We start from the raw sequence: 144,179 nt of genomic DNA, 5'->3' as shown, positions 1-144,179 counted from the left end.
AATGTTAGTATTTTCTTCTCTCATAATTTCAACACAGGAATTCTCAGTTCACCTTTCTGTATTGTAAAGCTCTTAATTATCATTGACTTTCGCATTTCAGTATTTGTAGTAAAATATCATTAATTGTGCCCAATTGGGAAATAAAAGTTAAGTCTGAATTATAGAACATTTAAGAAGAAATGATGCAAAAAAATAAAATAAAATAAAAATAGAAGAAATGACATGAAATAAAATATACATATAATAATCTGCTGACAGCAATTGAGGAATGTGGGAATCAATCACAAATGTGGAGGAAAAAATCTGTTTTGAACCTAAAAATGCTCATAGACAAAATTTATTTTATTGCCATATACAATATTTGAATAAAACCACTGCTAAAATGGATTAAAATAATTTTCTGGCTTTTACTTGAAAATAGGCTAAATAGTACCTTGATTTGCACTCTGGAAAGTAATCTTTTGAGGGTGCACATATGTATTTCAGTTAAGCTTACCTTAATTATCATAATTTCCAATTTTTAATTAAACAAGTTTTTATTGTTTAAGGAGTAAATTCATCTCATAAGACAAAGACTATAGCATACAAAGTTCTTGTCCAAAAGAGTAAATAATTTTAATTTTGTAGACACTTGAACCTGATAGTAGATAGTACAATTTAGGATTGATACCACTTGCAATATTTTTGTCTTCTAAGAACACATTTAAAATTGCATTAAAGTTACAAAAATTTTCCAAGTTCATTAAAAAAATAGATAAGTGAACAAAGATGTGGCTTATGTTTATTTACCTATTGATTATCTCTTCATTTACTTTCTTTGGCAATATTTCAAATTTCTGGTTCACTTGCTCACTTCCTGCTGAGTGACTCTAAGTGTAAGCAATTGTAGCTCATGCTGAAATAACAGAAGAATTTACTCAGCAGCAAACACCATACTTTTTGAAACTATTTCTAGGAAACATTTTATTTAAAGAGGAATATGGGAGAAAAGTTTAAGGAAGGGTCAGTTTTGTGCAAACACAAATCTACTGAGTTTTGGAAAATAGGAGGGACCATAAAATAATGGGATAGAATTGACAGAAGTGCCACTTAAAGACTGAGCTGAGGCAGTTATTGAAGTAGGATAAAGTCCATAAGAGAGGGTTTTAGAATGGAATGAGGCATCAGTAGTGCAGAATATCTCAGGCACCTAAAAGCTCAATATAAAACCATTTTCCTGGCCAGAGGAATTGTAGAAAAGAAGTCCATAGAGTTTGGGGAGATTTCCCAGTTTTTTTCCATTTTCTTATAGAACTTATCTACAAGGGTTGCTCCAGAAGAATGGAACTGCTTTGCAGCATGGGAAGCTAAATTACCGAGGAAATAAACAGAAAATATATTTATCCAGCAGACAATGTAAGGGGCTCTAAAGGATACAGAGAATGTGGGGCAAATCCTGAAGAGGAGTGAGCAAGAGCAGAGAGCTCCTGAATTGTCTGTAATTGTAAACAAGTCTGGGCTCACCCTGATGGAATTAATGGAACAATTCATTGAAGCACAGCAAATGATTTGAAAACCAAATTGACATTGGAACCACTGCAGATGCTAGTTAAATTGTAAAATTGATAGGCCTCTAACCAGACTAACCATGAAAAGATAAAGAATCCTTTCAACCTAGAATTCTTATTTTTTATATTGAAGTGTAGTTAGCTTACAATAGTATATTAGTTTCAGGTGTACAACAAAGTGATTCAATATTTTTATACACTACACAACACACAAAGTTATTACAATATTATTGACTATATTCCCTGTGCAGTACATTATATCCCTGAGGTTTATTTATTTATAATTGGTAGTTTGTACCTCTCAATCCCCTTCACCCTTTTTATCCATTCTGCACTGCCCCCCTCTGGCGAGTACTATTTTGTTCACTATAACTATTAGCCTGTTTCTGTTTTGTTATATTTGTACATGTTTTATTGGTTCCACTTATAAATGAAAACATACAGTATTTGTCTTTGACTTTTTTCACTTCGCATAATACCCTCTAGGTTCATCCATGTTGTCACAAATGGCAAGATTCCTTTCCTTTTTATGGCTGAGTAATATGGACACTTATGTTGCTTCCATATCTTGACCATTATAAATAATGCTACAGTGAGCATGGGAGTGCATATATCTTTTCAAATTAGTGTTTTCCTGTTCTTCAGGTAAATACACAGGAGAAGAATTTTTGGATAGTATGTTAGTTATATTTTTTTATTTTTTGGGGGGACTCTTCATACTTTTATCCATAGTGGCTGTACCAATTTATTGATACATTCCCACTAACAATGCAGAAGGGTTTCCTTGTCTCCACATCCTTGCTAACACTTCTAATTTGCTGTTTTTTGGATGATAGTCACTCTGAAAAGTGTGGTGGTATCTCACTGTGGTTTTGATTTGCATTTCCCTGATGATTAGTCATGTTGTGTATCTTTTCATTTGCCTTTTAGCCGTCTGTATGTCTTCTTTGGGAAAATGCCTATTCAGATCCTCTGTACCACCCCTTTTTTGATGGTAACTGGCCTTATTGTGGTGATAATATCCTAATTAATAAAAATATGAAATTACTATGTTGTACACCTAAAACGAATATAATATTGTATGCTAATTATAACTCAACCTATTTTAAAAACACAGTCGTTTTTTGTATATTGACTTGTTTAAGTTCTTTATATTCTGGTTATCAATACTTTATCAGACAAATGATCTGCAAATATCTTCTCCCATTCAGTAGGCTGCCTTTTCATTTTGTTGATGGTTTCCTTAGCTTGCAAAGGCATTTTAGTTTGATGTGGTCCTATTTGTGTATTTTTACTTTTTTACCCTTGCCTGAATAGACAGATCCAAAAACACATTGCTATGACTGATGTCAAAAAGCATACTGCCAATGTTTTCACCTAGGAAATTTATGATTTCAGGTCTTATATTTAAACACTTAATCCATTTTGAGTTTATTTTTGTCTGGTGTGAGAAAAGGGTCTAGTTAATTATTTTACATGCTGCTGTCCAGTATTCTCAACACAACTTATTGAAGAGACTGTCTTTTCTTCTTTGTATATCCTTGCCTCCTTTGTTGTAGATTAGTTGACCATATATATAGGGGTATATTTCTGGGCTTTCTATTCTGTTCCACTGATCTATGTATCTGTTTTTTGTGTCAGCACCATATTGTTTTGATGACTACAGCTTTCTAGTATAGTCTGAAATCAGGGAGCTTGATACCTCCAGCTGTTCTTCTTTCTCAAGATTACTTTGGCTATATACAGTATTTTGTATTTCCATACAAATTTTTGGATTATTTGTTCCAGTTCTCTGAAAAATGCCATTGGTATTTTGAATTTGTAGATTGCTTTGTATGGTATATACATTTCAACAATATTAATTATTCCAATCCATGAGCACAGTATATCTTTCCATTTATGTGTGTTATCTTCAACTTCTTTCTTCAGCGTCTTATAGTTTTCAGAGTACAGGTCTTTCACCTCCTTGGTTAAATTTATTCCTAGGTATTTATTTACTTTAGACATGATTGTAACTGGGATTGTTTTCTTGATTTCTCTTTCTGATAGTTCATTATTAGTTTGTAGAAATGCAACAGCCTTCTGTATATTAATTTTGTATTCTGCAATTTTACTGAACTTATTCCAATAGTTCTAATAGTTTTTTGGGGATAGCCTTTAGGGTTTTCTATATGTAGAGTAATATTTAGAGTGGCAGTTTTACTTCTTCCCTTCCAATTTAGATGCCTTTTATTTCTTTTTTTCTTCTCTGATTGCTGTGGCTAGGACTTCTAATACTATGTTGAATAAAAGTGGCAAAGGTGAGCATTCTTGTCTTGTTCCTGATCTTAGAGGAAAAGCTTTCAGATTTTCACTATTGAGTGTGATAGTAGCTGTGAGTTTTTCATAAGTAGTCTTTACCATGTTGAGGTATGTTCCTTCTATATGCACTTTGTTGAGAGCTTTTACTATGATTGGATGTTGAATTTTGTCTGATGCCTTTTCTGTGTCTACCAAGATGATCATATGGTTTTAATCCTTCATTTTGTTAATATGACATGTCACATTGACTTGTTTGCAGATATTAAACAATTCTTGCATCCATGGAACAAATCTCATTTGATCATGTTGTATGATCCTTTTAATGTATTGTTGAATATGGTTTGCTAATATTCTGTTGAGGATTTCTGCATCTATGTTCATCAGTGACATTAGTCTGTAATTTTATTTGACAGTATCTTTGTCTTGTTTTGATATAAGGATGATGATGACCTAATAGAATAAGTTTGGAAGTGTTCCATTCTGTTCAATTTTTTGAAAGAGTTTGAGAAGCATAAGTATTAACTCTTTTTTAAATGTATAGTTGAATTCCCTTGCAAAGCCATCTAGTTCTGAAATTTTGTTTGTTGAGAGTTTTTTTTTTATTATAGATTCAGTTTCATTACTGTTAATCAGTCTGTTAAGATTTTCTATCTCCTTGATTCAGTCTTGGAAGATTATATGTTTCTAGTAATTTATTCATTTCTTCTACACTGTCCAATTTTGGTATATAATTCTTGTATTCTTTTGTGATTGTTTGTATTTCTGTGTTATTGGGTGTAACTTCTCTTTTATTTCTAATTTTATTTACTTGGGTACTCTCTCTTTTCTTCTTGATGATTCTGGCTAAAGGTTTATCCATTTTTAAAAATCTTTTTAGAAAACCAGCTCTTAGTTTCATTGATCTTTTGTCTTTTTTTAATCAATTTTATTTATTTCTGTTGTGATTTTTTAATTTACTTTCCTCTACTACTTTGTTCATTCTTCTTTTTCTAATTTCTCTAGGTGTAAGTTTAGATTGTTTATTTGATATTTTTCTTGTTTCTTGAGGTAGGCCTGTATCACTAAGAACTTCCCTCTTAGAGCTGTTTTTGGTATGTCCCATAGATTTTGGAAAGTTGTGTTTCTATTTCTAATCATCTCCAGGGGGTTTGCCTGTGCAGTCTTGGCAAGCTGACTAGAGTGCCAGGCACTTTTCAATTTGCTGCCTTTACTTTGGGACTCAGAGCAAGTAAATTTGTGTGTAAGCCCTTTAAAAGCAAACTTGGTTTCCTACAGACCTCCAGCTCTCCAGGTCAAAAGTCTTGCTGTTTTTTAGAACCATTTAAGGGGGCTCATCTTCCTGGTGCCTGTCCCCAGGGCAGGGGCACCCAATGTGGGGTTCAAACCCCTTTCTCCTCAGGGAGGACCTCTGAGTTTGTGATATTCCCTTCCTTTTTTGGGTTGCCTACTTGGGATGTGTGTCCTGACTAAATCATGTCTCTGCTCCTCCTACTCATCTCAATTATTTTTTTTCTATATGTCCTTAATTGTAGAAGAGCTGTTCTACTAGTTTTCAGGTTGGTTTTAGAGAGAGTTGTTCTATATATAGTTTTAGTTTTGATGTATCTGTAGGAGGAGGTGAGTTCAGGATCTTCCTACTCTGTCATCTTGATCCCACCCTCTCTTGACCTAGAATTCTGTGTCCAGTTACAATATCCTTCAAAAATAACAGTGACATAAAGATATTCTTAGATTAAGGAAACATAAGATTATCTGTCAGTGGCAGATTGCACCCCCCAAAAATAATTTAAAGAAAATTTCTTAGGCTAAACAAAAATGATTCCAGAAGAAATCATATAACTTCAGGAATGAAGGACAAGCAAAAGAAATAGTAATTATTTTAGTTAATAAAATAAATACCATATAAAGCATATTCTCTGACCATAATAGAATGCTAGAGATAAATAACAAAAAGATATCTGGAGAAAGACAAATACTGTATGCAAACACATATATATGGAATTTAAGAAAAGAAAAAAATGTCATGAAGAACCTAGGGGTAAGACGGGAATAAAGACACAGACCTACTAGAGAATGGACTTGAGGATATGGGGAGGGGGAAGGGTAAACTGTGACAAAGTGAGAGAGTGGCATGGACATATATACCCTACCAAACGTAAAATAGATAGCTAGTGGGAAGCAGCTGCATAGCACAGGGAGATCAGCTCGGTGCTTTGTGACCACCTAGAGGGGTGGGATAGGGAGGGTGGGAGGGAGGGATATGCAAGAGGGAAGAGATATGGGAACATATGTATATGTATAACTGATTCACTTTGTTATAAAGCAGAAACGAACACACCATTGTAAAGCAATTATACTCCAATAAAGATGTTTAAAAAAAAAAAAAGATATCTGGAAAATCTCCCAAAATCCCCAGAGTTGGAAATGAAACAATACACTTCTAAACAATCTATGAGTGAAGAGGAAGTCTCAGGTATATGAGAAAACATTTTGAATTAAATAAAAATATACTATAGCAATACCTGTTGGGTATAGCTAAAACAGTTCTTAGAGGGAAATTTATAGCATTAAATGCATATATTGGAACAGAATAATTATCTAAAATCCATAATCTAAGTTTTCACCTTAAGAACTAGAGAGAGAAGGAAAAAATAAACCTACAGCAAACAAAGAATATAATAATAATGATTAGAGCAAAGATCAGTGAAATTAAAAACCAAACAGTAGAGAAAATCAGTAAGCCAAATGTGTTGTCTTTTTAAAGATCAATTAAATTGATAAACCTCTAGTAAGGCTAACAAAGAAAGGAAAGAAGACTCAGTACATGCCCCTCTGATATTAAAATAATAGTAGGACAATATTACAAGTGATTATACAGCAGTAAATTTGAAAAAAATAGATGAAATGCACCAATCCCTTAAAACTATCAAAATTTATTCTCAATGAAAAGAGCCACAAGTAGTGCAATGTCTAACAAAGTAAATCTCAGTCTCTGATGGTTTCACTGGTGAATTCTATCAAGCATTTAAGATAGAAGTAATATATTTTCTACATCATGTCTCCAGAAAATTGAATGGGAGAAAATATTTCCCAATTTATCAGTCCAACATCCTGATATCATAGCCAGATAAAGATTACAAGGAAAGAAAAATGCAAATATTCATCCTGAATACACAAAATCCTCAGCTAAATATTAACAAATAAAATCTAGCAATAAAGGGATAATATATTACAGCCAAGTAGATTTTGTTTCAGTAATGAAAGACTAGTTCAACATTTCAAAATCAAACAATGCAATGCACTAACATACTAAAGAAGAAAAGTAGTATAGTAATTTCAAAATAAATACAAAATACATTTTATAAAATTCAAATGTATTCATTAAAAAAATACTTTCAGCAAAATAAAAATAGAGGAAACTTCTTTAACCATCAAGAATGTGTATACTTCAGGGCTTCCCTGGTGGCACAGTGGTTGAGAGGCTGCCTGCCGAGGCAGGGGGCATGGGTTCATGCCCCGGTCTGGGAAAATCCCACATACCGTGGGGCGGCTGGGGCTGTGAGCCATGGCCGCTGAGCCTGAGCGTCCGGAGCCTGTGCTCCACAACGGGAAAGGCCACAACAGTGAGAGGCCCACGTACCACAAAACAAAAACAAAAACCAAACAAAAAAAGAATGTGTACTTCTACAAGGCAAGGACTATGACTTGGTTATTTTTTCACCCATGCTTAGGATAGTCCCTGTTACAAAGGTGAAAAAAGATTTATAAATAAATTATTTATAAACACATAAAGTAAGAGTGCCTGATTTAACATAAACACACACACACACACACACACAAAGTCTGCTTTGTACAAATAGGTTTAATCACTTTATCAAATCTAATGAACATCATCTAGGAGTGAAGACTCAAAATAGGAGGACATAAAATGTGTTTGTGTGTTGTGTGTATGGATTTGTGAAAGTAGGTGTTTATTTGCAAAGCAAGGTTTGATCCTGTAAATAATTTATCTTGAGGAGTTAGATTGTTAAGAAAAAAGGTATTTCTTTACTTTCCCAAACAACATCATGATATCTAAAATTTGTTTTAGGAAGATGATGTGTTTTAATATGCTTGGGTAATTTAAAATGGGTTGGTGAGGGTGCTAAAACCATGAAGCGTTTTATTTCAGACATGATGATATGGGTCTTTATAGTAGTAGATTTGATAAAGATGAATAGATAAGAAAATTATATTAGAAATCTTTGTTTCTTAAAATTTCATGAGGTAAATAAATCAGGCTAAACTTAAATATGTGTTTTCAAGAAACAGTATTAGAAATCACTCAGTTAAAATAATTATTTCGTTTTTTGGTAATAGTTAAATTCAGCTACAGTAACTGAAATTATATTGTAGTTATTTATTCATTCATGTATATTAATTGATACATATACTTATAATACACATTTATATTTACATTCATATTTATCTTATCTAATATCTTCTAGAGAATGCATGGATTAATATCATTTATTAGACCCACATATCCCATATTTTTCCTAATTCGGTACACTGACATTAGAAGATATTCAATACCATCACATAGAAGTACATGATAAATGAATTAGTGATCAAGCAGGGTTACTTGTTGCAAAGAACTAAACAGTCCTGTTTACTCTAGATGTATCTTGCCAGTCAGGATGTATTTCCTAAGCTTACTGCACATTTGACTGGGCATGATTAAGAGAAACATCGGGTTTATAAAAGAATATGCTTAAGGTGAATTCTATTATGGGCCAAAGGTTTTCATCACACTGAGAGAGCAGATGGATAAATGTTTGGTTTATGGTAGATAAACTTCTGAATTAGAGATTTCAGTTCATCTTATCTTCAACTGGATAAAACTCCATATGCTTCAAGGTAATACCCTGATGTAGCTCTACTTAGCCTTGTCTTTCCTGTCCATTATTTAAAATTGTGCTTCACAAGGTAAAGATAGATTTATAATTTATGTTTAAGTTCTGAATGCAGAAGTTGAATCTTTCATATTGTTACTTCATTAGAATTGCTCTTTACATTTATTTTCTCCTTTAATTTATAAGCAGGACAAAACTATGTAGAAAATGAATATATGCATGGCTTTAAGGAAACTATGATAATGTATCAGATTCAGATACTAAAAGGAATATTTTAAGACCACAATTTTTCTGAATTCAAGATCACAGTACTCTCCATACTATTTTTTGGTTTGCTTTTTTGTGACTACACAATTCATTGCACAAAAAGTGAGCTAATATTAAATGAGATGGTGAGAGTCTGGACTGTGTGATGTTCATATGGTTTACACAGCAGAGGCAGCTGTTAGTGCCAATTATGGAGTAATAAGCTTGAGCAGCTGCCAAAAGAATAAAACTAAGTTCGACTTGAAAGCAAGTAAGTCATGCTGCTCGAAAGCTTCTGTCTCCCAGGACACGTGGGTGCCCATTTTTAATATGTAGATAGAAATTGGAGCCAATAAATCAAATGGACAAGGGCATACTGGCATCACTTATGATTATTTTAGCCATAATAAAATTGTACTCTTTGGGCTTCCCTGGTGGCGCAGTGGTTGAGAGTCTGCCTGCCGATGCAGGGGACATGGGTTCGTGCCCCGGGCCGGGAAGATCCCACATGCCGCAGAGCGGCTGGGCCCGTGAGCCATGGCCGCTGAGCCTGCGCGTCCGGAGCCTGTGCTCCGCAACGGGAGAGGCCACAACAGTGATAGGCCCACGTACCACAAAAAAAAAAGAAAAGAAAATTGTACTCTTAAATTTGTAAATTTTCAAAAATTCTCTGAACTTTGCAAATGACTATTAAATGTATGATTTAGATCTATAGGCCCATTTTTATCAAATCACCATGCTGAATATACACACAAGAAATAAGCTAAACATACAGATTGCCTCACTTATAATAAAATGTAGCCACTTCGTCAGGGGAATTAAGCAGATGTTTAAAATTTTTCAACAAATTTCAAAAGTGACTTAAGGCAGGAAATGAATAAAATTATATCAAATTTAAGCTCTAGGAAGTGTGTAGACAGACTATAATTATCTATTATTAAGGCAACTGGTGTAAAAGATAGAAAACTTCTATCTAGAAAGAAGGTTTCTTCCACTGGCTGGTCCTTTGGAATTTCAGCAAAATGACAAATGAGGAATCCTTTTATATTCTATCGTCATCCATCTCTTTCAAGCTCTGGTCCTTTCATTCATTAATTTATTTGTATAAATTCAAACTAGTTTTAGATAGTGGAAAAAAATTCAGATAATTAGCCAAGGAATGGAGCCTGATTAATAGTTGGTAGTCTAAAAAATATTTAGCCACTTGTGTCATATATTCCTATCTGTAAGTGATGAAAAATAGTATAAATTCAAAATGTCAAATTCTAGTGGATGTTGTAGGAAGAGTTTTATGTTTTTGTTTTTTTTTAATTAAAGAGGCTCTGTAAGTTTCCACTTCTTCCATTGTTGGGAGAGACAGCAGCCTGATGGCCTTTGAAATGCCCACCACTCCAGAGCTGGACAGCTTTGAGGGCTTGAGGTCTTCACTACTTTAGAATTTTGAAAGTGAAAAAATTTGCTGCAAATACTGAACAGAGCCTTTCCTCAGGGTCTTCCAGAGGATGGAATTTTGGCCGAAGGAGTCCTTCATACTCTATTCTCTGCCCCCTAAACTGAGAAACCCAGACTTCACCACTTAGAAGTCTCCTTAGTCAAGTCTCCCACCTTCTACAGGTACTAATAGCTTATTGACTAGTAAATCCATGGCTAAAGAGTAATTAATCATCATTACTATCTTTCAAGTAACCCAAGGAGATAAAGCAATGAGCAGCCAAAAATATAAATTGATAAATTAATAACAAACCCAAGAAGATCCAATAGCCATGTGAAAAATACAGCCAAAGCATATGGATTAGGCAACTACTAATGAAATAGAACAACTGGGAAGAAATATACACTTAAAAGAATAATAGTAAGATCACTAAAGAAGATTAAAGTGTAGCACAAATACAACTCAAACTGAAGAAACAAGGACAAAAATAATAGCAAGCTAAGATTTGGGAACAAATTTCTTATCAATACCATGCTTCATTGCCTGTTTTCAACTTGGATTCACCAATAACATCTTCTAAAATTTCTTCTGTGTATAGAAGAGAAGCTGGAAACTATTTTCCAGAATCCCCTTTGCTGTGCAATAACCGGAAGCACATGAGATTTGGAAAGTAGAAGGGGAGAAGCTATGATTTTCCAGAGGCATTTGTATCCTGATGTGAAATTCACTTTGGCTTCCTGGTAGTTTCTTGAGAACCAACTGCTTTGCTGCCACAGACTGAGGTAGTTGAATAGTCTTCTGTATTAGTTTGCTAGGCCTTCTGTAATAAAATACCACCACTGAGTGGCTTAAACAACAGAATTTATTTTTCTCACATTTCTGGAGGCTGGGGGCCCAAGGTCAAGGTACCAGTATGGTTGCTTTCTCCTGAGGCCTCTCTCCTTCACTTGCAGATGGCATCCTTCTTGCTGAGCCCTAGATGAGAATGGAAGCCCCTGCCAACACCTTGATTTCAGCCTAGTGATATCCTGCTAACTCAGACTCCTGACCAGGGAAATTGTGATATAAATTTGTGTTGTTTTAAGCCAATGAGTTTGTGGTAATCTGTTGCATAGTATTAAAAAATAAAACACTTCTTTTCAGACTAGACCATTTGGCAATGTTTAGATATATTTTGGATCATCACAATTTGAGGGAAGGTCCTCGATAGAGGCCAGGAATGCTGCTAAATATCTTACAATGCACAAGGCAGCCCCTCAAAGCACTGGATTATGCAACCCTAAAAATTAGTAGTGCCATGGTTGAGAAACCCTGGACTGAGCTATTTTATTAGAATCATCTTCAACTGGAAGAGAAAACTGTATTTGAGTTCGAATCTTGAGAATATAAATTTTTTTTTAGGAATAAATTAGGGATTTTCACTAACTGTACACATTGAGGATATCAGAGTATTATAAAATACTACCTAACAGAGACCACTATTTTTAGGGCTTCCAAACTGAATGTGCCACTTCTTACATATAAGAATTAAGTTTTAAATTATATATTGATATTAATAAGAAATTACCACCTATGTGAGAACATCAAGGATCATAGAGGTTTAGAACATATTTCTCAGGATGTATAAAACGTTTGAGTTTTTTTTTTTTTTTCTTTGTTGTTTACTTTCTGGAAATATTCTTATGCATTTTGCATAGTTTCAGTGGAAGCATTTAATTGCTAGAAGTAATTTAATATTTGGCTTCTGCACTCCCTTAACATTCCATTCCCTTTCTCATCAAGAAAGCTTCCTAGGTCCTTGACAGAATACCTGTTTGAAAAATATGATGCATGCCACTGGATTCCAAAGTTTGTAGGTGGCATGAACACACCAAGAAGAGATTATCATACCTTTCATAATTTCAAAGCAAAAGACTCATTAGGAACTTAAAGATTTACATACTAGACAGAAAGACTTGTAATAGTAAATATATAAATAAAAGCTAGAGTTGGTGACGTGCTTGAGCCACTTATATCCCTTGGACATGATAAATTAAACATTAAATAATTTTAGAGTCCATTTTCTTCAGTGCTGTTCTTAAGTTCTTGATACTCAACAAGACTCTTTAGGATTATCACAGTTTCTTTGAGGTGAATTTAAAATAACATAAAAAACACTTGGAAAGCACAAAATTCCTGTAAGTTAATGTCACGTGTCAGTCAATGAGATTCCACAATACAGATCCTCTGTCATTTGGTATGAATTCCAACACTATCTTTCTGACATGAACCATCAGAACAGTTAACAGAAAACAGATAAATGAGTGTGAAGAAGGCATTGTGACAAGACTGCAAAAACATGTTGAATACCAAGGGGATATAAACAATATAGAAAATCTGAACCTAGTTGTTCATGTCTCTGTCTTGATGGAGTATTCACTATCAAATTAGTATTAAAAAATAAGATCTCCCTGTCTTCTCAGTCATATTCTCAAATCTCTCCAAAGACAAATGTCTTGTATTTTGCAGTTATTCTTTCCTATTTATAATTAGAGTAGCCTGCAAAGAGAATAGAAAGGCAAATAGCAAAGAACTAAGTAAATGTGAAGTTTTTTCCAGAAGTGATTTATCTGATAAGCTCATCTATCTCAAATTTACTAAGAACATAAAGTATCAAAAGATTTACCAGAGCAACCAAAACAAATGTTAGCCTATCCATACATGAATAATATGGACAAGCACAAATAGTGTTTATTGTAAGTAAGATCCAGCTCAGAGTGCTGTCCTTGGATACTAACTAATTTAATCCTCATGGCAACTTTGTGAGATAAGCACTATATTTATCCCCATTTGACAAATGAGAGAACAGAAACAGGAAGAGTTTAAATAACTTTTTAGAAGAAGTTCAGCCAGCAAAGGCGTTAGTAAGTATTCAAAATAGAATCCTTACTGTTAACCACTTCAAGTGGTTAATCTCCAAATCTCTATTTATTCTTTACTCAAGCATTTATTTAGTGTTTAATGTTTGCAGTACCCAGAGCTGCTTGGTGTGAATAAAGAGAAATAAGAGAGGTACATAAATCAATAAATCTCATTTAACATGTGTTGTGATATGAACACAAAGAGGGGATTACCACTTGACAAATAACAAAAGGAAAAACAAGAAGGAAGTTAGATTAACAGTAAACGGTTCTATATATTTCAAGTTCACATTGTTGTATAGCCACTTGTACTTATTTACGTTGTCAATTATATTCATAATCATGGCCTCAAGTTGCCAAAGAAGATTTAATATATGTTCACAGAATTTCAGTTAAGAAAGAAGGCAGTATGTTTATAAATGTTTATTCTGGATAGCTTATTTATGTTTTGGAGCAAATACTTACTTTTTTTCCTTATATTTTGGAATTATTTTCTTTATGGTTGCTCCAAGGCTTACCACATACATTTTAGTTTATCAGAATCTACTTCAGATTTATACTAAATTCCACTGAGATGTAGAAATGCTACTCATATATAGCTCTATTCTGTCTTTTTTACTTTTATCCTATTATTATTATAAATATTGCATTTACATATGCTACAAAATTAACAATACACTGCTATGAATTACTTTGCATAATTTCATGTAAATTATAAAAGCTGAGAAGAGAAATGAGAGCAAGTGTATGTTTATAGATTTTATTATATTTACCTTCTTAATTACCATTTACATTTCTCTTCACTTGTTCCTATGGGTTTGAGTCATCATCTTGCTCTTACCCACCTCTTTTGTACTTCTTTGATATACTACATTTCTATATGGTACAGACCAAACAGTACCATTTTATACATGCAATTGCTTTTCAAATCAGTTAAGAGGAAAAAAAGAATAAAAATATGAATCTACATGGTATTTTATAATTATATAGTTACCTTCACCAGTACTCAATTTTTCACATGGATTTGAATTTCTATGTAGATTTCCTTGCTTCCAATATAAAAAACTTCTTTTATTAGTTCTTGCACACTTTCTTTGCAATTACAAGAATCGTCTCAGTTTTTGTTTACCTGGGAATGTCTTTATTTTACCTTCATATTTGAAAGGTAGTTTTGCTCGTTTTAAGATTCTTGGTTGACAGTTGTTATTCTTTGGCACTTTGACTATGCTTTCCCATGCCTTATGACCTCCATTGTTTCTGATTAGAAATCAGGTGTTAATATTATTGTAATTGATGAGTGGTTTTTCTCCTGCTGCTTTCAAAGTTTTATCTTTGTCTTTCAGTATTTTTACTATCATGTATTTGTGTATAGATCTCTTGTATTTATCATATTTGGGATTGGGAGCTTTTTAGGATAAATATTAACCTAACGTATAAGTTAACATTTTTCAGCAAATTCAGGAATTTTAAACCAATATTTCTTTGAATATTTCTTTTTCAGGTCCTTTCTCTTTCTCCTTTCCTTGTGGTACTTCCATTATGCTATGTTGGTGCACTTACAGGAATCTCACATTTCTCTGAGTCTCTTAATTTTTCTTCATTATATATTCTCTCTATTCTTCAGATTGAATAATCTCTGTAGAGCTACCTTCAAGTTTGCTGATGCTTTCTTCTAGTTCAATTCTATCATTTTGTTCCTCTAAAGAATTTTGAATGTTAAATATTGTACTTTTCAACTCCAGAATTTTCACTTGCTTTTAAAACTTATCTCTAATTCTTTATTCATATTTTATATTTGATGAAGCATTGTCTTTATACCTTCCTATACTTCTTTAAGCATGGCTTCCTTTAGTTCCTTGAACATACTTATAATGGTTACTTTGAAGCCTGCCTGTTAAATCTGACACAGTTTCTGTTGTCTTGCTTTTGGTGTGTTTGTTTGTTTGCTTTGGTCACAGTTTCTGCTCTTTGCCTGTCTCATGATTTCTTGTTGAAAACAAGACATTTTCAGCAACTCTGGATACTGGTTTCTTTCCTCTCCAGGGCTTGTTTTCTTATTATTTGTTTGTTTATTTGTTTTAGGACTTGGCTATTCTAGTGAAATTAGTTTCTACCATACTGTGCAGCTTTTGGTGTCCTTGGATGGTACAGCCTTGAGCATGCACACAATCACCATGAGATGACAGTGTTATGACCCCAACAGGACTATTCTTAGCTTTCTTTTCTTTGTTCTCTCTGGTAAACTAGATGGTCTATGGTTTAGCTTGTTGTTCTTAATTAAGGTATTCTTTTCAGTGTCCTTACAAGGGAACTTCCCCAAACTTTGTTTCAAATAAAGTCAATAACCTTGGGGATAACTTTACAGCTCTCTATTTTTGTGGATTTCCTCTCCTTTTGGGAAGAATCTCTGAGCCACTACTATGTGCTGGATGTGGCTCTAGCCTCTGGTTCCCCCAGCTTGCCTTGCCAGCATGGAACATCTGCTCAACAAGCAGGCTGGAGTGAAGGCACTTGACTCCAACATTTTTGGATAGCCATGCCTGATGTAGAACCTCTATCCAATGTGTAAGGGATTGGTAGATGAGGGAGCTCCTGACCTATTGGACTTACTAGGCACTTAGCTCCTTCAACTTAGTGTTGAAGGGGATAAAATAAGTTGGTGACCTGACTTTCACAGATATGGCAACTCTTGACTGGGAGATGAGGACCGAAAAATCTCTGTCTTCTTGGCCACACCTACCCAAGTATAGCCTCCATCAAGTTGACCTGGGTGATGGGAGGGGGGAAGAGGGTTGTGATTCAAATGCATAGACTTCCACTGTTCTTGCAGAGTTTTAGGAGATTTTCTTAAATTAGTATTTGTTTCCTTTAATACAGTGCCTTTAGTGTTTCCCTAGGTCAATTTTCAGAAGCTTTATTTATTTGTATCAGTGGTTTTCACCAGATTTGCTCATTTCTCTAGAGAGAAGTTCTGAAGAGCTCTTCATGGCGCCATCGTGTATGTAGAATAAATACTTATTTTTTAAGGATACTTTCAGTTATCTGATTATTTCATTAATATAAATAACAATATCCTTCCTCAGTAATGTGAGATAAATGAGGTATAACCATAAATGCTTAGAATCAATTTAAGAATATTCTAATTCTCTTTCTCTTGGTCAAAAGACAACTTAAAATGAAAGACATAATAACTCTCTAATCCAGTTTGTTTTTGCCACCAATTGGGTTGCATATTTACAGATATCATTTATAAGGTCCACAACACATCCTTGAAAATTCATTACTTGCCTATTATTATAATTTTCACATTACATTGCCTTTTATGCCCAACTGCCCACCCTCACCCCTGCCATCCCACCAGCCCAGAGAGTTAGTTTCTTCCAGAATAATTGGAGGCATTTTTAAATCATCACCAATATCATTATAATAATAATATTTATTATTCTTTTTATCCCCAAAATTTCAAACTCAATTTATTTTTCCCCTGGGTTGAACATCAAGAACGTTGGTCCAATTTGTTTGATAAATGGATTAATAAGTACTGGTTGGGAATTAATTTATTCTATGAACAGTGATAGACACTTGCTTTCTGTCAATTACTATTCTAAGTACAGGAATTGAGGAAACTTAATGGGAGATGAGGTATGATTCCAGCTTTCAATGAGTTTACCATAATGTGGCTGAAGAGAATTTAGATACTACGTAAATGGAATATTTTTATTATGAAAAATAAAGCATTTTAAAATTTTATAGTTGGTGTGAAAATGAGTTGGCAGTTTTAATTGGACTGGAAAGCTGCTGGACAGCATCCCAGTGTTGGTATATCTTGACATATGATTTCAGTATTCTTGGCATAGTTGCAAAACACAGGTAGTTTGTGATGAACAACTAGTTCCATTTGACTGATATCTCAGATTTATGGAAGTAGAATGTGAAGGCAATAACTCTAGAGAGTTCTGCAGGGACCAGATTATGGTGAACTCTTCATACTTTGCTAAGGATTCTTTATCTAGCAGGCAACAGGAAGCAACTTCATGAATGGTTTGAAGTTAGGATATAATGGGGATCACATTTTTATTGTTGTTATTAGTTTTAGCAAGATTTATCTGCCAAATTTTGAAAGAAAAGGCATCTAGACTAGTTAAACGACTAGAGTGACAGTCTATATAAGAGATGTTTGCCTGAAATAAAGCAGCATCAGTGGAGATAGAGCAGGAAGATATAAAAGTTGTTAAAAAGATAGAGAAATAGGGCTGTGTTACCAATTATGTACAGACTGAGAGGAATAAAATATTTGAAGACAAATTCTAGGTTGTATGATTGTGTAACCCCAGTGATGTTGATATAATTGAGTTTTGGAGGAAAATTAATGCTTTCAGTTGTAGACACTGTGGTTTTGATACATCCATGGGACACCAGTTATTCATGCCTGGAAGGCAGTTCAATATATGTTTGAAGTACAGGGGCAAGCTCTGTGCTAGAGATTTTGGTGGAAAATATTCACACATAGAAACTGATGAAGTCATGAAAGTGAAGAAAATATCAGCCTAAAAATTTGAAGTCTGAATGATAGAACTCTGTGGGAAAGCAACATTTAAGGAAAAGGCAAACGAGAACTCATTTAGGAAAGTAGTCTACCTTTCCTACATTAACAATTATCTGAAGCTTTGGGTTTTTTTTTCCCTTTAATTCCCTAATTTATAAAATGATAATTTAAGGGTAACAGATGTAGCTCCTGGTTTGTTCTAATGTGGAGAACCATGGTGATACATGCTAATGCAAGCAAATAACTCAGAAAACACTTATATGGAAACTATTCAGATTTCATCAGAGAAACAAATTAATATAAGGGATTATTTTTTAAAGTATATGTATTTATCTGATTAAGTAGCTGTTCTAAAAGGCTTACTTGAGTAAATTAACAGATATATCTAATGCATTTGCCAAGAATCCAGTTCAAAATGCCTTAGTAAATTCTCCTAGACAAATTAAAGCATACGTTGATCTTCATTTATGGTCATTTATTAATTCTTTGAAGATTTATATTCTCTTACATTCTTATCAAAGCTTTTATTTGTGGAGATTATGTATTCACGAGATTAGATAAGTCATATGAGGCCATGTAATTAGACAAATAAGCTTTTAAATTTTTTCCAAATAATCATTTTTAGAGAATCTTGTAAACAAAATAATTAAAACATTTTGTCTATAAATTAGGCCCTTGCAGTGTGTGAAGTTCCATTCTTGATAATTTACAGTTCTTTATAATTTACAATACTTTATACTTCTGTGAAAAATCATTTTTTAACTCCTCTAGACTTTGAAATTCATAGAATTCAAGTGTTTTGTCTATGTTCAACCCATACTTAGAGAATAGAGGCGATGTTAACAAGTTGTGTTTAATTCCTAGCCCCGTCTTTTTTTCTGTAGTGTCCTATCATCTTGTTGGGGGGTCTGGTTCTAGATAAGACCAGAAGACACAAAGAGAATGTATGTAAACTTTCCTCGAAAAACAATCCCTTATAATGCTCAAAAAGTTCATTACATATGGTTTTGTATTAATTATATGGTTTCTGAATAACTCCAACATGGCCAAATATTTCTTCACTCTTTGAAGAGCTAGTAGATTAAAATTGGATTTGTTCTTTGAGACTAGAGAGATAAACATGCATACAGATACGCAAATACTTTTAGATATCCATATAGACACACACAGACATACATACACATAAATATAGGCATAGATTTAAACAGTATCTTTGTTATAGTCTTTGCTAAGTAAAAATAATTAAATGCACAGAAGTTTACTCCATTGTACACTCTGCCAGACCCTGCTTTTCCTCTGAAGAACTGAAGTTTATGTATCAAATGTTGTTAAAAGGAAGTAACACTCTGTAAAAAGGCTTTCTAAGTATTACAAAGTAGAAAGTGAATTAGAGCAAGAAATGAGAGATAGAAGAGATTTTTCTTTCAGGCCTGTGCCGAAGTCCCCACTGTTCTTCTAGTGACAATCCTAAGACACTAGTGACATAATCTTGAGGCAGTTATTTTGAAATGATCTATGTTAAAAAGAACACTACCCTTAGTGCATTCATTTTTCATATAAGAGTTTTACTTTCAACATGAGCATTGGCAATGTTGGATTAGAATAAGTCATGCCCCCAGTTATTCTCTTATATAACTAAATTCAATAGAGCTAGTCACATTAGGGGGAAAGTGTGTGTGTGTGTGTGTGTGTGTGTGTGTGTGTGTGTGTATATATATAGAGAGAGAGAGATGCTGTAATATATCAAATGTTCCTATATATTTGTAGTGTCTTGCAGCTGTAAAAATATAGGTAAAACTACTTTGTAAATGTTTTGAAATTTTACTTTTGTATGTAGGCTGTACACTAAAAAAAATCATCATTTTTTTAGTTAAAACAGAACTCATGACTGACTAAAGGAAGTGTCACGTTTTGATGAACATTCTGTTTGCACTAAAATACATGATATGATCATGGATGAAAATTTGAGAGAGTTGAACTTTTAACAGTAAAATAAATATACTTAAGTTACTGAGACTTAAGCTCCTTCCTTTTTGAGTTGGAAGATTTCCATAACTATGCTTGAATTTGAAGACCTCACAACTAGGAACCTTTTTCTACAGAGACTTTCCCGGAAATTCTACACAGAAGAAAAACATTGCATGCCATATATGGTGATGCAGCATAATTCCTATTTTTGAACCAGATAGATAAAGATAAAATGATGAAATGCAAGTTCCTCTTTAGTATAATTAACAATATGTCAAATAAAACTATTGATATATATTCATCCAATTATCTTTTATGTTGAAAATTATTCTTGCTGGGACAAAGGGGTTTGAAAAACGGGACCTGGCTATAGAGGTTTATGAAAAGGCAACATTTTTACAACTAGTGTTATATCTTTTATCTCACCAACATGAAATGATGAAACTAGGGATTATAGGCTGCTAAAGTTTTCCCAAACAATGGTTAGGACAAGGTAGAGGACAAGGGGCAGTAGTCCTGTGTAGCCAGAGACATTATTTCTTGTTCCCATCCAATGAAGTATACATATTTTTTGGGGGGGAAAATATGACTTCCCTCCCTCACTGTGCATATCATATATTTTTTAAATTACCAGATGAAATAGCAGCATAAATATATCTTGAAAGAGTGCTTTGTTAGAATTCCCTTAAAGACTTTAAAAATCTTTCTTTTATAATTGATACATCATATCTATATTTTCTTTAGATAAATATTCAGTTCAAGAAGACAACTTGATACTTTCCTTTGCACCTAGAAACCCTTTTTCATTTCTTGTCCTTAACTTACCTCTCTTCCTTTCAGTTGTTAAAGTGCTAAAATGATGTCTATAAATTCATCCTCAGGTCTTCATGATTAACACATTCATACCAAATAATGTATGATTCCAGCATTATTGCTTGTAGACTCATTCTACCCTTCCATAGTTTTGGGACCTTTCACTAGTTATTTTCTTAGCTGAAGTTCTTCTACTTTACTTGTCAAGTATTTTATCAAAAGCCACTTCTTTATGAGGATTTCCAGGTTTTTCCAGAGAGAACCAGTTGTCTCCTCTTGTGTGGTTCTACAACACTTTACACATGCTGCTATTTTAGCATTTTTATGCTGTGCTGTCATTATGTGTCCAGGTGTGTCTAGAACACCTAAGCACCTAGAATACGCACTCTAATCCAATCACCAAGCTAATTCTGTGTACCAAATAAGCAGTGAAAATGCTCAATGACTGAATGAAAGAGAACAAGGTATATGTAAAGAGATAGGATTGATGTGCTGTGATGAAGATTTGGAGAGCACTAATAAAGGAACTAGTTTTGAGAGGATGAAGCAGGGGAAAATAGAATCTGTCCAGTATTGCCTATTACCCAGATTTTTCTATGGAGAGGAGGCTATTTTAAAACAGAAACCACTATTATCTTCTTACACACATACCTTTACCTTGTGTGATCTTTCTTGAATCTAAGACTATTCAAGGAAATAATATTTTAATCAATCAATAATATGTATAGGAAATTCATTGAGTTAAATAAATATTTTCCCTTAAAGGAAGAAATTTTAAAAAACTAGATTGGAATGAAAGTACATTTCTATGATAATTTCTAAAGACCTATTTTATTAAGAATGATTCATAATTTGGTCCATATATTTAAAAGTGGAATTACAATGGCCTATATATTTTAAAGTCTAAAAATATTGTGCCAAATACATTGCTAACCTAATGGAATATTCAAGAAATGTTAATTTAAATAAAAAGATTTTGAAAAAAATTCAATGACCCCCCAAAAGGCACAAGCTGTGTTTTCCTTCCATTTAGTTATCTAAGCACACCTCATGTATTCTAAACTCTGTATACAATTTGATCTAAGCCTATAATAGAAATAAGAATGCATATAAACAAACTTAATATAATTTGGTAGTTTCAATGCATAAAATCTGGAAAATATGTATTATGTATACATATATATCTAGTTTCTATGGTGACCTGGTCACTTGGAATATAGTTTTGCATGAACAATTGTACACAGTCATCACTTTGAATTTCCTGACCTATCTTTTCTGCTTAAATGCTGCATTAGCAGATTTTAGTAGCTACTGTTTAGCATATCTTGTAAATTGTATTAATGTTGTCTGTCTGGAGCTCAACAGTTACTTCAGAAAAAAAAAGTTGTTTCAGTTTTCTTTGAAAAGTTTTATTTTAGCTTTAAATAAACCTTGAGATTACAGAAAAGTAAAACAATTATGAAAGATGCAGTAAATTATACATTTAAAAAATTACCTATAGCTTTTAAGCTAAAAATAAAGAGAAAACAAGCATTTCTATACAGTATCTATAAAGTTATGGATTAAAAGGCATTTGAAACATTCATTAAAATTAACATGAAATTTCTATAGCTAGCCTAAAGCTACCATATTTATAATGTCAATATAAAGTTTACAATGTCAGAGAAAGAACACTGAGCCAGGCACCTGGGGTCCTAATATCAGGTCTGTTAGTGTCACTTATATTTTATTACACAAGATAATAAACTTTTCAAATTCTCAGTTACCTTGACTATAAGATGATGAGCAATAAAAAACATAAAACTTTATTTTCTATCTCTCTAATTCTGTAAGTCTAAAGGTCTATATAAACTTCAAGTGAAAAAAAAAAGTTATGTATTATTAAAAATCCTAATGATTGCATGTTTAATAATAGCAAAACTAGATTAAAAATAAATACTCCTAGCAATTGGGGAATGTTAAATGATCTATGACATATGGTGCAATAAATATTTTGTTATAAATATGTGGACTGTGTATATTAAAAGAAATGTTTGTATACAATAGCTTGTTAAAATGCTACAAAAATTGCACTGAAGGCAGTTGTATAAAAAATAAGAGCTCGTATACTAAGGTTCAAAGATGTCAGGTTAAATTAAAATAGTGTGTTAAAAGTGTCATTAGCTTTTTGCTGCTGCTGTTATCTGTTCTGTTATACTTAGTTAAATACGTAGTTTTTTAAAAGAAAGATATAACTGATGCTTTTTTGCATTCCTAATATAGCAAGAAATAGAGGCCAAAGAACTTAACATCAAGTCTTAATTGTGAAAAAGAGTACTCTGAGCTGAGTTTACCCTTGACTGGGGTACATGAGTAGGAAATTAAAATATCCTTAAGATCCAGACAAGTTAGTTAATCTCCATAAAGATTGGCTATGTCATATGGAAATGTGGCAAATAACATAAAATGTCCCATAAAATCAAGTTGAAGTTTATCAGTAAATGCATGTGACGTTTTTATCATAAAGCCTAACTAGTAAATACTAAATATTCAATAATATCACACTACAATTTATTAGATGGAAGATAGAGGATATTTGTTCTTGCTTCTAGAGTTGTAAAATACAAAAGTTGTGATATGGTCATCCTAATATTAAAAATATCATGTGTTTCATTCAGTTTTAGTGGGTTTTGCTACATGACCTTATAGAGAAATGGATGAAGTTAAAGGGGGATCATTTAATGCAGTGTAACACACAATGGATTTTTTTGGCTTGGCTTCTCTGGATATTACCAAGATACATAATGTATTTAAAAAGCAGGGAAATAGGGGCTTCCCTGGTGGCGCAGTGGTTGAGCGTCCGCCTGCTGATGCAGGGTATGCGGGTTCGTTCCCGGTCCCAGATGATCCTGCATGCCGCGGAGGGGCTAGGCCCGAGAGCCATGGCCGCTGAGCCTGCGCGTCCGGAGCCTGTGCTCTGCAACGGGAGAGGCCACAACAGTGAGAGGCCAGCGTACCGCAAAAAAAAAAAAAAAAAAAAAAGCAGGGAAATATGTGAATGCAATATCTGCAGCAGTTAGTCTTAAAGAAAGATGCCAGTAACTCTCAGAATTTGAATGTTTGCCTTAGGAATACTGGATGAAGTGAAATGGTTATAAATTGCAATAAGGGGACTTAGCAACAAGAATTACTTGACACCAGGACTACATAAAAATGTCATGAATTCATTTAATCCTGAAGTTTTGAAAAGAGTAAATGAAAATATGTTATAAGATTAAGAAAGAGTGACCTAATTTTTTTAATGCATTCATTATTCTGGAATGAGAGTGTTTATGGGTGGATTGGCATAGATGGTTAGGAGAAATAAATGAGCTAAACTAAGAGTATCTACCTATACCTGACATTGAACACCAAGCATCTAATATCTTTATACTTTTGTTATTTAAATCTTAACATAAGGAGTTATGTGTATGTGTGTGTATGTGTTTGTAAAATAGAGTCAATTTATTAATTCGAGGAAATCAGCTACTTTTTAAAGGAGAAATGGAGAGGAGAATAGATAACATTACAATTTAGCACTTAAAAGTAATCTTTCTGAAAGTATGACTACAATTTGGGCTGCATTAATCATTCTTTGCATAAGAGAAGCAAAGGAAGAAAAACAGACACATTGGAGATACTAAAGTATATGTGATAAGCAGAAAAACAAAAGTGAAGAATTTTGCATCTCTTTCCACATGATGCATTTGACAGAATGACATTATTAAATTTTCATGAGGAAGAAAATTCACAAAGCAATTAGGAAAGACAAGGTATATAAATTAGGTATCTATATATTTTTTTCAAATAGAAGAGATTTAATATTTATTTGCTGGGATTCGAGGAAGAAAGAGGTAGGTTAGGTAGATATTCCTTGTTTTGACTAATATTGGTAGAGCCTTCTGGGGCTCTATGGGTGTCTTCAAATTCAGAAGTTACAAAAATGTCCTACTTCGTGTGTAGATAGTCAAAGAAAGTATTGCACAGGTCTACATTCTTGTTGCTAACACTATGTGAGAGTTAAGTGACATTTCAGGTAATTCAAATGGAGGTATGATCCAGCAATCTCAATTCTGGATATATATCCAAAGGAAAAGAAATCAGTATCTTGAAGAGACACCTGCACTCTCATGTTCATTGCAATCTTATTCCCGGTAGCAAAAACATGGAAACAACCTAAGTGTCTATAGATAGATAACTGGATTAAGAACATGTAGTATATATACATAATAGAATATTATACAGCTATAAAAAGAGGAAGCCTTGCCATTTGCAACAACATGAATGAAACTGGAAAAATTATGCTAAGTGAAATAAGCCAGACAAAGACAAATATTGTATGACCTCACTTTTATATGTAGAATCTTTTTTTTTAAGTCAAATTATAGAAATAGTGGTTTCCAGGGGCTAGGGAGTAGGGAAAATGGGGAGATGTTGATCAAGAGTACAAACACTTAGTTATAAGATGAATAAGAAAAAGAAAAGCCCTAAATAAAATCTATGAGAAAAAAATAAAAGAAAAAAATAGTGGGTTTTCTTCTTTTTGATTTCATGTAGAGATAATTTTAAGTTGATGGACAATTTTTTTAAACATCTTATTTTTAAAACTTAGTTACCTCTTATGTGCCACTAACAATATTTACTGTTATAAAAGAGAAAAATAAATGCAGAATATTTGAGTTCCTTTAAGATTCCATGACTTAAGCTTGTATACTAAGAAGATTTAAGAACTTAAAATATGTCTATATTGCTCAGAAACTGCTTGCAGTAAAAAAATTTTTTTTTACATTTTTATAGAATTTGAAAGGAGAAAATTTCTGGGCACTTTGATGGACTCTGCTTTTTAAAGATTTTTCTAAATGACAATTTTATATTCTCCATTATTAACAAAGAGGTTGCCTTCCTCCTCACTTCTGAGACCTCAGAGTAGGAAAAAAACTTCCTTGGAAAGGAAAGAATCATATATTACAATATTTTATATTATTGATTTATATTTTGGAATTGAGTCTAATGAGGAAAAAATGAATGATTATATGAAGTCACATTTGGAGAATTTTGCATTACAGTATAAATATGAAAGAATTCAGTTTTGACCAATAAAGTTCTTTTGAACTATTCCTTGCTTGAACTAGATGGAAACTGACACTGCAAGAGACAATAATATTAGTGGGGGTAAAGTGGGAGGAACACCTCTTTTCTAAACTTCTGTTGCTAGGATTTTTAGATTTTCTAGTTGTCCTGACCTACATTTTACCACATTTTAAACAGTCTATGTTGTTCTGTTTGTTGTTTTGCTTCTTTTTAAACACCCATACTTGAGAAATAAAAATTGAGAATGTTTATTTCTTCTTTGCTCATGTCTTATTTTAGGCTGAGTAAAAAAGTTACATCAGGCAGTAGTTTTTCCTCAAGGCATTGGGTAATTTTCTGAAGTTTTAGTTTATTCCAGTTATAAAGTCTTGATTTTTTCCAGTCTCCTTTGACCTAAGTTGTAATATTCAAATTATGTTCTATTTGAATGACACTAAACTCCTGAGTGTTTAATTACTCCTGATGTTTAGCTGATATAATTTTTCTTTATATCAAAGAGTTATATGATTTAATTATCAGCATTTATTCCCAAAACTACAACCTAAACAATAGTTTCTAAGTAACTGTATACTTTATAAAGACTGGCATGGCTATCAAAGAATGAACTTAATTAAAAGCAATATCTCAAAGCTGTAATGTAAGTGGGTGGGAAGGGATATAAAAGCCTTTTACAAAAGTTATTATAACAAGCTCATCTCTTTAAATCAAACCAAATAGTTCTCAGCATGAAGCATTATTAAAAAACATCAGCTCCAAAGACTAATATTCATTGAATATAGGAAACATTCCTTACTCAGATATATTGGTGCATAATCTAACAACCAGAAAAGAAGTCAAATTATATGTCAATTAAAAAATTTTAAAAACATATGAGCAAGTGCTGAAATGCTTGTCTTATGAAATGTTAATCATATCCACCCTTTAGGAATGACAGGACTATGTCATCAGATATTAGTTCTGTTGAAAAATGTCATATCTTAATGTTGGTCAAATGGTTCAGATGAATTAAAACACACAAACACACTATACAAAGTTGAATAATTCACTTGAAATAGCAACACTATATTGGCCTAGTATGATGAGTATGAAATTTTTGCTTCATGTAAGAGTAGAAAGGTATTTAGAGAGCAGCATTGTCCAAAGAGAAGGCATATGATTAAAAATGATTAACCCTTGGGCAAGTGACATCACCTTTAACACTCATCTTTATCCCTCTTTCTCGCATCTGTAAAAAGGGAAAATAGAAATCACCTTTTATAAGAACTAAAAAATGTAAATTGGAAATGCAGAAAATGATATATGACATTTATATATTGTTTAAAAATTGGTAATTGCTTTTACAGCTGTTGTTACTTCCCTTGTAACTGTGGCTACATGGGTTGCTGTTAGTGACGTTGACTGCCACTGTTTTGCACTGGAGGACCATTTCTTTGTAAACTAACATTTCTTTGCAACTAAAATGGATAATAGCTTAAAATTAAAACAGTCAAACATAGTTGTAGGTCTAGCCTTCAGCCCTTCTTTTAAAATGCTTTCTAAAAAATGACATGAAGTTAGTAGGATGGTTTTCATACTTCCTTAACGATCTTCGAGTGCTAAAATTAAAGTCATGCAAAGTCTGCTGTGTTAAGATAAATTTTATTCTCAGAATCCATGTAGCTTAAAGATATATTCCAAATTATGACTTTGAGAGATACAGAATAAAGAGTGTAAAATGAACTGCTCTTCCTACTTCTCGATTTTATAAATGAAGAAACAAGATTTAGAGTTTAGTCACTTGAACAAAGTGACTATTTCAGAGCCAAAGTTAGAATTAGAACCACTTCCCTACAAGTTGCTTCTCTCAAATAACCCAGTGACTGCCTAATAATATGACATTTTGTTTTCATCCACTTTGTTCCTCATGATTATGCATTGTGTCAGACTATTTCTGATTCATCACTTCCCAATTAAAGAATAAGATAGCTATAACTACTGCATTGAGTAAGAGAGACATCAACCATGTTCCTAGAGCTATTTATCATCAATATCTTTGATGATACAGTGACCCATACTTCCTAGAGATATGACATCCAGATATCCACAACAAACAAAAACATCTCCCTCTAAATCATTGAATCTTTCAATGCTCTCTCCATTCCCAAATTTTAAGATTCTTCCGGCTTTCATAATTCTCAAATCCTTAGCGCATTTCCAACTGAAAATATGATTTGTGTTATTCCACCAGATGAAAAACAAATAAAAGTTTAACTTACATTTCTATAAGATATTATCAGTTTTTCAATTGTTTTCAATTGAGAAGAGGGTGTTGGAGAGGACTTCAATCATAAATTAATTTTAACTGTAACTAGTCACTTTACACATTGCTTATTAACAACAAATAAGACCCATAATTTTAAAAAATTATTTTGAGTCATATACTTGCATTGTTAAAAATATAGTATATGTACAAACAAAAGCATTACCTGAAATCTCAACCAAAGAGATATGGTATGTCATTTGTAGAGACCACATTTATGGTATGCCATTTTTAGGCACAATATGGATCAAATAATGTTGATAATTTGTTATATGCCCATGCCGTGATTGTCAGTTCATGCCCTCCTTGACTTGTCTAATTTTTTAAAAGTACATAGTTAGATAAATAGATGACAGGTAGATAGATGATAGATAGATAGATAGATAGGTAGATAGATAGAGAGATAGATAGGTAGATAGATAGATGGATAATTTTCTTCAGCTTCCTCCAAATTCTTCACTTATTTCAACCACAGAGGTAGAGTTTTTTTGATCTTCTCTTGTCTTTGGACTTGTAGAATTTCATAGTCGTATATAGAATTTCATAGTCGTATATATACTTTGGGCAGATTCTTCTACACTCAATACTTTGAATAAAAACTGTGAAATTTCCTAAATCTTACAATCCAGATAGAAACTTACATTTTTCCACTTTGTTACTGTAAAAAGTAACTATAAACAAAATTCCCACTGACATTAATGAAAAATAATTTTAAAGCTATAGGTTAGGAATTAAAATCAGGAATGAAGTGTAATGGTAGTGGCTAATTAAAATAATCCATATTGATCCAACTAATAGGTTAGAGGTGAAGATTTTGAAAGTTTCATGCCTCTGCATATTTATTTCTAATTCTATAATAATATTAAAATCCATAAAATTCATAGGTTTACCTGAAAATTATATTTCTAACATATATGATATTACACTTAAACAAATATCAGGGTTGACTAGATTATGTTGTGATTAGAACCACAGCATTTCAGTTGTTTAAAAGACCAAAAAGTGATTCCTTGCTTAAACTACATGTCCATCACCAGTCAGCTAGAAGGTTGTTACTCCTATACTTTTCTTCACTCTGGGATCCAAACTGACAGAATGGCCTTTATTTCTTGGGTAGAGCAAAAGAGGGTGGTGAAGCATGTGCTGGCTTTTTAAGCTTCTGTCTGGAAGGGACACACATCATTTCTGTTTATGTTCAATTGACCTTATAAAGTCATATACCCTAACTTCAAATGGGAAAGAGAGATGAATTCTACAATGTGCCTGAAGAAGAGAAAGCCATAATATTTATGTATAGCCATACATGTAGGTAGACAGCATGATATATTTAATCTGTTTTTCTCATAATTTCATTGTTTTACCCATTGCTATTATTTTTACCTACTCAATCATGGTATTTTTATGAATATATACCATAATTTACCAGATTTCTTAGATTTTTCTCTAAATCTCATTTATATTCTTATAAATTATAAACAATACTGCTGCATACTTTCTCTCATATACATACGATTATATAAAATTATTTTTGGGGCTTCCCTGGTGGCACAGTGGTTGAGAATCCACCTGCCGATGCAGGGGACACGGGTTCATGCCCTGATCCGGGAAGATCCCACATGCCACAGAGCGGCTGGACCTGTGAGCCATGGCCGCTGAGCCCGTGCATCTGGAGCCTGTACTTCACAACGGGAGAGGCCACAACAGTGAGAGGCCGCCGTACCAAAAAATAAATAAATAAATAATTCTTTTAGGCTATATAGTTCTAGACAAATTGCTAAATTAGGGAGTATTATCCAAATCACTCTTCACAGTGAACCAATTCATGTCCTACTGCGAGCAGTATCAATTTTTTAATTTTTTCCTCCAAAAATGACCACTCTGTTTGTGTTATCTTTGTCACTGCAATTTGTAAGAAATGTGATTTCATTTTTTAATATTTGTTGATTACTTGGAAGGTTTATATGATTAGTTTTGTTTTATTAATTTGGATTTCCTATATTGTGAATTCCCCCAAGTTTAAAAAACTAATTTAAACCAAGAATTAACATAATTTATATTTTCTTGACATAGAGATAGGTATATAATAACAAAGTATTGAGTGCAGGCACACCATATTTACTAATTTTTAAATTTAAATAAAATTAAATCACATGAAAGAATATATTTTCTACCCAAAATAATAATTTAAAAAATCACTTTGAAGTAAAGTTCACTTAAAACTTACCATGAAAATTTTACTGCTTCATCATTCCATATAAGTCTAAGCTTACTGAAGAAACTTTAAAATTACAGGTGACCCTTGAAAAACATGGGTTTGAACTGTGTGGGTCCACTTACACATGGATTTTTTTCAATAGTAAATATTTTGGTACTATACAACCCATGGTTGGTTGAATTCATGTAGGAGGAACGACAGGTGTGGAAGAAACATGTACAGTACACGGAGAAACCACATATACAGGTGGCTGACCATAAATTATAAGTCGATTTTTTTTTTTTTTTTTTTTTTTGCGGTACACGGGCCTCTCACCGTTGTGGCCTCTCCCGTTGCGGAGCACAGACTCCGGACGCGCAGGCTTAGCGGCCATAGCTCATGGGCCTAGCTGCTCCGCGGCATGTGGGATCTTCCCGGACCGGGGCACGAACCCGTGTCCCCTGCATCGGTAGGCAGACTCTCAACCACTGCACCACCAGCGAAGCCCCTATAAGTGGATTTCTGACTGAGCAGAGGGTCGGCACCCCAACCCTACTTTTCTTATCTAGATGTGACTACCTGAGGATACATTAGAATGAGGGATACTAATGCAGAAAAAACTGTTTTGTTATACTTACGTGATTCCTTTTGTTTATAATTGTTCAAAATTGTATACTTTTGTGCTTTTAATCTTTTTGGATTTTTTCAGGGAATCTATTTTAAACAACATAAGAATCAGCTTTTTGCCCCCTGCTACAGAGAGACCTTTGACTCTTAAAGTTTAATCCATCTCCATTTATTGCATCACTGATAGACACCCTCCCATACTATTTTGTTTTTTATTCTTATTTTATAGCTTTCCCTTATAGCCTTTTATTTGAGTGGTTATGGTGGAAATTTGTCTTTTTTTTAATGAGCATAATGGGTATAAGAATTTCTCGATTCTTTCCTCTGTTCTCTGAAAGTTGAAATTGTTATGCAGATACTTGTTTGAAACTTTAATCTGAAATGTAAACTTCTTAGATTTCTTAGTCATGGAAAGGGAAAAGAATAGAAACAATGAAAATTATAAAAGAATCTATAGTTTCTGCGTATCTACCAAAGTGTCCTGATCTTATGGGTGTTTTCCAGATTTGTAAATTTAACTTGAATGTCTTATCTGACTGACAGGTGCCTTATATCTTTGAGACATTTTCATTTTTGATTCAATAATTATTTTTGAGTTCATTATTGGCTAAGACATTGTGATAGGTAAAAAGACACTGAGATAATGTTAGAGTTATAGAAAGAAGTTTCCTTTGAGAAGCTTGAAAGCATAGTGACACCATAAAAATTCCTAACTTTATGCATTTTGTAAAATTGGTTCTAAAAATTTTTCTGTATATTTCCTGAACTATGTTGAAGTTTAAATAATTTGAAATTGCCCTAAATATTACAAAACAAATAATATATATTGAGTCATTTTCATATGCATGGTCAACATACTAACAAATGTTAGTTGTTCAATAACTTACTTGCCCATAAGGCCTCAGTTCACCATCAAAGCTGAAATTCACAGACCCTTCTTTGAAGCATATGTATATGTGCATATATTTGGGTGCAACCTCAGGAGTATCAAGAACTGGAGTTATAATAACTATTTTCTTAAGAATCATGTACATGCTGAAGATAAAACTACCATGATAAACCACAAAATAGCTACATAAAAGGTTTTTAGACCACTATCATGTTGCAAAGCCGCTTCAAAAGGGAAACTGCATAGCCAAAGTGCATTTTGAGCAAGAAATCTACATGATTTTATTATTTTTTCTAAAAATTTTGGAGAGATAAAAGTGTTCTAATACAATTTGGGGCTTTCATCACACTTCATAAAATTTGTTGAAGTGTGTTTAATTACAAAGTACAAAAAATATGCACCATGTTTATAAAAATATTAACAAAACTATTTTACATGTATAAATTCATTTTGAAACATGATAAGCATAAATATGTGCAAATTAGTGATTTACTTGCTTTTTATGATCATTATGTCTAGCTGAAGACTTGGGTGCATTATGTCAAGCTAAAGACATTTGCTAAAGACTTAGCTACTTGTGTGGTAGAAACCCGTTTTTTTTTTTTCTGTCTCTCCAAGTCTAGAAATGTTATCTATGAAAAACATGAGAAACCACTCAAGATTTACCCATTTGTTTATGCATATTAATGATTTAAAGGAGGAAGTAGACAGTGAGTAAGTGAGATTGGCTCATACAATTAAAGTGGTTTCTACTAGTTAAAATTTTCTTATTTATAAGAGGTTGCAAAAAGTCCAAATAAAGCCAATAGTATACACCACATAATAATATAAAAAATCCTATTATATATAGATACAGACATGTTGTTAAAAAATAATTTAGTGATTTTTTCCATAATTAGATTCTGATATGTAAAGATCTATTAAAAGAAAAAAAATTTGAAAGGCTTTATGAAATGGGTTATGGATATTATAGATACTTCTTAGAATATAAATAACAAAACTTGAACTTAATGTAAAAACAAACCAAAGCCAATGTACTGCAGTTAATTTGGTGATTGCAGTGAAGGAATATGTCATAAGGAAAAAGACATCCTGAAAATGTCAGTACTCATAGTACCATTTATAAGAAAGTAAGTATAGAAATATATTAGAGACAGTATTTTCCTATTTTCCAGATACAGGAAATGAAGTGGAAATTGAATGAGTCATGAAAGTTTAAGAAAGATGTGGTAAAAATTGATCCATATTGTTTCGTTACTATTTTAACAAAGTGTGTATAAACAACTTAGAAGAAATTAATATCAAGTGCTTTTGAGCAAATAGAAGGAAAACAGTATTGTGGAAATATATTGCTGTTAGAAGGTTACAGAGCCGAAAACTGTAACTGATTAATAGGACCAATAATAATATTTGTATTGGCGAATGTGAGGAAGTTGGGGCCAGCTCCATGCTAGCTTCAGGGACTTTTCTCTGAATGGCATCCAAAAGCACTTTCTAGCTTGGGGGCCCTGAGTGTGCTTAATTATCTCCGTCTGACCCAGTCACACAGAGTAAAGTCATCAGTCTATCAGATTTGGCTCACTTTCTTCCAGGGAGTTGTAGATGAAGGTCTTCCACCTATTTTTGAACTAACAAAAGCAAATCTTTACTCTTCCAACACACACACACACACACACACACACCCCAAAGAAGAAAGCATGGTGTGGTAAACTCAGCAGTTTGACCTATACTGACGAGTACATAAAATTTCCTATCCTGACTCTATGGAGACTATGTAGTATAACAGACAAAATATAGAGTGAAGAGTCAGAAAATTGGACTAAAAATCAGTGTCTTCCTTTACTATGTGACTTTGGGCAAATCACTGAACTTCTCACAGCCTTAGTTTTCTCTGTTAAAAACATGGAAACAATCATAATAAAACTCTGCTAGGGTTATAAACCCTAGGTCATTAATAAAAATTAATTATTTTTGTTGAAAAATCTATTCATGATTGAGGAATTCTCTACCACATATGAATATAAGACAACGCTTATTTTGGATCCTTCCTGTCTTTTTTTTCTTTTTCATGTAGTTTCGCTTTTCCTCAATATTAATGCTATTCACCATATGCCAAAGTTCGTACTGCTTCCTGCTCCACCAGTAGATGTGCACATTTATTTCACATTATTTTATTTTGGCTCATTCAAGAAAACTGCTGCCTTAACCAATAAAATAAAGTCAAGTAAATGAAGGCTGTTAATGGGAAAAATGACCCACCAAGAACGATGTTTGACTTGGCCTCATGGTCTCATTTCTCATTCCCAATATTCACTTCCTCCTTACATATTTCCCTCTTTTTACCAAGATGGATTTAGGGATTGCTTGTCCCAACTATAGGTCATGGGAAAGTAAACTACAGGTACATTGTTTTGGTATAGACAGTAAAATGGACAACAAAAAATTGTGCTTTCTTCCATAGTATAGATGAGGCAGCTACCCAAACATCCCTCCTCCTTATGGTTTCCTGGCATCCAGGTGTAGTGATGTGATAGAAAAATCATAAACTGGAAAAAGCCTGGTCTCTAAATAGCCACATAGAGGAAATCTGCCTGCCAACTATAACGTTTATATTGAACTGCTTTAAGAGTTAGAAATAAACTTATATTGTGTTAAGCCACTGAAATTGTGGGGTTTATTTTTTAAACCTACAAATATTACTCTAGCAAATACCCAATTATGCAGATGAAAAACATTTAGACCATGCAAACAGACATTTATAAGTGCTGAGAATAACAGAAAAAAAAAATGAGTGTGAGAATAGACCCTGGTAATCTGAACTCCCACAATTGGATTTTACTAGGAGTTACAGATAGTACACTGCATCCTGTATCTCATTCAGCTTCCATATGAAGGATGCCATCTTAGCACTTTCTATTCAGAGCCAGACATCTACTCTCCAAAAGACAAAACCCAAAAGAGGGAAGGCCAAAGAGAAATGGTTATTTCTTCATCTAGCAATATAAAGCTTACTTTATGCACTTTCATTTTCTTTCTTATTAGCCTCTCCTCAATGTGAATGAAAGGAGAGACAATTACCCCTTAAAGGAAATACTAAGCCTACTCACAAGGTTATGTTCTAACCTACAGATAATGATAATTACTATATCAACATCTCTAAAAACTCCAAATTCAAGTAAGGGAAAGATTTAAAATGTGCAGTGTCAGGAGCATAATTTCATTACAACTCATTTTCCTTTTATCTTCTAAAATTTTCTGATCCATAAGATGAAAGTCAGAAAACTTTCTGTAAAGGGCCAGATAGCAAATATTTTAGGTTTTGCAGGACATACTTCCTGTCACAACTCTGTCACAACTACTCAATCTTTCCATTGTAGCACCAACACAGCTATATACAATTCATAAACAAATGAGTGTGGCTATGTTCTAAAAAAAATTTGTTTACAAAAACAGGCAATGGGGGCTTCCCTGGTGGCGCAGTGGTTGAGAGTCCGCCTGCTGATGCAGGGGACATGGGTTCGTGCCCCGGTCCGGGAAGATCCCGCATGCCGCGGAGCGGCTAGGCCCGTGAGCCATGGACGCTGCGCCTGCGCGTCTGGAGCCTGTGCTCCGCAATGGTAGAGGCCACAACAGTGAGAGGCCCGCGTACCGCAAAAAAAAAATAAAATAAAATAAAACAGGCAATGGGCTGAATTTGGTTCTCAATCATAGTTTACCAACTTCTGATTTAAGAAATTATTATACGCAGTGCTCTAATTTTTAGCTCCTATTCTTTTCCAGTGGCCTCTCTGTAATCACAGATTGATTTCATAAAACTCTAATATCTTTTCAGTGAGACAAATTATTATGAGTGGGTAGGAACTGGTAACTTTTAAAAGTATACAACTGCATGGATCAAATGAAATGTTTTAGTAAAATATTTTTTTGAATTCTCTTGTTCTGCCACAGTACCTTGTCATCTAATATTTTAAATCAATGTATAACTAAAAAAAAGGAAAAAAATACTGAAAATAACTCTTGGACACTCTTTTTTAAAGTCATTCTTGGTTTTTGGCCTGATACACATGCAAATTATGAATGTTCATAAATAGTGATGTCCAAGATCTATGGATCTTATGCTACAGACCCTGGCATGGAGTTGGCAGTCTACAGCCTCTTCTAAATGATCCTCACCCAACTCATTTACTGCCCCTAATCAAAAACTGCTCATGACCACCTCATCGTAACAGTGCAGCTGGACCAGAGGTGGACACCTAACCCAAGAATAGCCAGTCAATATATCAGCCAGTCCCACTTGATCTGGTCTGCAAAACTGGTTAAGTTAATCAGACATCCTTTCAGAAATAGAAATTAAGCAGTTAGGAATGGAGTTCAAGGTAAAAATGTTATAAGTATTCATAGAATCCCAAATTTTTGAGAAAACACAAGTTATAATTATGAAGAGGCAAAATTTATGAGTGAACAGAAGCTGTAAATTAAATACATGTCCTCACACAGTGGAGAAAAAGGAGTTGTAGCACGAGAAGAAATAAGTGTGTAGGGAATAGTGCAGGATGTTAATGGTAGACATTAGAGTGAAAACCTATAGCTCTGTTCCAATCCTGTTATTGCCCTTCTTGAAGCTAGGATGTTTGGCTTGCTCTTATAATACATATGAAATTCTGTTTTTCACAAGCAAATGAATTTAATTAGATAAATGACAAACTATAGATTTCTTTGAAGTATAGGATAAAACAAAACAAATAAAACAAAGAAACAAAAACCTTTGACTGCATCTTTAGAAAAATGAAGTGGAATGGGGAAACTGTCTTTTAAATTAACTAGACAGAAATTATAGTATAGTAAATATAGCAAGTTTTGGTGCCAACCACAATCTTACACTTTTTAACTGTGGGATCTTTAGAAAGTTACTTAACTTCTCTTGCATTTATCAATACTTCAATATCTACCAAATGGAGGTAATGTACCTGTCTCAGAGAGTTAATGTGATGTATAAATGTTATTACGTCTAAAGTGCTTAGAGGAGTTCCTGAGGCATAGTAAGATTTCAGTGAATGCTGTCTTTATTTTTATCTTATCATATGTTATCACATGCTTTAAAATACTTGTCATCTGTACATTTGACCACAAACACTGTCCTAATTTCTTTTCATCAGAAGATGATGCTCTTGCATAATAATAGCATAGAGATTGATAATGTGTGAGTCTATAAAAATTTATTCACATAAAATAAGTTTGTATAGTTTATTTGAGTGTAAATAGAGCCAAGATGCAAATTCTTTGTTTTTCTAGTAGAGTTGACCATGGAAATAGTACTTTTAACTCTCCTTTGTAGAGGAAGTAACTATTAGCTGTAGTTCAAGTCATGAACAGACAGGTTGAATGAAAGAACTGCAGAGTATTATCTTTTAGTCATTTCACTCCATGGAACGAATGAAGTCAAAGGGAACATTTCCACAAAACCTCACTTATTGCGAGGTTTTGAACTAGTCTGGATTAATTCCTTCTAGGAAAGCATAGAACTTGAAAGTTAAAAATTTCCAATTTACTGTTGAGTGTATGGTTGCCATATAGTCCATAATTTAATTTTAAAGGTCTAGAATTTATGAGTCAGAGTTAGTGAATTGGATAGAAGGACAAGAAAGGACAATAAACCAGACTTTATTTTTGGTTAACTTTAATATTTTCCATTAAGAGATTTCTTCTATACATCTCCCATGTTTTTGTTCTTGGACTTTTATTTCTTCAGTTAAGTACATTCAGCAAAGTCACTGGAAGGAAAGCACAACAGTTGTGAATGACTACTCCTGATAAATATCCTCTCCATTTGTACCAGAATCAGAAGGAGGCATTCCTGATCTTTTGGGGTGTTTCATCAGTTTAGGGACATTTTAAAGAAATGAATTATTTGGCACAGTATATAATTTTAGGTTAAAACTCTGGAAAACAAATTTATCATAAAGTTTAAATATGATAAATTAGAGCATACTCAATTTTGAATATATATATATTTATTTTTTTAAATAGATCTTTATTGGGGTATAATTACTTCACAATACTGTTAGTTTCTGTTGTACAACAAAGTGAATCAGCCATATGCATACATATATCCCCATATCCCCTCTCTCTTGAGCCTCCCTCCCACCCTCCCTATCCCACCCCTCTAGGTGGTCACAAAGCACTGAGCTGATTTCCCTGTGCTATACTGCTACTTCCCACTAGCTAACCATTTTACATTTGGTAGTGTATATATGTCGATGCTACTCTCACTTCGCCCCAGCTTCCCCCTACCCTCCCCATGTCCTCATGTCCATTCTCTATGTCTATATCTTTATTCCTGCCCTGCCACTAAGTTCGTTAGTACCATTTTTTTTTTTTTTTTAGATTCCATATATATGCTTTAGCATGCAGTATTTGTTTTTCTCTTTCTGACTTACTTCACTCTGTATGACAGACTCTAGGTCCATCCAGCTAACTACAAAATAACTTGATATTGTTTCTTTTTATGGCTGAGTGATATTCCACTGTATATATGTGCCACATCTTTATCCATTCATCTGTTGATGGACATTTAGGTTGCTTCCATTTCCTGGCTATTGTAAATAGTGCTGCAATGAACATTGTGGTAACGTGTCTCTTTTTGAATTATGGTTTTCTTAGGGTATATGCCCAGTAGTGGGATTGCTGGGTCATATGGTAGTTCTATTTTTAATTTTTTAAGGAACATCCATACTGTTCTCCATAGAGGTTGTATCAATTTACATTCCTACCAACAGTGCAGGAGGGTTCCCTTTTAACCACAACCGTTCCAGGACTTAATGTTTCTAGATTTTTAAATAATGGCCATTCTGACAGGTGTGAGGTGATATCTCATTGTAGTTTTGATTTGCATTTTTCTAATTATTAATGTTGTTGAGCATATTTTCATGTGCCTCTTGGCCATCTGTATGTATCCTTTGGTGAAATGTCCGTTTAGGTCTTCCACCCATTATTTAATTAGATTATTTGTTTTTTTGATATTGAGCTCTATGAGCTGTTTGTATATTTTGGAGGTTAATCCTTTGTCCGTTGTTTCATTTGCAAATATTTTCTCCCATTCTGAGGGTTGTCTTTTTGTCTTGCTTATGGCTTCCTTTGCTGTGCAAAAGCTTTTAAGTTTAATTAGGTCCATTTGTTTATTTTTGTTTTTATTTTCATTACTCTAGGAGGTGGATCAAAAAAGATCTTGCTGTGGCTTATGTCAAAGAGTGTTCTGCCTATGTTTTCCTCTAAGGGTTTTATAATGTCTGGCATTAAATTTAGGTCTCTAATCCATTATGAGTTTATTTTTGTGTATGGTGTTAAGTAGTGTTCTAATTTCATTCTATTACATGTAACTGTTCAGTTTTCCCAGAACCACTTATTGAAGAGGTGGTCTTTTCTCCACTGTATGTTCTTGCCTTCTTTGTTGTAAATTAGGTGACCATATTTGCATGGGTTTATCTCTGGGCTTTGTATCCTGTTCCATTGATCTATATTTCTGTTTTTGTGCCAGTACCATACTGTCTTGATTACTGTAGCTTTGTAGTATACTTTGAAGTCAGGGAGCCTGATTCCTCCAGTTCTGTTTTTCTTTCTCAAGATTGTTTTGGCTGTTCAGGGTCTTCTGTGTTTCCAAACGAATTGTAAAATTTTTTCTTATAATTCTGTGAAAATTGCGATTGGTAATTTGATAGGGATTCCATTGAATCTGTAGATTGCTTTGGATAGTATAGTCATTTTCACAATGTGGATTCTTCCAATCCAAGAACATGGTATATCTCTCCATCTGTTTGTATCATCTTTAACTTATTTCATCAGTGTCTTATAGTTTTCTGCATACAGGTCTTTTGTCTCCTTAGGTAGGTTTGCTCCTAGGTATTTTATTCTTTTTGTCTCGATGGTAAATGGGATTATTTCCTTAATTTCTCTTTTTGATTTTTTATTGTTAGTGTATAGTAATGCAAGACATTTCTGCGCATTAATTTTGTATCCTGCAACCTTACCAAATTCACTGATTACTTCTAGTAATTTTCTGGTGTCATCTTTAGGATTTTCTGTGTATAGTTTCATGTCATCTGCAGTGACAGTTTTACTTCTTCTTTTCCAATTTGTATTCCTTTCATTTCTTTTTCTTCTCTGATTGCCATGGCTAGGACTTCCAAAACTATGTTGAATAAGAGTGGTGAGAGTGGACATCCTTGTCTTCTTCCTGATCTTAGTGGAAATGCTTTCAGTTTTTCACCATTGAGTATGATGTTTGCTGTGAGTTTGTCATATATGGCCTTTACTATGTTGAGGTAGGTTCCCTCTGTGCCCATTTTCTGGAGAGTAGTTTTTGTCTTAAGTGGGTGTTGAATTTTGTCAAAAGCTTTTTCTGCATCTATTGAGATGATCATATGATTTTTATTCCTTAATTTGTTAATATGGTGTATCACATTGACTTGCATATATTGAGGAATCCTTGCATCCCTGGGATAAATCCCACTTGATCATGGTGTATGATCCTTTTAATATGTTTTTGGATTCTGTTTGCTAGTATTTTGTTCAGGATTTTTGAATCTGTGTTCATCAGTGATATTGGTCTATAATTTTATTTTTTTGTGATATATTTTTCTGGTCTTGGTATCAGGGTGATGGTGGCTTTGTAGAATGAATTTGGAAGTGTTCCTCCCCCTGAAATTTTTGGAAGAGTTTGAGAAGGATCAGTGTTAGCTCTTCTCTTCTCTATAAATGTATGATAGAATTCTCCTGTGAAGCCATCTGCTCCTGGACTTCTGTTTGTTGGAAGATTTTTAATTACAGTTTCAATTTCATTACTTGTGATAGGTCTATTTATATTTTCTGATTCTTCCTGGTTCAGTCTTGGAAAATTGTACCTTTCCAAGAATTTGCCCATTTCTTCATGGTTGTCCATTTTATTGGCATATAGTTGTTTGTAGTAGTCTCTTATAATCCTTTGTATTTCTGCAGTGTCGGTTGTGGTTTCTCCTTTTTCATTTCTAATTTTATTGACTTGTGTCCTCCCCCTTTTTTTCTTGATGAAACTGGCTAAGGGTTTATCAATTTTGTTTATCTTCTCAAAGAACCAGCTGTTAGTTTTATTGATCTTTGCTATTGTTTTCTTCATTTCTATTTCATTTATTTCTGCTCTGATCTTTCCTTCTACTGACTTTGGGTTTTCTTTGTCCTTCTTTCTCTAGTCACTTTAGGTGTAGTGTTAGATTGTTTATTTGAGATTTTTCTTGTTTCTTGAGGTGAGATTGAATTGCTATAAACTTCCCTCTTAGAACTGCTTTTGCTGTGTCCCATAGATTTTGGGTCATCCTGTTTTTGTTGTCATTTTTTAATGTATTTTTTAATTTCTTCTTTGCTTTCTTCAGTGATCTCTTACTTATTTAGTAGCACACTGTTTAGCCTCCATGTATTTGTGTTTTTTACAGTCTTTTTCCTGTAATTGATTTCCAGTCTCACAGCATTGTTGTCAGAAAAGATGCCTGATACTATTTTAATTTCCTTAAATTTTGCAAGCCTTGATTTGTGACCTAGGATGTGATCTTTCCTGGAGAATGTTCCATGTGCACTTGAGAAAAAAGTGTATTCTGCCACTTTGGGGTGGAATATTCTATAAATATCAATTAAATCTATCTGGTCTATTGTGTCATTTAAAGCTTGTGTTTCCTTATTTATTTTGTTTGAGTGATCTGTCCATTGGTGTAAGTGGGTTGTTAAAGTGCCCCATTATTATTATGTTACTGTCAATTTCCCCTTTCATGGTTGTTAGCGTTTGCCTTATGTATTGAGGTGCTCTTATGTTGGGTGCATAAACATTTATAACTGTTATATCTTCTTCTTGGATTGATCCCTTGATCATTATATAGTGTCCTTCCTTATCCCATGTAACAGTCTTTATTTTATTTATTTATTTATTTATTTTTTGCAGTATGCGGGCCTCTCACCGTTGTGGCCTCTCCCGTTGTGGAGCACAGGCTCCAGATGCACAGGCTCAGCAGCCATGGCTCACAGGCCTAGCTGCTCTGCAGCATGTGGGATCTTCCTGGACTGGGGCACAAACCTGTGTCCCCTGCATTGGCAGGCGAACTCTCAACCACTGTGCCACCAGGGAAGCCCACAGTCTTTATTTTAAAGTCTATTTTATCTGATAAAAATATTGCTACTCCAGCCTTCTTTTGATTTCCATTTGCATGGAATATCTTTTTCCATCCCTTCACCTTCAGTTTGTATGTGTCCCTAGGTCTGAAGTGGGTCTCTTGTAGACAGCATATATATGGGTCTTGTTTTTGCATCTATTCAGCCAGTTTGTGTCTTTTGGGTGGAGCATTTAATCCATTTACATTCAAGGTTATTATCAATATGTATGTTCCTATTACCATTTTCTTAATTGTTTTGGGTTTGTTATTTTATGTCCTTTCCTTCTCTTGTGTTTCCTGCATATAGAAGTTCCTTTAGCATTTGTTGTAGAGCTGGTTTGGTGGTGCTGAATTCTCTTAGCTTTTGCTTGTCTGAAAAGCTTTTGATTTCTCCATGGAATCTGGATGAGATCTTTGCTGGGTAGAGTAATCTTGGTTGTGTTTTTCTCTTTTCATCACTTTAAGTATATCCTGCCACTCCCTTGTGGCCTGCAGAATTTCCACTGAAAAATCAGCTGATAACCTTATGGGGATTTCTTTGTATGTTATTTTTTGTTTTTCCTTTGCTGCTTTTAATATTTTTTCTATGAATTTAATTTTTGTTAGTTTGAGTAATATGTGTCTTGGTATGTTTCTCCTAGGGTTTATCCTGTATGGGACTCTCTGTACTTCCTGGACTTGGGTGACTATTTCCTTTCCTGTGTTAGGGAATTTTTCCACTAAAATTTCTTTTCATATTTTTTCAGACTCTTTCTTTTTCTCTTCTTCTTCTGGGACCACTATAATTTGAATGTTGGTGCATTTAGTGTTGTCCCAGAGGTCTCTGAGTTTGTCTTCAATTCTTTTCATTCTTTTTTCTTTGTTCTGCTCCTTGACAGTTATTTCCACCATTTTGTCTTCCAGCTCACTTATTCGTTCTTCTGCCTCATTCTGTTATTGATTTCTTCTAATGTATTTTTCATTGCAGTTATATTGTTGTTCATCTCTGTTTGTTTGTTCTTTAGTTCTTCTAGATCTTTGTTAAATATTTCTTGTATTTTCTCAATCCATGCCTCCATTCTGTTTCTGAGATTCTGGATCATCCTTACTCTCATTACTCTGAATTCTTTTTCAGGTAGGTTGCCTATTTCCTCTTCATTTATTTGGTTTTGTAGGTTTTTACCTTGCTCCTTCTTCTGTGACATATTTTTTTGCAGTCTCATTTTTTTTTTTTTTTTTTTTTGATGACTGGAATTGTATTCCTGTCTTACTGGTTGTTTGGTCTGAGGCTTCCATCACTGGAGTTTATAGGCTGTTGGGTAGAACTGGGTCTTGATGCCAAGATGAGGACCTCCAGGAGACCTAACTCCTATGAATATTCCCCAGGATCTGAGGTTCTCTGTTAGTCCAGTGGTTCAGACTCAGAGCTTCAACTGCAGGAGCTTTGGCCCGACCCCTGGCTTGTGAACCGAGATCTTGCAGGTTGTGTGGGGTGGCACACACAAAAAAAGAGAACAATAACAAATTAAAAAATATAATTAGGGTAGGAAACTAACCGATATGTTAGAAAGAATATAAAAATAAAAATATAGATGAAACAACAACTGGAAGGTAAAACAGAACCACAGTAGTAAAAAAAGAGGAGGAGAAAAAAAGGGTAGAAAAAATCCTTGGTGGAGGTCGGGGTCTAAGCAGGGGCAGGGTTTGGGCAATGGGCAGGGCCTATGCTTAAGACCCATAGGGCTGGAAAAGGCCCTTGGGTCTGTGGGGGTAGGGCTTAGACTCAATGGAACAGGAGGGGCCCAGGCGTGCCTTCCGCCTCTGGACTCAGAGGGTGGGGGACCCCACCTGGGAGCTCAGCGGGACCAATGTCCTCTGCTCCTTCTCCTGCTCCTCCGGTCCTGGGGGGTCCCTCCTGCCTGCCTCTTCTGTTCTCCCCTGACCTCCCTCTCAGGGGAGGTCCCAGGATCAGTGCAGCCTGGAGGGGTCCTCTGAGTGTGTAGGACCTGGCCAGAGAGCTGGGCAGACTTCCCCAGTCGATTGGGCAGGGGAAATACTGGGCACGTTCCTCCCAATCCGAGTCCCAGAGGGTCCCTCCAGGCATGGAAACCCCTCCCCCTTCTCACCCACCCCTCAGGGGTGCTGGTCCTGTCCAGCTTCCACTTCTCCTCTCCCCCCATCCCCCCACATCCTACCAGTTTGATTGGGGGTTCCTCCTGTGTCCTTGGGTGCCAAGGTCTCCCACCAGTGTCCAGCAGGTGCCCTAGTTGTGGGGAGACATGAACTCCATGTCTTCCCACACTGCCATCTTGACTCCACCCCTGAATATATTTTTAAAAGGCTATAGCAATGAACATGTTCCAGGAAAGTTTTCCATTTCCCCTGTTCCTTGATTTTACACTCTTATTGGTTAAATTAATCTTCATATTATTGATTACCAAGTAACATTGTGAATTGGTCTTCTACAGCATGAATCTAACTACTGTGTTTGTTTTATCATTAATCTTGTTGGTCATTATATCATTTACTGTTCATTATAGCAAGAGATAAATTGCACAAATGCTTAATATTGTTAGTTCAGCTTGGCTGCCTTCTTTAGTGACACTAATTCTATAGAGCAGTTGGGCAAAATCAATGTCTTATGCACCATTTATATTAAATTACACTTGTTATGTGATTGAATCAACACTACACAGAGTTTTCTCAAGTTAATTGATCAACTCCTACAAAACAAATTAATATGATACATCAGTTATGGAATTATCTTCCAGAAAGAACATAATAAACATCAGTGCTGAAAGAAAACCAGTATTCCTCCTGGAATACTGAAATTTGCAGCCCTAACCAAATGGCTGGCTAAAAGTAATAGAAGAGAGAATGCTAATGGAAATCCAAAGGGAGACATTTTTACTTTTCTAGAAGGATTTAAGATATTTATGTCAAGTAATATAATTGCATTTGTTGAAACATTACAGTGTTGTTTGATCCCCCTCCAATCCCCTGCCCCTAATCAGTTAAGAAAAAAATGGTATCTAAAATATCACTTAAAACGTTTCTTTTTTTTAACTTTTCTAGTTCAAATAGCTATTATTTACCATTATTAGCCATCTTCCTAAAGTTAAATCTTAGTAAATATTTCATGAGCCACCTTCCATGTTTTATATTATATCAATATTAATATTGTTAAAATACATTTCTGAGAACAGCATGTCAAATTTATCCAACTGTGCTAAATACTACTATGTTTTATAATCATTAACATATTCACTAGAGTTCCAATGTGGATTAAAGGTTATTTTAAGAAAATAAAAATATAAATAAATATTATGTCAAGTTTTTGAAATAGTGTAGTCCTTATATTTTTGTAAACTTGAGATTTTGAAATTTTGAGCGAATGCAAAATATACACACACACACATTTGACATTTTAAGCCCCATTTAGATAAGTATTATATAAATAAATTTTAAAAGAACATGTCAATCCTATGTGTTTTTTATATGTGATTTGAAAATATATTTAATACTACAGAAAATATTCTACTTTGTTGAAGTACAATGTTAAGTTTAATCACCTGGGTGTACTTAAAGTAAGAGTAATAAATAAGAGAAGAAATGAAAGTATTTAAAATAAATAAACAGTGGCATCCAGCCAACTACATGGTTCCTCACCAAGGAAATGAATTTAAAATCAGAAGAAAAAATATGTTAGGCTACTTTAGCTATGTTTTGTAAAGATGAGTACATTGAACAGTATTCTGTTTATCTATGTCCAGATAAAGATAGTGTGCCTGACTCTATATATTTATTTAGAGTGTGAGTCTCTCTTTCAGTTCTTTCCTCTACTCAGTGGCATGCCATCTCCTTTCTCTCCCCAAGTGTTCCTTAAGTGTTTAGATATAACCCTTAGAAAAGGATGATAGGCTGACCTTGGTAATGAATTAGTTCTTTCAATCTTTTCTGATTAATATCAAGTTAAAAACTGTATATAAGTTTTCTGAACAAACACAAAGTAACTATATATTCAATATCTTCTTTTTAAAATGAATGACAGATTGTTAATATGTTCCTTCTGTTAATTGACATCCGTTGAGTGGAAGTATTAATTCCAAGCTATGGTTTTTCTGACTGTATTTTGGAAATTTTACAGAATTAAATTCCCAAGGAACACTAATTAAAATTATTTTAAGTAATTGAGTCATCAAGAAAATATTTTAAAGTTTCTATATTTTAAAAACTAAAAATAAAATATTTTACCATGGTAACATCACATCCTACATATTGTCATGTATCTCAGTAAAAATTGAATGGACATAATCCTTGTACCTTTAATTTACATATTCAAACTTCAATTTATTAGGCAAATTATGTTTTGTTTATTTTAAAAGTATGCTTTAAGTTTAATGATGTTATAATCATTTAAATTGTATTTTATGCAATATAAAAATATAGCTAATATATTTATCAAAAGAATTGACCAAAATATATCTATACCTGTAAAATAGTAACTGGTAATTAAAGATATAAATAAGAAATGCTGTCAATGCTATAAAAACATTATGCTAAATTAATGGTACCTTTATATAATTTTGCTATGAAATATTGATATTCTTATTTATGTAGTAATGTTTCCATGGAATTATATAGAATGTTTACTCTTATTCACCATAACAATTAATTGCAGAAGGTTGAGGTACCATGGCACTTTACTTTCACAGTGCCTGTGACCAGTTGTATCTAATTCATAGACATTGTAGGATGATGGAATAAATTAGGTCATTCAGGACCCCAATACTTTTATCCCTGTAGTATTTTCATCATTGTAATTAACTTAACTATATTTCCTAAAAATGGCTTTTTTTCTTTAAGATGGTTAGTGGAAATATGAAGCAAGTATTAATTACATGATAGAGAATGAATCTTATGTGTGTATCTTTATAACATTAAAATTCCAGGTATTGAAAAAACAGAATTGTTTGAATCACCTTTTTTTTTTAAACTTTTGTCTGGATGTTTTTTGCCACATAAACACAATGATTAAGAGACAGCTTTTCTTGTACTTTGGCATATAATTAAGGGTTTTATTTTAGTCTATAAATTGCAAACTCTGAAAATAATTTTGGCTTGAGTAATTAATGTATTATCTTTTTTTGTCCTTGTTATATGAGAAATTTGGCTAAAGGTAGTCTGAGTATGTAGTGACTCCACCATGCTGTCAGAGATCTAGGACCCTTTGATGTTTTAATCACTTATTCCTAACTTGTGACAGTCGACTTGTAGTTCCAAGATGGTTTCTTATTTCTGGGCATTGCATCAATTTTCCTGACAGCAAAAAGGGCAAGGGGAAAATGTCACGCAACTTTGGAGTCAGCCATCCTCCATCCCTTCAATCATATAATTTAAAGAGTTTGTCAAAGGTATAGTCAACAACTTTTTTTTTTCATGGACAGGCATTTTATTTTAAATATAGCAGTGTGCACATGTCAATCCCAAACTCCCAATTTATCCTCCCCACCCTTCTCCCTGGTAACCATAAATTCATTCTCTAAGTCTGTGAGTCTGTTTCTGTTTTGTAAATAAGTTCCTTTGTATCATTTTTTTTAGATACCTCATATAAGCGATATCATATATTTGTCTTTGTCTGACTTACTTCACTTACTATGATAGTCTCTAGGTCCATCCGTGTTGCTGCAGATGGCACTATTTCATTCTTGTTAGTGGCTGACAGCTTTCATGTATATCCCATTGATGAGAGCTGTGTTACGTGGGTACTCCGATCTACAAAGGAAAGTGGAAAATACAGGCTTATTACACCTGATGAAATCAGAATTACATTTGTGGGTGAAAAGGAAAAAATGGGTATTGGCTATGGAAATTGCAGTCTTTGCCTCAGTCTGTGGTACAGTTTTACAGAATAAATTTATCATCAGTATTGCTATATAAAATCATTTTCAGGGCACACTCTGTCCAGAAGCCAGAGTAACATCTGAGAGATTTTTGCTTCTGCATGGAAGTATTTAATTAGAGTAGAATCAGTATGGATATTAAGGTCAAGCAGATGAGTTTGATTCCTTACTTTGTCTCTTACTCAGATGTGTTAACTTGGGCAAATGCCCTGACCTGAAGTTGCCTCAATGACCTTATACTGTTATTGAATGAATTAAACTATGAATGTAACGAACATGGCACATCCTTGGTACTCAATACTTGTTAGTTCCCTCCTCCCACCATTCTATCTGATTTTCCTTTCTAGTCTAGATAGGACATTTAAAATCTTTCCTTCCACAAGTCAGTAAGATACTGTTTCCAAAAATGCCATAAGAATGGAAAATATTTCACAGGGATGAACGTTTATGACCTCCACCACCATTATTATTATTATTATTATAAGAATTTTCATCATTATTAATAAATTAACTTTCAATATAGAACCCAGAGCTGTATGTCAGTTTGCCCACTTATCAATACACCATAACTGACAGAGTCTTTCAAAGTCAAAATTAATTTACAAATGTCTTTTTAGATATTTTGTTTTCCCAGGCAACTTTTGTAGTCTTCTGGGTCCCAAATTTTCTGGTAGCTGTTCTTTGTCATTACTGGGGTTTTTATTTGCTTGTCTTTGTCATTATTGTTCTCTTTTTGAAACTTCTGCATACCAAACCTCCACGAAGGCAGCTGTTAAATTGTTAAAAGAGTTTATATCTTTAATAAGTAGATCTTAGGGCAAATTAGTTAGAAAGACTATTACTTAAAAAGGTATAAAATAAAAAAGCTAGACGTATTTGCCTAGTGCCCCTTAATTTTAAGCCTCTCATACATTCTGAACTTCTTGATATGTGTTGAAGTTTTGAAATATTTAATACTCTAAAAATAATTTCTCATGATTGTATTTAAAATTAAGAGGAACAATTTAGACTTTTCCAAGCTTTACAAAATGACATTAAAATATGTATGTTCTATTTTAAACTGAAAAGTAAAACAAAACAAGAAAAAATTTAAAAAACAAATATGAATATTTCTTTTAATCTCAGAACAAATTAGAAAGACTTTATGTCTTATAATAATAATGAATGTGATAAATATTACCAGTAGAATGAAATTATTTTATTAAAAATTAAATATCAAAATATCACTCAGAAAATTTTATTGTAAAATTAAGACATTATTCAATCAGCATAAAAATATCAAACATAAGACATAAAATGCTTTCCTATTTCTTCAATAAAATATATCATTTGATGCTTAATCAAGTAGGGCAAAGGAAGTATTCTGAAATATGTATGATTATATGTTTATATTTCTTGGCTTTTTCTCCCAAAGTTTTCCAAGACTCATTAGAAGTCAGCCATATTTAACACTGAGGTCTCATTCGCTGTTATTCTTCACAAACCCTCTGATATAGGAGGTCTCATCAGCACACCATAAAGATCTTCCTCTTAGAAATTTTTTTTAAGCACTGCTTCCTGTGCTGGTATTATCTCTTAGACGAAGCCTCCCTGAATGCTTCAGTCGTTGGGAATAATTTCCTCAGACTTCATAGGCCATTTTTGGCCCTAACCATTCATATTCCCTGTAGAATTTGCTACCTTATAATGTTTTTCATTGCGTGCCTGTCCCTTCTCTGCAACTAAATCACAAACTCTTACAGGCATATGTAATTTCTTATCTTCAAAAAATGGCACATGATTTATTCATGTTTATTATTCCTGATGATATAAAGAACAATTTCAGCAAAAAACAAAATTGTGACCAAACTCTGCAAGGGATAGGCAAAACCACACAGGATTGATAATACTTAAATGGTTGATGAAAAATAAAAGAAAAAATCTGATGTTTAAATCAACATTGCTTCAAAGATGGTTCATGTAAGAAAGATAGAGCATAAATACATTATCTCTAGCCATTCATGAAAACAAGGACTTCCTCAGATTCCCTGAGCTCCAAACAAATGAAATGAGACTTAGAATCCAAAACAAACACCAGGCTCCATATCTGCTTAGTTTGGTTTACTTGAAAGACACTCTGTAAAATTATATTTGCTGTGGGCAGATAAGGTGATTCCTCTTCACATGGAAGACCAGCATGCTGAGCCTTGCTTTAGCATAACTTATACAACAGGAAACTCATTGGCTCTGTAAATTCTCATTGATATATTTTTACCCCAGATGTATTGAATTAGCTGAGAGTAGAAAGCAATTCTGCTACATTTCTAGAAACTATCTGATCTTGTCTCATCTTTATCTGACCATAGAGGTGTCTGGAATTAAACAAGTTTAGCTACAGTGTTTGTCATAGTAAAAAAAAGAATAGTCTTTTTTGTCTACTCAAAATGTCTACTCAAACAATCTAAACAGAGAAAGCTATCTATAGAATACCAGTATCAAACTTCCTTTACTTTTTTCCTATAATCTAAAAGGAAATAAGTGACAATGATCAGTTGTTTTTCCTTTAAAAGTTGGAACTTTAATAATGGATAAGAATTTTTGTTCATAAAATAGTCCTTTGGGGTTACTTGTAAGACTGATGGGAGATATTCATGGACCAAATGTAGTTGCTTAAGGTTTCTTTGAGAAACCATACATTCCTCTCTAATTAAGTGATATTTATGACAATAGTTTGGTGGAGGAAGGGGAAAGTCCAGTTTTTATCTTTCTGTTGTTATTCCTTCAGTTTTAATTTTGAGCAATTGAGTTAGGCAGTGCTAGGCAACAGGTGAGGTAAGATACTTTCTTTTTGACTTCAGTGTTATTCATGTGGTTTGTTTATCATATATAGAGATGGTTTTCTTTTCATTGGTTTAATATGTTCTAATGTATCTCACATCTTATTTAAATGCATATTTTCTTATGGTGAAATCATATCTGTTATGCTTTTTACTGAAACCATTTTTCTGGAACATATTAAACAATCTGGAGTATGAAAAAATAAGTCTGCTGAAAAAAATCATAGATTTTGTTTTCTTCTTCATCTTGAAATAGAATGCTATAAAAGGATAGAAAAAGAAAGCATAGAAACAGAGTTGCTTATGTGTTCTCCAAAATCAGACTATATTCATTAAATTGTATCTAGAATTCATATGGATATAAAAATTGAAATCTCTTATCACATTGATAATTATTATTTGTTATATGTAGTAATTGGAAAATATTGATCAAAATATCAAATGTCTTCTTTCAGTTCTTCCTTAAACTTTCCATAATATGCCATTTTTCATAAACTGTGTACTGTTTTAACTGCTTACATACTAATAACTAACATGGTGTCAAGTATTAATTATAAAGACATACAGTTCTTAAATGGATTGGGTCTTAAAGGCATCATTTTTCTGATGCCTACCCTTTCAATGTTATTTATCCTTCTTCACTTATTTCCTTTACCCATTTCTATATCTGTATCTCTTTAACCATCTTACCACATTCAGCAGGCAATCAGACTTGAGCTTCTTTACTTTTCTCTTCTTTCTATGTACAGTGAGAAACAAGGGAAACCAAGTCTGCATTGCTGAAATTTTATCACATTGATATGTGCCTTATTTCCTGATGTCCAGAAGAAAACCAAACTCTTCGTAATAAAAGTCCTTCAATCTTTTAAATACCCGTGAAATATTCCTTTTGATTTTGAGTGTTTAAAGTATTAATTCAGATATCTGGTGATGTAACTTTTCTTTCCATAATCCTTTTCTATATCCTGTAAACCTTTTCAATATATAATTTATATATCTTATCCATTCTAAAACAAAACTTCTATTGTTTATTGTAAAATGTATAACCTTTCATTTTCTGTTTTTGCATCTTCTATTACTTAAAAATCAAAAATGCTGATATGGTACTATGTGTCTTTATTTTCCTCATATATATAATTAATATATTAGCATACATTAAATATATATTTGTTTTAATTCTTTTTCCATTTGACCTGTATTCTTGAATATTTCTTTGACATTGTGTCATAGAATCTTATTGAATTTATTTCAACAATCATACTTCTAATTCAGAAGGTCTGTTTCTTATTCTTTTAAAGAGACTTTTCTCTAACATCTTTTTCATCTTCTCAAAATTACACTGAGATTACCTATCATAATGCTTTAAAAATTTTCAAAGATCTCTTGTTTCATCAAGCATTAAAGGGCTTTTTTTCTTATTGCACAGTCTTTCTCCCAAATTATATGTGTTTTCCTCCTTAAAGTGTAATGATTCTTGTTGGACCATTAAGAATGTGGGATCTTGCCAGAGTAGTTAAGAACAAAGAATTATATTGATTTTTCTCATTGGCTTGGGTGGATTTCCTCAGCTGTTTTTTGAATTATTTTGTTTCCTATTAGGCCTCCCTCAGGACTGGGAAGCCAACTAGTTGCTCTTGTGGGGATAAGAGTGGAGTGGGGAAGGACTGACCTTGTGTACTGGTGGGTTTCTTTATGTTATGAACAGAAAGGAGGTCAATTCAAGAAAAAATTTCAAAAAGGACTTCAGGTTGATATGGAAAAATATTTGCATTGTGTGTTTTTTTCATAGTAGTAAGAATCTACTGATGACCTAGAAGTGCATCACTGGAAATGGGCCTATGGTTAATGCATGCTATGGGGAGCCATATAGCAGCTAGTTGCGCTAAAATATATATACTAATAAATATGAAGGTAGAACTTTAAGGAATATCTTAAACATGTCATTTTAATTTCAGTAAGGACTAAAGAATAGGTGGTGAATGAATACAATCAGTGTGTCCATTTGAATCATAACACTCAAACCTCTATTCCATCCTGTTTTTTTGTGCCTGGTGTAATTTGCCTGTTAGTATTACAGATTGTATAGTCATAAAACCCACACTTCATATTTTGTTAACCCAGGTGAAATTGACAAATGTTACTTTGTGCAATCTCTTGACTCTCCTTGTGTATATGTATGGGGCATCAAGGGTAAATCATGGGTTTTGAAATGCCTCACAGAGAGGTGCCCTCGTTAGGCATGGAAGAAATCTCCCAAACAAACATTGGTTGCCTAAGTACACTTAATATGGGGATTTTGGTTAATTTCTTCCTGTCTTTGGGGACAGTGGGAAGTGGTTGTAGTAAAAGCTAATCATTCAGCTAATCGTCACTGTCTACTTATATCCACCCAGCACCTTCTTTATAGAACAATAGCTTATCCAGCCTCAAACATCTTTCAGAAGACAAAGTCTTAGAGTCTCTAACACCCTGTAGAACAAATGTTTACTATTAAGTAGCTTTAGTGTCTGGGTTAAGAGGACATGAGCAACACAATTTACCACTCCCTTTTCTCCCCAATTGTCAACTTTAGAATTAAAATGAAATTAGATCATTGCCATTTGATTAATATTTCATAATCAGTGACTCTACAAGTACCCAAGGGAAGAGTGACTTATTTGCATACACAATTTTTAAAATTTTTATCTTAAATGACAGTCTCTCTGTCTGTCCCTTTGTCTCTCTCTATCTCTCTCTTTAGGTTCTATCCTACCAGAGTGGAAGATAATAATATTACTAAGAAAAATGTGCTTCTAGATGTTTTCTTATGCATCCAGGTTTTTAAAATTGGCAAGGCCTGCTGGGGGCCACTGGTCATCTCACATTTGTACTCATACACATACTTGTGGAAAAAGAAAACTATACCATTAAATAAAATAAACACAAGCTTCAACTTTTGTGTGTTTTTCTCTCTTCTCAGATTATCAGAGGCATGTTTTTATTAACAAAACTAACAAAAATTTCTAAATATTCTATGGAATTGATGTCACTTCCTCATTTTCTCTCATTTATTAGTTTTTAAAGAAATAATTCCATGTGGTAAGCTGTATGCTAATGCATGTCATGGTTAGCTTTAGCATTAGTAACTGCTTCTCAATACTTGCTTTTCCTCTTCTCAATTTACGGAGCAAAAGTCCTGATCAAAGTGTACCTAGGGTTAAGATACAGTAATTTCATTTTGAATGATACCTTTTGTTGTAGCAACTGAGCTCCATTTACTCCTTTGCCTGCCAAAGACGGCATTTTTGTACCCTATACATGGCATACTTTTCTCTTTTTTCTTCACTTACCTTTTTTCTTTTTATGGGCTAAATTGGCTCCACATTCTAAGCTTAATGAGTATGTAGAGGTTGGCAGTCAAGAAAGAGTCATTTATCTAGAGGGCTGAGCCAGCTGCAAGGTACAGAGCTTTCATTTCATCTTGAGGAAATAGAACAGAGAAAACCCTAATTTTATATTAATCTTCATGTTCACATGGGAAGCATTTTAGGAATCTTTGGAAAATATGGAATAGATTAGGCACACCATTTAAATTACCAGCATACTGCAGTGGTTAACACCTATTATGAAATAGTATCCAAAAAAAGTGAAGGTAGTTTGTTAGAATCTGTATCAAATAGAATATATTAAAGAAATACCACTGTGGAAAGATTCAGTTTGTATGTATTCTTCCTCAACAACTATGCTTTAAAATTTAAATTCGAAAAGGCATTAGGTGAGTAGTTACATAATGATTAGAAATGGGTCTTAAGACTAAGGAAAGCTTATTGAAACAGTCTGTTTAGCTACCATAGTGACTTTTGTTTATTTCTTTCAAAATGATGTTTTATGATAAGTTTTCACTATTATGATTTAAGAGGAAATATTTATATTTTATATATAAAATAAAAACAAATCAAGAGAGTTGTAACCTAAAGGGAATTAAAGTAATTAATGTGACTAATCTAGGAAAAATACATTATCAGAAATAGAAACCAACTCACACAAAACATAGTTGACTATAATATTACTTTGCATCCATCTTATATAAAAATGATATAGAGCTATTACCTACACCCAAGCTATATATTTTAAACCCCTTCAAGCTAAGTGCTATTTACAATATCCAAATCACAATCAGTTACCCCAAACCTCTCTTCTTGCCATGATATTTACATTATGTCCAAATGACTATCTAACCAGTTATTGAAATCTGAAAATAATTTAAATCTGTTTTTAGGGACTTGTGAGACCCTGAAAAATTACATTGGCTATGTTCTCCTTCCTACTTTTTTTACTTCTGTGCATTGCATGTAAGTTAAATTGAACATACAGGAAAGACTCACTTAAAGACCAGTTGGTAAGTCTATGTATCCCTCCCCACCACCAGTACCTTTCAAGATGCTTTCCTAAGTCTGTAGTCAACCATTAGTTCTGTTTCTCCTCCCAGTGTTTTTCTTCAGAAAAATCAGGCAATTTAATTTATCTCACTCATGTCTCTGAGTACTTAAAACTGACATTTTAATTGGTTTCCTAATGAAGAGGCATTTATTGTACGTAGTGTGACCTAAATAACTGCAGTATATACACCATGGTTACTTTTGTTGATGACTAAGGCACTGGTCAACAGGAGAACAATACATTGATCTATTACATGTGCCAGTATTAAAAATGATTATTTTAATCTACTTAACATTGCATCTAAGTCAAATATAGCAAATATTTAGATCATTCCCTCCTCTGATTTGTACCAATTTAGCAGAACATTCATGCTACTTTTTCAGAATCCTCCTTAACATAATGTTCCCAGCAGCCAATGTTAATTGTTCAAAACTTCTGATGAAATAAAAACTATTTGACATTCCTCCTATAAAGAATGGAGATTAGTGGGGGGGATGAATATTTTTTGTTTAATGTAAGGTTAGTAAGTCTGGGCTGCTCTTCATGACTGTATTTTCCAGCTTGCTCTGTATTCCCACTCCTCTCTGCAGAACAGTTGCTCTCACAGTGAACTCACTGAGACTCAGCCACTGTCACTGAGGAGTGGAAATTTAGCTATAGCAGGAATGAAGAAAAACAGCTTTTTAGGACAAATTCAGCTTGCTAGACCTTCAGATTTCTCATCTGTTTAAATAAGTAATCTATGCTTAATATTTAGCGATCATTGAGTTCCCATTTAGGTCTATAGTAGTATCACAACCTAGTGCCAAGGCAGTGGCTCCTGGGAAGCATTATGAATTAAGCTTCAAGTATTTCACTTTTGAGACTTTAATACTCTGCTATACTTTTTATGGTTTAATAGTATGCAGCTTTCATAGAAACAATTGTGTAGTTATTTAAAACACATCATAATTACCATGATGGTGCCTTTGCTAATGTGATGATCTGTTTGTGGTGAAATAGAGTATTTTTTTACTCCTACACAACTTTCCTGAAAGAAAACTATGCTTGTGGGTGAAATTACACTTTTGCTAATAAAGCGTTATAATAATTTTTGAAATATATGTTCATGTCAAAATCACTCTTTTTACACACAAGCAAAATATAGCAGTGCATTACGACCACAAAACTGATGAATTCAAGGTCCAAAGACCTCTGCTGCTTTCTTGTTTCTTCCATTTTATCTACAAGAAGTAAACTTTTGTTTTTGAATTCTGAAGGTAAAAGGAAGTGGAAAGGATTGTCATTTCATTTTGACTAAATATTTCCTGTTATTTGGATTTCTTCATGGGAAAATATATATGATATGCTATCAAAGAAAAAGTGAAGCATAAAATTTACACCTGTATAAACAAATGCATAGAAAGAAGTCAGAAAGAAAATATATCAGATGTAACAGTAGCTGTCAGTGTAGTTAACATGGGTGATAGGTTTTTTCTTTTCTCTTTTTTATGAATTTTAAATTTGCCTTAACTAATATTTTTAATATGTTTTCAATAACTACAAATGATTAAATGTTATAAATAATGTTTTTTTTTAATAGAAGATGTTGGGGGTAGGAGTTTATCAATTAATTTATTTATTTTTGCTGTGTTGGGTCTTCGTTTCTGTGTGAGGGCCTTCTCTAGTTGTGACAAGCGGGGGCCACTCTTCATCGCGGGGCGTGGGCCTCTCACTATCGCGGCCTCTCTTGTTGCGGAGCACAGGCTCCAGATGCACAGGCTCAGTAGTTGTGGCTCACGGGCCTAGTTGCTCCACGGCATGTGGGATCCTCCCAGACCAGGGCTCGAACCCGTGTCCCCTGCATTGGCAGGCAGATTCTCAACCACTGCGCCACCAGGGAAGCCCAATATAAATAATGTTTTAATAAATACATTTAAGTGAGTCTTACTGAGAAGGCTGAGGTCTTCTAAAGGAAAGAAAAAGTGAACAAGGGGAAAGTTTCTGAGTTCCCTGAGTTTATAACACAGGAGTCCTTTTCGCAGGCATATACAAGGTTCTAGTTAATTACTGTTCCTCCCCATCACTTCATGTATGTGGCACTTTCTTTAAGGCCTTTCTTTCTGCCTAGCCTTTCCCTAACCCTTATTCAGAGACATTTTCTCTTCCTCTCTGCTCCTGTTTCACTCTTGATTTTCTCTTGTGTTTGTTAGCAAAGTCAGCTGCCTTGTGGCTTATTTTTTGTTGCCTTATTAATTACTTCAAAAGAGAAAAAGTTTCTTCCAGTTATTGGGCAAGTTTTATTTCTTTTTTCCATACCTCCAAATTGTTTAATATATTTTTTAATAATTCTCATTTTACTTGAGGGTTCACATCTTCTCACTCACAATATTAAAGAAAGAGAATGAAGAAACCAGCAAAATTGAAAATTTATATTTTCTACTAAATTCACCCTTTGTCATAGGTAATGGAAATTCTAACCACATCCCTTGTTTTCTTTTACTGTATTATCATCATTTTTATTTTCCTTGGGTGGCATATGTGTTACACAACCTGTTTGTCTTGCAGAATTCTCTTTCTAAAATGCCTAGATAGTAATTTAAAATGTTGATAAAAATCACAGCAGTATAAATGCTAATGAATCCTTCCCTCAAAAAGTAGTACTAATAAATATTAGCAATGAATGAAAAACTTGGGCAATACAAGGGGGACTCTCCTGGTTGGTGACTCTAGGTTTATTCAAGCTATGAAAATAAGGAGATTTTATTACCGTGCTCTGACCTTGCTCAGATCAATGATGAAACATTTTACTGCAGAGAATATTAAAATTCTCATGACACAATCACACAACATGTTTAATCTTAGTCAGGAAAGGCAAGTTTTTCAAAAACTTTTACAACTTCCTTAGAAACTGTAGCATTGAAGTCAAATACAACTTAGCCAAATGTATCCCACCCAGTTATTCAAATAAGTGATACCATGTTTTACAACTAATGATATATGGTGCTGGGACCATTGGGAAAAAACCTAGAAGGTCAGAAAGAAGTCATTATTTTTTTTATCTTTGGATTTTTTTAATAACGTGACTGAAATACTTCAGTGTTTGTGACCAATATACAGTGCTACAATCAATGCTTTAATTCCAGTCCTATACATTTTGTAATAATATACGCATTATTTCATAAACTCATATTTTAATATTTCCATATTGTTACTCTTTATCTTTATTTTCAGTTGGAATTTCCGTAATAGGCATTAAAATGTTTAGACTAATTTTCTTTTTTTTTTAAACAAACTAAAACAAATCCTTCACATTATTTCAATTTCAGCCTGTTTGTACTTAAAATTTTTTTCCCAATCTTTAATTTCATCAGTATTTTTTCAAATTTTTTCTCAGTAGAACAGGGTTTTTACTATCAGTGTAATTTTATGAATATTTTTTAAAATGTAAAAAGTGTATTTGCAATGAAAAATCATAATAATGCAATAGAATGGCTATGACTCAAAACAATGTCATGGAAAAATTATTATTTCTAGTCGAACTTTCTAACTAGTCCGTGTTTGCATGATATATAATTTAATAAGTTTTTTAAACAATTTACTTACAATAAAATTTGCCAGTTCAATGAGTTTATGCAAATGTATAAAGTAATATAACTAACACCATCATCATGATATAGAACTTATATATCATGCCAATTGTTCCCCTGTACCCCCTTATAGTCAAGCCCCATCCTCAACTATTAGTGTCTCGAAAACACTGTTATGCTCTATAATTTTGTCTTATCAAAAATTTCATATAAATAGTATTTAAAAGTATATAATATTGTATCTAGTTTCTTTCACTTAGCTTAATGATTTTGAGATTCATTCAAGTTGTTGTGTGTATCTGTAGTTCCATCTTTTTTATTGCCAAGTAACATTCCATACTGTGGACATTCCAGTTTGTTTTTCTTATTCTCTGATGATCATTTGGATTGTTTCTATTTGGGAGTATTATGAGTAAAACTGCTATGAATAGTTGCGTACAAGCCTTTTTGTGGACAAATATTTTCACTGACCTTGGGTAAATTAAAAAAAGTGGGATTGCTGAGTTTAGGGGAGGTATATGTTAAAATTTATAGGAGTATGACAAAATATTTTTCAAGTATGTACATTTTTCATTCCCACTGTCAATTAATGAGGCATTTAGCATTGTCAGTCTTTCTAATTTTACCACTGCTGTGTGTACACTAATATCTTACCACGTTTTAACGTGTTTCCCTAATGACTGATGATATTGAACATCTATATATGTGCTTATTTTTCATTTGTAAATCTTCTTCCAAGAGTTCTAGTCAAGTCCTTTGTCCATGATTTTTTATCAGGGTGATTATCACCTTATTATTGGACTGTAAAATTTTACAGCTCTCTGTACCCTGGATCCATGTCCTTTGTCAGATTTATGTTCTGCAAATACTTTCTTCCAATCAGTTGTTTGAATTTTTAATTTCTTAAAGTTTACTATAAAGTGTGAAATTGTTTTCAATTTAAAAACTCCAATTTGTCATCTAAAATTTTTTTTGTAGTTCATGTTCCTTTTTCTCATCTAAGAAATGTGTTGTTAAACCAAGATATATATTTTCTCCTTTGTTTTATTCTAGAAGTTTTACAGTTTTATCTATAACATTTAAGATCTTACATTTTGAATTAATTTTTGTACATGATCTGTGGTAAGGCCAAGTTTTTGTTGATATGTATCAAATACATATGTGTGTGTGTGTGTATATATATATATATATATATATATATATATATATATATGCATTGGGATATTCAATTGCTCCACTGTAATTTGCTGAACAAGCCATCTTTCCCAAAGTGAATTATTTACAGTGGCATATTTCTCAAAACCAGTTGACTGTGTATATGTGTGTCAGTCTATTTCTACAATCGCACTTCTTTCTAAATAATTTTTATATCTATCCTTCTTGCAATACCATACTTTCTTGATTACTGTATCTTTACAGTAACTCCTAAAATCAACACTTGGATTGCTTTTACCCCTTAGCTATTGTGAATAATGCTGTTATTAACATTAGCGTAAATGTACTTATTTAAGTTCCTGTTTTCAATTCTTTTGGTTATATATGCAAAAGTAGAATTACTGAATCACATTGTAATTAAATTTTAATTAATGATTTTATAGTGATTGCATCATTTTACATTCCCACCAACAGTGCCCAAGGGTGCCAGTTTCTCTACATCCTCAACAAGACTTGCTATTTTTGTTGCTATTTTTTTCTAGATAATAGCCATAATAATGATGGGAATATCTCACTGTAGTCTTAACGCATTTCCCTAATGATTAGAGATGTTGAGAATCTTTTCATGCACTTATTGGTTACATGTGTATCTTCTTTGGAGAAATGTCTGCTCATTCCTTTGCACATTTTTAAGTAGGGTTATTTATTTTTATTGTTATTGTTGAGTTGTAGGTGTCCTTTACATATTCTGGATATTAAATCCTTTTCAGATATTTGATTTTCAAATATTTTCTTTCATTTCTTAGGTTGCATTTTTACTCTGTTGATTATGTCCTTTGGATGCACAGAAGTTGTAAATTTTGATATAGTCCAAATTATTTTTTTCTTGGTTGCCTGTGCTTTTGATATCATATGAAGGAAATCATTGCCAAATACAGTGTCATGAAACATTTCCCCTATGATTTCTTACAAGAATGTTATAGTTTTAGCTCTCACATTTAGGTATTTGATCAATTTTGAGCTAATTTGTGTGTGGTATGAGATAAGAGACCACCTCATTCTTTTGCATGTGCATATTAAGTTTTCCCAATACTATTGTTTAAAAATGCTGTCCTTCCTTCATTGAATGATCTTGCTCCCCTTGTTGAAACATTTGACTATATATACACAGGGTTATTTCTGCACTCTTGTTTTATTCTATGGGTCTAAATATGTCTTTATACAAGTACTATACTGTTTTAAATACTCTAACTTTATATTATATTTTTAAATCAGGAAGTGTGAGACCAACTTTGTTATTTTTCAAAATTGCTTTGGCTATCTATAGTACCTTGAGATTCCATTTCAACTTTAGGATGAATTTTTCTACTTCTGCAAAAAACATTATTGGGAGTCTGATAGACATTGAATTGAATCTGTAGATTGGTTTGGGTAATATTTACATCTTAACAATATATTTTGCAATCCATGAACACAGGATGTCTTTCCATTTCTTGAAGTTTTCTTCAATTTTTTTCAACATTTTGTAGTTTTCATTGTAAAAAAATTTGTATATACTTAGTTACATTTATTTTTCAGAATATAAATCTTTTTGATGTTATTGTAAATTGAATTCCTGTCCTGATTTACTTTCCAAATTGTTTCAATGTTAATGTATAAAAATGCAGTTGATTTTTGTGTTAATTTTGTATCCTGCAACTTTGTTGAACTTATTAGTTCTAAGAATTTTTGTTTCATTTTGTTTGTAGTGTGAAATCATTAGGCTTTTCTATATATAAGATCATGTTACCTGAAAACAGAGATACTTTTGCTTCTTCCTTTCCAATTTGAAGGCCTCTTATTTATTTTTCTTGCCCAACTGCTCTGGCTAGAACTTCCAGTTGAATAGAAGTGGTGAAAGCAGGCATTCTTGTTTTGTTTCCAATCTTAGAGGAAAAGCTTTCAGTCTTTCACTATTGAGTGTGATATTAGCTGTGAGCACACTTGTGTTTTAACCTAAAAACATCATTTCCTCTCTCTTAGTTTTTAAATGATTTGGAATTAGTTATTTTTATAACTTGAGTGTCCCTTTAAAATTATTTTCTATTATTTTTAATATATATTTCTGTCAGGAATATGAAGAAAGTTTGAAATATATATTAGATGTATTGGGTTGGCCAAAATGTTCATTCGGTTTTTCATAACATGTTATGGAAAAACCCGAACGAACTTTTTGGCCAACCCAATACTATAATTAAAAGCAACTAAGAAATGTTGAGATTTTAATAAAATTACATTAAAGAACAAATAACTATGTCTAGCTATGTAATTGACAATCTCATTTGTAAAAACCTGGTAAATATCCAAAATCCAATGGTGTACAGCCCATGAATTTGTCCCTTAAGTGGTATTTTGAAACTGACACCATAGTTCTAAATCCCTATACATATTTTTGCCAAATTATAAACTCCAGTTTAGTTATGTTTCTGTTTTGTTGTTTTACAAACTGAAAAATAATAATAGCAAAAATAATGCTAACTGGAAGATGCCTTTCACATTATAGCAATTGATTGAAAGCATAGACTATCAGCCACTATTTATTCAAAGTCTACATGTCCACATAAATTGTACTAATTTTCTTCCTTTTAATAAATGGTCACTTTTGTGCTTTCAGATTTCCCAACTTGGCCTGTGAAACTGATATATTCTTGAATGTGTAATGTTCTGAATTTTGAAATGAGACATTCAAAGTAAAATATACTGCATGGGAATTCAGTTCTTGAAGATTTGAACTAAACCTAGTAGTGTTTGCAAGTTTTAAACTCAATGCTATTTTAATTTGACTCAGAAGAAAAGCAAACCTGTAAGCTGTCAAATATTTACATACTTAACTCTACTGCTCTATATTACAGTGATAAAATCATTTTGAGAAGACGTGTGTGGGGAGGCCCAAGGAAAACATTAAACTTCAGTGGAAAATTAAGCCATGTGTTTTATAGCCACAATTGATTATAAACTCCAGAGAATTAAGCTGATGTATTTGGGACTCTCATGACAGATAAAAACACAATGATGGAGCAGTCAAGTAGGCAGTCATTTTGGAGTTCAGTCATCATTGGTTTCTAAAGTTTTAAATGTAATGGTGAACTCCTGGGTCTCTTCTTTTGTCTGACTTAAACTATACAGTCATTGTCATGTTTTAAAATATTGATTTTGGAGCAATTTCCAGAAATATTCAGAGACAGTGATGTCACATCATCACATAGCACTTATTAGATATTCCCTAGGGGAAATTTAGGTAAATGCAAGAATGTATAAACTCTTAAAAATGAACATTTCCTAGTAAACAGAAATAACTGTATAATCAGTGTTTTTACTATACGTTTATACATTTTCTTAGGCAGTAGATTAAGAAAGTTTAACAGGTAAAATAAGGGCTTCTATTATATTAAGATATTAGAATAGATAGTAAGAAATGTACTTTAGTGATAAAGCCTATTAAGTATTGCATTGGGCAAGTTATCCTAAAATAGTGTATGTTTAGTTAGAGCAAAAGTTCAGGGGAATGGCTTCTGTAGTCATCTTCTTTTCCTTTGGCATAGGTTTTGCTTTGAGCTTTTTCCTTTTATGAATGAGGAACACTCCACATATCAGTAGTTCTGAAGCCAACATAGAATTGGAAATTTACTGTATGGCATACCTTAGAACTCCTTAATTGATTTTAATTACACTGTATCTACATGTTAGTGGACTTGGAGAATGGAGTAAAACCATTACAGTCAGGAAGTATGTTAGATTCCATGTATGAGTTCAATTGTTTTAATCAAGGCACCTTTATATAGAACTGAAAACAGACCTCAGTTACAACCTTATGTGTTTGCCTCAGCATTCTTTTTTTAAACTAAAATGAATAGTATATTTGTGAAAAGTTAAGATTAACAGAAAATCAATGTTTTTTCCATGCAACTGATGCCATCAAGTAAAAATGGATTACTTGCTGATCCTTAAAAATTGAAAATGCAGTTAAGAGTCTAATTAGTCTAATAATAATTAATTACAAATAATTAAAGTCATATTTCCTGATATTTACATTCTGTAGGTAAACTTACTGCTTTTCTTATGTTTCTTCCTTTCTCCCTCCTTCCTTTTCTCCTTCCCTCCTTTCCTCTCTTCCTTCCTCCTTTCTTCTCTTTCTTTAACCCTCCTCCTTTTCTTCCTTCCTTCCTTCATTTCTTCCATTTTTAATTTTTACACTTAAAAAAATAGCAGTTACATATTTAATTAGATTATGACAATCTACCTTAAAATATGTCAGACATCTTCTATAATGGTTTCAGTTTTATATTCAAACATTAAAGTATAAAATAAAATAGCTCTTTATGGTAATGCAGTCTATTATATTAATGTAACAAATATCAAATGTATAATTAATTTGATAGTATTTTTTATTATGAAAACTTTTGACTGAATTTGCCTTATAATATGGCTTTGACTACAATTTTTTAATATATTATCAATAACTCTATGAAGCAGTTAAATCATCTGATGGTTTTGTCCCCATCAGTGGCTAAAACCCAGTAAGACAAAACACTATGAAAAGCCATATGGCACATAGAAATACTGGAACTTGAGTCCTTATTTGAATACTACTTCCCGTTATTTCTATAGGAATTAACATGATGCATTGAAGTGTTTTCTAAATACGGCTTAGATTTAGGAGATAGTTTTTATTTAATTTCCTTAGCTAAAGTTATCTGGAAACGGCCCAAAACAAGGTTTAAACTGACAGTGTTATCTGGGAGAGCAAATCCAAGGTGAAGAGAACGAGTGGTGAGACAAGGAAGGATGTGAACTAAAGCAAATTCATGCACAACAGTGCTGGCTACTGCTTTAAGAAAAGTTGGAAAGAGGGAATTCCCTGGCAGTCCAGTGGTTAGGACTCTGCTGTTCCACTGCTGGGGGCCCAGGTTTGATCCCTGGTGGGGAAAATAAGATGCTGCAAGCCATGTGGTGCAGCCAAAAAAAAAAAAAGAATATCTAGGGTTTTAAATAAAATTTATTAAAATAAAAAAAGAAAAGTTGAAAAGAGACACAGTCTCTTTCTGTGTCTAAGCTGGTACATGTAAGATCTCTGGGCACACATCAAGGGGAGCCATGGCATAGCCATGCTTCCATGAAAGCAAGGAAAGGGAATTTATCTTCTGGGCTCCTTCTGCCTCCCAGTTCCCATTGGTCAAAGTTTGCTTCTCTGGAAATTAGCTCCCCTGCAGGTAAAGGTGTAATCATTTGACCCAGTTTATAAGGCTATGAAAGGCAGATTTTAGGCCCTGTAGTTGGTCTTTCACAGAATTTCAGAGGTAATGCTCATAGCCATAGTCCTTGGTTCTATGGCTGTTCAGCCTGGCTGTGCAATAGGAATAGTGACTAGTTAGCCTCATACAATGGAACCCAAGACATGGATGAGTAAATCACAGGAGGCCAATATAGTGCTAAATGGAGGAGCTATTTTATTCTAATGTCTTTTCTACCCAAAAGATTTTGTACAAGCTTCTTATATTTGTGTCCTTGTTGGTACCTTCCAGGGTCCATTAGTAAAATCCTGTGTTCTCTCCTACATGTCAAGACCTCAACTCTTCCTCTTCATCTAAAGCCTTGGGTCCCACTATTTCTCTGGAAGTAAATTGTTGGCTTGCTCCTATTCCCACCATTATAGCTTCACAGTCTCAGCACCTCTTCCCTCAGCATTACTACCTTAAAATTTTTAGGTTTGCTTCCCATTCTTCATCTCTTTAAAGTTTTCTTAATCCTCCCATTCCTGGTCCTTCACCTTAGATGCAGTTTACCTCTCTGCTCAAGTTTTTAACTATCAGACCCTCATCTGCTTTCAGCAGATCATCCCATAAAAAAACCCACACCCACCTCTCACAAGGAATCCAGCCCTCTCTGCCCACACTGTACTTTCCATAGCCCGTTCCCTGCGCCTTAGTGCCAACCTTTGTAAATGCACATGTAGAAGCACATGCCTCTCTCTAGGCTCTGCCCCCTTCCAGTTACTCTGTTGTTTTTAGTCCCATATTTTAAATTCCTTATTGCATTGTTTTTCACTTTTTTTTCTGGATTCTCCTTCATTTGCTTATGGAAGGATTGAGGAAAATTTTTTCTTTTTAATTTTCCAAATCTTACTACCTGGACTCCTAATCTCTAAAATAAGTGAAGATACCACTTTTCAGCTCCAATGTGGTGTAAGAGGTATCTCTCTGAAGAATAAAAATTAGAGGGATCTAGAGAATGGAGGACTTGACCTTTCTCTCTCTTCTTGATGATTGTACTCTCTTTCAGGGACGTTTAAATTCCATAGGCTGCAGGAGGAGTTCTGGAGTCCAAGAGTCAAGTGGAAGGTTTTTCCACAGAATTGGTTGGTTTTGAGTTATGGATAAGTCATCTGTCCATGGAATGGGAGTACATTCCAGGAGAGGCTACTGTGACTCTCCATCTAGCAATTGGTAGACATATGAGATATTCAAGTAGTCCAATGTCATGGAAAAACTTAAGTTTGGTATATAATGAATAGCTAAATTTTGGGAACACTGGTAAAGTGGAAATGTCATGAAGTTTGGCGTGAGAAAAAAACCTCAGTTTAGATGCAAGTTGTGTTACTAGCAACAAGGCGTAAATTAATTTGGTTAATTTTTGAATTCATTTTACTGAATTTTAGTTTCCTCGTATTCCAAAAAATGAAAAAATTAATTATGGCACTGTAAGGATAGTGAGGCTATTAGAAGAGGTGAATATTATAAAGCATCTGAAACATAACAAACATTCAATACATAGGTACTCCCTTCTTTCCAGTCCTCTTTCTGCCTTACAAAACACCTTAAAATATGTGTGCAGTATGTAGCTGTCATGAGGAAAGCATTTACTTACTTAGTGAAAGAAAATTTATGGTAGTATTTAAATTGCCTCTGGTGAGGCTTAAGTGGAAAAGTTTAAAGTCAAACCTCTTTTTCTGTTTGTGTGTGTGTGTGTGTGTGTGTGTGTGTGTGTGTGTGTAAATAAAACCTCTCTGAGGACAATACATTGTGACGAAGGGGCATTATGGAAGTCTTCTAGAGGAAAGTGAATAGACGTCTCACAAGCCTGGGATGGAAGCAGACATCTTCAGGCCCTCCAGGAAGCAGAGCCTATATCATGGTCCCTATATCACGATATATAATGGCAACTTGGACAGAGGCAGAACTTTAAGGGAAGCATCTGTGTGGTACAATTATGGAGGTTTGCCAGGACTGTTGCCCACACCCAGTGCACCTTCACTAGCATTAGAAAAGGTACCTTTTCCTCTAGGATGCAATCAAGTACAAGGGCTAGTGGTCTGGCGAGTGGAGGCCTCTGTTCCTCCACGGTCCAATCTGTCTACAAAATGTAGTTACCCAGGAAGGCTTTCCCAAAACTCCAGGCCCACATCTTTCAGAGAATTATTACTGCCACTTTCAGAGGCCACGTGGACTTCAATAATGATCACGTGAGCCTGACTATTATGTATTGGAGACTTTCAGCCCTTTTCCTGATTTTTGATGGTCATAAAGCCACCCTTCCCTCCAGATGCTTGAAAACTTCCTCAAAGTCTGAAACCAAGTGCTGTGTCAATATGGTGGATTGGTTGCTAGGATTCAGATTTAATTTAATGTAAAGGAAATACCATATTGCAAAATTTCTTGCACATCTGAGTTTCTCAGGTTTGATTTATAAAGTTTGTGAATTTAAACTTTCTGGATAATTAAATTGCATCTTGTTTGTATTCTAGAAAGAGTTTAGAAGGAACTGATAAAATATATATTAAATTATTATTTTTCATATAGTTGGACCCATGAGTTTTTAAGCATAAAAGAAGAAACCATTTCATGAAAAAGGACATATTATATAGAAACTAATTCATAGAATGAATATAGAGAGAGTTCACAATGTAAAATTTTATAAAATATATGGATGACTATAAAATTGTCCTTGTTTTCAAAATTCAGTTTCTAGTTTATTATTCTGTGATGATTTCACTAAAATTAAAATATTTAATCAGTTCACTTGAGAAACAATTAGTCATCTAGAGCAAAGTCTTTACTAAAAAGAATACTATTGAATATATATAATAACGTCAGCCTCTGAACCATTGAATACAAATACCCTTGAGTACACAGGCTTTCCTTTATATGGTATTAGATTTTTTTCTCAAATAATCTCCAGTAACTAAGTAGAGTCTGAAATATGAGACAAAAAGATTCAAAAATTTCAGATATCTGTATATAATGTTATGTTCTTATTAAGGAAAAATTTAAGACTTCTTTTAATAGAGTATAACTGTCACCCTTAGCAAAATCATTTCCTATTAATTCTATCTAAATATTAAATCTATTTAAAAAGAAACTGGAAAAAATTGTAATAAAATAGATTTTCAATAAGATAAATCTCTGTTTGATTCCTATATTAGTTGCTTGAAAATTGTTTGATCCTGGGCAATTAACATGTCCAATTATAAGTTATGTCTTCAGTGATATTTTCAACATCATAGTTCTAGTATAAGGACTAAACAAGGTTCATTATTGTATTAATAGTATACTGAGAAATATCCATTTATGCACAGCAAATTGATAAAAGATATCAAAAATTAGTCTTATCTATTCATGAAATTAAATCTCAAGCAAAATTTGTAAGTTTATTTCAATTTGCTATTGCTTTTGAAAATAGAATTTTCATTCTTTTTACTCTGAGACCATCAACCCACCACCATTGGAAATCTAAAGGTTTAAGGACATTGCAACTATTAGTGTTCATCATGGAGAGATCCTGATGAGAATGCAACCAACCTAAAGATAAGCAGCCTAACAAAAGCAGAGAAAGAGATAATGCTGATGCAGTAACTCCACTAACTGTAATCAGCATGTGAAAGCAGGAAAAAATGTATTAAGTACAGTTATATGAATCAATCAACTTTCCTTTCTGCTTAAAAAATTTTGAATTCTGATATTTAATCAGTTATACTAAAATTATATGATTTACTAAGTAAAGACTTTTATTTTCTTATACACTTATTTTCTTTAAACACGTTCAGTTCTATTCCGTGATTGGAATTTTTACACGTGTTTAGAAAAGAGGATATCATCTAAAGTATGGCAGTTAATATTTTGTAGGAGAGGTGTTATATGATAATGACTCAGGATCTACTTGATCAAAACTAATTTTAACGCCAACTACTGACTACATATTAATGAATAAGAGTTATACATTTTTATGGGTTTATTTCTTTGCCTTTTCAAAAGGCAAAGGCTTGACATTTATTTGTCTTTCTCTTAGCAACTGGTGTATTCTTAAATCAACATATTCCTGAAAACATAATTAATAAAAAATATTAAAACTAATGTGGAGAATTTGTCACTGTGTTGAATTTTTAAATTTTTTTTCTGTATTACTTTGAATGAATAAAAACTGAAACAAAATAGGTGTATATGTATAACAATATTGTCATTGATCTAAACAAGGCAGAACAAACTCTTTCCTGTTCAGGTTACTATTGAAACTACAGCAAACAAAATATTTCACAGGGATGTTTTTCACTTAGCTCATTTACACAGGCATATTAGGCCTAATTAGTATTTTTTAGTCTTAAGTTATTCTTAATAACCTGAGGACTATTGCATTAGTGTTACAATAAGTTTATAAGTTTTATAAGAAAATCAAGTTCAAGAAGGGACAATCCCCTAATTTGTATGTGCTAATTAGAAAGATATTAATTCTAATTTTTAAATCAGTAATTTAATATTTTTGGTAAACTAGGACAAGATAGTAATTCTAATTAGTTATACCAAATTGAACCTGTTAAGAAAAATTTGGTTGTAATAAATATCTCTGTGTACTGTTTCGACCTCTGCCTCAGCTATACAATCCGATTTTATTTTAAATGTTTTCTCAGGTACAGAACTCTATGATTAATATCTCTTGCTGTGTTATCTCTGTTGCTAATGAAAAACATTGGGTGTTCTTTCACTTCACAGAATGCAAACACAGACGAAAAAATTTCACAGGTAAACTCCTTATGAACACTTCTAATTGCTTAGGAACAGTGTTTGAAAATCTCAAGTAATTTACCACTATTATAATAAATAGCATAAACTGTAATTTTTCATAGTAATTAACTTGTGTCAGCACCATTATTTTTCATTAATTATAAATGAGATAGAATGAAAGAACACCCACAGGAACAGATGTGCGAAATTGTCTCTTAGGTTCTGTTTTGTTTTTTCCTACTCAATATACTGTTTTGGGTATACTATCAAGCTTGGAGAAAATTCAGATGGTAATGCCTCTTTGGCACAGAAAAGGACAAAGTGTATTTAATTAGATTGTTGCCTGTGAAGTTCAGCATTTTAATAAAAAAATTTGTTATTGACATCCCAGATTAAACTACAGGGGGAAAAAAAGAAAACAGCTTACCTTTGGTAAGTGCAACCAAGATAATCTGAGAAAATATATTTTGATCATCTTTTTCTTATGTTAGAAAAACTATCTATTTTTTCCAGATTTTAAGCCTACAGTGTGTTAATTGAATTCAAATTTAAAAAGAAGAAAAGGAAGGAAGGAAAGAGGAGTAAGAGAGGGTAATTTTTGGGTGGTTGGATGTCTTTGTTTTGTAATTTTACACAACAGCTTTCATGCTGTTTCCAGAGGACAGAATACAGGTATGTCTTGGGTATTTTTGTTTTCTATACATTTCTTTTAACCTCTTATAAAATATTTAACTGTGTTGTCCTTCTCGATGTTTGTACCTTAGGCTTGTTATAGGCATGAAAGTCCTAAAATCATTGTACTGTAAATTTGCTATGACTTCATTCATTAAGATATAACCTAAATAGCAGAAATCTAGAGATATCATGCTTACTCTTGGATTTTTACAAGTTTTGGTCAGGACTGTCCTCAGAATCATTCATACTGCATGTTGTCCAAGAAGGCTGAGCTGCCAATTTTATCCAGTGTGAGTTCCTCTGGAAAACAAATGTCAGGTGAACAAAAGAGTCCATGGCTAAATACATTTGGGACAAGTTGACAACATTAAACAAGATTTTTTTAACTTCAGGATTTTTCAGGGCTTATGAATTGGTGATGTTTCTGTGACTCTCCAGGAGGAAGGTAGAACAGTCATAGAGCATTCATTGATTCTCAAACATTTTTTGATAGTGTAACCACACTTTCCATAACTCATGAGTCTCACAGTATGTATTAGAAATATGTACCTCTGGCATTCTCTGAAAGAAGTGGTGGTAAAGAAGAGGAAGGATTATTTCTTTTCTGTTATCAAAGGCTATTTATCCCAATGAGATCAAGGATGAGGAGTGCAGAAGTTTGAATGAGGGAAAGTCTGCTCTTTATTTTATCGCGTTTCTTCTCAGCTTTGATCCACATATTTGTCCTTAGCTTATTGAATCCCTCTAGATTTATCCTATGTTTCACATGCTGTTTTACTCTCTAAACCCAATTAATATGTTTCTGCCTTATATCACAATTTTGAACAGAACTTTAATAGAGGAACTTCAAACAGGGTAGTAATAGTGGGCTTTTTTCCACTGGAACTGCTGAATCAAAAACTACTAACCCAGATAAAAAATATATATATTTAATTTTTAGTTAAATATACACTTGCTTACATTTAGGATTATGATGATGATTAAATGAGGTGACATATAATATATGAGTGAGGTTAGCAGAGCTCCTGGGATTCAGTGGCTATTTATCAAGCCTTATTCTATTTCTCCCCAATTTTGTTTGTATTCTAAGGAGTATCCATTATTCTCCTTCAATAATTTTAACTTACAAAAATTGGTTAAATAAATGCAACCAGGTAAAATATTTCCCTTCTTGATTTTAATTATGGACTTTTAATCTTTTAATATCCTACTTCTCAAATGTTTCTGCCAAAGCATCCTTAATGTGAAAGAAAGGAAAAATGTACCTACACAGATATGTGGGCACTTGCTACAGGTGTAGACATTTTCAGAAGTCTCTTCAGTAATTCTAAAACTATGAAAAGAAATTTTAATTCCTAATATACCATGTTACATTTCCTTCAAAATTGCAAGTAAACTTGAAAATAAAAAAATCTATATAATGTTTGTATTACTATAACTTCCATATTAGTTTCCTTGGACTGCTGTAACAAAATACCATGAATTTGGTGAAAAAAGGACATAAGTTTGTTGCCTCACAGTTTTGGAGGTCAGAAGTCTGAAATTAGGGTGTTGGTAAGGCAGCCCCTCCTCTGGTGACAGTAGAGCACTTTCCATTCCTTGCCTCTTCCAGCTTTTGGTGGCTCCAGTCACCCTGGCTCATGGCTACATCACTCGAATCTGCCTCCATGGTCAAACTGCCTCTTCCTCTTTTGTGTATTCTCCTCTCCTGTCTGTCTCAACACTCCTTCTGTCTTTCTGCTGTAAGGACACTTGTCATTGGATTTAGGGTTCCCCGGGATAATCCAGGATTAACACATCTCAGGATCTTCAAATAAACCACATCTGCAAAAGATTCCTTTTCCAACTTACAAGGCATTCATAGATTCCAAGGATTTGCCCTAGATAGCTTTTCGGGCTGCAGGAGGCCTTTCTCAACCAACCACAATTTCCCATAGATATGGGCTCTCAGCGAATTACCCTGAAAATAAGGCTTTCTTGTTAAAACAATTTTTAAGTAAGACCTGATGGGATGACTAACATGGATGCAAAGTAAGAGGAAGAGAAATCTTTATTCAAGATTTGATTCTATGAGGATAAATAGTATGTCTGTAGCATACTCAAAATGGATGGGCAGAGGAAAGGTAGCTCTCCTCTGACCATGCTTCCCATGGTGTAAGTAGGAGATTTATACCCATTTAAGAGATTTATACCTATTTATTTATACTTATTTTACATCTATTTATTTGTACCTATCATTTATTTATACGTATTTACCTATATTTAAGAGAATTGTTTAAGGTCAATGTCACTGTACCACAAGTAACAAGCTAACACCTAGAGATGTCATTTGTACCACCTTCTTTGAAACATCTTACTTTTCTACAAAATGATATTCACACCAAATTTGTTATAAGCTTGTGACAGAAAAGCGACTAGGATATTCTTAAGTGTGCTATTTCTATAAATATATTGGTCTCTGCTATTCAGCATGCCGATATAAAGTGATGAATACCTGCAGGCTAAGTTTTTGGTAAATAAATAGTTAAAATGTAACTTTCTTCTGACATAGAATAGTAATAGGAGTTAGAAGCATATGTACATATATATATTATAGATATGTATATATAAATAAATATATTTTTATATATAGTTTTATATAATATATATTATATAAATAATTATATATAGTTATGTATATAATTATTTATATTATTTATATAACTATATATAGTTTTATATAATATAATATATAAATAATTATATATTATTTATATAACTATATATATAGTTTTATTTAGCTATGCTTTCTAGAGCCACATTTTTTGGTAAGCTATGATTAAATATTCCTCTTAGGTCAATTAAAAGAAGACTGGCAAAAAGGTTATTTTATAATAAATGCCACATTTCCTTCCATTTAAGTATATTCCTCTGTTGTCTTTCTTATCTCATTTCAACCAGTGTCCCCTTCCTCTCTATTTGCCTCCTTGGCCCCATGATATTTGCTCTTGTTCTTCGTACCTGGAATGTCCTTGCTCCAAATATTTGCAGAGTCTGGTCTCTTGTATCCTTTAAGTCTTTGCTCAGATGACACATCTTCAATGATCCCCTATTTAACACTGCAAATTTTCCATCATTGGAACACGTTTTCCCCTTTTATTATATTAATTTTTCTCCTTAGCATTTAATATTTTGCAGTGCGGTACAAAATATAATTTATTGTCCATATCTCTCCACTAAAAGGTCTCCTTTTAGAGGCAAAAGGCTTTTTTGTTTCTTGTTAAGGTCCCTGAAAATTTGTAAACACTTGGAACACACCTAGCTCTTGGTAGGTTCTCAATAAATATACGTTGAATAAATTTACGAAAAATATCTTATTGAGCCCCTTGTTGTGGTGACTGTTAATGCTACTGGTCATACCTTTGCCTTCAACCTCACATTATTCTTCAGTTTCCCCTAGAAATATAGAAATGCTCAATTTGAAATTTTCATCATACATTTTCTATGCTGCTGCTAGCTCAAATAAAATGACATACAACTGAAAAGTTTGTACCATGGGAACCTTGAGACATATTTTAAGTTAACTTGTACATAAACATGCTTAATGTTATTTTGAAACACATTTCAAGATGATACCAACAATGATTAACTGCAATTGAACTTTCAAATCACAAACTTAATTTAAACATCTTTCTTTTGTAGAAAATAATATGGTAACTTCTGCAGGTCCTCAGACACATGAATTAGCTCAGAACTCGTGTGCAATAATCTCACAAAGCCTGGGGTGTTACAGTCCTTAGTCTAGTGTTATTTAGGTAAGTGGTCATAGGTAATTTAGTGATAGAATGAAGGTAAAGTCTCACAGTAGGTACATGCTTGTGGTGTTTTTATAGGTTTCTTCCTTAAAGAAATCAAGAAAATTATTCATTTATGGAATCTGTGACTGAATTAACACACATCTGAAGAATGACAAAGACTGTGTCTGGCTTACTGCTGTCGTTCAGATATCTAGTTATTCATATCTGAAATTTGTACACTTTTATTGTTATCTATTTTTTCTATTGTTTTTTCGTATACAGATTATTTAAGGTATCAGTGAATTTCTTAGTAATTTAAGTACTGGGAATCCCATAATTAATTAACTATAATCTTCATTAAACAGATCATTCCCAAAGGTCCTATTTCTTTGCCCACCCTAATTCCTGTTATACATTGCCCATCTTAATTCCTGTTATACATTTTGCCTTGTAATTAACTACTACCTCTCATGCTCAGCCTCAGTGGTCTTCTCTCCCCCTTAGAAGGCCATTCAGTTGTTCCTTCTCCCCAGCCTTAAAGGCCCAAAGAAAATTGCAAATTTGGCTTGGTTTGTTTATTTGAATTTTGCCACCTCCCTAGTTATAGTAGATCTCAAGGAAAGGAAGAGAGGAAAGTGTTGTGGGAATACCTCTCAGAAGGATCCAAAGAGGTATGGGTACATGTAAAACTCATGATGAGCTGATTCAACCTCCTTGTCTCTCAAAATCTTTGCATTCTTTTCTTTTAGACCAAGAGATTTCTCACGTTCAGTAACACTTAGCATGGATTACTTACAGACCAGTTCTCTTTCATATTATCCAACCCCAAAATCTATTAGAACCTAGACCAGCTGCCTGAATCTCTGCAGAGTGCTCCAGTGTCAATACAGTCAGTTTGGTTCAAACTTTCGGTTCATTCTACATTCTTGGGCACTTTCAAAAGTATATTTCTACAAATATTCTTTCAATTTTTGAGATGCTTTATAGCCAACTTGAGCAGTTTTTTCTGGTTATACCTTTTCTCTTCCTCAAACTTTCTGCATTTTCCCCCACTGCTTCACCATCAGTAATGGCTGAACTTAAATTCTGGCCCCTGGCTAAGAACAAAGGGTGAAGATTCAGGGGGAAGTTGAACTTCCTTTTATAAAAAAGGAGTGGGCTCTGCAAAAAGAATAATGCAATGGGCGGTATTTCAAGGAAGTTTAGTTATTCTTGTTACCCAAATCCTTCAAAGCTTCCTAATATCATTATTACAATGATTAGATTTCCCTAACTTTCTCATTAGAGGCAGAATGAAGTTGTAAATTAAATAGGTGGGCTTATTTGGCAAGTAGATATTTATTTATTTATTTACTTATTTCTGAATGTATGTTTGTGTTCTCAATCCTATCACCACAGTGGTTAAATGATTCTTTCAGGGTGGTTACACCTTGGGGCAATGTGTAGATTATGTCTAGGGGATTTGAATTTGTCACATTAAGTTATCCAGTGTTCTGGTGCAGACAAATCATCCAACCTAATGGGCAGTATCAGTGTTATCAGCCTAATTGACAGCATTTGTATTAAATTGGTGGAGAAACAAGTTTCTTATCCTTTCAAGTTTCATTCTCAATCTGCTTACGTGATTTGATGTAAAATATGGCATATTTTACCATAATATGCTAATGGCTGAAAACTTCTCATTCCATATCTTTTATTATTTCTCAATAGCCATCTCTGAATACACCACTTTTCTTGGATCAATCTTAACTACATCTAGTCAGGTACCAACTTTGGTACTAATGAGTATTCTTCGATTGCAATCAATAAAATCTTACTTGATTTATGCAAATAATTTTAAAATTTAAAAAGAATTATGTTTGGGGATGTATACTGGGTAGCTCCCAGAACTGATGTAAAAGGAAAAAATTCTGATTCAGGCGTAAAATGAACCAGAGTAATTCTGGCTACCTTAGCAATAGAAACTTATTGGCAGTGTTTAATGTGTCACTATATGAGTAAGATAGACTCAAAAACTATTGAGATACTGCATTTTGAAACAAAAATCCAATTGCCCAGATCAAGAACAAGCTTATAACACTACTAAAATTACTATTAATTGACTTGGCAGCAATTAACCAAATAAAATAATGATATGGGACAAAAATGTAAATAATCAAAGAATTTAGTAAAGTTGCAGGTTATAAAATAAAAATACAAAAATCAGTTGTATTTCTATATGCTAACAATGAAAAATATCTGAATAAGAATTAAAGGAAAATATCCACTCTCAATAGCATCAAAAACAATAAAATACTTAGGAAAAAATTTAACCAAGGAAGTGAAAGACCTGTACACTGAAAACTGTAAGACTGTGATGAAATAAAAGTGAAGAAGACACTAATCAGTGGAAACATACCCTACGTTCATTATCAGAAGAACTGATATTGTTAAAATGTCCATATTACCCAAAGCCATTTATAGATTCAATGTAATCCCTACTAAAATTCAAATGGCATTTTTCACAGAAATAAAAAAGCAATCATAAAGTTTGTATGGAAGAACAAAAGACCCTAAATAACCAAAGTAATACTAGTAAAGAAAATGAAGCTAAAAGCATCACACTTCCTGTTTCAAACTATATTTGAAAATATAGTATTTAAAGCAGTATGGCACCAGCATAAAATTAGACACATAAACAATTGGAGCAGAATAGGAAGCCTAGAAATAAATTCTTGCTTATATGGTCAACTAATAGTTGACAAAGGAGCCAGCAACACAATGGGGAAATAATAGTCTCTTCAACAAAAGATGTTAGGAAAACTGGATAACCATATGCAGAAAAATGAAATTGAATGTCTATCTTACACCACTGACTTCCATTAACTTGAAATGAATTAAAGACTTAAACATAAGTCTTGATACCATAAAACTCCTAGAAGAGAACATAGGAAAGACAATACATGACATTAGTGTTGAAAATGATTGTTTTAATAGGACACCGAAAGCATAAGCAACAAAATCAAAAATCAACAAGTAGGATTACATTAAATGAAAAAGCTTCTGCACAGCAAAAAACGAACAAACAAAAAAATCATCAACAAATGAAAAGACAACCTAAAAAATAGGAAATAATATTTGTAAACCATACATTGGATAAGGGGTTCATACCCAAAATATACAAAGGGGGACACATATAACTTAACAAAAACAACAACAAAACAGTCTGAATAAAAGATGCTCACCGTCACTAACCACCAATGAAATACAAATCAAAAGCACAATGAGTTATCACCTCATATCTGTTAGAATAGCTCTCATCAAGAAGACAAGAGATAACAAGTGTTGTTAGGATGTGGAGATAGGGGAAGCCTTATGCAGTGTTGGTGGGAATGTAAATTGGTTCAGCCACTGTGGTAAACAGTATGGAGTTTCTGCAAAAAACTGAAAATAGTAATACTATATGATCCAGCAATTCCAATTCTGGGTATACATCCAAAGAAAATGAAAACAGGATATTAAAAAATATTGGCACTCCCATGTTTACTGCAACATTAATAACCTAACTGACTGTCAACAGATGAATGAATAAAGATGTGTTATATATATATATTCAACCATGAGAAAGAAGAAAATCCTGCCATTTTCAAAACATGAACAGACCTTGAGGGTGTTATGCTAAGTGAGGTAAGCCAGAAAGAAAGACAAGTACTGTAAGGTATTATTAGTATGTGGAATCTAAATATGCTGAACTCCTAGAAACAGAGAACAGAAGGGTGGCTACCTGGGCTGGGATTGGTGGAATTGGGGAGACTCTGTTAAACCATACAAACCTGCACCTAAAAGATGAATAAGTTTCAGAGATCTAGTGCACAGCATACTAATTCTAGTCAAAAATACTGTATTATATACAAAGTTGTTAAGAGACTACATCTTACATATTCTTACCATAAGAAAGAAATAGTAATGTGACCTGATAGAAGTGTTAGCTAACACTGTGGTGGTTATCATATTGTAATATACAATTATATCAATTTGACACATTTTGCACCTTAAACTTACACAGAGTTATGTGTCAATTATATCTCAAAAAATAAAGAAAAATCTCTAAGACTTACAGTCAACTCCTATGAATGTCCCTTTAATTATCTTCTAAAGTACTTGTTAATTACTCATTATTTACAAAATAAATTTTATTTACTCTGCTCAAAGTAAAGAAAAAAGTCAAACTTGACTGATTAAAAAATGAGCCAAATACCTTAACAGATACCTCACCAAAGAAGATATATAGATGCAAAATAAGGATACAAAAAGATGCCCCATATCTCATGTCATCAGTGAAATGCAAATTAAAATGAGATATCACTACACACTTATTAAAATATGAAACAGGGAGGACATCGAATGCTGACAAGAATGTGCAGCAATAGGAATTCTCATTCATTGCTGGTGGAATGCAAAATGGTAAAATCACTTTGGGAGACATTTTGGTAGTGTCTTACAAAACTAAACATGCTCTTACTATAAGACCCAGCAATCTCCCCCCTTGGAATTTAGTTAGCCTAAGGAGGTGAAAAATCTATGTCCTTAAAGAAATATGTACACATATGTCTATAGCAGTTTTATTCACAATTGCCAAGGAAGCAACCAAGGTGTCCTTCAGTAGGTGAATGGATAAAGTATGGTACATCCAGAAATGGAATATTATTCAGTGCTAAAAAGGAATGAGCTATCAAGCCATGAAAAAAAATGGAGGAATCTTAAATGCATATTATGCAGGGCAGCATAATATAGTAGAATGGGGGAGGGTATAAATTACTAATTTTCACATTTTATAAAGAGGATGTGTGTTGGTAGTATGTGGCAAAATATCATTTTACTTTTAATCTTTATAATTAAATTAAAACTTTTCATAGAATGCTAAGAATTTTTTAAATGATGAATACTTCCCAAACTACTACAAAAATAAATCAATAAAAGCAAATGAATTCTGCATTAAAATAAAATAAACCCATAGAAATGAAATATAAAAAAATATAAATATATGAAATATATTTCATATAAATGAAATCAAATAAGTATGAGCAACCATATCATCTTGTCTAGTATGGTAAATGATTTGAAATTTCATATTATATTCCAGGACTTTCAAACTGAGTACTAAAAAAGCATATATATAGTATAAATATTATATATATATATATATATATATATATATATATATATATATAAATTTTTTGGTTCTTTTTTACTGAAAAAAATCATTCATAAATTGATGTACAAAAATGTTCAAACACATGAGTAAATAATGTAATGATAAAGAACTATTTTTTGTGAAAAGTGTTTTTTAAAACATCTTTATATTTCAGTGCAAAAACATACCCCTGGCACCTCTTAAAACGTAAGGGCAAGCTCAAAAAACCATGGTGATGGAAATAAGTGAGGAAAATAATATATATATATATAAATAATTAAAAATCCAATTTTAGAAAGTTATATCAAGAAAATTCAAAAATAAAGAAACTAGATTTGATAGTAATGAGAACTGACAGGCAGGATTTTATTGGGGAAAGTGAGTGATTAATCTATGAGTGATTAATGACAGTTATCTTATTAAATTCAAGACATATTGAAAAATATCACAAGTATAGTAAAAAAGCAAAGTGTCAAAATATATAAATCAAAAAATTTAAAAGAAATTTACTGCGTAAGAATGGAGAATTTTTCCACTTGTCAGATAATAAATAAAGAAATAACTTCAAAGGATCTGATTAATATAAATTTTTTCAATAGACCCATGACAAAGACTTGTCATACAGTGTGAGAAATTTTATTTTCAAAATTTCTTTGAAATACCTTTGGGGCATTTATACTTTTATTAAAATTTAGGTCACAGAAAATCTCAATAAAATGCAAAAAGTAAATATTTAGGAAACATTCTCAAACCTCAATATGAAAACCTTAAAAATCATAATCAAAGAATCCACAATAAAACCACTAACTTGAAATTAATTAAGTAAATAAATTGTTTCTATGAATTTGCTTAGAATGAGTACACATAATTTGGATCTGTTGCTTTAATAATCATAATATTCACAGTGTTGTGTTTGTAGAATTGACTATCTCCTGGATACAAAAAGACATATGTAACTTTGTAAAAGATCCTACCCAGCATAATGAGAAAAATAAAATAAGAAATAAAAGTTGTAAAAACCTAAATATAGTTCTAGTCCATGAATTTCTAACATAGAACACTGGTGAAATCAGAGGTGAATGAGATCATTTTTGCATGAATCTTTGTTTACTACTTCCTAGCTTGTGACCTGGGCCAATTTCCCTAACTCTCTGAGCTCCAATTTCCTCTTCTTTCACACAAAGACACTAACAATACTTACCTTTTAAGGTTATTTTAAATATAAAATAAAATGTGTAAAATGCTTAGAATATTTTTTTGTCCCATATCATTATTTTATTTGGTTAATTGCTGCCAAGTCAATTAATAGTAATTTTAGTAGTGTTATAAGCTTGTTCTTGATCTGGGCAATTGGATTTTTGTTTCAAAATGCAGTATCTCAATAGTTTTTGAGTCTATCTTACTCATATAGTGACACATTAAACACTGCCAATAAGTTTCTATTGCTAAGGTAGCCAGAATTACTCTGGTTCATTTTACGCCTGAATCAGAATTTTTTCCTTTTACATCAGTTCTGGGAGCTACCCAGTATACATCCCCAAACATAATTCTTTTTAAATTTTAAAATTATTTGCATAAATCAAGTAAGATTTTATTGATTGCAATCGAAGAATACTCATTAGTACCAAAGTTGGTACCTGACTAGATGTAGTTAAGATTGATCCAAGAAAAGTGGTGTATTCAGAGATGGCTATTGAGAAATAATAAAAGATATGGAATGAGAAGTTTTCAGCCATTAGCATATTATGGTAAAATATGCCATATTTTACATCAAATCACGTAAGCAGATTGAGAATGAAACTTGAAAGGATAAGAAACTTGTTTCTCCACCAATTTAATACAAATGCTGTATTTGATTGAGCCTTTAGAATTTTCTGTATATAAAATGATATCATCTGTAAATAACAATTTTGCTTTGTCTTTCCAATTTAGATATCTTTTGTTTCTTTTTCTTGACTACAGCTCTAGCTAGGACTTTCAGTTCTATGGTGAATAAGAGTGGTGAGAGGGGGTTACCCTTGTCCTGTTTTTGATTTTAGAGGAAGAACTTTTAAACTTTCACCATTGAGTATGATATTAGCCGTGGGTTTGTCCTATATGGCCTTTATGGTGTTGAGGCATATTCCTTTTATATCCAATTTGTTGTGGTTTATTATTATGCAAGATGTTGTGTTTGTCGCATGCTTTCTATTCATTTATTAGGATGATTATATGACTTTTATCTTTCATTGTCTAATGTGGTATATCACATATATTCATTTGCAGTGTGTTGAACCATCCTTACATCCCAGGGATAAATCTTACTTGATCATTGTGTGTATAATCCTTTTAATGTGCTCTAGAATTTGGTTTGCTAATATTCTGTTGAGAATTTTTGCATCTATATTCAACAGGGATGGTGGACTGTACTTTCCTTTTCCTGTATCCTTATCTGACTTTGGCATCAAGATAATGCTGGCTTCATAAAATGAATTTGGGAGTGTTCTCTCCTCTTCAATTTTTGGAAGCATTTGAGAAGGATTGGAGTTAAATCTTCTTTAAAAGTTGACAGAATTCATCAATGAAACCATCTTATCATAAGCTTTTCTGTGTTGGGAGGTTTTAGATTACTGATTTAATCTCCTTACTCATTATTAGACTATTCAGATTTTCTATTTCTTCATATTCAGTCCTGGTAAGATGTATGTTTCTAGGAATTTATCCATGTCTTATAGGTTATCCCACAGGTTGGCATATAATTCTTAAAAGTAGTCTCTTTTGATCCTGTGTATTTCTGTGGAATCTGTGTAATGTCTCCTCCTTCATTTTTATTGATTTCATTTGAGTCTTCCACTTTTTTTAGATAGTCTAGCTAAAGGTTTGTCAATTTTGTTTATCTTTTCAAAATATTAGCTTTTAATTTCATTGAGCTTATTATTTTTTGAATCTCTCTTTTTCTTTCCTGCTCTGATCTTTGCTACTTCATTCCTTCCACTAACTTTCTGCTTTGTTTGTCCTTTATCTAGTTCATTGTGGTGTAAAGTGAGTTTTTTTAATTGGGCTTTTGTGTTGTTTCTTTTTTCTTCCAGTTTTATTGAGATACAATTGACATACAGCATTGTATAATTTTATGCTGTACAGTATAATGATTTGACTTGCATACATCATGAAATAATTACCACAGTAAGTTTGATGATGGTCCATCATTCTCATATAGATACAGAATTTTAAAAATTAGAAAAAAGAATTCCTTGTGGTAAGAACTCTTAGGATTTACTCTCTTAAAAACTTCTGTACATAACACATAGCAGTTTTTTTTTGTTGTTGTTGTTTTTGTGGTACACAGGCCTCTCACTGCCGTGGCCTCTCCCGTTGTGGAGCACAGGCTCCGGATGCACAGGCTGAGCAGCCATGGCTCATGGGCTCAGCCTCTCCGCGGCATGTGGGATCTTCCCGGACCAGGCCACGAACCCATGTCCCCTGCAATGGCAGGCGGACTCTCAACCACTGCACCACAAGGGAAGCCCCACATAGCAGTTTTAATTGTATTTATCATGTTGTACATTATATTCCTAGCACTTATTTGTCTTATAACTGGAAGATTGTATTTTGACTACCTTCCTCCAATTCCCCCCCCCCACACCTCGTCTCTTTTAACCACAAATCTGATCTCTTTTTCTATGAGTTTGTTTGTTTTTTAAGTAAAATTGACCTACAATACTGTGTTTGTTCCTGATACACAATACAGTGATTCAATATTTTTATAAGCTTCAAAATCATCATCATGATAACTCCAGTTACCATCTGTCACCATACAAAGATATTACAATATTACTGACATTTTCCACACTGTACATTTCATACCCATGACATTTATTTTGTACCTGAAAATTTGTACCTCTTGATCTCCTTCACCTATTTCTCTCCTCTTCCCACTCCTTTCCCCTCTGGCAACTACCTGTTTGTTCTTTATGTCTATGGCACTGTTTCTATTTAGCTATATTTGTTAAATTGTTTTGTTTTTTAGATGCCACACATAGGTGAAATCATACAGTTTTTGTCTTTCTCTGTCTGACTTATTTCACTTAACATAATATATTTTAGGTCCATCCATGTTGTCACAAATGGCAAGATTTCATTTTTTCTATGGTTGAGAAATATTCCATTGTTATATATATATATATATATATACACACATACATACACACACATATGTCTGTATTCTTTATCCATTTTTTTTATCAATGGGTACTTAGGTTGCTTCCATATCTTGGTTATTATAAATAATGCTGCAATGAACATAGGGGTGCATATATCTTTTCAAATTAGTGTTTTTATTTTCTTCAGATAAATACCCAGAAGTGCAATTACTGGATTATATAGTAGTACTATTTTTAATTTTTGAGGAATCTCCATACTTTTCCATAGTGGCTGCATCAATTTACATTCCCACAAACAGTACACAGGTTTCCCTTTGCTCCATATCTTTGCCAACACTTATCATTTGTTGTATTTTTGATAATAGCCATTCTGATAGATGTAAGGTGGTATCTCATTGTACTTTTGATTTGCATTTCCCTGATGATTAGTGATGCTGAGCATCTTTTCATGTGCCTGTTGGCCATTTGTTTGTCTTCATTGGAAAAATGTTTTTTCAGATCATCTGCCCATTATGTGTGTGTGTTTTTTTTTTTTTTTTCTGATGTTGAGTTGTATGAGTTTATTTGTAGATTTTTTTGATATTAACTATTTATTAGATATATTGTTTGCAATTATCTTCTCCCATTCAGTAGGCAACCTTTTTTTGTTATTGGTTGTTTCCTTCACTGTGCAAAAGCTTTTTAGTATTATGTGGTCCCATTTGTTTAGTTTTGACTTTGTTTCCATTGCCTGAGGAGATATCCAAAAATTTACTTGCTAAGACTAATGCCAAAGAAACTGCCTATGTTTTCTTCTAGAAGTTTTATAGTTTCGGGTCTTACATTTAAGTCTTTAATCCACTTTGAGTTTACTTTTGTATATGGTGCAAGAAAGTAGTCCAGATTGATTCTTTTGCATGTAGATGTTCAGTTTCCCCAACACCACTTATTGAAGAGCTGTCTTTACTCCATTGTATATTCTTGCTTCCTTTGTTGTAGATTAATTGCCCATAAAGGTGTGGGTTCATTTCTAGGCTCTCTTTTCTCTTCCATTGGTCTGTGTGTCTGTGAGCCAATACAATACCATTTTGATTACTTTAGATTTGTAGTATATTTTGAAATCAGGGAGTATGATACCTCCAACTTTTTCTTCTTTCTCAATATTGTTTTGGCTATTTGGGGCCTCTGGTGTTTCCATACAAATTTTAGAATTATTTGTTAATTCTGTGAAAAATGTCATTGGTATTTTGATAGTGATTGCATTGAATCTGTAGATTGCCTTGGGTAGCATAGCTATTGTAACACTATTATTTCTGCCTAATCCATGAACGTGGTATATCTTTCCATCTGTTTTCGTTATCTTCAATATCTTTCATCAGTATCTTATAGTTTTCTGAGAAAATGTCATTTTACCTCCTTAGTTAGATTTATTCCTAACTCTTTTATTCTTTTTGATGCAATTTGAATTGGAATTGTTTTCTTAATTTCTCTTTTTGATAGTTCATTGTTAGTGTATAGAAATGCAGCAGATGTCTGCTTATTAATTTTGTATCCTGAAATTTTAGTGAATTCATTAATGAGTTCTAGTATTTTTTTGGTGGAGACTTTAGAGTTTTCTATATACAGTATCATGTCATCAGAAAATAGTGACAGTCTTCTTTCTTTCCAATTAGGTGACTTTTATCTCTTTTTCCTGTCTAATTGTTGTTGCTAAGACTTCCAATACAATGTTGAATAAAAGTGGGACAATTAGACATCCTTATCTTGTTCTTTATCTTAGAAGAAATGCTTTCAGTTTTTCACAGTTGAGTATGATATTATTGATAGTTGTGGACTTGCCGTATATGGCCTTTACTATGTTGAGATATGTTTCCTCTATACTCATTTGGTGGTGAGTTTTTTTAATCATAAATGGATATTGAATTACCTAAAAAGACTTTTCTGCATCTATTGAGATGATTACGTGATTTTTTATTCTTTAATTTGTTAATGTGGTGTATCACATTGATTGATTTGTTGATATTTAACCGACCTTGAATTCCTGGGATAAATCCCACTTGCTCATGGTATGTAATCCTTTTCATGTATTGTTGAGTTCAGTTTGCTAATATTTTGATGGGGATTTTTGCATGTTTGTTCACCAGTGATTTGGCCAATAATTTTCTTTTTTGTGATATCTGTCTGATTATGGCATCAGGATGATATTGGCCTCATAGATTGACTTTGGGAGCCTTCCTCACTCTGCAATTTTTTGGAGCAGTTTTAGAAGAATAGATGTGAACTCCTCTCTAAATTGTTGGTAAAATTTACCTGTGAAATCATATGGTCCTGAGTTTTGTTTGTTGGAAGTTTTTCTTTTTTTAATTACTGATTCAGTTTCCTTACTGGTAACTGGTCTTTTCATATTTTCTATTTCTTCTGTATTCAGTCTTAGGACATTGTACATTCCTATGAATTTTTCCATTTCTTCTAGGTTTTCCATTTTATTGGCATATAATTGTTATAGCAATCTCTTATGAACCTTTGTATTTCTGTGATGTCAGTTGTAACTCATCCTTTTTTATTTCTGATTTTATTTTGATTCCTTTTTTTTCTTTATGAGTCTGGCTGAAGATTTATCACTTTTATTTATCTTTTCAAAGAACCAGCTCGTAGTTTCATTAATCTTTTTTATTGATTTTTTGGTCTTTATTTCATCTATTTCTCCTCTGATCTTTATGATTTCTTTCTTTCTACTAACTTTTGGTTTTATTTGTTCCTCTTATTGTTTTTCCTTTAGGTGTAAGATTAGGTTTTTATTTGAGATTTTTATTTTTTTCTAACATAAGCTTGTGTTTCTACAAACTTCCCTCTTAAAACTGCTTTTCATGCATCCCACAGATGTTGGATTTTTGTGATTCCTTTTACAGTATTTCCCTTTTTTTTTCCACTTTGATTTCTCTGGTGAACATATTGTTTAGCCACCATGTGTTTGTGTTTTCTGCAGTATATTCTTGTAGTTTATCTGTGCTCTCACCTGTGGTCATAAGGTTTGATATAATTTGTTTTCTTAAATTTACAGAGACTTGTTTTGTGGCCTAACATGTGATGTATCTTGGAGAATGTTCTATGTACAGTTGAAAAGAATGGGTATTCTGCTGCTTTTTGATGAAATGTTCTGTATATATCTCTTAATTCCATCTGAACTAATGTGTCATTTAAGGCCAATGTTTCCTTATTGATTTTCTGTCTGAAGGATGAGTCCATTGATGTAAATATGGTGTTAACAAACCTCTACTATTATTTATTATGTTGCAATCATTTTCTCCCTTTATATCTGTTATATTTGGTTTATGTATTTATGTGCTCCTATGGTGGGTGCATATATATATTTACAATTGTTATAACTTCTTGTTGGTTTGATCACTTTATCATTATTTAGTGTCTTGGTTTATTTTGTCTGATATAAGTATTGCTACCCTGGTTTTATTTCATTTCAATTTGCATGGAATACCTTCTTCCATCCCCTCACTTTAGCTCTGAAATAAGTCTATGTGTGACTTTAGATCTGAAATGAGTCTGTGTGTGACTTTAGATCTGAAATGAGTCTCTTGTAGGTAGCATATATATAAGACTTGTTTTTTAATCCTTGTTTTCAGCCATTCTACCTTTTGATTGAAGCATTTACTCTATTTATATTCAGAGTAATTATTGATAGAGTATACTTACTACCGTTTTTAAACATTTTAGGGCTGTTTTTGTGATTCTTTTTTGTTCCGTTCTTCTTTTGCTCTCTTCTTTTCTGATTTGGTGACTATATTTAGAGATATACTCAGATTCTTTTTTCTTTTTTGTGTGTGTATCTATTATAGATTTTTGGTTTGTGGTTACAGTGAGGCTTATATATATCAATAATATATCAACATATCAATATACCTGTCTCTATATATAGAGAGATGATAATTTTAAGTTGCTGATTTCTTTAGTTTGAACACACTTAACAGCCTTGCATTTTTACTCCCCCCTATGTTTACGGTTTGTGACATCATATATTACAACCTTTTGTTTTGTGTATCACTTGTGGGTATAGATGATTTTGCTACTTTTGTCTTTTAAGCTTTATACTAGCTTTATAAATTGTCAATGTACCTTTACTGTGTATTTGCCTTTACCATTGAGATTTTTCCTTTCATAATTTTTATACTTCTAGTTGTGGCCCTTTCTGTTTTGAGAAGTCCCTTTAACATTTATTATAAAGCTGGTTTCATGTTGAAGTCTTTTAGCTTTAGCTTGTCTTTAAAGCTTTTGATCTCTCCTTCAAATCTGAATGATTACCTTGCTGGGTAGAATATTTTGGTTATAGGTTTTCCCCTTTCATCATTTTAAATGCATCATGCCACTCCCTTCTGGCCTGTAGAATTTCTGCTGAAAAGTCAGCTGATAGCCTTTTTGAAGTTCCCTTGTATATAAATTGTTGCTTTTCTCTTGCTGCTTTTAATATTTTCTCATCTTTAATTTTTGCCATTTTAATTACAGTGTGTCTTGTTGTGACCCTCTATGAGGTCATCCTGTTTGGGACTCTGTTTCCTGGACTTAGATATCTGTTTCCTTTCCCAGGTTAGGGAAGTTTTCAACTATTAACTCTTCATATATGTTCTGTGCCCCTTACTTTCTTCTCCTCTGGAACCCCTATAAGGCAAACGCTAGTATGCTTAATGTTCTCTCAGAAGTCTCTTAAACTGTCCTCATTTTTTGAAATTATTTTTTCTTGTTTCTGTTTAGCTTAAGTGATTTTTACTCTTGGGTGGGCCAAAAGATTCATTCATTTTTTTCTGTAAGATGGCTCTAGTAGCACTTACTTGTCTTTAACTTCATTTGAAACAATTTTGTTAGATTGTATGTGACAGCTGTCATATCAGTGTGCATTTAAAAAAAGACATCAAAATTGGTGAATTTTTTGTAGCCTTTTTAATATTGAAGATGGAAGAAAAAAAGCAAGATTTTTGGCATATTATGCTTTATTATTTCAAGAAAGCTAAAAATGTAACTGAAACACACAAAAAGCTTTGTGCAGTGTATGGAGAAGGTGCTGTGACTGATCGGACATGTTAAAAGTGGTTTGTGAAGTTTTGTTTTGGTGATTTCTTGCTGGACGATGCTCAACCTTTGGGTAGACCAGTTGAAGTTGATAGTGATCAAATCAAAACAATAATTGAGAACAATCAACGTTATACCAAGTGGGAGATTGCCGACATACTGAAAATATCCAGATCAAGCTTTGAAAATCACTTGCACCAGTTTGGTTATGTGAATCGCTTTGATGTTTGGGTTCCCTGTAAGTTAAGTGAAAAAAACCTTCTTGACCACATTTCCGCATGTGATTCTCTACTGAAACGTAAGGAAAATGTTCCATTTTAAAAACAGATTGTGACAGGTGATGAAAAGTGGATACTGCACAACAATGTGGAAGAGAAGAGATCATGGGGCAAGCAAAATGAACCACCACCAACCACACCAAAGGCTGGTCTTCATCCAAAGAAGGTGATGTTTTGTATATGGTGGGATTGGAAGGGAGTCCTCTATTATGAGCTCCTTCCAGAAAACCAAATGATTAATTCCAACAACTACTGCTCCCATTTAGACCAACTGAAAGTTGCACTCAACAAAAGGCATCCAGAATTAGTCAACAGAAAATGCATAATCTTCTATCAGGATAACCCAAGACTGCATGTTTCTTTGATGACCAGGTAAAAACTGTTACAGCTTGGCTGGGAAGTTCTGATTCATCTGCTATATTCACCCTTTGGATTTCCATTTATTTCAGTTTTTACAAAATTCTCTTCATGGAAAAAATTTCAATTCCCTGAAAGACTGTAAAAGGCACCTGAAACAGTTCTTTGCTCAAAAAGATAAATAGTTTGGGGAAGATGGAATTCTGAAGTTGCCTGAAAAATGGCAGAAGGTAGTGGAACAAAAGGGTGGATATGTTGTTCAATAAAGTTCTTGGTGAAAATGAAAAACGTGTCTTTTATTTTTACTTAAAAAAACAAAGGCAATTTTTGGCCCACCCAATAGTTTATTTTCCAGTATTATGATCTGTTCCTCTGTATCATCTAATCTACTGTTGATCAATTCTAGTATATGTTTTATTTTAGTTATTGTATTCTTTAGTTCTCTTTGGTACTTATTTATATCTTCTAACTCTTTTTTAACTTCTCAGGTTGTTCATCCATTCTTCTCTAATTTCTTTGGGCTTCTTTATGATCATTACTTCAACTCTATCAGATAGATTACTTATCTCCATTTCACTTAATTCTTCTTCTGGGATTTTACATTTTTCCCTTATTTGGAACATATTCCTCATTTTGTGTAATTTGCTGTTTTATTTCCCTATGTTTGGTAAGATGGTAGAACTTTCCTGATCTTGGAGAAGTGGCCTTATGTAGGAGATATCTTATGTGGCCCAGCAGCACATTCCATCTGATCACCAGAGATATATTCTCTAGGGGTGGTGCCCTCTATGTGTGTCTTTCTCTTGTGGCAGACTGACTACTGACTACCGTGGGAATACTGGTAGGTGTGGCTGTCCCTGTGCAGTTGGTAGCCAGGCCCTACCTTGTGTGGAGGCTGCTGGCCTTTTGGTGGGTGGGGCCGCCTCATGTGGTGAGTCCCAGGAGTCCCAGGGCATCTGGGTCTATTGCTGGCCCACTGATAGATGGAGCACAGTGCTAGAGTGTCTGTAGTGCCAGGGGTCTTGGAACTTGTGTTGGCCTGCTCTTTGGTGGACTAGGATTGACATGGCTGGGTTCAGGGCCACAGTGATCCCAAGACTAGTGTCTGCCCTCTGGTGGGTGAGACCAGTTTCTGGGGCTAGTGTTAGCCCACTGGTGGGTGGGGCCAAGTTCTGGGCCCTCTAGTAGGCATGGCTAGCTGCTTGGCCTGAGGTGTCCTGATATTGGTGCTGACAAGCTGGTGGGTAGTGCCATGTCTCAGTGCTAATAAGCCAGAGAGAGGATTCGAAAATGACATTTGCTGGCACTAGTGTCCTCATGGTAGAACAAGGCCACAAAATGGCTGCTACCAGCACCTGCACCCCCAAGGTGAGTCCCAGCTGCCTCCTGCCTCTCCAGGACACTCTCCAAGTTCAGCAACTGGGTCTGACCTAGGCTCCTTTCAAATTACTGCTTCTGCCATGAGTCTCAGAGCATGTGAGATTTTGTATGTACCCTTTTACAGTGAAGCCTCTATTTCCCACAGCCCTCAGGCTCTCCCCAAAGTAAGTCCCACTGGCTTTCAAACCAAATATTCTAGGGGATTGACTTCCCAGTGCAGGATGCCTGGCCTGGGAGCCTGATGTGGGTTGTAGACCCCTTGCTCCCTGAGGAGGATCTCTGCAATTGTAATTATCCTCCCATATGGGTTGCCTACTCAGGGGATGCCTACCACATCTCTGCCCCTCCTACTTGTCTCATTGTGGTTCCTTCTTTATATCTTTAGTTGTAGACGATCTTCTCTACTGGTCTTGAGGTCGTTCTCATCAATAGTCACTCTGTAAATAGTTGTAATTTTCATTTGCCCATGGTAAGCTCAAGGTCTTTCTACTCCACCATCTTGGCCACTCCTTCCTCCTCTGTTGTTCTTAATGTGTTTCTTAATGCAGGCACCCATCCATATGAACTTCCCTCTTAGAACCGCTTTTGCAGCATCCCCTATGTTTTGATATGTGTGCTTCCATTTTTGTTTGTTTCAAGATATTTCTTGATCTCCCTTTGATTTCTTCTTTGACCCATTGGTTGTTCAAGAGCGTGTTATTTACTCTCCACATATTTGCCAATTTCCAGATTTCTGTTACTGATTTCTAGTGTTATATCATTGTGGTCAGAAAAGATGCTCGGTATGATTTGAATCTTAAATTTGCTTAGACTTCTTTTATGGTCTATCATATGATCTATCTTGAAGCATATTCTATGTATACTTGAGAATAATCTGTATTCCTCTGCTATCAACTGGAATGTTTTATAAACTTATTTGTATCAATTTGATCCAGTGTTTTGTTCAAGTCCAATGTTTCCTTATTGATTTTCTATTTATTATCTCTCTGGATTATCTATTGTTGTGGAGAGTGAGATATTGAAGTCTCCTGTTATATTTGTAATATTACCTATTTCTCCCTTCAGACCTGTTAGTATTTGCTTAATATATTTAGGTACCTGAATGTTTCATATATATATATATATGATTGTTGTATCTTCTTGATGAATCAATCCATTTATCATGGTACAATGACCTTATTTGTCTCTTGTTTTAATTTTTGGCATAAAGTCTACTTTGTCTGATATAAGTATGTAGCTACCACTGCTTTCTTTTGTTTTACATTTGCATAGATTATCTTTTTTCATCTGTAAAATAATAGAAAAAAAATCTATTTGTCTTTGCCCCTGGTTCCTAACAGAGAGCTCCTGAAAACCATGTAATTAACTGAGTGATACGAGTGTCTTTTATTCTAATGAGGCAAATCTGGATGAGCTCTTAGATGGCTCCTGGATGAGAACTGATCCATCCAGGATCCATCCATATCAAGCCATGTTTAGATGCTTAGAATTTTCAACTCTTCCTCCCATTTTTTGAGAAAGTAGAAAGGCTGAAAATGAGTCAGTGATCAATCATGCCTATGTGATGAAGCCTCCATAAAAATCCCAATAGTATCAGTTCAGAAAGCTTCCAGGTTAGTTAAGACATCCATATACTGGGAGGGTAACACATTCCAACTCCATGGGAGCAGAAACTCCTGCATTTGAGACCCTTCCCACCCTTTCACTATGTATCTCTTCATCTGACTACTCACCCATATCCTTCATCATATCCTTTCATAATCTGGTAAATATAATTGTTTCCCTAGGTTCTGTGAGCCACTGTAGCAAATTAATCTAATCCAAAGTGAGAGGAAGTAATGGAAACCTCCAATATGTAGCCAAGTCAGACAGAAGTTGTGGGTAAACTGGAAACCTACTACTTGTGATTGACACCTAAAGTGGGAGGGGGGTGGCATTCTCATTGGGCTTAGTCCTTCTGTCTCTGGGATCTGATGTTATCTCTAGGTAAACAGTGTCAGAAATGAGTAAATTGAAGGGCATCCAGCTAGTGCAGAGAATTGCTTTGTGGGGAAAGTCTCAACATATCTGGGGTCAAAAGTTTTGTGAGTGTGGCAGTGTTCTGTGTAAAAGTAAAGACTATATACAGGAGGAGAGCTGTGGGTTTTCCCAGTACACCATCTCTTCACTTTGAGCCACAGACTCTACCCTGATTTTCTGAGCAGATACCCTGTTTACCAGAGTTCTGTCTTGCTATTGCACTCAGGAGGATTCACAAGGAGCCAGCCACATGGTAGACAGAGGTGTGGGTGTAGCACTGGAGTGTTGAGAATGCCCACAGATCCTTGAGTGAGTTTCTCCCAGCAGCTTTGTGCAGGCTTCTGCTGGAGTTCTGAATAATATTCTGGGTACTGCTGGAAAGAAACAAGTTTCCCCAGCAGCATTTCCCCAGTGAGTTAGGTACTCACTCACAACTCTCCTTTCCTTTGCAGGAGATGTTGATGCTGGCTAGTTCAGCTCTGTGTTGTGCTTCCTTACAAGAGGGGCAGTGCTGGCAAAACTACTCTTACCCTCTCCAAGGCATACAAACTCATTTTAATTTTTCCAATGGAGAGCTGAATCTTTCATTGGGACAGGTAGACTTCTACAAAGTCTTTCTTATCTTCACCCAAACCAGCATTTTCCAGGTTTTCCCCAACCTTGGCGAAGCGGGATGGGGCTGGTGTGTTGGCTTCTGCTGACCCATACTGAAGTCTATCTACCTAATACCCAATGTATAGGTCAGCAAGACTTCTAGATCTTTTGGCATATGGTGCTGGATTCTATAGCTCCCAGTGGTACTTTAGTTGATGGATGCTGATTTTTAGTTGTTAAAAGTGTGGACAGAAAGAAGGGACATTACACTGCCATGATGCTGACAGCACCCTGGTTGGTTGTTTTCTTATTGTTGAGTTTTAAGAGTTATTTGTATATCTTTGATATCAGTTTTTATCAGAGATATCATTTGCAAATACTTTCTCACAGTCTGTGATTTATCTTTTCATTCTCTTCACATTGCCTTCTGCAGATCAGAGTTTCTAATATTAATTATTTATTTCTTGGATAATGCCTTTGTTTTATCTGAAAAGTTATCATCATACCCAAGATCATCTAGGTTTTTTCTGATGTTATCATTTTACATTTTAAAGGATTAAAAAATGTGATAGATACTATATGTGGCCTATAATGTCTAGAATATTTATAGCATAGCCCTTTACAGAAAAGGTTTACTGAACCTTGAATTACTCAAAAATAATATTTAAGTGAAATTTTCTGATGTACATAGTTAAGATTCAAAGGAAATGCATAGCTTTGTATTTTTATATCAAAGAATCTTTACATCCTAGGTAAAAACATATAAAATAACATCAGTAAGTAAATAAAACATATTAAAGGAAAATATGACATATAACATGTATTTTCAGATTAATGACCTTGTTGAGTTCAACCAGTAGTAGGAGTATGTATGTGTGTGGTTAATAACTGAGAAATATTAACTATAATACAAAACTTTATAGAAATTACTATATAGAAATCCATGCTTTTTAAAATTTATGAGTATTCTGTGGAACATTTTATAAATGTCATTTAGAATATCTACATGGATTTCACTATAAGACTTCTGTCTGAAAGACTGCTAAAAATAAAATACTTCTCTTTTTTTATTCTTTGTTAAAAAGGATAATAATTGGTTTAAGCATTTTCCCAAGATTTACATATGGAAGTTTTTGAAACTTAAAGAATCAATTAAAATAAATTTTTCTCCAGTTGTCCACTTTTCTTTCATAATATATCCCTTCCTCTAGCAGTAGCAGATTTAAGATGTTAGGGATTTAACAGCATGTTCTCTGCATAGATTATAGTACTCTACAGAGAGCACAGGTATTAAGGGGCACATTGGTCAAGCCAGTGAATTTAATGTAATTATCAGAAAAGGATCTACCTCCTGTATGTACCTGAACTCTCACATTATCTGAATTCTTTTTATTGTATATAATATATATATTGGTAGCTGTAAATTTCTTAGATCAAATGGTTAAATTTTATACTTATTAAATTACAGTCTTCCTCGTAATTTATCCATTGAGCTTTAGTTTTAAAGGGATGATAGAAGTTTTTTTTTTCATTGAATACCAATATACAATATAAGCATCATTTAGAGTAAGATGGCTCTAGGGTAATTCAAATTGAGAGTTCTTGTTCAATATGAGAGAGCTACAGGAGATAATAATTTGATGTCCTTTTATGTTTCTCCTCCTTTCCCATGTCTGCTTTAGTACCAATATTTACCTGAGGAGCATGGTATATGATTTATGGTCTAACACCTTTAGGAATTTTAGGAAACAATGTCTTCAAGGAGCTCATAATGAGGAAATGAGAATTGATGAGAAAGATTAACTTGAAAATTCATACAAGTTTAAAGCAGCTTATTGACTACTATATGAGAAACAGAGTAGATATTTGCTATGTGAACCTAAAAGGCTGATTAGCCAAACTTATTCTGGAATTGAAGGGAAGTTCCATTGAAGACATAAGAGAGGAGTAGAGTTTTAAAGGGCAGACAGAAATTTGCAAGGGTAAAAACATAGGTAACTCCATCTTGGGAACAATATGAAAGGCTTGTCTATTTGGAGAATGATGAGAATTAGAGTAATAATGACAATAAGGTCTGAAACACAGCAACTGGAAAAGAAACTATGAGAAGCCTGCCATGTTTTTTTTATAGACTAAAATCTTCCAGCAGAGTTTTGTTTTGTTTATAATCATTGAACTGATATAATATACTGTCAGTAAGGAAGACGATCTGGAATAGGATGATTAGGGAGAAATATTTCAGTAGTGTAAAAGGCAATTGAAGGAGTCCTTAACTCCTTAAGAAGCGTTGGGATGGTTAGGTATAGAGTTTACATTTAACATTAAAGATGGTAGGAAATGAGAGAGAAGGAGAAGTCTAAGTTTAACACTAAAAATTATACAAGTAGATTAGAAGATAATTCAATTAACAAGTCTAAAGAAATAGTAAGTAGAGAATTTTTTTTTTTTTTTTTTTTTTTTGCGGTATGCAGGCCTCTCACTGTTGTGGCCTCTCCCATTGCGGAGCACAGGCTCCGGACGCACAGGCCCAGCAGCCATGGCTCACGGGCCCAGCTGCTCCATGGCATGTAGGATCTTCCCGGACTGGGGCACGAACCCGCGTCCCCTTCATCGGCAGGCGGACTCTCAACCACTGCGCCACCAGGGAAGCCCAAGAATGCATTTTTGAAGATAGGTTATAAATTGAGTTTTGTACTTGCTAAGAATGAGATTGTGCAGTGTTTTCAGGTTGCCCGGGTGGTTATGTTAAAGGGCAAGAATTATGAGTTTGGGACTTTGAAGACAAGCATAAAATAAAGACGTGGTTCTAAATTTCATAGACCTAAAAAAAAAAATCTGGTGAAATCTATGGACCTTTATCTCAATGAGCATACACACTCATACATACACACCAAAAGTTTCATACCATTCCAGTGATATCTGATCATATGTGAAATAAGATCCATCGGATTACCAAAGGAAATATTTTAAGTTAAAAAAGAACACAATCTTAAATGGAACTTGAATCAAATATAGGATGGACCTCATGAGGTGGAAAGAGAGCAAAGAAAACAACAAAAAGAAAGGATAAATAGGTAGAACTTAGTAAGAGTGGTACTGAAGAAAACAAAAAAGGCAAGAGTTTTAAATATTAGTGAGAAGTTCACCATTGCCAAATGCTATTCTGTAATCAAAGGTGAGAATTTAAAATGAGTCACTTTGCTGTACAGTATAAATTAACACAACATTGTAAATCAACTATATTTCCATAAAATTTAAAAAATAAATAGGGTATGGGGTTATCAATTGTAATATTGTTAGTAATCTTAGTTTGGATAAAGTCTTTTGATTTGGTAGGAGAAGAGAACAAACTATAATGGAATGAAGCATGTATTTCTATCACAAAAGTTAAAAGATACTAATTGAATCTGTCCTCTTGTATTTGATACTTGAGTACTGTTAATGTACCATATTGTACTGTTAATATTGTAATTCCTATTGAGTAGCAGGCATTACAATTTTGGACTAAACTCCCATAGCTTCCTTTGTAGTGAAACTGTCCCATTCATGGTTTCTGTAAAAGTAAACAATAATACACCAGGTGACCTCATCTTTGTCATAACTGACTGGAAGATTATCCCAGAATCTGAAGCCTAAGTATTCTTTGCTACTGCATTTGGTCAATAAATTGCCTTATTACTTAAATTATGTTAAGGGATTTCTCTGTGCTTTGAAACTGAAGAAAAAACAATATCAAAATGCCTGGTCTTGAAGGCCCCTGTATACTCCCCCAGAAATTCCACAATAAACTGCTGGGAGGAAAATAAGGAAAAAAATAAAAATTATAGGACTCTACACTCAACAATGAATGGATATCTGACATAATCAATCCCCATTTTCATTAATAGTGAATCCCACACTGCCCTGGCTTTAGAAATGGTTGACTCCTACCCACATCTCTGATTGAAGAGAAATTCAATAGATCTAGTGAATAAATAACTTGTCTACTGTTAAATTCATTTGTTATACTTAACCATTTTCTTAACCACTTCCTTTATTTCTATTCAAAAAAGTTTGCACTTAGAAGTGCTCCATTTTCCTTTTTGTTTTATTCACTTACAGTTCAGCTTATTTTAATTATTTTTAAAACTGTTTAGATATGCATTACTTCTTATTCTCTTACTTCCCTTCCCTTTCAACTCTTCTCTAGTTATTCCAAGAAGATCTTTGTGTACCTCTCCTATTTTTCTCCTTTTATCTTTATTCCACTTGTGAGTCAAAGAACGACCCCCCTTTAAGGATAATAAACATTAAGGAAAGCTAATGGGAAACATATATCAAGGAAAATAAAAGTCCTATATTTCAAGTGAATTTAGTCTTCAAGCAAAACATGTCACATTAAACTTGATAGACTTTGAAATTTCTTAGAATTTCCCATATGAATCTCCACAAACTTCTATGTACCTCTTTTATTATCCTTTAATGAAATATTTTATCCTCCAAGAACTATAATTCATAGCAAATTTTTAAATTCTCATTCAAAATTTCTCCTTAGTATCATAATGTTTTATCCATTGAATTACATTGAAAACATATCAGTTTTAGAAGCAACATGGGATAAAATTGGTATTTGTTTACTATACTCTGAAACATAATCAGTATTCAAAATATTGCTTCTGTGAGTAATCCTTTTGACTTTTTAAAAAATATCTTTTTTAAAATTAGAATCTTCCATTGTTATGAAGCATTGAATAAATTAACAAGAAATGGAAATAAGAGTTTAAAAACAATCTTCAAAATAGGTCAATGAAAAAAAAAAAGATACCTGAAATTATATGAACTCACAATTTCCATTAGTAGATCTTTTCTTGGATAATCACCAGTTGGTTCATCATAGTTAACGTTTTACCAGCAATGAGCAAGTTTCCCCCATGATTAGAAGCATCTAAATCTGAGTAGCACTCTGGCATAACTCTAAATTATATGCCATTTATTTAGCAGTTACTGTGTAATTAGTGTGTCTTAATTTGAGCATTAAAAATGTATTGAGTTCTAGCATTTATAATTACAAGATCAATTTGTAGTTAACTGATTTCATTGCTAAGATTTTATATCTGGAATATTTCTATGCACTTTCAAAATTGCCACCGTAGAGAATTTTGTGTTGCAGAGTACTTCAGTAAATCATTTGTATTTTATAGTTTAATATTAAATTAATATTAAAACATTTAAACTACAAAACTCATGAAAGAACTAATCATACACTAGAAAGAAACTACTACATAAGCAATCATATATATGTTCATACATTTATGTATATACATATATCCACACATATACACACAAGCACACATATACACATATTGTCATAACAGGTTAAAATATCTGTTTAAGAAGAATAAAGCCTTTGTTATAGCTTAATTTGTATTCTTCCAAAACCAGGCATTTTGACCTAGTATGACTTTTTAGAAAAATCTTGTATTATGAACTCAGTAAGCAATGTTCTGAAAATACTCTTATGTATTTTCTCCTATGTTGTATATCTGTACTGGCAGAAACATTTAATCTCAAACTATGTAATTTCTTATGCCACTTAAACTTCAACATGACACGTGCTTCACTTTCTCCCAGAATCAAGCATAAACATGATTGACTTAGTAGATTGTATCATGATATTGACACGTTTATTCTTTGACTAAAGTTGATAAACTGAGTTTTCCAAGGGGGATAAAAAAGTTTCAAAATTCCATTGCTTGGAGTTGCAGAACATTACAGAGCTATTTAAGAGCATACATCTGGAGCACAGCACAATCTGCTATAAGAAAGCATAATTAGATACTTAGTTTGGTGTGCAAAATTTTGCATGAATGACCCGGTTAATTTCCCCCCCCAAAAAAGAAATCAAAGCCTCATCTTAAAAATGCAGCTTCAGCAAAGTTGACATACACTGTGTTTGGGATTTTAAATGAAGCACTGTGTTACCAGTTCGGGCATTAAAGAAGAAAGGATACAAGAACAGAAAACAAAAATTGGAAAAGGAAACAAAGATTTAACTGGAGAGCTTGAGAACAAAATAAAAACAATAAATATATCTATGGAAAAATAAAATATTTAACATTTACCACCAAAGGTATATGTTTGGAAATTAATTTGGAAATTTATATAATTAATATATAACTTTGGAAATTAATATACTTCAATATGATTGATATACTTTACTAATATACAAGTATAATTAATATATACATTAATATAGTGTGAAATCTGAGGAAGATATTACAAATATGTATATTTCCCACAGCACTAGTGGTGGTATATATTTAAGTCATGAGCCAGTTGCTTTGTCTGCAGAGAGATCCTTCACTTAGTTTCACTCACCTTTTCTGGGAAATGCTATTAATTGTTATTCTACCCTAAGAAGCAGCCATTTACTATGAAATTTATTTATTTATTTTTTTGCGGTACGCGGGCCTCACACTGGTGTGGCCTCTCCTGTTGCGGAGCACAGGCCCCGGACGCTCAGGCTCAGTGGCCATTGTTCACGGGCCCAGCTGCTCCGCAGCATGTGGGGTCTTCCCGGACCGGGGCACGAACCCGTGTCCCCTGCATCGGCAGGCGGACTCTCAAACACTGTGACACCAGGGAAGCCCGAAATGATATATTTTTCCTGGAATTGTTCCAAGGTGGACACCTGTCACAATCTGGTCTATCCTATTCCCAGTTCTAAGAGTTTTTAAAAAATGGAATGGAGAGAAAGAAAAAATGAGATACACAGGGAGGAAGAAGAGGTAACAGGGAAAAAGGGAAGGAGGAAGGGAGAGCAGAAACAAGAGGGAAGAAGAGAGACAGAGAGCCCTAGATACATGGAGAGATGGATCAAAAAAGAGAAGTCTGTCTTTAGTGCCAACAGTACAACATAAGGTGCCTCAGTGACTAATCTGCCAGCTGTACTAAAAAATAGAGGACACTTTCTGCAACATGAGTGAAGAATGAAGCAGAAATGCATAGACAAAAAAAAAAAAAGGAAGAAATACTATCTTGATGAAATTTGATTACCTGGTTCCCAGTAGATTCTAATATGAATTATATTTTTGCTTTGGGTTCTTTGAGACATACTAAAATCTTTTCTACTCAAGATGGTTGAACGGGCTTCTGTTACTTGCAGTGCAAAGAATCCTCATTTGTGAAATAGAATTAGTTGAGAGAAGAGTGATAATTATAGAAAATGTTTTTTTAATGTAAAGTAATTTAGGCTTAAGGTTATAGTGAATAAAGCAACAATGAATTAGAAAGCACCAAATAGTTATGGTTTAAATATACTCATGTAAATATTTCATATTAAGAAAAATTTTACCTGTGGAAGAAAACTATAGGCTAAGTCAAAAGCCTGGAGCAGACAATTATGTATTACAATCCAAAAATGTTGTGAATTTATGGTTGTTCATCTATCTATCACTACAGAGAACTCTTGTAAATAGAGTTGTTGCAAATTATGGCCTGTCAAGAACTGGATTAGTGAGATTCAGCATTTTTCAATCCATTTTCTCATAATGACATCCCATCCACTTCCAATTGCAATGTGTAAGCGCTATCTATACTTGTTTTATATTAGTGGTATGGCACAATTTCATGTTGCAATAAAATTCTTTATTGATAACTTCTCCCAAAGAACTTTTTTTTTTTTTTTTGGCGGTACACGGGCTTCGCACTGTTGTGGCCTCTCCCGTTGTGGAGTACAGGCTCTGGACGCGCAGGCTCAGTGGCCATGGCTCATGGGCCTAGCCGCTCCGTGGCATGTGGGATCTTCCCGGACCGGGGCATGAACCAGTGTCCGCTGCATCGGCAGGTGGACTCTCAACCACTGCACCACCAGGGAAGCCCCCAAAGAGCTTTTGAATAAGAAACATTTTGATTAATAAGAGCCAAGGTCTCTGTTAAACGTCCCTATTAATAATACGCTGGAGGTGCTTTAAAGATGAATGTCAGTAGCCCTTTGGTCAACACCTCATCTTACAAATATCTGTGCCTGAACACACACAAAGACACACAAACATCAGCCAAGCACCAAGCCAGTTGTCAAATACCTGTCCTTAGTCACTGAAAAACAATGAAAAGATAGAGATGCAGTTTTTAAGGAATATACAACTTGTTATACGATGAAGAAATCAGTAAACTACTGACTGGCAATTATTAGAATATATCAGAGAAGCAATAAGAATGGCTCTTTTATTTTTGCTATGTTTTTGAGCGTGGTTGAATAGGTAAGAAAAAGGACACCTATTTTAATCTTTGTGTTTGCTTTAAGAGTTGAGAAGGAAAAGCTGTCTAAAAGTGAAATATTATTACTTCTATTATTTCTGTAATTTAGGAGGAAAGAGCAACAATCTACTCCCACATACCTCAATTATTCCCCTTTTCTTTCAGCATCCATATTTCTTATTTAGGTTAAATTTATAAAAGGCTGCAGAGAATTAATTGATCATTAAATGAATCTAAGTAATTTTTAATAAGTAAATGTAAATTCATTATCTCTAATGCCTAGTCTCCTGGCTTCAATATAAAGAATCCATCTTTATTAGAAATATGTTTTAAAGTGAACTTTATACTCTACCAACGTCATTACTACTGCATCAAATCAAATGTAAAAATATTTTCTCTCTCTTACTAGTTTCCCCTCACTTTTTTTCCTTTCCATAAGTGTGAACATTACTGCATACTAGGGACACCTCCATTCTTTTTTGTATGCTTTCCCCAAAGAGTTTATGTTATACCAAGCTTGAACTACCATATCAGTACAAATGACACAGATCTACATCTGGAACATTCTCCTACTTTTACATTTCGTTGTAAAATTAGGGATATTCGACTTTGGGAATTACACAACTATAAAACACTTTAGAGAATGTATGCTTTAGTTCTTTTATATTATACAAGAGTAAATTATAATAAAATAACTTACATGATGTGATAAATGAGAAGTGGAAATCTGTGCTTCTGTTATGTCACTTATGGACAGTAAGTTACACAAAATAATAAAGTAATCCTCCTGAGTATCATATATTTACAAGCAAAGAGATTAAATATCTTTAAAATTTTTAAAATCAATGTCACCTTTTAATTCACTCTTAGTAGTCTAAGATTTATACAATTTTTTTGTTGCTTGGAAATTATTTGAATATATAGAAATTTTCTGACTAGTGCAATGGAAACCCATAGTTGGAAGTTAACCTGAAATTAGAAATAAAAATCAGACTACTTAAATCTATGGTAATATCTGCTAAAATCTGAAGAAAGGGTGAAATGAGTGGAATAATTAACATGGTACTTCCCATAAAATTCCAGGCTGAGAAAACTGCAGGGATGTATACAAGCTAAAATTTAATTCTTTCAACATATAAATTATTTTTCACATAGCCAGAATATCACTAATACCAAAATCTTACAAAAATTATTAAAGTAGTAAAAATTAAATCTAATTTATTGAGGTTAACTTTATAAAATACTAACAAATATAATTCAGCAATATTTTACAGACAAGCGAATTTATCCCAGACAGGCAAGAATAGATTATTTCTTCTAAATCCATGAATGCAGTTCAACTTATTAGCGTAGAAAATGGGCAAACACAGTACAAAGACAGTTCACAAAAGAAAACAACAACAATTATGGGGGGGGGGAGGGAGAGAGATTCAGTAGACCTCTCTAGAAATCAATAAAATACATACTTAATAAAATAACATTTCACCTTCAATTAATTGCAGACTAAAATTATAATTAGTGACATTGAAAGCTCAGATAAACAGATACTTTATTTTCTTTTTTAGAGCTATTTTTCTATATATATTTTTAATGAGTATTTTTTCTATTCATTTATTTTTTATTGAAGGATAGTTGATTTACAAAGTTGTGCCAATCTCTGCTGTACAGCAAAGTGACTCAGTTATACACATAGAGACATTCTTTTTTTATATTCTTTTCCATTATGGTTTATCCCAGGAGATTGGATATAGTTCCCTGTGCTATATGTTAGGACCTTTTCATTTATCCATTCTAAATGTAATAGCTTGCAACTACCAACCTCAATTTCCCAGTCCATTCCTCTCCCTCCTCCACCCCCCATTGGCAACCACAAGTCTGTTCTCTATGTCCATGAGTCTGTTTCTGTTTTGTAGATAGGTTCATTTGTACCATATTTTAGATTCCACATATAAGTAATATATGGTATTTGTCTTTCTCTTTCTGACTTCACTTAGTTTGATCATCTTTAGTTGCTTCCATGTTGCTGTAGATGGCATTATTTTGTTCTTTTTTATGGCTGAGTAGTATTCCATTGTACATATGTACCACATTTTCTTTATCCATTCATCTGTCAATGGACATTTAGACTGTTTCCATGTTTTGGTTATTGTGAATAGTGCTGCTATGAACATAGGGGTGCATGTATCTTTTTGAATTATAGTTTTGTCTGGGTATATTCCCAGGAGTGGGATTGCTGGATCATATGGTAATTCTATTTTTAGTTTTCTGAGGAACCTTATACTCTTCCACAGTGGCTGTACCAACTTACATTCCCACCAACAGTGTAGGAGGGTTCCTTTTTCTTCATACCCTCTCTAGCATTTGTTATTAGTAGACTTTTTAATGATGGCCATTCTGACTGGTGTGAGGTGGTAGCTCATTGTAGTTTTGATTTGCATTTTTAATGACTGTATTTTTAATTTACAAATTCTACTGCTAGAAATGTATCTTATGGAAGTAACTATTGATATACTCAAATATTTAAGCCCAATAATATTTAAATCATTTAAAAATCATACAATAGAACATTGGTTAAATTGGTGAAATAAAATTGATAGCATACTTTATATAATTTAATGATGCTGTTTAAGAATAATGCACTAATCATTACAATGTATTCAGTGAAAAATAAAATTAACTTATAAAGCCATATGCTTCCGTGTCTCCAAGTTATAGAGCTATATAATCCTGCATGCACGCACACACACACACACACACACACACACACACACAAACACACACATACAAATGTTGGGGAAAAATTAAACATATGTGCATTATTCTGAGAAGTTTGTAAATTTCAACAGATTTTTAAAGGCAGTTATAATTTCCCAAACTTTAAAGAACATTATATGATAATCTGGATCGTCTTGCAATTTAGAGAATACTGGTAATTTTAAATTTCTTTTTATTGGATATCCAGTTAATTTTATAAATTAAATTAAATTCTTAATTTAAAATTAAGAATATATTATAATTATTAAAAGATGGCTTACAGAAACAATCCATGCTTATTGGTACCAAATAGCAGTAAAGATAAACTTTAGACTAATGCTAGAGCCTATTGTAAATGTTCCTTAACTATACAATCTTTTTTGTATTTACAAGTAACATTTTCAAAATTCATTAAAAGCTTATTAAAACACATTTACTGATACTTTTCTTATGGATTTTCTTGGAGGTACCCCAGATTGTGTTCTGATAATGATTAACATAAACTAGTGGTACATGATAGATTGTACAATTTGTTTTAGCCCAGTTCCCCTGAGAAGCCAACACCAATACATGATTAAATATGTTAGAATTTCATTAAAGGAAATGGCTATGTGAGAGAAAATAAAAAGGGAGCTGGACAGGCTGAGAGTGCAATGAAAGTCTGACCCTAAGTGCCAGAGAAGAAGAGAAAGTTGAGTGGAAACATCCTAGACTGTTGTGAAGTCTAATGCATTTTGGCAAACCCACTGGGAAGTCTTCAAGTCAAAGTGGGTCATTAGAGAAATTTGCTTGTACCTGAACCAGGTCTGCCCTAGTATCTCAATTGCACTGAGTCTTGGTTGTGAGAGACCATGGAATATGTCTACTTGCAAAACTGTGGTGATGGATTTCAAAGTGCAGCAGCTGGGCCATCCACTAATTATATTATCAAGGCTGCCACAATTAGTATATCTTAAAACTTACTTTTAAATTATTAATATAGCATTATATATTTATTTCCATTAAGTTTTCTATATTTATTTTACATAATTATTTGTTTCTATATATTTATGCATTGATATATATCTAAATATACACATATATAAATAAATTCATGCATAATATGCATGTACAAAACATAGAAACATAATTATATACATAGAAATATATACATTGATATTAAAAAATATATATATAGAACATTTACTTAATTTCTGTCTGAAATCTTAAAAGAGCAGTATATCATTATCTATGACTAATTACAGGTTTCGGGATATAAAAACATTTTATATACTGTGTAAAATTCAAAATAGCTAAAATGGTTATTATTTCACATACTTTAGAAATTAAGTTTCTACTGAGAAAATAACTGATTATAAAGATCAGTTGTATAAGAAATAGAAAAGGGGAGGCGGACAAGATGATGGAGTAGGCAGACCTTGTACTTACCTTCCCCCATGGACACAACAAAATTACAACTACTTAGAGAGCAATAATCTATGAAAATTACCTAAAGACTAACAGAAAAGAATTCTACAGCTAAGCACAACATAAAGAAGGGACCACAAGAAGAGTAGGAGGGGTGAAGATATGGTCTAGTCCGGACCCATACCCTTGGGTCAGTGGCTCAGAACCTGGAAGAATATCACAGTCATAGAAGCCTCCCACCAAGGAGTGAGGGGGTCCAAGCCCCACATCCAGCTCCCCAACCTGGGTAAATGTTGCACTGGGAAAAGAAGCCCTAGAATATCTGGCTTTGAAAACCAGTGGGGTTTATGTTCAGGAGAGCCAGAGGGCTGTAGGAAACAGAAGGGTGCACATTACTCTGAAACACTCCAGCACAGAGTCAATAACTTGAAAGACGTCTAGGTCAGTCCCACTTACTGATCTTGGAGAGTCTCTCATGGAAAAAGGAGATAACTGAAAATTTCCCTGAGGATGGATACAGGCAGAAGTCCATATTCTGGAGCTTGTTCTACTGTGATAACACTGGCACTGAGAAGCACCACTTGGAAATCCTTCTTCTAGCCTATTAGCCTTGGGGGCTTGTTGTTCACCATTGGGCTGGCAACAGCCACAATCCCCAGAAAGCTGTGAAGACAGCTGTGAGTGTCCCAGCCCCACTCTCAAGGGGGCTTACACCAGCCCTGACCCACCAGTCCATGCAGACAGTACGTGGGCATATGGCCCTGTCCTCCAGTGGATGGGCACCAGCCCCAAGCCTCCACAGGCTGCATAGAGAGCCATGTGGAGACCTGGTCCTACCCACCAGTGAGCCAGTAGTAGCCCCACAGCTCCTGTGCTGTGTAACCAACTGCATGGGAAACATTCCCCACCCTCCAGTGGGCTCACAGTCACCACCCAAGGGACAGCCTTGCAACCAACTGGATCTGGGCCCAGACCTGCTAATAGCACTCCCACAATAGTTAACCCTGCCACAACATAATGGTGCATGTAAGCTGCATAGGGGGCATACCTAGAGAATACAGCTCTGGTGAACAGAGGGTATACTATTGAGCCCTATAGGATGTCTCCTACATCAGGCCATTTCTCTAAGATCAGGAAATATAACCAACTGACCTAACACATAGAAATAAACACAGAACATTAGGCAAAATAAGAAAACAGAGGGATGTGTTCCAAACTAAGAAGCAAGGCAAAATTTCAGATAAAGAACTAAATGAAGTGGAGATAAGCAATCTACCTGATAAAAAGTTAAAGATAATGATCATAAAGATGTCCACTGAACTTGAGAGAACAATGGATGAATACTATGAGAATTTCAACAAAGAGAAAATTTGAAGTAGAACCAAACAGAGCTGAAGAATAAAATAACTAAAATAAAAATACACTAGGAGGAATTAATAGGTTAGCTCTCACAGAGGAGCAAATCAGAGACCTGGAAGAGAGAGTAGTTGAAATCACCTAAGCTGAACAGAAAAAAGAAAATAATAATTTTAAAAAGTAAGAATAGTTTAAGATTCATCTGGGACATTAATGGTACTAACATTCACATTACAGGAGTCCCAGAAGGAAAAGAAAGAGAGAAAGTGACAGAGAAATTATTTGAAGAAATAATAATGGAAAGTTTCCCTAACCTGATGAAAGAAACAGATATCTAGGTCCAGGAAGAACAGAGTCCCAAAAAAATGAACCTGAAGAGGTTCACACCAAGACACATTGTAATTAAAATAGAAAAAATTAAAGATAAAGAATCTAAATGTAGCAAGCAAAACTAGTTACATAAAAGAGAACTTTCAGCTGACTTCTCAGTGGAAACTTAGCAGGGCAAAAGGGAGTGGCACAATACATACAAAGTAATGAAAGAAAAAACTTATGACCAAGAATGCACTACCTGGCAAGGTTATTATTCAGATCTGAAAGAAACATAAGGAGTTTTAAAGACAAATAAAAGCTGGAAGAGTTCATCACCACTAAACCAACTTTACAAGAAATGATAAAGGATCTTTTCTAAGGAGAACAGAAGAAAAGAAAAAAATACAACTAGAAATATAAAAGTTATGAAAGGAAAATTCTTATTGGTAAAGGCAAACATACAGTAAAGGCAGTAGATGTAAATCTAATAGGAGGATTAAAAGACAAATGTAGTAAAATCATCTATATCCAAAATAAGTAGTTAAGAGACACAAAACAAAAAGATGTAAAATATGACATCAAAAATATTAAATGTGGGAGGAGTAAAATATAGTGTTGTTAGAACACATTCAAACTTAAGAGATCATCAACTTAAAGTAATCACACATATATAAGATGCTACCTCTAAATTTAATGTTAACCCCAAACCAAAAATCTATAATAGATACTCAGACTAAAAAGAGAAAGGAATTCAAACATAACATTAAAAATACTCATCAGATCACAAGGGAGAGAGCAAAAAAAGAAGAAAGAAACAAAAAAGAACTGCAAAAGCAACCAGAAAACGAGTAACACAATGGCAATAATTACACACCTATCAGTAATTACTTTTAATGTAAATGGACTAAATGCCCCAATCTAAAAACATAGAGGGACTAACTGGATACAAAAATAAGACCCATATATATGCTGCCTACAAAAGACTTACTTTAGATATAAAGATATACAGATTGAAAGTGAAGAGAAGGAAAAGGATATTCCATGCAAATGGAAATGAAAAGAAAACAATACTTATATCAGACAACATAGACTTTAACAAAGGCTGTAACAAGAGACAAAGGACATTACATAATGATGGAGGGATCAATCCAACAAGAATTAAATATATGTACCTTAGGTGTAGAACTACCTAACTATGTAAAGAAAATAATAACACAAATAAAGGGAGAAGTAGATGGCAATAAATAATAGTAATCCCACACTTACATCAATGGATAGATCATCAGAGCAGAAAATTAATATGGAAACATCGACCTTAAATGACACATTAGACCAGATACACTTAATTGATAGATACAGAACATCCCACCCAAGAAAGCAAAATACACATTCTTTCAAGTGCACTTGGAATATTCTTCATAATAGATAACATGTTATGCCACAAAAAGTCTTAATATATTTAGGATTGAAATCACATTAAGCATCTTTTCCAACCATAATGTTATGAGACCAGAAGTCAACTACAAGAAAAAAAAAAAACTACAAAAAAACACAAACATGTGGAGGCTAAACAACATGCTACTAAACAATCAATGGATCACTGAAGAAATCAAAGGGAGAATTTAAAAATATGGAGACAAATGAAAATGTAAAAGAAATCCAGATTCTATTGGATACAGCCAAAGCAGTTCTAAGAGGGAAGTTTATAGCCATACAAGGCTACCTCAGGAAACAAGAAAAATCTAAAACAACCTAAATTTACATTTAATGGGACTAGGAAAAGAAGAACAAATAGAATCTAAAGTTAGTAGATGAAAGATAATAAAGATCAGAGTAGAAATAAATGAAATAGAGACAAAAAATAGAAAATATCAAAGAAACTAAGTTGCTTCTTTGAAAAAAATAAACAAGATTGATAAACCTTTAGTCAGACTCATCAGAAAAAAATGAGAGAGCCCAAATTACTAAAATCAGAAATGAAAGAAAAGTTACAATCAACACTGCAGAAATATGAAGGATCATGATAGATTACTAAAACAACTATATTATATGCTAATAAAATGGAAACCTAGAAGAAATGGATGAATTCCTAGAAAGATGCAATCTGCTAGGACTGAATTGGGAAAAAATAGAAAATATGAACAGACTGATTACCAGGAAATAAATTGAATCAGTGATAAAACAAACTCCAAACAAACAAAAGTCCAGGACCAGATAGCTTTACAGTGAATTCTGCAGAACATTTAAAGAAGAGTTAAAACCTATCCTTCTCAAGATATTCCAAAAATTGAAGAAGAAACACTTCCTAACTCATTTCACAAGACCAAAAAACTATCCCTGATGGTATAGATGCAAAAATCTTCAACAAAATATTAGCAAACCAAATTCAACAATATATTAAAAGAATAATACATCAAGAACAAGTGGGATTTATTCAAGAGATGCAAGGATGTTTCCCAATATCTGCAGATGATGTGATAGGCCATTTTAACAAAATGAAGGTAAAAAGCAATATGATCAACTCAGTAGATACAGGAAAACCATTTTCTGAAATTCAGCATCTAATTATGATTTAAAATAAAAACAAACTCTAAACAAAGTAGGTATAGAAGGAACGTACCATCATACTAAATGGTGAAAAACTGCAAGCATTTTCTCTAAGACTATGAATAAGACAAGGATGCCCACTGTTGCCACTTTTATTCAACATAGTTTTGGAAGTCCTAGCCACACAAGGATCAGACAAAAAAAGAGATAAAGGTCATCCAAATTGGAAAGGAAGAAGTAAAACTGTCACTATTTGCAGATGATATCACACTATATACAGAAAACTCTAAAGACTCCACTGAAAACTAATAGAACTAATAAATGAATCACTCAAGTTGCAGGATGCAAAATTAATATATAGAGATGTTGAATTTCTATACATTAAAAACTATGAAAAATAGAAATGAAGAAAACAATTCTACTTACAGTTACATTAAAGAGAATAAAATGCCTGGGAATAAGTTTAATAAAGGAGATAAAGACTTGTACTCTAAAAGCTGTAGGACATTAGTGAAAGTAATTGAAGATGACACAAATAAATGGAAATACATACCATGCTCATGGATTTGAAGATTAATATTATTAAAATGTCCATACTGCCCAAAGCAATCTGCAGATAAAATTCAATTACTATCGGGCTTCCATGGTGGCGCAGTGGTTGAGAGTCCGTCTGCCAATTCGGGGGACATGGGTTCGTGCCCCGGTCTGGGAGGATCCCACATGCTGTGGAGTGGCTGGGCCCGTGGGCCATGGCCGCTGAGTCTGCGCATCCGGAGCCTGTGCTCTGCAGTGGGAGGGGCCACGGCGGTGAGAGGCCCACGTACCGCAAAAAAAAAAAAAAAATTCAATTACTATCAAAATACCCATGGCCTTTTTCATAGAATTAGAATAAATAATTCTAAAATTTGTATGTAATAAAAACACCAAATAGCCAAAGTAATCTTGAGAAAGAAGAATAAACCTGGAGGTCCTGCACTCTCTGATTTCAAACTATACTACAAAGCTACAGTAATCAAGACAGTATGGTACTGGCACAGAAACAGGTGCATAGGTAAATGGAACAGAATGGACAGACCAGAAATAAATCCATGTATATATGGTCAATTAATCTATGACAAAGGAGGCATGAATATATAATGGAGAAAAGATAGCATCTTCAATAAATGGTGTCGGGAAAACCAGACAGCTGCATGTAGAAGAGCTGAATTGGACTGTTTTCTCACACCATATACAAAATAAACTCAAAATGGATTAAAGACTTAAACATGACACCTGAAAATATAATAGTCCTAGAAGAAAACATAGACAGTAAGCTTTTTTACATGGGACTTAGCAGTATTTTGTGGTCTGTTTCCTCAGGCTAGGACAACAAAAACAAAAGTAAACAAATGGGACCACATCAAACTAAAAGCTTTTGAACAGCAAAGGAAATTATTAATGAAATGAAAAGGCAGCCTACTGAATGGGAGAAGATATTTGCCCACAGTGTATCCGATAAGTGGTAAATATCCAAAATATACAAAGAACTCACCCAACTCAACATAAAAAATAACCCCAATTTAAAAATGGACAATGGGTCTGAATAGACATTTTTCATAAGAAGATATACAGATGGCCAACAGAAACATTAAAAAATACTCAACATCAGTAATCATCAGGGAAATGTAAATCAAAACCACTATGAGATACTGTCTCACATCTGTCAGAATAGCTATCATCATAACGACAAAAAATATCAAGCACTGGTCAAGATGGGGAGAAAAGGTGGGACTGTAAATTGGTGGAGCCCATATGTAAAATGGTATAGATGTGCCTGAAAAAATTAAAAACAGAACTACCGTATGATTCAACAATTTCACATGTGTGTATTTATACAAAGAAAAAGGAAACATTTATTTGAAAAGAACATGCACATCAGTGCTCACTGCAGCATTATTTTCTGTAGCCAAGATGTGGAAGCAACCTAAGTGTCTATTGATAAGTGAACGAATATAGATGATGTGGTACATATATATGCCATGGAATATTACTCTGTCATAAAAAATGAAATCCTGCCATTTGAAACAATGTGGATGGCTCTAGAGGGTATCATGCTAAGTGAAGTAAGTCAGGCAGAGAAATACAAGGCCATATAATCTCCCTTATATGTGGAACCTAAAAAGCAAAACAAAACAAAAACAGATTCATAGATAAAGAGATCAAAGTGTGATTGCCAGAGGAGAGGAGGGTGGGGGAGCAAAATAGGTGAAGGTGATTAAGAGGTATAAACTACCAGTTAGAAAATAAATAATCCACAATGTTACAATATACAGCATAAGACATATGGTCAATAATGCCGTAATAACTGTGTATGGGGACAGATGGTTCCTAGCCTTATCAAGGTGATCATTTCATAATTCATGCAATCAGTATGTAGTACACCTGAAAGTAACATAATATTGTACATTAACTATAGTTCAACTTTAAAAAAAGAATAGAGAAAATATTTCCATGTTAGTAGTATATTTCAAAGAGAAGTCATTAATTACTAAAAAATATTTAGTGCCATGTAAGTCCATACATTGCAAGTTTCTAATTATTCTTTTTCTAGTTTTGGTATTTCTTTTGCAAGAAATGTACCCATTGCAATTAACCAAATTTATTAACATATAAATTTTATAGTGTTATATTTTAAATCTCCATTGTAACAGTAATTTTATCTTCATTTGTTCTGCACTATTTCATCTTCAGTCTTGTCAAAACAACACGAAACCTTAAACAGTCTTCAACTAAATTTACTCTTTTTTTAATCTTTGCTATTGTTTTTGTTTTTTCTGTTATTGATTTCTATCCTTATAGCCTCTCTTGTTTCTTTGATTTTATTCTGTTCTTTTTCCAGTTTCTTTAGGTGTCTCAATTCTTTTTTTTCTTGTGTTCTGGTACATTGAAATCTAAGTCTTCTAAATATTAATTAACATTTGCAGTTTTTATGTGATCACTTTATGTTTGCATGTTCAGAGGCTAGAGTGATAACATAAAAAATGTGTCTAGCTGAATATTGGGGAACATGTTTTAGTCTTTTAAATGGATAGAAAATAGAACATGGACCATTGAAGGATTTTAGGTGCCTCTTACTGACCCCTCTCAACTTGTATGCAGCAAATTAGAGAAGGTGTATGACTGTTATGGTAATTGGTACTGTATAGTTTTCATCATCATTGATGCAATTGAGAGGTCAGTCTTTCCAGAGTGGATGCCAAGGATAATTAAATTTAGTAAGGAGAGGTTTTTTTTTAGCATGCTCAGCATATACAAACTAGTCAATGTGTTCAAACTATTCCATATTTTCAAAGTGTTCAGATATGTTTTGTTACAGAAATCATGAAAATGGAAAAACTCCTCAAGCTAGAATAAAGAAATATCCAGTTAATGAATTTGAAGCATTCATATTTGGGTCTGGATCTATATTACATTGTCATAGAACCAAAACCCATTTCTTTTTTGTAACCTAACATTCTTATTTAGGTGGGAAATGCAAATGTCTAAAATTAAGAGTTTATAGACTCAGCTTGTGGGAATGGTACTGACTCAAAAACAACTCAGAAATAATTTATTTATAGTAGTTTTTTTCTTAAAACTTGTTTCTTGACCTTCCTGTTCCTTCTCATCTTGTGCTTTAAGGAATCAATGCAACTGCAGCATGTGGTTGCCTGGATACGTGTGCAGACACTGCCTGATGAAAGTGTAATGTAACAGCTTGATTTGTCATCAAAATGGAGAAATCTTGAGGGAAAAGTGATTTGGTGAGTGGCAACTAGAATTTGAAAAAGCTGATTTTCCTGTAAGTTATCAAAACAAAATTTGTAGGAAGTTGGTACCAGGCATATGTGTTTGCTATCTGTATACTAAAATAAAGTTGCATAGATATATATTCCTAATGTGAAAATCACATGAGAAGAAATAACAATTTATAATTTATATTTGTTAATAAGTTTGTGTTTCCTATATAGAATCAGCAGATAATAAAATTGCATTATTTTGGGGATTAGCTTGTCATACCTGCTTAGTCTTACCATTTAAATACTGCAGTAACAATTGACTTATTTTTATTTTTAATTGAGGTAACATTGGTTTTAAACATTATGTGTTTCATGTGTACAATATTATATTTCTACTTCTATATACACTACAGTGTGCTCACCAGCAAAAATTTAGCTTCCATACCTGTTTTTCATAGTTAATAAATATTACCCTTATAGAATTTCCAGAAGAATCTTAAATAAGCTATGATCACTGAGTTTACCATTTTTTACTTCCACATTTCCAAAACAGACATCATTTTGAAAAAGTACTTACTAAAGAGAGTCTCTAAATGGATTTCAGCATTGTGACCCTGTGACTATGTTGTTTGAAGTGTCTACTAGTTAGAGCTCTCTGAGAGATGGCATTCTCTGCAGTCCTAAAAGATATTCAGAGTTGCATAATATTTATCTATGTAAGCAAGATATTTCTAGAAATTTTAATTTATTTTTACAGCATTGACACTATACATAAAGTATGTATATAATAAGCTAAATGCCAATATTTTCTCATTATAACTTGATTAATTTTCTTTCATAGAATCCTTCTTAATTTTATGATTATATATAGTTTTTTTTTTTTTTTACCTATTAACATTTAAGAGAATGAAAGTGGTTAAAGATGATTGATAAAGAGAACTAAAAATGAAGGGGAAAAGAGATTCAACTTTTTAGTGTACTAGATTAAAATTTTAAAGGAGATGTAAAGTTACTTATGGGTCATTTACTGTTTAAAAATTGCAGACCTTCTGTAAATTAAATTTTCTCCGTGTTCCACCCTTACCATGTTTTTAAAAAGGGCAAATATACATATCTAACCTTTTCTAAGTTAGAAAAACTCTTAAAGGAATTTCAAGTTGCAAGGAATTTCTGTGTCAAAATCTTATATAACATATAGACATTTAATTGAGGATATTAATTTCTGTACTTAAGATGCTGATACATAGCCATTTAACATTCATGTCATTGACAGATATTTATTTCACCATTGCAAGGTATAACATATAAAGATTTAATTATGGATATTCATTTCCATCTTTTAGCCTTGACGTATACCCGTTTAACTATCACATCACAGGTACATATTTTTTTCACCATTGCAAGCTGTGAAATGTTAAAATTAAACTGCAAATATCCATTGCCTTGTTGTAGTTCCATGCACATAAAAACCAGTCACCAGACTGTAGACAGATATCTTACTGTCAAATACTTGTAATAAAATGGTATTTTCAGTCATTAGTAAATGAAAATTTAATCTTTTAAAGGATAACTATAACTATAAATTTAGATGTGGCCAATTATTGAACAACAAATAATATGAAACAGAAATCATTTAATAGAACTTCAAAATTAAAGCTTTGATTTTTGTAAAAATGAAGGATGTGTGTTAAACAATGTCAAACAATAGAAAAACGCCCATAAACTTAAAAATTCACACAAAAATCCTAATACTTGAAGACAGTCTCCGACAAGATCCATTTGTGTTATAGAGAGTATCTCTCTACTGTACATAAAGAGATAAAAAGGTAGAGATAGATGGGAGGTAGGTAGATAAAGGTAGACAAAAAATACTGCTTTAGAAAAACATGATTAAAATGCCATTGCATTTTAACAAAGAAAATGAAGCCAAAGACAAAGTGGAGAAATTAATGAATTTCAGATAAAGCTTGTTTTATCACAGAGATATGTTACTAAAAAATTGTTTTAAATTTAGAAATATAAACAGAACTGTATAGCTGTACATTGGATCAAAAGAGAGAACATTATAAATACTGCTACCTGAGTCTTACCCTCAAAGGTTCTGAATTAATTGGCCGCAGAGGATGTGGCTGTATTATCAGGAGTTTTACATATGATTACAGTGTAAAGTCAGAGTTGAGAAACACGGCTCTAAAGCAAGGAAAGTTATCGTGAAAATCTTATGTTATGTAAAATTATAAAAAGTTGTAAATTTTGTAAGGTTAAATATCCTTTAACAGTATGAAAGTACACAATGATAAAAATGAAAAGAAATTAGCAGACTTAAAATTCTATTATTACTCGCTCACCTCCCTATTTTTTCCTTTTTTATTACTTTAACATGGAGGAAAGAAACATATTTTATATAATCAAATAATTGTCACTTGTTGAATTGGTTCAATGGCCACAGATACCTCTTCTCTCTCTTTTTTATTGAATATAGTTGACTTACAATAGTATATTAGTTTCAACTATAGAGCATACCAATTCAAACTTTTTATGGCTTATACTTCATTTAAAGTTATTATAAAATATGGGGTATAATCCTTGTGCTGTATATTGAAACCTTGTATCTAATTTGTTATATACATAGAAGTTGTACTTCTTAATCCCCTAACCCTATCTTGCCCATCCCCTTCATCTCCCTTCCCACAGGTAACCCCTAGTTTGTTCTCTGCATTTGTGAGGCTCTTTCTGTTTGGGATACTCATTTAAAATTTTTTTTAGATTCCACAAGTAAGTGAAAACATACATATTTGCCTTTCTCTGTCTGACTGATTCCACTAAGCATAATACGCTCCATATCCATCCATGTTGTTGCAAAGGGCAAAATTTCATTTTTTAATGACCGAGTAATATTCCAGTTTAGATATATACCACATCTTCTTTATTCATTCTGCTGATGGATACTTAGATTGCTTCTGTTCTGTTTTTAGTTTTTTGAGAAACCTCTATACTGTTTTCCATAGAGTCTGCACCAATTTACATTATATCCAACAGTGTACTAGTGTTCCCTTTAATCTGCCTCTTCACCAACATTTGTTGTCTTTTAGATGATAGCCATTCTGACAGTTGTGAGATGATATCTTATTGTGGTTTTGATTTGAGTTTCCCTGGTAATAAGTGATGTTGGGCACCTTTCAATGCGCCTGTTTGATATCTGTATGTCTTCTTTGGAAGAATGCGTATTCAGGACTTTTGCCCATTTTTTTATTTTTAAAGATTTTATTGAAGTATAGTTGATTTACAATGTTGTGTTAATTTCTGTACAGCAAAGTGACTCAGTTATATATATTTTTTCTTTTTCATATTCTGGTTTGTCACAGGATATTGAATATAGTTCCCTGTGCTATACAGTAGGACCTTTGTGTTTATCCATCCTTTATATAGTAGTTTGCCTCTGCTAATCCCAAACTCCCATTCCTTCCCTCCCCTACCCCACCACCACCCGCTTGGCAAGTCGGTTCTCTGTCTATGATTCTGTTTTTTTTCATAGATATGTTGATTTGTTAAATCAGGATGTTTGTTCCTTTGATATTGTGTTGCATGCGAGGTATATTAATCACTTATAAGACATATCATTTGCAAATGTTTTCTCCCATTCAGTAGGTTGTCTTTTCTTTTTCTGATGGCTACATTTGCTATGTAAAAGTTTTTAATATAATTCAGTCCCCTTTGTTTATTTTTGCTTTTGCTCCCTTTTCCTGAGAAGACAGATCCAAAAAGTATTGCTAAGCCTTCTATAAAAAGTGTATTGCCTATGTAATATTTTTTTCAAGGAGTTTTATGATGTCCAGTCTTTTTTTTTTTTACGTCTTTATTGGAGTATAATTGCTTTACAATGGTGTGTTAGTTTCTGCTTTATAACAAAGTGAATCAGTTATACGTATGTTCCCATATCTTTTCCCTCTTGCCTCTCCCTCCCTCCCACCCTCCCTATCCCACCCCTGCAGGCATTCACAAAGCACCGAGCTGATCTCCCTGTGCTATGCAGCTGCTTCCCACTAGCAATCTACCTTACGTTTGGTAGTGTATATATGTCCATGCCTCTCTCTCGCTTTGTCACAGCTTACACTTCGCCCTCCCCATATCCTCAAGTCCATTCTCTAGGAGGTCTGTGTCTTTATTCCTGTCTTACCCCTAGGTTCTTCATGACATTTTTTTCCCCTTAAATTCCATATATGTGTGTTAGCATACGGTATTTGTCTTTCTCTTTCTTACTTCGCTCTGTATGACAGACTCTAGGTCAATCCACCTCATTACAAATAGCTCAATTTCGTTTCTTTTTATAGCTGAGTAATATTCCATTGTATATATGTGCCACATCTTCTTTATCCATTCATCCGATGATGGACACTTAGGTTGTTTGCATCTCTGGGCTATTGTAAATAGAGCTGCAATGAACATTTTGGTACATGACTTTTTTTGAATTGTGGTTTTCTCAGGGTATATACCCAGTAGTGGGATTACTGGGTCATATGGTAGTTCTATTTGTAGTTTTTTAAGGAACCTCCATACTGTTCTCCACAGTGGCTGTCTCAATTTACATTCCCACCAACAGTGCAAGAGGGTTCCCTTTTCTGCACACCCTCTCCAGCATTTATTGTTTCTAGATTTTTTGATGATGGCCATTCTGACTGGTGTGAGATGATATCTCATTGTAGTTTTGATTTGCATTTCTCTAATGATTAATGATGTTGAGCATTCTTTCATGTGTTTGTTGGCAGCCTGTATATCTTCTTTGGAGAAATGTCTATTTAGGTCTTCTGCCCATTTTTGGATTGGGTTGTTTGTTTTTTTGTTATTGAGCTGCATGAGCTGCTTGTAAATTTTGGAGATTAATCCTTTGCCAGTTGCTTCATTTGCAAATATTTTCTCCCATTCTGAGTATTGTCTTTTGGTCTTGTTTATGGTTTCCTTTGCTGTGCAAAAGCTTTGAAGTTTCGTTATGTCCCATTTGTGTATTTTTGTTTTTATTTCCATTTCTCTAGGAGGTGGGTCAAAAAGGATCTTGCTGTGATTTATGTCATAGAGTGTTCTGCCTATGTTTTCCTCTAAGAGTTTGCTAGTTTCTGGCCTTATATTTAGGTCTTTTATCCATTTTGAGCTTATTTTTGTGTATGGTGTTTCTGGCCTTATATTTAGGTCTTTTATCCATTTTGAGCTTATTTTTGTGTATGGTGTTAGGAAGTGATCTAATACTTTTACATGTACGTGTCCAGTTGTCCCAGCACCACTTATTGAAGAGACTGTCCTTTCTCCACTGTATATTCCTGCCTCCTTTATCAAAGATAAGGTGACCATATGTGTGTGGGTTTATCTCTGGGCTTTCTATCCTGTTCCATTGATCTATCTTTCTTTTTTTGTGCCAGTACCATACTGTCTTGATTACTATTGCTTTGTAGTATAGTCTGAAGTCAGGGAGCCTGATTCCTCCAGCTCCATTTTGTGTTCTCAAGATTGCTTTGGCTATTGGGGTCTTTTGTGTTTCCATACAAATTGTGAAGTTTTTTGTTCTAGTTCTGTGAAAAATGCCAGTGGTAGTTTGATAGGGATTGCATTGAATCTGTGGATTGCTTTGGTTAGTAGAGGTATTTTCACAATGTTGATTCTTCCAATCCAAGAACATGGTATATCTCTACATATATTTGTATCATCTTTAATTTCTTTCATCAGTGTCTTATAATTTTCGGCATACAGGTCTTTTGTCTCCTTAGGTAGGTTTATTCCTAGATATATTATTCTTTTTGTTGCAGTGGTAAATGGGAGTGTTTTCTTGATTTCACTTTAAGATTTTTCATCCTTAGTGTATAGGAATGCCAGAGATTTCTGTGCATTAATTTTGTATCCTGCTACTTTAAAAAATTCATTGATTAGCTCTAGTAGTTTTCTGGTAGCATCTTTAGGATACTCTATGTATAGTATCATGTCATCTGCAAACAGTGACAGCTTTATTCTTCTTTTCCGATTTGGATTCCTTTTATTTCCTTTTCTTCTCTGATTGCTGTGGCTAAAACTTCCAAAACTCTGTTGAATAAGAGTGGTGAGATTGGGCAACTTTGTCCTTGTCTTGTTCCTGATCTTAGTGGAAATACTTTCAGTTTTTCACCATTGAGGACGATGTTGGCTGTGGGTTTGTCATATACGGCCTTTATTCTGTTGAGGAAAGTTCCCTCTATGCCTACTTTCTGCAGGGCTTTTATCATAAATCAGTGTTGAATTTTCTCTAAAGATTTCTCTGCATCTATTGAGATGATCATATGGTTTTTCTCCTTCAGTTTGTTAATATGGTTTATCACATTGATTGATCTGCATCTATTGAAGAATCCTTGCATTCCTGGAATAAACCCCACTTGATCATGGTGTATGATCTGTTTAATGTGCTGTTGGATTCTGTTTGCTAGTATTTTGTTGAGGATTTTTGCATCTATGTTCATCAGTGATATTGGCCTGTAGTTTTCTTTCTTGGTGACATCCTTGTCTGATTTTGGTATCAGGGTGATGGTGGCCTCATAGAAGGAGTTTGGGAGTGTTCCTCCCTCTGCTATATTTTGGAAGATTTTGAGAAGGATAGGTGTTAGCTCTTCTCTAAATGTTTGATAGAATTTGCCTGTGAAGCCATCTGGTCCTGGGTTTTTGTTTGTTGGAAGATTTTTAATCACAGTTTCAATTTCAGTGCTTGTGATTGGTCTGTTCATATATTCTATTTCTTCCTGATTCAGTCTTGGCAGGTTGTGTATTTCTAAGAATTTGTCCATTTCTTCCAGGTTGTCCATTTTATTGTCATAGAGTTGCTTGTAGTAATCTCTCATGATCTTTTGTATTTCTGCAGTGTCAGTTGTTACTTCTCCTTTTTCATTTCTAATTTTATTGATTTGAGTCTTCTCCCTTTTTTTCTAGATGAGTGTGGCTAATGGTTTATCAATTTTGTTTATCTTCTCAAAGAACCAGCTTTTAGTTTTATTGATCTTTGCTATTGTTTCCTTCATTTCTTTTTTTATTTCTGATCTGATATTTATGATTTCTTTCCTTCTGCTAACTTGGGGTGTTTTTTGTTCTTGTTTCTCTAATTGCTTTAGGTGCAAGGTTAGGTTGTTTATTCGAGATGTTTCCTGTTTCTTAAGGTAGGATTGTATTGCTATAAACTTGCCTCTTAGAACTGATTTTGCTGCATCTCATAGACCTTGGGTCATCATGTCTCCATTGTCATTTGTTTCTAGGTATTTTTTATTTCCTCTTTGATTTCTTCAGTGATCACTTCATTATTAAGTAGTGTATTGTTTAGCCTCCATGTGTTTGTATTTTTTACAGATCATTTCCTGTGATTGATATCTAGTCTCATAGCGTTATGGTTGGAAAAGATACTTGAAACTATTTCAATTTTCTTAAATTTACCAAGGCTTGATTTGTGACCCAAGATATGATCTATCCTGGAGAATGTTCCATGAGCACTTGAGAAAAATGTGTATTCTGTTGTTTTTGGATGGAGTGTCCTATAAATATCAATTAAGTCCATCTTGTTTAATGTATCATTTAAAGCTTGTGTTTCCTTATTTATTTTCATTTTGGATGATCTGTCCATGGGTGAAAGTGGGGTGTTAAAGTCCCCTACTATGAATGTGTTATTTTCGATTTCCCCTTTTATGGCTGTTAGTATTTGCCTTATGTATTGAGGTGCTCCTATGTTGCGTGCATAAATATTTACAATTGTTATATCTTCTTGGATCGATCCCTTGAACATTATGTAGTGTCCTTCTTTGTCTCTTCTAATAGTCTTTATTTTAAAGTCTATTTCTTATGATATGAGAATTGCTACTCCAGCTTTCTTTTGGCTTCCGTTTGCATGGAATATCTTTTTCCATCCCCTTACTTTCAGTCTGTGTGTGTCTCTAGGTCTGAAGTGGGTCTCTTGTAGACAGCAAATATATGGGTCTTGTTTTTGTATCCATTCAGCCAATCTGTGTCTTTTGGTGGGAGCATTTAGTCCAATTACATTAAAGGTAATTATAGATATGTATGTTCGTATTCCCATTTTCTTAATTGTTTTGGTTTCGTTATTGTAGGTCTTTTCCTTCTCTTGTGTTTCTTGCCTAGAGACGTTCCTTTAGCATTTGTTGTAAAGCCGGTTTGGTGGTGCTGAACTCTCTCAGCTTTTGCTTGTCTGTAAAGGTTTTAATTTCTCCATCACATCTGAATGAGATCCTTGCTGGGTAGAGTAATCTTGGTTGCAGGTTTTTCTCCTTCATCACTTTAAATATGTCCTGCCTCTCCCTTCTGGCTTGCAGAGTTTCTGCTGAAAGGTCAGCTGTTAGCCTATGGGGATTCCCTTATGTGTTATTTGTTGTTTTTCCCTTGCTGCTTTTGATATGTTTTCTTTGTATTTAATTTTTGACAATTTGATTAATATGTGTCTTGACATATTTCTCCTTGGATTTATCCTGCATGGGACTCTCTGTGCTTCCTGGACTTTGTTAACTATTTCCTTTCCCATATTCGGGAATTGTTCAACTATAATCTCTTCAAATATTTTCTCAGTCCCTTTCTTTTTCTCTTCTTCTTCTGGAACCCCTATAATTCGAATGTTGGTGCATTTAATGTTGTCCAAAAAGTCTCTGATACTGTCCTCAGTTCTTTTCATTCTTTTTTCTTTATTCTGCTCTGCAGTAGTTATTTCCACTATTTTATCTTCCAGGTCACTTATCCGTTCTTCTGCCTCAGTTAGTCTGCTATTGATCCCATCTAGAGTATTTTTCATTTCATTTATTGTGTTGCTCATCGTTGTTTGTTTCATCTTTATTTCTTCTAGGTCCTTGTTAAATGTTTATTGCATTTTGTCTATTCTATTTCCAAGATTTTGGATCATCTTTACTATCATTATTCTGAATTCTTTTTCAGGTAGACTGCCTATTTCCTCTTCATTTGTTAGGTCTGTGGGTTTTTATCTTGTTCCTTCATCTGCTGCGTGTTTTTTTGTCTTCTCATTTTGCTTATCTTACTGTGTTTGGGGTCTCCTTTTTGCAGGCTGCAGGTTCGTAATTCCCATTGTTTTTGGTGTCTGTCCCCAGTGACTAAGGTTGGTTCGGTGGGTTGTGTAGGCTTACTGGTGGAGGAGACTAGTGCCTGTGTTCTGGTGGATGAGGCTGGATCTTGTCTTTCTGGGTGGCAGGTCCACGTCTGGTGGTGTGTTTTGGGGTGTCTGTGGACTTATTATGATTTTAGGCAGCCTCTCTGCTAATGGGTGGGGTTGTGTTCCTGTCTTGGTAGTTGTTTGGCATAGGATGTCCAGCACTGTAGCTTGCTGGTCGTTGAGTGAAGCTGGCTGCTAGTGTTGAGATGGAGATCTCTGGGAGACTTTTGCTGTTTGATATTATGAGGAGCTGGGAGGTCTCTTGTGGTCCAGTGTCCTGAAGTTGGCTCTCCCACCTCTGAGGCACAGCACTGACTCCTGGCTGCAGCATAAAGAGCTTTCATCCACACGGCTCAGAATAAAAGGGAGAAAAAGTAGAAAGAAAGAATTAGTAGAAGAAGAAGGAAAGAAAGAAAGAAACAAGGAAAGAAAGAAAGAAAGGAGGGAAGGAAGGAAGAAGGGAGGAAGGGAGAAAGAAAGAAAGGAAAAGAAAAAAGGAATGAAGGAAGAAAGAAAGAAAGAAAGAAGGTAAAGTAAGATAAAATAAAGTTATTAAAATAAAAAATAATTATTGAGAAAAAAATTAAAAAAAAAAAAGGACGGATAGAACCCTAGGACAAATGGTGGGAGCAAAGCTATACAGACAAAATCTCATACAGAAGCATACACATACACACTCACAAAAAGAAGAAAAGGGGAAAAAATCATAAATCTTGCTCTCAAAGTCCACCTCCTCAATTTGGGATGATTCGTTGTCTAAAGGAGGGAAGGAAGGAAGGAAGGAAAGAAAGAAAGAAAGAAAGAAAGAAGAAAGGAAGGGAGGAAGGGGGGAAGGGAGAAAGATAGAAAGGAAGGAAGAAAGAAAGAAAAGAAAGAAAGAAGGTAAAATAAAATAAAGTTATTAAAATAAAAAATAATTATTGAGAAAAAAATTTAAAAAAAAACAACGGATGGATAGAACGCTAGAACAAATGGTGGAAGCAAAGATATACAGACAAAATCTCACACAGAAGCATACACATACACACTCACAAAAAGAGGAAAAGGGGAAAAAATAATAAATCTTGCTCTCAAAGTCCACGTCCTCAATTTGGGATGATTCGTAGTCTATTCATGTATTCCACAGATGCAGGGTACATCAAGTTGATTGTGGAGCTCTAATCCGCTGCTTCTGAGGCTGCTGGGAGAGATATCCCTTTCTCTTCTTTGTTCTCACAGCTCCCAGGGGCTCAGCTTTGGATTTGGCCCCACCTCTGCGTGTAGGTCACTGGAGGGCATCTGTTCTTTGCTCAGACAGGACGGGGTTAAAGGAGCCACTGATTCGGGGGCTCTGGCTCACTCAGGCCGGGGGGAGACCGGGGTACGGAGTGTGGGGCGAGCCTGCGGTGGCAGAGGCCGGCGTGACGTTGCACCAGCCTGAGGCATGCTGTGCATTCTCCCGGGGGAGTTGTCCCTGGATCCCGGAACCCTGCGAGTGGCGGGCTGCACAGGCTCCCTGGAAGGTGGGTGTGGATAGTGACCTGTGCTCGCACACAGCCTTCTTGGTGGCAGCAGCAGCAGCCTTAGCGTCTCATGCCTATCTCTGGGGTCCGCAGTTTTAGTCGCAGCTTGCGCCCGTCTCTGGAGCTCCTTTAAGCAGTGCTCTTAATCCCCTCTCCTCGCGCACCAGGAAACAAAGAGGGAAGAAAATGTCTCTTGCCTATTTGGCAGGTCCAGACTTTTCCCCGGACTCCCTCCTGGCTAGCCGTGGTGCACAACCCCCTGCAGGCTGTGTTCACGCTGCCAACCCCAGTCCTCTTCCGGTGCTCCAGCCAAAGCCCAAGCCTCAAATCCCAGCCCCGCCTGCCCCAGCAGGTGAGCAGACAAGCCTCTCGGGCTGGTGAGTGCCGGTTGGCCCTGAGCCTCTGTGTGGGAATCTCCCTGCTTTGCCCTCCGCACCCCTGTTGCTTCACTCTCCTTCGCGGCTCCAAAGCTTTCTCCCTCCACCACCCACAGTCTCTGCCCGCGAAGTGGCTTCCTAGTGTGTGGAAACCTTTCCTCCTTCACAGCTCCCTCACACTGGTGCAGGTCCCGTCCCTATCATTTTGTCTCTGTTTATTCTTTTTTCTTTTTCCTACCCAGGTACGTGGGGCGTTTCTTGCCTTTTGGGTGGTCTGAGGTCTTCTGCCACCATTCAGTAAGTGTTCTGTAGGAGTTGTTCCACGTGTAGATGTATTTCTGGTGTATCTATGGGGAGGAAGGTGATCTCCATGTCTTACTCTTCTGCCATCTTCCTGGAAGCCCCTCCAGTCTTATATTTAGGACTTTAATCCATTTTGAATTTATTTATTATTTTTTTTGTGGTACGCAGGCCTCTCACTGTTGTGGCCTCTCCCATTGCGGAGCACAGGCTCCGGACATGCAGGCTCAGCGGCCATGGCTCACAGGCCCAGCCGCTCTGCAGCATGTGGGATCTTCCCGGACTGGGGCACAAACCCATGTCCCCTGCATCCACAGGCAGACTCTCAACCACTGCGCCACCAGGGAAGCCCTTGAATTTATTTTTGTATATGGTATGAGAAAATGTTCTAACTTAATTCTTTACATACGGTTGTGTGGTTTTCCCCACACAACTTATTGAATCGAGTGTCTTTTCCCCATTGTATGTTTTTGCCTGTTTTGTCATAGATTAATTGGCCATTATGTGAGGGTTTGTTTCTGGCATCTCTATTATGTTCCATTGATCCAAGTGTCTGTTTTTGTGTCAATATCATGATGTTTTAATGACTGTATATTTGTAGTGTAGTCTGAACTCAGGGACACTGATACCTCCAACCTTGTTCTTTTTTCTCAGGATTTCATTAGTTATTTGGGGGCTTTCTTTTTTTCTTAAGATTTCATTAGCTATTTGTGGTTCCATATAAATTTTAGGATTATTTGTTCTAGTTTCATGAAAAATCTCATGGGTATTTTGATAGGAATTGAATTAAATCTGTAGATTGCTTTGGGTAGTATGGACATTTTAACAATATTAATACTTCTAATCAATTAACATGGGGTATCTTTTCATTTCTTTGTATCATTTTCAATTTCCTTCATCAGTATCTTATAGTTTTCAGGAGTATAGCTTGTTGCCCTCCTTGGTTAAGTTTATTCCTAGGTATTTCATTCTTTTGGTGTGATTTTAAACAGGATTGTTTTCTTGCTTTCTCTTTCTGATAGTTCATTATTAGTGTATAGAAAAGCAACAGGTTTCTGTGTATTAACCTTGTGTCCTGCAAATTTACTGATTCATTTATTAGTTCTAATAGTTTTCTGTGGAGACTTTAAGGTTTTTTATGCACAGTATCACATCATCTGCAGACACAGTTTTATGTCTTCCCTTCCAATTTAGTTTATATTGCTATAAATTTCCCTGTGAGAACTGGCTTTACTATATCCCATAGATTTTGGAAAGTTGTGTAGCCATTTGTATATGTACCAAGGTATTTTATAATTTCCTCTTTGATTTCTTCATTGACCCATTGGTTTCTTAGTATCATGTTGTTTAGTCTCCACATGTTTGTGTTTTCTCCATTTTTCTTCTTGTAGTTGATTTTTAGTTTCATACAATTGTGGTCAGAAAAGATCTTGATTTAACTTTAATCCTCTTAAATTTGTTTAGACATTTTTTATGGCCTAACGTGATCTATTCTAGAGAAAGTCTCATGTGCACTTGAAAAGAATGGGTATTCTGGCTGTTTTAGTATGCAAACCTGTAGCTATCAATTAAATCCAACTGGCTAATGGGTCATTTAAGGCCACTATTTCCTTATTAAATTTCTGTCTGGATGAACTGTCCTTTGATGTAAATGGGGCACTAAAATGCCCTATAATTAATTATTGTATTATTATCAATTTGTCCCTATATATCTAATAATATTAGCTTTCTATATTTAGGTTCTTCCACTACTAGGTATATACCCAAAGGAATTGAAAACTTATGTCCGTTACAACAAACAAATAAAAAAACAAACTTGCACATGAATGTTCATAGCAGCATTATTCATGATAACTAAAAAGTAGAAACTACTCACATGTTTACCATCAAGTGATCCATAAATAACAAAATGTGATATATCCCTTCAATGGAATATTTGCCAGTCATAAAGGTGAATGAAGTACTAATGCATGTCCCAACATGGGTGACTATTATGCTAACTGAAGTAGTCAGACACAAAAGGCCATATGTTTTATGATTCCATTTATATGAAATGTTCAGAATAGGCAAATTCATAGAGACACAGAGCAAATTAATGGTTGCTAGGAGCTGGAGAAAGGAGATAATTGGGAATGACTGCCAAAGGATATAGATTTTTTGTTTGGAAGATAGAAGTGTTCTGGAATTAGATAGTGAGGATGGTTGTACAACCCTGCAAATATACTAAAGATCATTAGACTGTACACTTTAAAAGGGTGAATTTTGTGGCATGTGAATTATATCTCAAAACAAATAATGAAATGGTGCACCTAGATAAAATCATCAATGACTCTTAAAACTACTAAGTGAAAGGTTGATGAGGAATTTATAATAAATACATGGATCTGTCTGACAGGCAGTGAACTTTGTTCAAAATTGGACTGTTACTCATTAAGTGCCTCCTCATATTATACAGTGGGAAGAACACACACTGGTTAAGAAGTATTCTTTCCAAAAAATTGAACTTGAATTTATAAAGGCTGTAACTACTAGTTTGCAGGAAACATGAAGGATAGAGAAACATGTTAAATTATACCACAAGAATATGAGAAATCAAATCAAGAAGGTGGGAATTTCTATAAGAAAGCAACTCAGGGGCTTCCCTGGTGGTGCAGTGGTTGAGAGTCCGCCTGCCGATGCATGGGACACGGGTTCGTGCCCTGGTCCGGGAAGATCCCACATGCCGCGGAGCGGCTGGGTCTGTGAGCCATGGCCGCTGAGCCTGCGCTTCCGGAGCCTGTGCTCCACAACGGGAGAGGCCACAACAGTGAGAGGCCCGCATACTGCAAAAAAAAAAAAAAAAGAAAAGAAAAAGCAGCTCAGTTTCTTTAATAAACAAGTGGTTTGAAGATAAATGGAGGGAATGGTAATGCAGATCGAAGGAGACCTAAGACATAAGCAACATAAACATTTGAACAAGAAAAAAGATATTTTTTCCAACAATTTAGGAAAATGTACACATTGGATATTAGAAGATGTTAAGAAATTATTATACCTCTTAAAGTTAAAAATAATTCCTTAATATCATCTAATACTAAATCTGTGTAACTTTGCATAGATTATTGACTCCGGGTGATAACTGGAACTTGGGATTCATAGTACTACTTCTTCCCCTTTTGTGTGTGTTTGAAAATTTCCATAATACAAAATTTTTTAAAAAGTAAGCCTAACATTCAGTGGCAATGGGTCAGTATTAATAAGTTCATCTAACTGATCTCAGATTGTTTAGCTGGAGAAGGCAATGTTGAGTCAATGGGAAGTTCTTGGGCCTTGGAATTAGAAATACTTTGGTTTGAATATGGCTCTGCTACTTATAAGCACTATTACCTTGGGCAAGTAATATACTTTTCTGAATCAGTTTTCCAATCTATGAACAAGGATTATATCACCTACTTAAGAAAGTTTTGGAGGAACATGTGAGATGTGTTTGGCATAGAATAAATGCTCTATAAATGTCAACTATCTTAAAACCTGACTCTAAAAGTAATCTCTATTGAATAAGATTCCTAAATAAAAGTTATATATTTTTTCAATTTAAGTTAATTCTCATTAAAGGCCAATCAATAGTGACTCCCTAACTCCCCATGCATCTCCATAATGTATTAGGGAAACCAAAATAATCAACTCATAATATGTGAAAGTAAATTAATTTATGACAGTTTCTGATTTTGTAAAGTGGCTGCCTGATAAAAGATATGCCTACTTTGAACAAAATCATTAATAGTAAAACTACCAAGAAGCTTACTTCTGAAGAAAGAAACCACGTATTTTATGATATTGGAGGGGGAATAAATAAAAGCCAAACTACTGTAGCCATTAACAGTAAATTCACGGCACATTTTTGAAACTGTCTTTCTGCATGAGATTATCCATCTTTAAGCTAAATTCAAGATACTATACCTAAATTTTGATAAGCATTCTTACTTTACTTTAGTTTCCTTGTCCCCAAATTTGAAACATTTATCACATCATTTTGAAGAGCCAGGAGCTATTCAGATAGCTTATATTTCAAAAGTACTAATCACTTTCATATGTATAGATTGTGTTCCTCATTGTAGAAGATAAAGAAAAGGAACATGATCCCAAAATTTAAATTGTGTAGTCTTCTCTTCCTTATGGCACGCTATTACCTTTGTCAATGATGGTCACTCTATTTTCTTCATAATCAATAACATATATAATTTTATATTCTCTGGGTCCTTATAGTTCTGTTTCCATTTATTTTTATCTAATATAAAACTGGAATATATTCCATATGGAAAAAAACAGTCTTTGACAATCTTCTATGTACATATTTTCTTTATCTTTATGTATTTGAAACGTCAGCTCATTAACTGGGGAAGCTAAATTGATTTAAGCATTTTATTAGTCCTTATTCTGACCCTGAAATTACTTAGTAATATAACATTAAACATATTTAAATTTAATATAGTCTATATTAAATATAGATTTTTCTGTTTATTTTTAAATTAATAGGAGCAAATAGTAAAAAATGGAAATGGAATAAAATAATTTAGACTGAAACAAAAAAAATAGAATGAAAGCTATGCTTCCCTTACCAACTTACCAATCTTTTCAACCAGAAATGTGTATTCTATTTTAAAACAAAATACTCTACATATTATTGTGCCACTTGCTTTCCAGTTACCAACATATTTTAGTGATATTTCCAAATCAGGGGAGATAGTTGTGAATCATTTGCTTTAAAGACTACACAGTATGGGGCTTCCCTGGTGGTGCAGTGGTTGAGACTCCGCCTGCCGATGCAGGGGACATGGACGGGTTCGTGCTCCGGTCCGGGAAGATCCCACATGCCACAGAACGGCTAGGCCCATGAGCCATGGCCGCTGAGCCTGCGCGTCCGGAGCCTGTGCTCTGCAATGGGAGAGGCCACAACAGTGAGAGGCCCACGTACTGCAAAAAGACTACACAATATTCCAATTTAAAACTGTACTATGATTAATTTAATTAGCCCTATTTAGATAGATTTATTTTTATTACATTTTGATGATATTGAAAACAATGCTATGATAAATATCCTTCCATTTGTATCATGGCAAAGTACTACATCTTCTTAGAGTGTTGGATTACTAGTGTAACTGGTACATTTATGTCCAAATCAGCTTCCAAAATGTTTGCCCTAGTTGACAGTGATGACATAAAGGATACCTGTGACTACTTTCTCAAATCCTGTGGTTTTACCAAATGTATGCAAGTTTTATTTTACTCCAATAGGTAAAACATAAGAGTTTGCAGTTTTATTCCTCATATTTTTCAGGTTATGACTTGAATGAAGCACAACATTTTCAAATATTTGGAAGACCTTTATTTTTATTTTGTTTAATTTTGTTTTATTTTGTATTTTTTGTGTCATGCCTATTAGCATCTTTTCCCCATTTTTTCCTTTTGGTTATTTTTTATGATGGATTTATATAGCAACAAAATTAAGGAGATTAGTCTTTTGTCTCTAGGAGATATTGCAATTATTTCCTCCAGATTGTCATGTCAGTATTGAATTTATTTATGATATTTCTTTCATATCTGGAATCTATTTCTGTTTTTAAAAGTATTTTCTATTTGGTTGTGTCCAAGTTTTTTTTTTTTTTCTAATTTGTTAAAACTATTAGGTTCTATGTAGAATAAATGACCTTTCTCTTTAATGATTATTTTAAAAATTAAAAGTTCTGATAGATTTAATCCTTTTACTTTTATGGCTTCATTTAAAAATTTTTCCCAAATGTTTCTCATTACAAAAATATTTTAAAATGCTGCCATATTAATTATAGAACTTTTTTTTAAATAAACAGCTTCCAAAGGACTAAGTATTTTCTGTAAATTACATTACTAAACATGTTTATGTCTATTTCAATATTCTCCATGTTCCATTTAGCTATATGTCTATTTTGCAAAGATACTTAACAGTTTTAATTCCCAACACTTTATAATAGTTTTTTTTTTTTGTGGTTTTTTTTTTTTTTTTTTTTTCTTGGCGTTATGCAGGCCTCTCACTGTTGTGGCCTCTCCCGTTGGGGAGCACAGGCTCCGGACGCGCAGGCTCAGCGGCCATGGCTCACGGGCCCAGCCGCTCCGCGGCATGTGGGATCTTCCCGGACCGGGTCACGAACCCACGTCCCCTGCATCGGCAGGCGGACTCTCAACCACTGCGCCACCAGGGAAGCCCTATAATAGTTTTTAGTATCAGCTAATGCTGGTGTGTTTGCACTGCCTTTTTTTTTGCATAATTAACTTGGCTTTTCTCTTATGCATATATTTTCAGGTGACCTAAAGCAAGAGTCTGTAAACTTGAGGGCAAAACTTGGAAAATAATCTACCAAGGCAGCCCAGGTTTCAGGAGCAAAATTCCAGACAGAAGAAAGCACATTCAGATGATTCTCAAATTCATACCTGCTTTAAATATTGAGGCATTTTATGATTTGAATATGGCTTAGGCCAAAGGCTGAGCATATGAAAAGAAAGTAGAGGTTGCTAAGAGGTAAATACTCAAGTAAAAGCTTTTGGGAGCCTCATGAGGCTGGGGAGAGAAATATTTAAGTGGGAATTCATTTCAGGGGGAAACAAAGCAAAACAAAACAAAACAAAAAACAAACAAAACAGAAAAACCCCTAGCAGCTACAGACTTTCTATTGGTAGGATGAGCCACTTTCAGCAAAAGGCTTCAGCTTCAGATGCTACTGACTAGCAAGGGTAAATGTGGTTACAAGTGAGTGGCCCAACTGTTCTTTCTCCTACCCTCATCTTTCAAAGCAACTCTATTTGTGGTGTTTTGCCAGAATGTTCTTTACTCCCTTTTCACTGCACTGAACTACTTAGTAATAAAAGGAAATTTTAATTGATCAGCGGTGAGTTCCTCCAAATTGATCCCACCAACACTATATTTTGCATATATTTTTTGTTGTTCATGTCACGGAGTTGGCACTCTTCCCTTATTTCATACTGATGCTGTTTTTTCCCCGTTTGTCTTTATCTTCTGTTGATTCATTAGGGTTGGGATAGGTTTGTGGGAGCTATTATTTACCTCCATCTTTTCTATATACTACCATCAAATTATTTGTAGAATATTTCTCATAATGTCTAAAATGATTCTTAAATTTGAATTTTCTACTTCATTTTACTAAAACAATCTTTTTATTTTTATAAGTACAATTTTAGAGAAAAAGTGATAGCAATTAAGAAATTATTTGGATTTTTTCTTTTATGTAATTATGTAGCAGCTATTAAAGGTAAATTTTCTATTATGTGTCAAAAACTGTGAAGGGTCTAAGTTTTTGCCCTACTTGCAAGGTTACAAGTTAGCCTTCCACACTTTTGTGGATGCTGACAGAAGACATAAGGTACCTGGTTCAGAGACAATAGATATTTTGACTAATGATACAGCGTGACATATCAGCATCAGATTTATGTTGGTTCTTCTTGCTCCTCAACCTCTCTAAAGGCAATGAAGAGAAGTCAAGTAGATGCTGCACACACAGTGGGTTTGTGCCACAGATAGAGAATCTTAAGCCTAGGAAATCCTAATCTTCTCCCATGAGGGACAAGCACACTTGCCCTTTGTCTCAGAGGGAGATTTTATCTCTAACTTCCAAGGCTGTTCATTATGTACACACCTTAGTAAATATAGTCCAAACAAAAGGAGATATTAGTATCTTCTTATTCATAAGATATGCAGAAACATGAATGAACCATAAATTATCTCCCAACACTAAACAAAACCAAAAAATGAACACACACACACCTGTTTAAGGGTATCAGAAAGTTATCATGCCAGACAGGGCTTGGAAAACAAGATCCCCTTACTTGGGTGTTGGGGGAAAGTTTAAGGAGAGGTTAGGCTATAGGCTGGCCATACAATTTAATTCTTCTCAACTGTTGCAAATTGATAAGAATTAGAGATATCTACACAATAGCTAGGAAAGCACAAGTAGTAAACAAAAGTATATGTGAAAGTACTTTCCTCTAACCTGATTTTTCACTAATATGATCAGTTCACCATAAACTGGGAGAATTTTGCATAATCAGAAATTGATCCTCTGCCCATTCATTTTTTTCACATATCCCTCCCCTATCTGGAAAAATGATGATCGGCCAACCTGGAAAGCATATTTACTGGGAAGGCTATGATGTAATGCCGTATAATGTAGACAGAAACAAACAAAAAAAAGTGAATTCAAAAGGAACTTTCTATTAGAAAGAAGCTCAAAAGAAAACAAAATCAAGTGGAGTAAATAACCCATGCTAGTGCTTCCCATGGCTCCAATGACTATATCACTTTCCTTTTGATTCTAAAATAGTGAGTACAATACATCTACATCAGCTTTAGGTAGTAAAGAAGGTCCTTTAACAATGTCCAGGTTAGTCATAAAAATAAACTAAAAGATTCAACCTTCGTTATTCTATGGCCAATTAAAAGGCTGAAAAAGTTAGGTACAGCATGAAATCCTTGATAATAATTTAGAACATAAAAGATGAACATTACATATAAGAAAAAAGAAAGATAAATTATTTTAGAAAGACATTACATCCTCCTCTTTTTTTGACATCAAGAAAAAAAAAACAACGGCTCTGAAACAATGGACAAAAGGCTATGAGATTGTAGAACAAAAAAGGGAAATGGTGGGATTAATGACAAATATTATAAGGTGTTGATTCTATACAAGAATTTTAATTGACACTAGAATATGCAGAGTAATAATGACTACATCAAGTGGTTTAATTGGTGATATGAAGCTTAGAAAGTTTTTTACCCAGTCCAGATATAGAGAACCAAAAGATTAATGCAATTACTGTGATGAGAGTAGATAGACAAAAAAATGTTAGTGTACATAAATAAAAGAACAGAAATATAACAATAAATGCTAATTAAAAATATGATGGACTTAACCTACCTGATATGAAATAATACACGGCTCTTTATAAGGAAAAATCATCATCAGGAACCTGGTACCTGAGGTCATATTCAGGCATGTTTACCTATTGGGTGAACTTTGATCCAAATGACTTGAGCTCTCCCATGCCACTATTTTTTTCACCTGAAAATAAAGGTACTATTATTTACCTTCCACACTTGTTAGGATGATTAATAGAGAAATAGTCTTTAGTGCTAAACACATAGAAAAGCTCATTAAGTAAGCTGCCATTATTATTGGGAAAAATGAAGAAATATTACCATTGTGTAGATAGGCATGGTAAATTATTTTAATTTAATGCAATCTGTATGAAACAAAGAGCTAAATTACAAAGCAAATATATAACTCTAATGTAGATTCCTCCTAGTAAATATTAGATATCAGAGTGAAATAAAATAATATCCATAGAGTTTGAGGGTTATCAGTGGTTATAAAATAATGCTGTACAAACTAATATGTAATTTATGTATGAATATAATACAAATACATACTCAGAGTTCTTTTTTTAATCGTGTACTTTCCCTAAATGGGTGCAAGGGATATGACTTGCTAAAGAACATGTTCAAACTTTTATGAAATAATCTAAATAAAGGACTCAGAATTATTTTAAAAATCATTAGAAATATTAATCAGCCAATCTGTAATGAAATAAAGATTAATGAGATCTTTAAGATTGAAAACCCTACTCAAATGCTCTCATATTACAAATTACTCAATATAAGCAAAGATTAGCCAGGAAAATATAAACATAAAATAAGCAGATATTTTAATATCGATATAGAATACACAGTAGAATGTAATAGCATCGTTGTAAATAAATGGTGTTGTTTTATTGAAGAAGTGTTCAATCTGTAATGGAAAAATTTATCCAGTCTCAAGTTATACAAAACATATTGCTAATTACAATGAAAATGTAAAAGAAAAATATAGTTGAATTTTCTAAACATCTTTTGCATTTTGGACATAGATTCAGGAATAAATAAAATCATAGATAATATAAACATTCAATTAAAGGATTGATGTCAAATTTCATACCTTATGAATAACTATTAAAACCCATAGAATAGTTATAAATGTTACTATGTATCAGAAAATTATGTGGCGGTAATTTTAATGTGTTTGATGTGGATATGGGCAAAAGGGTAAACATATTCTACTAATGAATGTGTGAATCGATAAAATTTTGTGGGGGACAAATAGGATCATAGTAATATATGTATATGTATAAATGTATATATTTACCTATGTCAGAGTTATTTTCAAAGTATGCACCATTTGACCAGACAATATTATCTTTAGGAGTCCACCCTTAATGTAAAAACTGAAAATTACATAAAAACTTCAATACAAGGATAATTATCACTACAAATTTATAATAGCAACAAATTATAAGCAATCTATGTCCACCTATATGGTATTTCTTGAATAACTCTCATGCACTTTTATAATGCAACCCAGGTAAAGAACATAAATAGTCAATACATATTTGAACATGTAGAAGAGAAATTATCTATCATTGGTACCTTTATTTTTTATTTTTAAAATTGTTCTAAAATTCAATAGCTTATAACAGAGATGAAACGTTAAAATAAGCAGTTATTTCAGGTATATTGGAATATAGTATTTTCATGTATTACTCGTGAAAAATGGTTTCAACCTTATTGCAATTGACTATAAGTATTTATACTGCAGATATTTTGTCTGAGCACTCCAGTTCTTAAAACTTTTTCTCAGAATGATATTTGAATAAATTTGCACAGACAAACATACAAGGTTGCCCTTTGAGTATTGTCTAATAATTTAAAATAGAAGCATCTTATAGGACTATCATATAAGTTTTTGTTTAATATTAGTTTACATCCTAAACTTTAAAAAGTATGATGCATTTTAAAATTCACACCTATATAGATCCATCTGAATTAATATGTATTTAAGCTTCAAATTCATACAAATTTAGCTGCATATTTAGTCAATAAATGAAAAACATGTTGGTAAACAGTATGAACAGCAGCATATATTAAGAGAGAAGGAGAAGGAGAAAGAAAGTGAGGAAGAGGAAGGAAGGAGAGAAGGAAAGAAGGGAAGCAGGCAGGCAGGAAGGGAGAAATTAGTAAGACTGTGTAGCAAAACATTAATGATGTTTACCTTTGATATTAGGACTTGGGGAAATTTTTCCTTTCCATCTAAAGTGAAAAATGGAAGAGATTTATAAATATTGCCCTAGAGAAATATTCAGAATAAATAGTTACATTTTTTAAGTGCAGGAAAGATAGCAGACCTATGTGTATGTGCATTTATATATATATGCATGTATGGAAATATACATATGTGAACGTATGTATATACATGTCTATCTATGTATCTACTTTATCTATATGTAATAGTTATGAAGCTTTACCACAAATGTTGAAAGTAATAAATCTTGGAATAAGACACTTTTGATTTTGTTTATTTTTCTGAGATTACATTATTAATTCATTACTTATTTTCTTTTTCACTTTTTATGAAATATTATCTTTAATTTAAACAATTTTAAAGGGAAAATAAAAATCATCTTGGTATGACTTCAAAAAATATTGTATATTTTTATTATTTTCTTATTGTTAGATGTACAATAATAAGAAAATATCTTTGTCATATAACAAATTAAGGTAGTATGAACTGTTTTAGAAATGTATTATCTAGAGTAGAAATATGTTTCAACATAAAAGTTTTGCCCGAGGAGTTTATTTTGTTTTGATACATTTTCTTAGTTCTCAATAGAATATAATATTTATATTATAAAGAATAGAAGGAATATCACTGCAGCAATAGGATAATATATAAGATGCATTTTCTCTTATTCCCCTTTTTCCAGGCATTAATATTTTTAATATTGCTAATAATTCAAGTTTTAAAATGATGCCACCAACTCCAAAGGTAATAATTAAAATAAAAGATGAATCTGAAAGGAACTGGATGTGTAGAAAATCCTTGTAAGTCACTACCATATATTTAATACCATTTGTTCCATTAAGCCTCATGATCTTGAACATACATGTGAACAAAATTTGATTAGAAAAAAGTTACCTCTCCTGAGTGTAGTTACATTAGCTCTTCTGTAGCTTCTAGTCATGTGCATATATGAAAAATTTTGTTATGAAAGGGAAACACCCAAAACAGTAACCTGTGGTGATAATACATTTCATGGGGTGGTATTATAGTGATTTATAATTATGAGCAAATCATGACTTTCCATATCCTATGAATGAAGAAACCAAAGTATGGTGAATTTGGGCACTTTCCCCCAAAATTCCACAAAAAGGCATGCCTATCTCTAGCTACATCATCATCATCATTATAATACATTTATTTTTTTAATGTACTTTATGGGAAATCATGTCTTGTATATGAGCTTATATGTAAATTTAAGAAAGGAAATGTAAGCCAAATAAGATATAATTATTAAGCTGAGATAGGATACTGGTTGTTAAAATAGATATGTAAATATGTTATAACTTCCTATCCAAATGTCCAAATTTAGTCACTGAAAAGCACTGCAACCATGAAACTCCCCCTGGCCCTCATAAGAAGAAAGAAGCTTGAAATGAAAATATGGGCATAGAAGCCATTTAAATGCAAATGTAAAATGAGCCAAAATAACAATATCAGTTTACATAATTATAAAATAGAATTTGAGAAGAAAAGGAGCAAAAAGGGCTATTTGAGGATAATAGAAAGCTGTCTTTAATTTTAAAGTCATGTCATAGTAGTTTTATAGTTTAAACTCCTGCTTTGGCACAAGTAATAGTGTATCCTTGCCCAATTATTAGTCCCTTTGACGTAAGTTTTTTTTTTAATCTATAACAAGTAAGTATCATAGCTCCCTCCTCACTATAAACTTGAGAGGATTAAATTTTTGTTAGTTAATCTGACAAAAATCTCACAGAATGGCAGTTAACACATATTAAGCAGTTAATAAATTTTCTACCATAATAATTATCGTGTTTTACATATTATACATAATAATAAATATTTTAATATCATATAATATAATGGAAAATAATAGATATTATTGGTAATATATCAAATAAATTCTTTTATTAAAAAAACTTACGTGAAATATCACAAACCTAATGTGTGTTAAACAAGGCACCAGTAGAATATTTAATGTAAAAATTCTAGAAGTAGACAAAAACCTCATTTTCTATGCATATTTATGTTTATACTTTGTAACTATCATTATCCTATAAACAGAGAAAAAAATCTGTTGCTGAACATTCACAAAAGTTACATTGAAATATAGGTGCAAAAATTCTCAACAACTCTTATCAAATAGAATCTAACTGTGTATAAAAAGAATTATACACCAAGTGGGATTTATCCCAGATATACGAGGCTTATTCAACATTCAAAAATCAATTACTGGGGCTTCCCTGGTGGCGCAGTGGTTGAGAGTCCGCCTGCCGATGCAGGGGACACGGGTTCGTGCCCCGGTCTGGGAAGATCCCACATGCTGCGGAGCGGCTGGGCCTGTGAGCCATGGCCGCTGAGCCTGCGCGTCCGGAGCCTGTGCTCCGCAATGGGAGAGGCTACAACAGTGAGAGGCCCGCGTACCGCAAAAAAAAAAAAAAAAAAAAATCAATTACTGTAATCCATCACATCAACAGACTAAAAAGAAAATCACATTTTTATATCAATATGTGCAGAAAAAGTGTTTGACAAAATTCAACACCCATTCATGATGAAAACTCTCAGTAAACTATAAATAGAAGAAAATTTCCTACAGAAAACCTACAGCCAAAATTATTCTTAATGGTGAGAACCTTGCAGCTTTCCTATTAAGATCAGGTACAAGACATCCTTGCATGTCACTACTCTTACCACTGCTTTTCAATATTGTACTGGAAGTTTCAGCTAATGCAACAAGAGAGGAAAGGAAACTAAAAGGTATACAGATTGGGAAGGAAGACATAAAGCTGTCATTGTTCATAGGGGACATAATCATCTATGTAGAAAGTCCAAAAGAATCAACCACAAAACCTCCTGGAACTAATAAGTTTTGTAGCAGGATTGCAAGATATAAGATTAATAGGCAAAAGTCAATTATCTTCCTATATATCAGCAATGAACAACTAGAATTTGAAATTAAAAACACAATAATATTTACATTACCACCTTCAAAAATAAATATTTCAGTGTAAATCTAACAAAATTTGTTTAGGATCTATAGGAAGAAAACTACAAAGCTCTGATAAATTAAATCAAATAACTGAATAGATGGAGAGATATTTCATATTCATGGATAAGAGGACTCAATATTGTCAAGATATTAATTCTTCTCAACTTGATCAGTAGATTCAATGCAATTTCAATTCAATGGAATTTCAAAATTCCAGCAAGTTATTTTGTGAATATCTGTTTACAAACTGATCCTACAGTTTATGAGAGGCAAAGACCCAGTATAGCCAACTCAGTATTGGAGGAGAAGAACGAAGTTGGATGACGACACTACCTTACTTCAAGACTTACTATAAAGCAAAAACAATCAATACAGTGTGGTATTAGTGAAAGAATAGACAAGTAGATGTGTAGAACAAAACAGAGAGCTCAGAAATAGACCCTCATAAACATAGTCAGCTGATCTTTGACAAAACCCCATTGCAAAGATATTGCATTATTATTGACTGTATTCCCCTGTACATTTCATCCACATGACTCATTTATTTTATAACTGGAAGTTTGTACCTCTTAATTTTCCTCACCTATTTCACTCATCCCACAACCTCCCTTCCCTCTGGCAACAACCTGTTTGTTTTTTTCGCCTATGACCCTGTTTCTTTTTGTGTTTGTTCATATGTTTTGTTTTTTAGATTCCACATAAGTGAAATCATATGGTATTTGTCTTTGTCTGATTTATTTCACTTAGCATAATATCCTCTAGGTACATGCATGTTGTCTCAAGTGGTAGGATTTCCTTCCTTCTCATGGATGAATAATATTGCAAGTATCCAGTGGAATATTATTTCACATTTTTATCCATTCTTCGGCCATGACTGTTCATCTGGATTATATTGATATTAATATAAAATAATTTGACAATAATGAGAGGAAAAATTAATAGAAAAGGCTTTAGGTCTAGATATAAATTTTGATATAAAATTATACTAAATAATTACAATTTATCTTATTCATAATGTGTTTACAAGGAAATACACTTGAAAATTTGACAGTGGGGGTGAGTTTTGTATATCAGAAAATAAAAGAAATAAAATGCAATTATTTTTACTTTACAAAACAAGTATCAATAGATTCATTCTATATAGAACACATATTTATTGGGTGTTTTTAGTCAAATAAAAAAACCGCTTTTTTACACAGATATGCTAGTTTTGAGACCACCATTTGTTTATGATTGCATTAATATTTCTTCTTCCAGTATTTTTACACCATCCTCTTGGTTCAGAAATTTTTTTCCCTAGCAGTGGTTGTTTGCTTTAAACTCCTTGAATGTGACAATTATTTCTTTGATGTATTGCTGAAAATAAATCATCCAGAATGTATTTAGATAGACAGTGAAAATATAGCTTATCTGATAAAATTGCTCCAACTTTCTTCATGAGTTGAAGAAACAAGGAGAAAACAAAACAAAATTTTCAGTAAGGTATTCTTGGGTTAATCTCTTACCTCTTTAGATTACTTAATGTGTCTTGGTTACGTGATCAGTTTTTGAGATATTCTGTACAAAATCTTTCTCTTATCCAAAATAGTACCTGTGTTCGTAGGGATAGTGGCCAATTTCAAGCTACCAATATGAGCTCACTGAACAAGGAGTTAGAAAGACATACATACAGTTAGCTCCAACCTAGTAGAATGTACATGACAGAGCAGAATAGGTTTTGTTCAGAATCATAAGCTGAACACTTAAAGTAATTCACTCTCTTTTGGAAATATTCTTGGACTTTCAGACCTCATCCCATTCCCTGCTCTTCCCCTAGTTGATAGCTAAGTGGGTAAAGGGAGGCTTACCAATCTCCTTTCTCAATCCCCGAATTTATTGCCTAGTGATGAGGATGGAAGACAGAGAACAACAAGATTTAGTTTAATTTATTAATGTCAATCTATACTCAGAATGTGAATATTTAAATAAAAAATACTTTTTTTTTTCCCCAAATGCCTTGGTTTTCATATCCATGAGTGTCCTGCTTCTGGCTGCTGTAGTCACAACAAGGCCCCTCGATCAAAAGGTCATTCTTTATTCTGATGGCATTCATATTATAAGTTTTTATTCTGTTTAAGTAGTTAGTTTGAATATTAGGGGATAAATCGGCACTGAGATTGAGATGTACATCATGAAATCTGTCTCTCTTCAGGCTTGGTCAAGGTCTACGCAACTCTGGCCAGTTGGCTCTTTTTTACATCTTACTGACACTATGGACACTTCTGCGTCTTGATCATGTTCTCTATCCAGCCGCTGAGAAAGTCTGTGTCCCTGAAGTCCCTTCTGTGGAGTCACCATGATTCTTGCTGTATCAGAACCCATGGAGGACTTCTCTCAATTTGGTGTCACACTATGTAGAAATGAAGGTTAGTTCAGAGCCCTATCTCTTCATGATCTTGCTGTCAAGGTTGCATTTACTCTGGGTCTGCTCCCTTGATGAGGACTCTACCCTTCTGCTAATCTTTCCCCAGGATCTCAATCAGAAGGTGGAGCAAATAACTCCTCCATTATAAGCTTTTGAAGCTCAGAAATATTGTGACCATGACACAAAACTTGCTATATTCCTTTCTTATCTCTATCTTCTTTCCTTACAGAAAACACTGAGAATGAGAAGGAAATCTTGCTTTTATTTTTTTTCCACCTTGTATGCATGATTCTTTCTAAGTTTTATTGAGATATAATTCATGTAATATAGAATTTCACATAAATTCACCATTTTAAATGCTATAATTAACTACATTCACAAAGTTGTGCAATCATCACCACTGTGCTATTCCAGAATATTTTATTACCCAAAAGGAAACACCATAACTGTTATCAGTCATGCCCTCCAGTCCCTGGGAACTACTCTACTTTCTGTCTCTATGGTCTTATCTATTCTGGACATTTTATATAAATAGGATCATACAAAACATGGCCTTTGTGTCAGGTTTCTTTCACCTAGCATAATTTTTTTCAAAGTTTATCCATGTTTCACACCCATTAGGATGGCTATAATGAAAACAATGAAAAATACCAAATGTTCAGGAAGATAACTGGGTGCCTCATACTTTGCTGGTGTGAATATAAAATAGTGCAACTACTGTGGAAAATAGTTTGATAGTTCTTCAAAAAGGTAAACATACAGTTATCATACCACCCACTCTTGGGTATGTACCCAAGAGAATTGAAAACATTTTACACAAAAACTTGCACATGAATATTCACAGCAGCATTATTCATAAGAGCAAAGAGTGGAAACAACCTAAATGTCCATTATCTGATGAGTGGATGAAAAAAAATGTGGTATAGCCATACAATGGGATATTATTGAGCCATAAAAATGGAATTTAAACATATGTTTTCAAAAATATTATGTCCTATTTCTGTCAGTATTTTTGTTTTCTCCCTTTCCTAAAAGAAATAATGATAGGCTATAGATAGGTAGACACATATTGTATTACTAACAAGATATATATAATCAGAGAATATTTTTGAAAATATTAAATCCTGATAGCTGACAGGCTAATATGACAGTGAGATATGTAAATATTTCAATAGTATATGAGAAATAGTTCTGTATATGAGAGTGGTGTATCAGGCAATATGCTGTCTAAAAGGTGACCTTAATTTAACTTGATAATGCATAATTATTTATCAGGGGACAAGCAGGAAAGAGGCTGGCATTCCATGCAATGAGGAAGAACACTTGTGAAGAAACTGAGGCATAAAATAGTTTGTAGCTGAGTTATGGGAAATAACAATAGACAGTGTTCAAGGACAAATCCAATATGGTCTTGACTAAGATAGGGAATGTAGGTTTTATTGTACAAACACATGTACAAATGAAAAATTGTGTATGGGAAAAGAAGCATGGAAGAGAGAAAGGAGTCCACTAAAGAGGCCATTTATATATTAAGTTAAAGATGGGTGAGGCATCTAGATAGAGAGCACTCAATACTAAAGTTAAGAAAAATGATCTGGACTCTAGACACAGATTTAGGATTCAGTCATTATTTATTAATTATTGGAGAAATTGTAGCAGAATGCAAATATATTACTTTGCTTTATATTATATTGAGATCCACATATACACACACTCACGGTACTCGGTTTTATGGATATTCAGCTTGAATCATTTAGAATTTCAGTGTGTAGAGGAGGAATTTAGAGTCAACATATCTAATGAACACTTAAATATTCATAGAAATTTTCCCACTGGAATATTTTAAAGCAAATTGAAATTTCAATATTATTGAAATGAAAATGTAATACATAAGATTATAAGCATTTTGTGTTATTTAAAATATAAAGTGCTTATGTGAGTTTTACGTTAGCTCAAGACTCGTATTATTTTGTTAATGATAGCATCAGGTCCTAGAAGTACTATTTGTGTAGTGTCATTCTATAGAAACAATGATTGCTCTGAAAATTTTAGCTAGAATCATCCTATTTTGATCTATATTTTTGTTACCCTTGGGCCTAGAGTTTAAATCTGCTGAATTGCAGTTATCCCTTTTCATTGTGGATACTTAACAATTTGGGCCAGCATTTATATACTTTTAATGCCTTGCCACAGTTAATTTGCATGTCTATTTAATATTCCATATTAACTCTTTTGTTTATTTATTTATTTTGCGGTACGTGGGCCTCTCACTGTTGTGGCCTCTCCCATGCGGAGCACAGGCTCTGGACGCGCAGGCTCAGTGGCCATGGCTCACAGGCCTAGCCGCTCTGCGGCATGAGGGATCTTCCCGGACTGGGGCATGAACTCGTGTCCCCTGCATCGGCAGGCGGACTCTCAACCACTGTGCCACCAGGGAAGCCCCATATTAACTCTTTTGGATGTGTGGAATTCTCCTGAAATAATTCATTGATGTATAGTTCATTAGCATTCACTAGGAAGCTCCTGCTCTGAACAGATTTTAAGGAAGATAATTACTAGTACTGAAAGATGGCTTTTGGTGTATTTTCTATATTAGGAAATATGCTTTACATTAACAACTCATCAAATATGCATAATACCTTATTAAGACCATTATCATTATTTACTGAACAAATATATGG

Source organism: Phocoena phocoena, chromosome 3 (assembly GCF_963924675.1).
Source record: "Phocoena phocoena chromosome 3, mPhoPho1.1, whole genome shotgun sequence".
Classification (NCBI taxonomy): Eukaryota; Metazoa; Chordata; class Mammalia; order Artiodactyla; family Phocoenidae; genus Phocoena; species Phocoena phocoena.
This window is presented reverse-complemented; position numbering follows the sequence as displayed.